This window comes from Phasianus colchicus, chromosome 3 (genome assembly GCF_987193195.1).
Source record: "Phasianus colchicus chromosome 3, bPhaCol1.hap1.1, whole genome shotgun sequence".
Taxonomy (NCBI): Eukaryota; Metazoa; Chordata; class Aves; order Galliformes; family Phasianidae; genus Phasianus; species Phasianus colchicus.
Genome location: NC_143438.1, coordinates 14084044 through 14228222, shown reverse-complemented (window position 1 = coordinate 14228222; position 144179 = coordinate 14084044). Strand labels below are relative to the sequence as shown.

Here is a 144179-nt window from a genome sequence, read left to right as displayed (position 1 = left end):
TTAAATTCCAAAAAAGTTGGGTTCATTTCATGGGTGTCACCCAGAGAGAGACATGGTGATGGCTGAAAGAGGGGTGTTTTGAGACGCCCTTTGTTTGGGAGCTGCAGAAAGGGAACCTCACTCAGTCTGGTGAGCGCAGAGTGCTCAATCCTGGTGCAGAGAGCGGAGAGCAGGAGGATGCCCAAACAGACCCTTCTTCTTCAGAAGGAAGAACAAGGCAGTGCGAGCATCAGCCGCATTCCCTGGGATGTAGCTGCATTCGGAAGTAGAGAATAATAATAATAATAATAATGATGATGATGAAATAATACTAAGTGATAATAATAAGAACGACGATGGTGTCCCAGCCGGGTGGGTGTGCGGGAGCCGATGCCGTCGCGGTGCCGCTGGAGGGCAGTGACACCCCGCGCTCGGCCGCCTCTCGCAGAGGCAGTTTTTTCCCCGTTGAGGTCCTGTCATTCCTGTATAAACAAGTTACGTTCGAGTGTTTAGGATATAAATTACGACCATGCAGGCTTGCCTCGGAAAGAATGTAAACACAGCACTGTGGTCGGAGCAAACTCCGAAGCTGACTTTATAATTTATCACAGGCCCTGAGAAGCTCGAGGAAGAAAAGAGCATGGCTGAGCGTAAATATGTATTTTAAAAGATGAGGAATTATAGATGTTATGCTCGCGTATATCATTACACACGTATCATTACATGCGTATCGCCACACACACAAAATGTTACATGTGCGTGTGTCCATGCTGAACGAGTACAGCCGTATATACGGACCATCTTGCTCAAACTCTCGCTCCTCGGTGCCCACGGGGCTCCGTACCGGGTGCCGCGGGGCTGGCGGGGCCGCCTCTGTCCCGGTGGAACCGGGGGCGGCGGAGGGCTGAGCTACGGGAAGAACCGCACCGGGGGCACCGCGGGGATGAAGAGGGCGAGCGGCTGCCGGAGCCCAGCCCCGGGCCTGGCTGGGCACGGCACGACGGAACAGTGCGATCATAGCGTCGCATGAGAAGAATGGACCTTTAAAGGTCATTTAGTCCAACTCTCCTGCAGTGGTCGGGGACGGGAGTTGTTTGGCTTCAGGGTGCTTCGGGAGGACTTTTTGAAGTTTGTATTTTCTCTCTCTCTCTCTTTCTCTCTTTTTTTTTTTTTTTTTTTTTCCCCCTGTCTTTATTTTTTTTTCTTCTTCCCCAGTTCCTCAGTTCCATTCTCAATCCTCCCAACCTCTCAGCCACTTTTTAAGTAAGGACCCCTCTCGCCATCCCATCTCCCCCGCACCCGATGTACTCTCAGCGCCCCTACGGGATTCAGAGAAGCTCCGACGGGGACGCGAGAACAGCCGAGAGCAGCCCCAGGCAGCGGGCAGGGACGCCATGTAGGATGTGGCACTCGGGGTGGACCCCTCTGATTTTATGCCCCCACTGTCTCCCAGCTCTCCTCCTACGGGATGTGGTGCTCAGGGCCACAGAGGGTTGTTGGAGTTAGGGCAGTATGGTCAGGTTGCAGTTGGACTTGATGATCTTTAAGGTCTTTTCCAACCTGAGCGATTCTATCATTCTACGATTCGAAGTTGCAGCTTCATGCAAGGAGAATGATTTTGAGAGGGAGGGGGTTTCTTGCAAGGGGCCGAGGGGAAATGAGTGCCCACAGTCGTTTATATACATTTTATTGGAAAAAAAAAAAAAAAAAAAATTTGTACATCAAAATATTTTGGCAAACTGTAAAAAGTATACATAAGTGCAAATATATTCTCCTTTTAAAGCAATAGTGTGTGAGTATACACGGGATTTATTTAAAATATTTCTTTAAAAAATACTGTGGTAGAAAACAACTTTTGTAAAAATAAAACAAAACAAAACGTTGTCTCGCTGCAATACTGGGGGGTGGGAGGGGGTGGAAGGATTTTTCTTAAAGTCTCTACAGGAAAGGGCTAAACAATACTGCTTTAATAATATCGATTGGTCGGTGCTGGAGTCCGTCACGAGTGTCCTCGGTGGGATCGGGAGGAGGAAGGCAAAGAGGAAAGCTCCCGCAGCAGAGGGCCGTCCCGGCAGGTGCTGCACGTGGGGATGCGTCGCTCCCATTCCGGGACACGGAGCTCTATGGGACCACGGCACTCGGTCCGGAGGGGATCGCGGCGGCTTTCGCCACCGGTCCCGGCACGGAGGTCCCACGCCCCACGCGGGATTCGTTCTGGGAGAGCTGCGAACCCCCTGAGAGGAGCGGGGGCCCGAGAACACCGCTCCCGTGGGTGCTTCGCTAAGTGACTCGTGTACTACCAATGCTATCAGAGTGCACATTACATCGATCCGCGTGGGGTCGGCTCTGTCCCCCGAGTGTCTCTGCGGGGAGTTCACATGACGCAGGGCTTGATGTCCTGGTGATGGTGGTGGTGGTAGTAGGAGCCGCTGGCCGAGGGGTGGAAAGAGGAAATGCCGTTGAAGTTGAGGACAAAATCTTTCCTGTCGCACACCGGGGAGGGGTGATGCTGATAGCGGGGCAGTCCCACTGTAAGAGAAAGAAACAACGAGAGGGGCTCAGAAAGAGGACTTAATCAGGAGGAATCTCGCGGGGCGACACTGGGGACCCCACCCGGCGCTCCGCTGCCCGTGGATCGGGACGGACACGCGTGGGGCCGAGCCCTGCCCAGAGCGTGGGGTGCGACCGGCGTGGGTCTCCGATCTCAGCGCGGGGATGCGACTCCCAACTACTGGGACATTTTCCTTTTGAACTTAGGGGCCGCAGGTTGAACTGCGACCTCGGTCCGTTGGTGTGCAAAAGGAGCGTTTATTTCCGTGTGCGTGTACGCCTGTGTCCGAGTGTGTTTTACTGACAGGGAATGCCCCACTGCTCTGTCACCACCGCCGAGCCAAGCACACCAGCGGCACCGAGAAACGAGCGACCTCTCTGGCTTTGCTCTCGTTTCCCACAGCCCGAGGCATCCCTTAGGGCCCCGCGGGACATCCCCGTGCCGGGCCGGGCCCCGCAGTCCGGGAGGGACGCTGCTGTGAGTGGGGAACCGTTTTGCGGGATGGAGCCAGAGGGAGATTGCTTTGGAGTGTGGGTGTCAAACTCGGCTGGAGGGGTCATGTCAAACTTGACCGAAGGGTCACATACGCATACAAAGTAAAATAAAATAGATGAAAATAAATAGAAAGAGAGAGAAGGGAGGGGGCAAAAATAATTTAAAAAGAAAAAAAAGGGAAAAAAATAAAAAGAGGGAAAAATCCAGGGATATCTATAGTTTCCCAGCATCGCGGCCCCTGTCGCTGTTTCTGCCGCAGAGCCAGGCACGGAGCTCCTCCAGCACTGTCCCCTCCTTCACCCCGCAGAGCTCACTTTATAAAAGTGATTATTTCGCTGGATTTCCTCGGCTTTCTAATAACCCTGCTGGTATGCTCGCCATAAACCGGGCCACTTTATTACAATCCTGATTCAATCATTTAGCGGGATTTAATGGCGTGCGAAAAAAATCCGTGCCGCCCCCCCGGCCCCGGCTCAGAATCCTTCAGCAGAACCGAGCCTCCTGGTTCCAATTTTTTCCCCTCTTATTCTCTGGTTTGAGGCAACTGTAAGGCTTTAAGTCCGCCCGATCGCTGTCATAAAGCCGGGGGCCATTGCGATCTCGGCAGCGATCGTCACCGAATTTGCTTTGTGTTTAATTATAAGGAAGGGAAAGGCGACGATCACTCGCAACGGGGACAGAAGGAGGATGATCGCTGGCCGTCGCTAGCGGTGAAAGTGCTCGGCTTGCTTTTCCCCACTGCATTTTGATAAAGCTTCTATGTGGATCGAGCACGAATGAGTGCATCCACGTGAAGGGGGGGAGGTTGGGGGGGAGGGAGAAAAAAAAAATTAAAAAAAAAGATTTTTATTTTTAAATCTAATTAAGCATCGGGGGGTGGGGGTGGGGGGGCTCTCTCAAAGCCCAGGGCCCAAATCTCAGCTCCACAGCGAAGCAATCGGAGGAACGGAGGAACGCCGCTCTGCAAAGCGGTGGCGTTGAGTCGGCGGCACTAAAAAGGCGTCCGTCGCTCTGTGCGTGTACATCCGTCCCTGAGCAGCAGCGGGTCGGGCTGCAACGGCCCCGGCCTCGGGAAATGCTGGGAGGCAGCGGGGCACGCCGTAACCTTCCCCTTCCCCTCTGCTTTGCTTTTCCAGGAGCTGCCCTCGGGCCACTGCGACGCAGCCCCACTCCACGCGTGGCCCCGGAGAAGTGAAACAAACGAAGCCAACAAAGCCAAACAAACAAATAAAACCAATCCAAACAACAACAGCGGCGGCACCAAAGAGGAGAGGTGAGACGGCGGAGGGACGGGGACGCCTCGGGGTCCCGCCGGCCTTTCCCACGTGCTGGGGACGGAGCGAACAGCCCCAAATTGCTGTCCCGTCTCAGCAGCACAGCACAGCGGGCACGGAACGGCCCTTCGGAGTGACATAGCCCGGTAACGACCCTCCCCGCGGCCACCTCTCCTCGCGAACCTCGCCGGAGCGATGGGGTATTTGGTTCATTTTAGTTGCTTGTTTTGCATTTCTTATTGTCGGAGCCAAAAGCGCAGCGGCTCCCGCAGCGGGGCCGGGTGCTCGGAGGGGCCGGGAGGTGATTGGCAGCGGGGGCGAGAAGGGAGAGGGGCCGGGGGTCGCCTGTATTTGTTACTTGTTGAAATTCCCATAAAATTGAACAAGACCCCGCTCTCCTAGGGGTTAAGTCAGGCTAAAATCCTCTTCGGTGTGGTCCAGCCCAGACTGTCTTTGTTTGCTTAACCTCCGGGACCCGCGTTTAAAAGGGCTATTTGGAAAATTTCCCCGTAAGAGCCCAACATCTTTTACCCATTTTTGCGCTGGGATTTTTTCTGAGGAGACATTGTCTTCAAAAAGAGACCCGGGGGGGGGGGGAGGAGGGGGGGGAAATTGGGGGGTGGGACGGAGGGGGGAACTCAGAACCCCTTTTTCCCTCCGGTCGCAGAAATCCATTGAATCTGCTTTCATCTCGTTGCGTTTCTCCATATTAACGGGTTTGTGGGGTTTGGTTTGTGATTTTTCTTCTCCCCCCCACAGCGCTTTGCGGAGAATATTTAACGCGTTTTTCTATTACTGTGCGGAAAGCGGTGTACTCGGGGGGGAAGTGCGGGCCGGGATGGCAAAGGGCCCGGGATGGAGCCGTGGTGAAGCCGGGATGACAGAGCTCTGCTTCCACGGAGCAGCTCCAGCAGGACAAGATGGAGCGACGCTCTCATCCACACCGCCTGACCCCCTCCCCAATCCCCTTTCTCTCCCGGCCTCAAACAGCGCAGCCCCGACCCCTTTCTCCCCTCTCGTTTCTCCCCGTCCCACCGAGGCCGGAGGAGCCGCGGTAAGGATCGCCCCTGTCCCCCTCCCTACCTGAGAGGTCGTCGCGGGGGCTCTGATGCAGGTAGCCCTGCTCCAGGGAGTAGGAGGGCACGCTGGGGTGGATGGCCGAGGGGGCGGCGTTGGCTGCGGGCAGGCCCTGCTGCTTGATGTAGGGCGAGGCCCCCGAGGCTGTCCAGTGGGCCGAAGGGCTGGCGTAGGGCGAATGACACTCGATGGCGCTCGCCATGGCAGGCGAGGAGGGCACGGGGCTGCTGCTGCTGTCGGGGCCGTAGTCCCCGTTGGCAGTCACCGGGCAGCTGGCCATGTAGGTCGAGCCGGGGTTGGGCGACATGTGCGGGACGTGGTGGCCGCCGCCCAGCCCCTCGTAGCCGCCGGCCACGGCGTTGGGCATCACGTCGAGGTTGTAGCCGTTGGAGTGGCAGGCGAGCGAGGCGGCGGGCGCCTGGAAATCGAAGCCCTGCGGCAGGATGGAGGCGCCGAAGCCCAGCCCGTTCATCATGCGGTACATGGGCTTCAGCGCCTGGCATTTCCTCCTGAAGCCCCGGGGCCGCCGTCGGAAGGAGCCCTCCTCGAACATGAACTCGGATGCCGGGTCGATGGTCCAGTAGTGGCCTTTACCCGGGCGGCCCAGCCCCTTGGGCAGCTTGATGAAGCACTCGTTGAGCGAGAGGTTGTGGCGCACCGAGTTCTTCCAGCCCTGGTAGGAGCCGCGGAAGAAGGGGAAGCGGGCCTGCAGGAACTGGTAGATCTCGCTGAGGGTCAGCCGCTTGGAGGGCGAGCTCTGGATGGCCATGACGATGAGAGCGATGTAGGAGTAGGGGGGCTTCTCGGGCCGCCGCAGCCCCGAGCTGGCCTTCTTGCTCTTGGAGGTCGCCGCCGCCGCCGAAGAGGAGGAGGTGGAGGTGGAGGTGGAGGAAGAGGAGGTGGAGGTCTCCAGGGCGGAGGAGGGCGGCCGGCTCATCTGGAGAGCTCCGGGCGCCGGGCTGCGGGAGCGGAGAGGGACGGGGGGCTCCAGCCGCTGCCGGCCGCTCTCGGTGGTCATCTGGCGGAGGGAGGGGACTGGGGCCGGCTGGGGTGAGGCGGGGAGGGAAGGGGGGGGGCGGCGCGGGGTGGGTACCGGGGAGGGGGGAGAGCGGGGGGGCCGCTGTCCTGCGGGCACCTCCTCGGCGCGGCGGGGCGGCGGCGGCAGAGCCCGGCGCATCTCTCCCTCCCCGCCGTCCCCTCCGCTTTCCGCCGGAGCCGGGCGCTGCGATGGGGCGGCCCCCGCCCGGTCCCGGCCCGGCCCCCGCCCTCCGCTCAGCGTCGCTCCGCTTCCTCCGCTGCCCCCCACCTGGGGACCGGCGGCTGCCGGGTCCGGCGCGGAAAGGAAGCGCGGACCCCCCCCTCCCCGCCCCCAGCCTCTTCCGCACTCTCGGTCTTTCATATAGAGGCTTATTCTGCCGCAAGACCCTCTGGAGTCAAAGGCAGCGCGGCCGACTATCTCTTTCTTCAATCTCTCGTTCTTTTTTTTTTTTTCCTACTTTCCCTGCGGAACCCCCTGCAGCCGGCCGAGAGAACAGCGGGGATGGATGGGGGGGAGGCGAGAGGGAGCGAGAGACCACCGCGCTCCCCAGAGCTGCCCTATGTTCTCTTCCCACCGGGGCACGAGCTGAGGCTGCATCTGCCGCTGCTCCGACCCGTGACCGCCGCCCCCGGGCTGCAGAGCCGCCGGGAACGCGGTGCGAAGGGAAAGCCCCCCCGCGGCTAGGATTAAACGGGGGAAAACAGGGGGTCGGGGCACTGCTCCGGGGATCCTCTCCCTGGAGGTGCAGCAAGGGGGTCACCCGTGATGGAAAACGGCGTTTGCCGGAGGGTCGCCGTGGAGGCAGCGAGGATTGGTGCCGGGGGGGGCATTGGGCTGCTCTCGGCTAACGGAGGAACAACAAACCGGGGACGGGAGGGGCAAAGCGGGCGGGGATGCTGCGGGGGTGGGGAGGACGCGCTGCTGTGTGTGCGGGTGTCCGTGTGTCCGTCCGTCTGAGCGCAGCCCCGTGCTGAGAGCTCGCTGGTGGGTAGGGGCGGGGGGGCCGGTCCCAGACAGTGACCTGCAGCTGAGTGGAAGCAGGCTTTTTCCATCAAACTCTGCCTGGATACCACACACAGAGCCCAAGTGTCAGTTTACTGCCCTGAGCCCGGCTCCTTTTCCCTAAGCTCCTCAGTAATTAGACAAAGAAAACCTAAATTAACTGAACAGGCGTCGACAGCTTCCTCCAGATCACCGCTGCTCCGTACATGGGAACGTGTCCGAAAATGGCTCGGTGGTACCTGAGAGTCGGATAAGGGAACACGGCGGGTCTGGCAAAGTTTAGTACACATTGTTCACAGAAAATAATAATAAAAAAGACGGATCTGTCGGTAGATCGTGCGCACCTTTCCCGAGGCATCGGTTTAAACTTTTCCCATCGCAAATTAAAAACGAACGAACGAACGAACGAACAAACAGAACAGATACCTTTTATTTTTTTCCTGAAGGGGTGGGGAGGCCGACTCGCAGCCCCCGAACCCCCTGCAAGGAGCGATCGGCGGTGCTTTGAGACAACTCGTGCTTTGGTGCTTCCCAACCCTCCCCTCTCCGGTCCTTCGGTCGCGGTTGTCCTCGCGAGTGCCACCCCCGGGTGGAGACGTCGCCTAAAAGAGCCCTAAGTGCCCTCTTTTGGGCCGCCTCGTCGGGTCGGAGCGGGGCGATGACTTCTGGGGCAGATGTCACCGCGAAGGGACGCGCCTTCGTTTTATCCTCGGTGCAAAGCTGAGGGGACGCGGGGCTTCGGAGGTGCTTTGGAGCCCCGTGGTTGAAGAGAAGAGCGTTCGCTGTTTGGTGCTGGAGGTGTTCATTTCGCTTGGTGTATCCATCTCTGGGCTGATCCCGGCTTTGGAGAAGGACGGCTTTGTTTTGCCGGAGTGTACGGAAATTAAACTTTTTGGCAGATTTGGTTACTCAGACGGTGTTCTGTAATCATCGATTTTATTCTAGAAAATCTCTCCATTATTGCGGTTTCAGTTTTGCGCTCATACCACGGTCCTCTCTGCTTTGGGGCTGAATGAAACAACGGAGACCAAACCCGTTGAGAAAATGAGAGAGAAATAAGAAAGATAAACGTTTACGGCTATCTAGGAGCCCTCGCTTTTATTTTTCATTTAAAAATATATGTGTATTTTGTTTCTCCTCCCCTTCCCTTTTTCACATCAGTCTCGGAGGAGTTTTTTCGTTTAAATCCAAGCCCGAAACTCCAACAAATCCCCCACCCCCTTCTCTCCTCCCAGCCCTATACAAGTGCTTAACCTTAAGCACAGGCGGATTTCCCTCCCGCTGTCCGTGTCTGGGTGCTGCATCTCCATCCCGCACCTCGGCTGCCCGAGGGCCCTTCCCGCCCAGCGCTCACCGGGGGGGTGGCACAGAGGCCTGGATGGGGAAGGGGTTGGCGGCAACCGTACCGCGTCCCTGTGCTGCTCCGGGACCTCCTTTGGGACTCTTTGGGAGTAACGCTTTCCATAGCTGAATCCCCGAAGACTGACACCGGGGGGGTGGCCACACAGGTTGAGCCGCCTGCCGATGGGGGTACCATGGGGTATGTTTTAGCAGCTTTTGGCTTGGGGATGGGGGAAGTTCAGCCCGGGTCGTGAAGGCAGAGGCTGTGGGTTAGTGGGATGGAACCGTTCTCTCTCTTTCCCGCTGCTCGGAGAGCTCAGTAGCTCCCCGGCTCGGGGTAGCTTTGTTCAGCGACTGAGGAAGGAGAGTTAACAGCGTTAGGGCTCGCAGCCAGCCGCAAGGGCAGCACCCATCGCCCCCGGGGCAGTGTTTTTTGACATAAGATGTGGCACCCGACGTCCCGGCAGCACGAAGACATCCTCCCCAAGAGCCTTGTTCTGCTTCCACAGCCCCCATCACCTCATCCCTTCGTGGAGCGGAGCCGTGGCCGAGGAACACCCGATGGCCACTGGGCAGCCGCCCTCAGGGGTGACAGAGGAAAGTTGCGGGCAGCGGAGCCGATAGCTCTGCTCGGACAATAATAGCGCCGGTTTGGGGTTTTGTGTCCCCATCCACCCCCCGAGTGTTTCCACCGAGTGTTTGTGCTGGGGGGACTTTGCTTTTCCTACACCAGATGCCAGTGTTAAAGATGTTGTCCCCTCCCGGTTCTGCGCTTTCCGGAGCATCAAAATAAGCCCCCCGCAGAGGTCAGGATATAGGTCACCCCTTTAAAAGGAAACGCGGCCCTTCCAAAAATATAAAACATCTTTGACGTAGGAAAAAAAGGAAAAAAGAGAGTGAGAAAAAAAAAAAAAAAAAAAAAAAAAGCTCTTTTGTCTTCGAGCATCCTCTGTGACTGTAAATAAAACGAGACGGGCGCGGGGTGAAACGAGTGGAAAGTTACGGGGTGCGCGCAGGTATGGAGCTCTGCGCCAGCTCCGGAGGTTGCTGCACGGCCCCTCCGGTGACCCGGAGGCGAAGGTCACCCCAAAGAAGGCACGGGGCTGCGGGGTTGTGGGAAAGCGCATCCCGCGTCGGAGGGGGCTCCGTCGGGGCGGGTCCGCGGGCGCGGAGCGGGGCTCTGCCCGCAGCCAGGAGGGCGGTAATCAGGAGCAGGTTTCGCCGCTCGCTCCTTTCCCCCCTTCCTCCCATCCCCGCCTTCCCTCCGCCCTCCCCCCCCACCTCTTCCGCGCGCGAGGTTTTCATTAATTTTTAAGTGAACCCATAAAACAGAACGAGCCGCTCAAAGGTAGGGCCGCGTTACCGAGCGCCGCCTCACCGCGCGATTTACGAACGGAGGTTGGAAAAAAAGTAATAAGCCGAGCTGGCACCTCGGCAGAGGGGCTGCCGGCCGCCCCTTCCCCACACACACCGCGGCACACCTCCGCAGCCCCTCGGATCAAAGGGGAACGGGGGGCGGCTGTGCCTCCGGGTCCCCCCCCGTCGCCGCTTCTCTCTGTGCCTCCTCCATCCGGGGGTGTTTATGGATGAGCCGCCTCGAAGCCCCGAAGTTTTTTCGAAGGGTTTGGACAGTCCGTCAGCAGTCGCTTTCGGTATCCGCTTCCTCCCTTCCAAGCACGATCCCCGCACACCGCGCCGGGAAGGGGGGGGAGCATACTTGAGAGCAGAGCAGCTCCATGACCAACGTCAGAACCACATCGTCAACCTTCGGGAAACACGGAGTTCGGGCCTTAAACTCCTCCAAATGATTTACTTCTCCTTTTTATTTTATTTTTTATTTTTATTTTTTTTACTCAGTTATTATTATGTAACTTTCCTTGCTACGATTATTGCTCGGTTTCCCACGTGCACCGAGACTTTGCAGATCCACCTCTTCCTCTACAACAGTGGAAAACAACGACAATAACGAGCAACAATAAAAAACCCATATATATGTGTATGTATGTGCGTATGCATATGTATGCATATGTGTATACGTATGTACACATACATACATACTTACATACGCCTATACACACATATATGTACATACATATATACATAAAACTATACATAAAAGTAGCGAGGTGTCAAAGCCATGCCTCCCACCACCCGCTGCCCCACGAACACGGATGCGTCCCTTTCAGCCGCAGTGCCCCAGGGCAGGACGGTCCCCCTCCCCGCCGCCAGGACCCCCCCCGTGCCTCGGCCCGCCGGCTCCGCTGGGTGGCGCTGGGCCCCTGGAAATGGGGGCCCCGGCCCGGCCCCACCTGCGGGAGCTCACGGCCCCCGCACCTCCGGACCCCCCCAGTGAGCTCTCGGGCGACAGTCGACAGGTTTCGTTCCTATGTGCGCCTTCCTCCGGCAGTTCGGGGACTGCTGGACAGCCAACGTGTGTATACTTCCTATAGGAGATGCAGGGGCCGGACCCACAGAGCCCCCCCGGAGATGCTAGGGGTGCCCCGGGCACAGGGGCATCGATGAGCAGTAGCGGGTGTAAACAGGAAGGTGTCTGGTCGGCACCTTTTTTCCTTTTCCATTTTCCTTTTTCCTTTCCCATTTTCTCTTTCCCTGTCCCCTTCCAAGCCAGCTTTCATGCCTCCCCTTCTCTATCTGCATGCAGAGACCCCCACCCTTCTCCTTACTCAGACAGCACCATCCTACTTTCGCTATTACACGTGAAGATGCTTGTTTTCCCTTCAACCAGAGCATGCAGTAGAAGTACACCTCACCCCTCTATAGGTTGTTATTAAGATGTGGCACTGAGGGACACAGTTAATGGGCATGGTGGTGATGGGCTTATTGTTGGACTTGATGATCTTAGAGGTCTTTCCCTACCTAAATCATTCGATGATTCTGCTTAGCAGATGGGCTGCTTTGAACACTCTCTTTCTAGGGCCTCCCTCTCACATGTAGCAATGCTGGTAGAATGGATCCGGGTAAGAAAGAAGCACGGCAGCCCTGCCCATCTGCTGGGATTTTGGTCTGCCAGGAAAGAAAGGCTCCAGAAAAAAAGAAGCATGGCCCTATGAGGGCACGGCACAGCTCCTGGGGTGGGGAGTGGTGCTGTGTGGGTGAGAAGATGTGCTTCTGGTGCGTGGTGTTGGGACAGATGTAGATTCCTTTCTGCAGGTATCTTCCATATTTACGTGCTTGAGGGCTGCCAGTGGAGGCTGTAGAGAAAGAAGATGGGCGTTGTGTCTTTTATGCACATGAACACATTCTGCTTGTTACTTAAGTTGGGCTTTTTTCCTCTTTTCCTGTTCTCTTGGAAAAAAAAAAAAAAGAAAAAAAAAGGAGAGACTGAACTTATCATTTTAACTGAAAATATCCCATCTTTCTCCTCCAAATTGTGTCTGACTACAAACTTACCCTGGAAAGCACTGGACCTAGGAGGATGTGCCCTTTTCCCCAGGATAGAAGAATGCCGGTGGAGCAACTGATTGGAAGATTAAGCTGCTGCCAAATTTGTCCTGCCAGTAACTAATTTATTCTCCAATGGATAACTTATTCCAGCTCCTGAAATCTGCAGCATGGATCCAAGGAGTGGTTTGGCTCAGAGGAGGCAGTGTGATCAGCCTCTGAGCTCCATATATAAAATATGAACCTGATGCTGAGGGTGGAGGTGTCATTGTCTTTGGAAGTTGGAGCCATCATAGTGCTTCAGCCCATCCACCTCTCTGGGACATCTGCATATCCAGATTATTTGTATCTCTGGACTGGGTCCCAATCACTGTCTTTCTTTTTAATTTGTCTCCAGTTTTATCCCAAAGTTATTTCTTCTCAGAAATTGGACTTAGCCCAGTGGAGTGGTGCGATCTTAGCCAAAAGTTATGAACAGCAGTCTCATCTCCAGTGTCTTAGATACTAAATGGGAAATTATAGGAAAAAAATAATATAGGTACAGACATATGTTTACACACATACATCCTTTACTCGCCTATCTTTATGTAAACCCACTAAAAAGAGCAGTCCAGATTTCTTGGCTATGTGTTAATGGAACCAGTGCCACACACACAAGGGTTTTTCTTGCCTGTTGTTTTCCTCACCTGAAGCTTGCTCCAGGTCCAGCAAAAATCTTTCCATCAGTGAAGCTGAACTGAGTTTTTGGCATCCCAATTGCCACCAGGATGGCAGAGTGACGAGGACAGAGGTGAAATCTCTGCCAACCCATGTTGAAAATGGGAGATAGAGCTGAACTGCGTCTGATTTAACAACATTTATGTTGATGTTATGCAGAATGGATGCACTGATGATGTCTCTTACGGGTGGAAAGGATGTGTTGAACTATATGTTGAGCTATAAGAAAGGAGGGGACAGACTTTTTAGCAGCGTTTGTTGTGACAGGAGAAGGGGAAACAGTTCCAAACTAAAAGAGGAGAAATATAGGCTGGATATAAGGAAGAAGTTTTTACAATATAGTTAGCAAAGCACTGGAAAATGTTGCCCAGAAAAGTGGTGGATACCCCATCCCTGGAAACATCCAAGATCAGGCTGGATGGGACTCTGAGCAACCTGATCTTACTGTGGGTGTCCCTGTTCATTGCAGGGAGGTTGGACTAGATGGCCTTTAAGGATCCCTTCTGCCTCAAACAATTCTGTGATTCTATGTGACAGGGTAAGTAGTACCCTGTAGTGGAAATGCTAAGTCACAGCTGGAACTGGTGATTGAGCACCTGGTGGGAAGGCAGGGCCAACCCAGGGAAGCTCAGGTGCATGCAATGCAGCTGAGGGATCAGAAAGGGTGGAGCCAGGATCCTCATCTAAGGGTTGGCAGTGGGGGTGAGGGTATTTCTATGGAGATTCCTGTGTACTGGGGTCCTTCTGAAATAAAGCAGGTTTTCTCCTTTTGCTTAGGTGTTCACAGCTACTGCACTGGAGCTTGTTCTCATTTACTGTAGTCTACGACTGTGCTGCTCTGCTGTTGTTGCTGTACTTTCCTTCATACTGCAATGTTACGTACTCTTATAAGGAAACAGGTAAGTCTGCAGTTTAGAGAATTGCAGGGATATGAGAGAAACCTGACGGAGCTCACCTTACCTGTGTGTCCTGCTGCCTTTGGGGTCTTCTAATGCATGGGTCATAATGGATGCAGGGAAATCCCCAGTTTTGAAAGATTTCTGCGAACTTGACCTTTATTATCTGCTCTGGTGGATGACTGAGCACTCTGAATTGCTGATGAGTTCTCTGTTGCCCTGGTTAGATCTGGGGAGAAGGAAGGAGAGCCTGAAAGGCTGAGCTAAGAGTGGCTGTTGAGGGTAAGGAAAGGTGTAAGAGATGAAGAGATCCTCTGCTAATCCTAAGACTCAGCTTTACGTCCAGAGAAATCTTGTTGAGCAGGTTAATAGGATTATTTCTCATCTTGGCAGCCTTGATTTTCCACTCACTTCCAAAGCCATAATCAAGGAGTGATTCCACTAAGTTAATGAAATCATGCTCTGATATACAGAGCTTATTGAAGCTGATGGAACTTTTACAATGAACACGAGTAAAAGCAGGAAAAAGGCTTAAAGCTTTTCCCCCTTTTGCATGTTATTTATGTAGCAGCATTAATCAGTAGTAATATCTCAGTGCTATTGGAACAATGCAGGAGCATTGAAAAAAGTGGAAGTGGAGCAGTTATTTTTGGTCTTGTGCCATTGGGTGCAGTCCATTTCTGCGGCCATGAGTTGGTTCCCCATGAAACCACAATGAGAGGGTGTTCGACTGGCTTTGCTGTCAGGAGCTGGGGTGGAGTTTGAAGTAGCTGACAAGTGCATTAGAGAAAATAAATAGATGTGGAATGCTTGGGAAGTTAGCTCAGTCGGAGCTGGAAAATCGTTTGGACTGCTGTGAGAAGGAATATTTTGAGAAAGTGATTTGGTAGGGAAGTGCTTGGGTTGGCTAGTGATCCTTGATGCTGAGCGTGTTTTTCTATATATTTGTGTACACTATTTCCAGCTACTGTGGGACAAATAACAAACAACACCTGGCCACAAAGCTTCTTCAGAGTGATTGAAAAATCACTACAGCAGCAAATAAAATGCTTGTAGTCAAAAAATAAAACAACATGCAGCAATGGAGGGAAATAGAGCACACTACACTGAACAGGTTTTCCCCTATTTTAAATACAGCTGTGTGAGCCAGAGCAACAGTTTTCTCAGGAGCTCCCATAGGCATCTCCTGACCTGAGAAAGTTAGCAGCACTTTTGTCTCAGATTGTGGTTGAACCTGGATGAATCAGAGAATCACAGAATGGTTTGGGTTGGAAGGGGTCTTGAAGATCATCTAGTTCCAACCCCCTGCTATTGGCATGGGCACCTCCCTCTAGATCAGGTTGCTCACTGCCCCGTGAAACTTCATGTGTCCACAGTTCCTCAGATGAAAAAACTGCAGTAGAAAAATTTGCATTTCAATGCATGATCCAATATTTTTGATAAAAAGTGTTTAGTTTTTGAAAGCTAAAAACAGACTTGTTTGTTTCTATTTTTAGTTCTTCACTTCCTCCCTTTTTCGTTGAATTTTTCTTTCCTAGTGGATAAATGGGGAATGATAGCAGAGCAGTGAGAATCATTTCGTTTGCCTTGCTTCTAAACACTTTATGCATGCGCTTTATTTATAGGTTTACCCAGATAACTCTCAAATAAAACTAAAGACTGCACACTTGCCCCTGTACGTATATATAATTCTATACCCGACATGTATGAGGGAATATGGATGGATGTTTACTACCCAAGCCATATGACTTTTTGGTTTACATGGAACTTTTTAAAAGATCTGTTCAATCGCTGAGGTGTATACACCAGTAGAATGATTACCTTTAAACTTTTGAAACAATATTTCAGCAACAATTTCCTTGTCTACAACTTTACAAGGCTGTAAATGGCCCCTGTGTGCATAATGAATGCTGACATCATAGGCCAGGGCTCTTATACACAGCAGGTTTTCCAGAACATTTATTAACAAGTTACACCTTGAGGCGAAAGTAAACCCCCCAACTTTCTATTATAAATGTTACAATAAAAAGTTCCTTTGAGTTTTCCTAGCACTCCGTGTTCCTCCTTTCTTCCCGTTCCAAGTTATTCTTTCTGTAGAGTATGTGAATTTGATACAGTTAGATTACATGGAAAATGTGTTTTGCTGCAGACATATTGGATATTAGCTATTGTTACAAGGTGTTTTTTATGGCGAGGCTTGCAGAACCAGTGTAGCAAGGTGATAGGGAACAAGATTTCTTGCTTTCACAGCACTGTGCTGGTGACTTGCTATTACTGCATGGCATGTGAGTGCTGATCTTCTTCATCCAAGTACTGGATATAATGAAGGTCTGGTGTGTTATCATCAAGGGCTGGGAGGAGAAAGTCAAAAGTTGGAGGAGATACAGGCAAAGATATGGTTGCAGTGAAACAGTTTCTATTCATGCTTCTTGTTGCCTGATGTGACTGCCAGCCTACCTAACAGTGTTGTTTTAGACTCTCATATAAAACAATAAAAAACGGATGCAGCTATGATCGTCTCTCTCCTCTGTTTTCCCACAATGTGGTGCAGAGCAAATCGAGGGTTTGAGAATATGAATGTATTGAGCCAGATGTAAACCAGGGTTTTACCTGATTTTCTTCTGCTCTCTAGTGCAGTTCCTGGCAGGTAGATATGATCCCAAAAGGAGAAAATGAAACATCATCATCCTGTCCCCTACATTGCCACTGGGCAAGTCACTTCAATATTGACTTCCAGACTACAGACAAGCCAGGGTGATGAGCATCTTGATATTCAACAACAAAGCATTTCAATGCTTGCTAGCTTCTAACCGTAGGCTGTAAACATTTTCCAAAGTGGATTGCGTGCCTGGGTAAAAAATGGCAGCAGAGCTTCACAGCTCTTTCTGCTCAGAAGGGGCTTAGTGACGGTGTAACCAACACCTCGTTGTGCACCAGAATAAGAAATCTAGGCAGGATGAACAGCTTTGTTCCTGCTGCTCTCTTCCTGTTAAGGTATTTACAAAGACAGCTGCTTACTGAATGTATGGTGTTGTCAAGTAGCCATGCAAAAAAGATCCACCAACGCTGTTCTCCCTTCACTTTCAATTCTGCATATGCTTCTATGTTTCTGGGTCTCCCCTTGTCTGAATTTCCATATCCCATGTTGAGAGTGCGTATCTAAGGCAAAAGGGCTGGATTTGCGCTCTCCCTTTGTGCCTTTAGGATGAAAAGCTGTGAACCATATGGAGCCACTTTCTTCCTGAACTCCATTTCACCCAAGTTTGTGGAAAAGGAGAACTCTTGGATGAGAGGATCAAGACAAGTGTAGGCAGCCCCATGTCTTAGTGCTATGCCTGGGCTCCTATGGGGCAGCAGAATTCACTGCAAATCTGTCAGGAAATGTTTTTTCTAGCAAGCTGATACTCTTCTCCTTCCACTGTCTCATCAAGTGAACATCGAAAATGACGAGAGAGTTTTCCTTGGCCCATTTCCTATGGCAGCAAAGCATCTTCCCAGCGTTGCCCCTCCTCCTCCCCAGCACACTGTAAGTTTCATTGTTGTAAAATAGGTTATCTAGAGGTCAGTAGGCTAACAGGTTGCTTGAATTTCCTAAAATTGTGCCTGTCCTTAACTGTGGCAAATGGGATTGTTTACACACTGCTCCGTGAACCTGGACCGCTTACTAAAAGCTGCACACAATGCAGCTATTTCTGCTTCTCCCCTCCCTTCCCCCTTGATGCTGGTACTCCAGCTTTCTGTGGGGGCTCATTAGGGTTCATAAAACACACTAGAGAAGCTGGCTGGAGACACTCGTAATTCGACAGGTTCCCTGAGTCCACCATGTGGAACATGCAATAAAAATGCAGAGTTAGAAAGAGATGTCCTCCATAAAAGACTTAATTGAAAGCAGCCTCAATGGTCAAAAAGGTATCAAGAGGAAGGAACTGCAGTGACACTCAAGTTTGCACTTGTTTTCTCTGACAATGATTTCCTGAATGGCTTTGAGCAAAGCTCTTAATATCTTCAGGGCTCCATTTCCGAACTATAAAATAGGGATAATAAGATTGTTGTCATTTATTGTCTTTCTCACCTACTTGGATTGTGAGTCCTTATGCACAGAGCCTGCCTCTAACCAGCTGGCACTACTCATTTGGTTGGTTGTTTAAGGTACCACTAGACTAGGAACTAAGCAATATCTTTCTACTTTTGATGGCTGGAATGTATGTCCTGTGAAGAAAGGTTGAGAGAGTTGGGCTTGTGTCACTTGAACAAGAGAAGGCCTCCCAATACATGAAGGGAGCTTATAAACAGGCTGGGGACTGACATTTTACAAGGTCTGAGAGTGAAAGGACAAGGGGCAATGGTTTAAAACTAAAATAAGAGAAATTTAGATTAAATGTTAGGAAGAAACTCTTTACTCAGAAGGAGGTGAAGCACAGGCACAGGCTGCCCAGAGAAGCTGTGGGTTCCCCATCCCTGGAGGTGTTCAAAGCCAGGTTGGATGGGGCCCTGGGCAGCCTCACCTGCATGAGAGCCCTGCATTAGAGTTCACTCACTTGTCTCTGTTAAACCCCCCAATCTCCTTAACCCCTCTCTACCCCAGCATACTTCCACTGAAATATAATTCACCGATTCCACAGTTGTATATTTTTTTTCCTTCCATGTTTTCTCAATAGAAATGTGCCATTGAAAGGTTGGCCCAATTCATATTTCAAAGTGAAAACTTTCCACTGATGTCAGTGGCTTTGGCCTGAGTGCTAGGAACAAGAAAGAACCTACTCCCTAAAGTAATTTTTGACTTCTAAAGGAGAAATAACCATAAAAAAAGCCATAGTTGCAGGGAGTCACTTTTCTATGTCTTTGTGCTTTTCCTAAGTGTAATATTAAGTTCAGTCTTAACTTTGGCTCTTTTTTCATCTTCAAAATGCAGCATAGCGTGAACACATAATAATCCTAGTATGTTTCATTGTCCACTCGTGCTGAAAAGATAACATTAGAAATTAAATCTTACAAATTTCCTTATAGATTGCAATCAGGACATTGCATGTAAGAAGGACTCCGTAGGTGCCTGGGGAAACTTGGAGGCAGAAAAGCCAGTAAGAATTTGTTTTGGATAAGATGAAAAATCACAGGGTTTTTCAAAACTTGTGCCTGCCTCAAGGGTACAGAACATTAAAAACTTGTCACTTGAATATTGGAGAATGTATCATTGTCAGGAACATCGTACAGTCAATGTGTGGGACAAAGGATCCACCACTGCTTCCAAACTTGTATAAACATGAGAAACCACCAAAACTATCATTGCCTAAGTGCTGTACTGAAGAAACTGATTGGAGATTTTGCTAGAAGAGGTGGATGTTGCTGCATGTGAGCCTCTGAGGGATCTGTCCCAGCAGAGAAGGAAGCATCCTGATTGTGCTGTCCACAAGGCTGTTGGTGATGAGAGACAGCCTTCTGAAGAGCACAGAAATACCCCACCGACTGCTCCCCTGTTGTCTTGGATAGTTGTAGTTACTTAAGCCAAAGCAGAACACTAGGTATGTGCTAGAGGGGAATGCACAGCCAAACAAAGAGGCATCACAGGGTTCTGCATTAGTTGGCAGTGAACCAGTGCTTAGCAAAATAAGAAATAGATGTCAGATTATCAAAGTAGAGAAGGAATGTTTATAGACAGAAGAAAATAGGTTTGAAGGGACAAGTGATGAGAATCCACAGGTAAGTGAGTAAAGAAGGGGGAATAATAGGGAGCTGTGAGAAAGCTATCAGAGAAAGAGGACTGAGAATAATATTGTTGTGAGCTGAGCACTCGGGATATCTCTAATAGTGCCAAGGGAATGGTGATAAAAAAGAACTTAAAATCTTAGACCACTGCCAAAGTTATAAGAGGTACTGCAAAGACCTGGAAGATGGATTGAATGACTGCTGTGTTAGAATCCCTTCTCTTGAAAGGGAGAGGGAAAGAGAAATGGAGGATTGCCAAGAACATGCTGATCACCTTGTTTGCTCTGCAGCAAGTGTGCAAGTTCATTTAATGCTTCTGCATAGAAGAAAAGACACAGAAGTCTCCTGGAGGTTACATAAATGAGTGGAGGAGATAGTGCAGAATCTTGTTCTGAGTAACAACCAGAAGGATTGAAAAGGCAGGTCATAGAGGAGTTATGTGAAAATGCGATAGGACAAAATTAATCAAATTCTTGGAGTGCTGGAAATAGTTAACTGTGTAGGAACGTGGAGAAAGCCATAAAAGAAGATTATTTCTGACTCGTGACAAGATTTGAAGTTGAGATAATTTATGTGAAGTGGTTGGTTTAAAGTAACATGGAAATGATATTGGTGGAACACCTGGTCTCTAAAGAGAGGTCCACACTGAAGCAGTAGAAGACCATGATTAAAGTAGCTCTCTGCAGAGTAGAGGGGCCATTTTACTATTCTGAAATGGTATCTTGTAGCCCAGTTCTGCACACAACTGCATTATTTTTCATGTTGAGGTTTTTAGCTTTTCCTCTGCAAAGAACATACAATGAATATATCTGTGGAGATTATTTGGTTCCTTAGAAGGGGAAAAAAGGTAAGTCAGTTTTCATGGTGCTTATAAAACAAGTCTAAATCACTTATTTTGGTCTGCTTCATACTGTCAGCCCTCTACAGTGATTTCAGATCTTTCTATCATTGCTACTGTATTCTTTGGAAGTGGAGAATGGGAGTATCCAGGTGTGTTCTCATGTTATCTTAAAAGGCACCTGCAGGCTGCAGTGTTGCCTAGATTATCTGCATGCTTCTACTAATGCTTTGCTTGTTTTCTTTTTTTCCTTGATGGGTATGCCAATTAAGCAAGCAGTTTAACATACAATTACATTCAAACTAGTTACACATCTCAGTCAATGATCAAGCTAATAGGGGAGAAATATGAGTTTTTGTCGCTTATAATAGCAGTGCATGTGTTACTATCATATAGATTGGAAAGTGTAGACAAAGTGTATAAGATGGTGATCTTTCTGTAAAAGGAAAATCCCTTTTGGCTTTTATTCTTCTCCAATAAGCATAAAAAACTCCCTTCAATCCAAAAGATGTTCATCTTTAAACATACTGGAGAAATAATGTCAAATCCTTTCTTGTCTTTCCATTTGATGTGTAGTACCTAAAGAAATGAAGGAGTGCCATATATCTGCTACAGTAACCAGGTCCTCCTTCTGCAAGGGCAAATGGTAGAAAAGAGTGAGCCTCCCTGTCTGTGTAGAAAATGATTAGCATGTCCAGAGGTGGTTTTTTGAAGAGCAAGCAAGATTGAGTATCCCAACAAAAGCAAAGTTATGTGCTAGCTATTTGGGAAGGGAGGTTATAACTGGTTAGTGGGTGTGGATCTCTATGTCTCCCCATGCAGGTGAGACCTTGTGCAGGTTGGTCATTAGTGAGTCTGACCAGGCACGCAGATCAGAACATCAACAGTCTCTGCTCTGCTGCTCCCCAATAGCAGGAACTTGTGCAAAAGGAGTTGCAAATGGAATCAATTAGAGTTTAGGTGCCCTCTTACTGTTGCTGTGGTGAGCTCGTGTTTGGAAAGATTGTGGAAGCATATGCTGATGTACCGTGCCACTGTGTAGCTCTTGGATGAAGCCAAACTGACTTAATAATTAACATTATGACTTAAATTCAGGGGACTGTGGGCTAAAGGAGGAGTTATGAAGCCGGGGAGGCCAAGAGTGCTTCATCAGTCCTGAGTACCACGCTGGAATGATTGTCAGGCCTGGGTCTTGCAGCTGTGGCAGAAAAGTCAGGGATCCAGAAAGCAAGCAAAGGGAAATGTAGATTTTTTTCTGGGACAAAGAAAACCACCTGGATCCTATCAATTCACTAAATGGCCCTTAGGTGACTAGAAAGAAAAATAACCTTGTTTACCTTACTGTGACAGTTAAGCTTCTGAAGGTTTGTATTCTGAGATGAATTTCCTCATGTTACTTTCTCCATAAAAGAGCATGCTATTGGACATATCATAAGTGCTACTGAGCAGGTCTTCAGTTGTGAAATTTTTGAACCAGATTCTGCAGAATTTTTCCTGGACAAATCCATTCAAAGTCTGTTTTATTTTTTTTCCTTTTAATCTCATATTTTCCATGATGTATAAAATGGAATAATGTATAAAACTGTATACCGGATAACACTTTTTTTCTGCCTATAGTACTTGTCTTTTCCACAGCTTGTAACTTATCTGAAGGAAGAAAAATAAAACCACCTGCAAGCTTAGAGATGATTTGTCTCGCTAGGCAATATGCTCTTATCCAAAGGCTTTCTTGATGTCTAGGGTTAGGCTCCCCTTTAAGAGCTCTATTTGTATTTCTGTTCTTCAGATGTTATCTTCCTGCTAAAACTGCACAGCTGGTCACGTGTTTTGCATTTTTTTGTGATGTAACAAGTGTGTAAGTATGCATACATTCACCTTCACCTGAACAGTTCCAGGTATTGCCTACAACTTGTGCTAGGACTGGTTGCACAGGGCAGTGTTCTCAAAATTGAAGTATCTAGAAAGCACAGAGCTTAAATACCTAGAAAGCATCTGAACATGTATTTGGGAATTAGTGGCCAACTTCCTTTTTGGAAGGATGTAAAACCAATGCTACTGCCACCAAAACAGGTGCCAGGTTGGAGTTCTCAGCTCTGACAGGGACAAATGTCTACTTTTATTTCTTCCATAGTCCTCCCCAGTTGATTTCCTAGCCCCACAAAACCTTGACAGGAAACTGTCCAACGTGGAAAAAAGTGAACATTCGATCCAAAGCACACTGAAATGTATGAAAGTCACTATGATGTGCTTTGGGTCAGATCCTAAGTAAACCCATTCTTGGATTGCTACCTCTGGTCATAATGGCCCTTTGTTCTGCCTTTTTAGTGACTAATGATTGTTATAAAAAGCCTTATGTAATTTCTGGCATGGTTAGGCATCATATATGAGAGGTGCATAATCTTAGAAATGCTCTAGCTAGTTTCTTGGGTTGTGTAACAAATAATTATGGAATCTCACTGAGCTTTGCTTTATTATTATACAGCTCCAGGCTCTTACCTCCACTAACTTTACATGCTTGTTAATATTTAAGCTATCTTGTAGCTTGGATAAGTCGTAATGACTTTTTTGTTACTGAGCTAATATTAAACAAAAGAAGCTGTTGGGGGAAAGGAGAAGAGGTGTGATGGATGTTATATTCTCCTGAAGGTGCTTTTCCTTGCTTTAATAGCTTTTGGCTGATTTACAGAAATGAAATACGAATCTCTTCCAAAGCCTTCCTTCAATGCCTCTCTGGGTAATCAGGAAGACAGACTTCTGCTCTTTACAGCAGAATGGGTAATGGTGGACATGCCCTGAAAAATAAACCCGTTCTAAATGTAGATGACACTTAAGGATTTTTTTTTGTAACTTAAACTAAAATTTTAACCAAAACGTATTAAAATAGGAAGATTTCTGATTACAGAAATTCAGGCACACAGAAACGTCCCAAATAATTCTTCCACTTTTTATATAAATGGTGGATAAGATAGCTCTTGTTTGTACTTCTTCAGTCTCGTAGAGTGCTCAGTGGATGGTGGAGGGCAGGAATCACCTGTCGGAGTTTCAATCATGACTCAGGCAGCCTCATCCTGCATCCACTAGCTTTCATAGTCTTCTGAGGGACCTCAGATCATAATCATTGAGATTGGGAAAAAACCACAAAGATCAAACAGTCCAACTGTTATCGGCAGCTCCTTCCTACAGATCTACAAACTTGCATACAGACGAACGGACAGAACCACACATCTAATACTGATGATATGTGTGGATCCAAGCACATCTGGAGGATTTCTGACTTTCTGATTTGTAGGAACTCAAACTCCATATATATTAAAAAAAAAAAAAGCAGCAGGTGGGGCTCTGAAACAGTGATTCCCACAGGAGAAAGGCATTGTTTTTTTTTTTTCCTAATAAAAATGAAAGGGCCGTAGGTAGTAGGTAGTAGCAGTTGGAAAAAAAAAAAAAAAAAAAAAACCCAAAAAAACCAAAACACAAAAACAATAGTTTTGAGTGAGGATTATTTGTTCACGACTATCAATTCAACGTTTGTTTTGATCATATTGATCCATGGTATGCTCTTTGTGATTCCAGGTGTCCCATCCCTGTGTACTTCTTACCAACTCTACATTTCAAGGTGTTGCAGTAAAAGAGAAATTCACAAATATGGTCCAGATGAAATGGTACAGTGTTTCTTCCTCAGGAGAGAATATAATAGAAGTCTCTTTGTAAGAGAAATGCGCTTAGAGGAGTGGTTGCTAATTTCTCTCAATTGACATCTGTTGATCTTCATTTGACACAAGGCTGACTGTGGAATTTAGCTGAAAAAGTTGATATGGACTCAAAAAGTAATGGGACAAGTTTGTGAGGGAAAAGTTCTTGAGGGCTATTAAACAAAGGGCCTTGTAATGACTTAGGAATATCCAAAGCTTCATGCAGGGTCTTTCAGCATCCTTTGTGGGTACAGGACAGGAGACGAGGCTGTCTCTAGGGTATGATTGACATGTATGGGATGGGACTTGGGTGATGAACAGTGTAGTCAGCTCTGCCATCCTCAGTGCAGATGTGCACTGCCATCCAGAAAGGAGATTCACTTCCTGTTTTCTCATGTCAGAAGGCTGAATTCCCTCTTCTTTGCAACCTGTGGGTCTTCCTCTAATTGCAGAGCAAAAAATTGGCTCTCTGAATCCTTCTGCATACAAAATCTCTCTTCATAGTGCAACTTGCATCCTTGAATATAAACAATATATCCTTATATATAAGGATTAAATCCTTATATATAAACAATACTTGCAGGTTTAAGCATTTACTCCTTTCGTATCTATTGGCCATGTATTCGTAGTACAGATGGAACCAAGTTTAACCTATGCTTGTGTAGAGTGCATACATAGAATACAGCTTTTTTTTTTTTACCAAGACAACCTTATTATTTAAGTGAAAAGAAATATGTCGCTTTTGTGCAGTCAGAAAAATACAGCATTCAGTCATCTTTGTCATGTTTGTTTGTATAAATGACAAGTTGCTAAATAACTGAGACTTGCATTGGTAAATAATGTGAGTGTATTCTTTAGATCACGTGTATTGATTGATTAACTATTAACTACTTTATTGAAATTACATAATGTGGTAGTCTTACAAAAATATTTTTCATATTTTTTTTCCCTTATTTTGAAGGAAGATATTGAATAGGGAATTACTGGAGGGAATTAAACTAATGAAAAACTGAGGCAAGCATATGAACATCTATCAAGTCTTTCTGAATAACAATAATACAAATTAAGCTTTGAGGCATGGATGCTTTCAAACAGGAATCTTTCTCCCAGTAGAAAACTATCTTTGGCTTTGTCCTCACTGTAATCCTATTTAAATGAAAATATGTAAGTTCTATTTTAAAGTTATCAAACTTCTATGTACATTCAATCTTTACGGCTGGAAGAGAGCCTTATGTAAATACAGCTACCAAACTCCTCTGCAAGCCTATACATGCAAACATCTCAGTTTAGGTCTGTTTTCAAGCTGATATGGATGATCATCATGCAGTTATCACACCTGTAACTTGAACAGTAGTTGAGTTTACATGATAGAAAATGATGATAATGTACCTGTATCGATGGGGCAGAAGGGAACCCTCTGGGTGATGTGCTGAAAGCTGCCCGGAGTGATAAGAGTGTTTAAGCTGGAAACTTTTATAAACCTCTTGACTCGAGACTGATGTGCTGTCAGAGCTGCTGCAAGATCTTCATGGAACTACTGCTTATTTCCTCTTTCTTAAGGTCCCTCCAGTTGTGCCTGTGGATGATGGCTGATCAAACTAAAAGGTAGCAGTTGTTGGTAGGGCTTGGGCAAAGCTGCTCTTCCTTTTGGCAGCCTGCCGAGCAGTTGTAGTAAGAGGAGTATGAATCACCACTCTGGATCTGGAGTCTGTCCCCAGAGTCCAGGACCTCACACACGAGGGGGCAGCTTTCTTCTTGCTGTGAAATGACGAGTCACTGATCCTGGCCATCAAACTGCTGCCTACTGCGCTTCACCATGAAAGATGGGAGTACATATTTTGAAGGATTAGCTTTTTATTTAATGTCAATCAATGATTTTTATTTTTTTTTTGCTAGGAGACCTGGGCTGGCAGATCTTCCAAGTGTTGTTCTTCGATTTCACCTCCCACTGGAGTCAGAAGGCTCCATTCTTTAGTGGTAGGGAAGACATAGCATTCATGACATCCTCAAAGTGATGGAGACTTAGCCTGTCTGGGGCAGAAATTTGTGACATTTGTTAATGCACAAAAGCAGGCACACCTGTTTCTTTAACTTATTCCTGTTATGTGTTGGGAAGCCTTGGAAAATCTGGATGTAGCCTGGCCCACGGTGAGTTCAGCACCCTGAGATCCTGTGGGTCTCACACAGCTTCGTGAGGTGGTGGTATTAAGGTTCTTTGTAAGATGCTTAAGACCTAGAAAAACAGTTGCAATTTAAGTAATCAACATATTCACCATCTTAAGATTTTGCTCTTACTTAGGAAAGTTTGAACAAACGGGGCAGCAGAAAATGAAAACATATAGCAGATTATCAGACAAAAGTGACTTATTTTTGGCTTTATGCCAACGTGAACCTCTTATTCAAAACAAAATTTCATGTCAGAGTTTGAGCCTTCTAATTTGAACACACACTTGGCCTTTTAATAATGCAGGGGACAAAAAAATACCCCCATCATGACTCTGGTTGCTCAATTTGACTGGGGTTTCCCATTAGCTTATTTCCCAGACTATTTATAGAATAGCAATTAAGATTAATATATAGCTACTTGCATTTAGTTCCTGGCTCTGCTGGGTTCTTAGCCACTCCCAACCGGACCTGAATGACTGAGATATGAGTCTATGAGAACTATTGCTGATATCAACTGGAGCTATCTGTCATGTATAGGGGTCTACCTTGAAAAATCTGAGTCTTGTTTTGTTGGTATCATTCATTTTTTGTGCTGTGGAATGAAATTGTAAGACAGAAGTTAAATAGGGAGCACTTCTCAGTTAAGAAGTAGAAATATTTTCAGTGTTTCTCAATCTCCTCTTGCTAATGAATAGAAAATATTTCAAATAAATGTAAGGGAAATCCACACTAAATTCATTTTTACCAGTTGTTTTGGGGGCATGTGTTATCTGTAAAGTTTGAATGTCTTATACGACTTATGAATGGTGAAGTACAATGATTGGTTTCTGTTGTTCTTGACTGTTTGCCAGATTTTATGGGTTGTATATATGGGCTGGGATATAATTGCTATCAGTAGAAACTGTGTGCATGTGGCAGGCATGGTTTGAGGGCAGTATATGCTGTTTTGTGGAATGGACTCTAGTAACATGTTTATGGATACAAAGTCCTCCTTTTGGTGTCATAAACCCCAGCGGTGCTTTTGTGCTGTTCTTTATTTAGCACTGGATAATTGATCTGGTCTATGGAGACAGCCTCCAATTGTAGGACACCGCTCACTGGCCTTGCATCCAAGGAGATGAATGGATAGCACTTACAAGAGCACCCAACCAAAACAAATTGAGCTTGAGCAGTGTCCACTCCTGTTTGGCAAGCAACTAAATAAGAGTGAATAGGAAGAGGAAGGTACAAATATGTCACATCTCACCATGTCTGGTAGACCTTTAGGCACCAGCACACTAAGTCAGGCTTCTTTTCCTGGTGAGGAAGGAGAAGATTGTTATCTGAGCCAGACTCAACACGGTCAGGCCCATGTGACTGCTCAGAAATTGCAAAACCTAATTTCTAAACTTATGTTGTGACAGGCAGATGCCATAAGGAATCTGCTTTTCTGATTTCGGTGTGCTAGCACTGAAGTTTTTAGTTGTTTTTATGCAGTGCTTGCATGTAGTCAAGGACACTTGAGCTTCTCACAAGGCCTGCCAGTGAACAGGCTGCAGTTATGCAGAGTTTAGAGGGAACACAGCCAGGACAGCTGACCTAAGCTGGCCAAAAGGGTGTCCCATACAAAGTCACGTTCATCAGTAAAACTGGGACAAATTGACAGGGCTACTGTGGTGAGCAAGTGTCTTGTATATAATTTTTTCCCCTTTTTATCTTACTGAACTGTTTTTATTGCAACCCACAACTTTCCTCTCTTCTTTACAATTCTCTCTCCTATCCTGCTGGTGGGAGAGAGTGGTTATGTGGTGCTGAGCTGCCTCCTGCTTTAAACTGTGTTATTTTTTAATATAACACTACATCTGAAACTAAAGTAGTTACCAGTACCTGATACCACGCTACGGGCTGAAAACAGACAGGCATATGTGGTGCCACATAATGAGACAACAAGCTGCAAGTGCTGTTAATTGGTGCAAACACATCCTCTAGAACAATTAATCCCATGCTCACTCTCTGCTAGGCCAACTGGCTCCTCCAACTAACAGGCTTCTGGCACCATTCCAGGCTCTTTGTCAGAACAGAAAGCTGATTGACTCCTGAATGCCTCAGAAGGTTTCCCAGTTTGAGGTGTCATCTCCACCCTGAAAGAAAACCCAGCATAATTCCCCCACATTTAAATAAAACTATGCAAATATCTGCCTTTTGCTTCTTAAGCTAGTTATAGATCCTTCTGGTCCTCAGATTTCAGCCGTATGAGGAACAAGAAAATGTCTATAGATGTTACTGGTGCAAGTGCTAATTAAATGTAATTTGGGTAGTCTTACTGGTCCTTGCTCTGTTTGTTTGTGCTGGAGAGGAAGAAATGATAACAACAAGGTTATGGCATGTGCTGAGCTTGTCAAATCAGCCGGTTAGATTTGAGCCTGTCATCTGTGGTGACAGAAATGATAATGCGGAGGAAATTCTCCCTTGCTGTCACTGGGAACTGGATGAAGTGGGGGTAACTTTTTATTTGTAGCGAAGGGGAAAACCAATCTCCTTCACATGGCATGAAAGGAATGGGGAGCAGCACGTAGTTCCTGGGGAATGGGAAAATTCAAGCCTTCTTTCTCAAGAGTAGGCTTGGAAAAGGACAAGATAAGGGAGCAGAGGGAGGTGAGAAGGGGAATGATGCTCCTCTGCTTGAACAAGACTTCACTGAAATGTTACATCAAAAAATGTTTGTGTTGTTGCTACTGATATGATTGGGTAGCTGAAGTCTGCGTGCTCTGTTGTCACACGTTAGTCTGGCTTAATGGGAGCATAACTTCTGTCCTTCCTTAACCTGCTGCTTCTGGAGCTAGGGGGAGTGGGAAGAACCTGACATGACTCCAGGTATTATGACACAAAGCTATGCCTTTGTTATGGTGTATGATTAGTCAGGAAGAGATGATACACCAGAGAAGTTCAGAGAAAAGCAGAAATGACTGGGGGGCTTCCTGGACTGACTTATGAAGAAAAAGTGAGAAAGTTGCCATACATCTGTACAGTTTTGCTAAGTGATTAATGGGGAATGTGATGATAACATGCAACTAATTGAGGCTTGCATATGCCAAAGAGGGGAATTAGTTCAGTGTTGTGTGATGAGGATGAGTAACGAACACATGTTACGGTGCTAAAGAGGGCTGTATGAAGTACTCTGAGCAACACTGGTTGCATGGTGGTGAAAGGGATTTGCATTAGGTTTAATACTTGGCTCAGGAATCTTAAGTGCCATTAAAAATCCATAATTACAAAGTGACGTAAATTAACATTTCTCACCAAGAACATTTTCTGTTATGTAGTTCCTCATAGCTTGGATACTTTAAACAAATCTGCTAGATACTGCCTTGCTCGTGAGCTATTAGAAACAGAACGAAAATGAATTAGATAGTTCCAGATGTTTCTTCTGTCTATATTATCATATATTCCTATTAAAAATGTGTAATTTCTTTATTGAAATTCTGCAGTGTTCAACAGCAAATGCTGTGGAAGGAGTTGAAATAAATAGGTCGGTGTCATATGTCTGTTTTGAAAGGTAACCTCTAATGACTTACAGAAAATTATCTTTGCAAAACCTTGAAGTAAGGTAACAACTTCCGTGTGGAATGCTGAGGTTTATCTGAGCAGTTATAGCAGCTACTGATAAAAATACAAGGTTAGGAAATCAGACCCTTCGGGTTTCTTCCTAGACTTTATGATCTCTAAGTCAAGGAAAGTTCTGTCAAAGGAAATTAACTTCACAGAAGTCTTACTTGAGAGTTTTCTATCCAATGAGGCAGCCTGGGATACCTCGTAGAGTCACAGAATACTAGTAGTTAAGCACAGTTTGCTTAACTGGCATGATGTTCATTAGCGTTGCTTCTCCACACCAAACTAGAAATGCTTTAGTAATAGTGAGGATAACAAGAAATATACTATTTAGGAAGGGATACCAGTTGGTTGTCAGATGTTATTTTAAGGTAACATGGTAATGGAGTGAGACTGAAATAACAACTGTAGTTCAAACACAGCTAAAATAAACCTACTAGACCCCAAAACAGCTAAATTATGCTTACAAACATCAGTGAACCCCTATATGCTGCTTGTAAACATGTACTCAGTGAATAGCTATGATAGAAAATAATGACAGTGGAATCTGGAAAATGAGGTGTCAACCTGTCTTTTCCCTTGCATGCTTTTCTATCCGACAGTCCTTGAACCATTTCAGTCCAATAGTGCCACATACTCTACTCATACATCATACTGAAGAAGAGATTTGTACTGTCTGAATAGTCTCTGCTCTGCTATTAAGGAAAGAACCCACAGAAGCATTGCTTTTCCCCATAGCAAAGGAGGCTATTAGTATGCCATCCTGCTTGAAAGAGCTCAGAAATTTTGAAACATGTCATAACAAAGAAAACAATACCGTGGTGCAAGAGCACAAATGCTATGACAGCGTGTACTCACAATCCTTCCTTATGCAAAACCCCTCTGGCTCTGGAAAAGAGGACAAAGGCCTGGTCTATCCAGGTGTACAGAGGTTAAACTTCCTGAAGGCAATAACAATGTTTAGCTCCTATGCAAGGCTGCAGACTACATAAATTACTAGCTTTTTGAAAGTGGCAATCTAAGTATCTTAAATAATGATGCATTAATACTGGTTTGAATGTCCAGGGAAGGTCAGGTTCTTCCTTGCCATCTGATTTTATGTTAAGTGATGTTGGCTTCATCAATGTCTCTTCTGAAGCTGGTTTCGAGACTTCTGAGAGCATCAATGAAGTCCAGATGGTTTATTCAAGGAGAAAACCTTTCCTTTCCAGAACGTACATGACAGATGGAGCCATTATTAAAGAGCTATTGCAGTACCTAGAGAAGTTGCAACAGGGTAAAATCACCCTTGCCCAAATCACACCTTTAGCATATTGTATTTGGCTGGAGGTGGATTTCACCTTTGGTCTTATGTCTCCTTCAGACTTAAAAGGCAAAAAGCTTGGCACAGTAAATGAACTCTCTTGTCTGTTATTATGTGAAAAGTTTCCCCCAGCTCAATGAAGAATTGTGCAAAATCTGGGCTTTGGTTGGGAAGCTCTACCCTTCTGTATAAGACTGTGGTTGTCTCCTTGCTCTTGTGTAGGAAGTTTCAGCTTGGATTTGGTTTAGTGGGGAAATATTGGTGGTAGGTGAATGGTTGGACTAAATGATCTTAGAGGTCTTTTCCAGCCTTGGTGATTCTATGATTTTTATGACTTCTTGAGCCATGGTGTGAATGATGAAGGATCTGTGAACCCAAGTCTTCTGTGTGCCTTTTTAGTGGGATGAAGCTTCTCTTTGTTAAGGGTTCTGTGCTTGGATACATCCTGCCACTAAGAACCACCCTTCTGAAAAGGTGTAACAGAAAAACTGGAGGAGGTCCTGAAATGAAGTTGCACTCACCCTCTTTCAGTTCTTTCAGTGTGAGATTAGGCTGGTACCAAGGGCTGTGCTTTCAGATGGGGGCTTTGTCTGGAGATCTGGGTTGAACTGAGTCCTGCAGCTAGCACTACTGTGTGGAGATGGCTTGTGAATGAAGTGCCTAACTTCAGTGGGCTACTTCCTGAGAGGGTTAGTGATACTGAAGGGCTATTCATCCTATCTTATAGGTCATTGGATGTAGAAGCTGAAAGCAAGTTTCAGGTTTCATTAGATGTGGCTGGTGAATAGGGTGAATTAATCTAAAATAACACAATTAAAGGGCTGCCCTACTGACGTCTCTCCAGTGAGGTAAAGGAGTAAACCTCTTAGCATCCACTATAAGGGGGAATATAAGGGGGTATTGTTGTATCTTCCTTCTATGTGGGTTCTAAGCAAGCTTTTTTTTCCAATGAATTTGTGTTTAGCATCTATTAAACCTCAAAATGCATAAAGTTTCCTTTACATTTGGGCTCAATCCACAGAGGAGGAGTTTATGCTGCTCAGTAAGTTAAAATTGGAAGAGATTTAGGAAAGTAGTTAGGACCAATGTGATTCAAGTAACTGTTTCTAACAACTACCTACTAGAGAGTGTGGGAGAGGGGTTGGGGGGGCAAGAAGCCACCAAAAATATTTGTTGGGAATACTCTGGACGTTGAGTGTGACTTTTTTTTCCCCCTTCTAAAGCATGGTAAGACTGTATTATAGAAACCATAATGTGAAAGAGCTTGAACAGTCAGAAACAATATATTTATTTGGAAAGCAGTATCTTTATAAAACAATGCAGTTAAACCCCAAAGTTGCTCTGGTTTAGAATTCAGGTGCAGTTGTACTCAAATGGAGGCTTTCACAACCCTCCCATGCTGACTGCTCCCCATGCGGCAGTTTTTGAAAACACAGAGATGAAAATGCAGATGAAAATGTGATGCTTCCTTTTCCACCAGGCTTTCTGTGGCCCTGAAACCAGGTCTGCCTATACAGTGTGTGAATTTCAGCCTCATATCCTGATCCGTACCCACCTGATGATCCCTCGGATACGTTGGGTGGGCAATGCAGCCCCTTGTGGGTGTGAAAGAACAGGGCACAAAAGTATTGGCTTACTGCTGATGTGTCAAATATCAAAAGGAGAAAGGCTTTTTCTCTGTTCTGTCATCCTGATTTATTAGATGTTAAGGAAGACAAAGTGCCGGCCATACAAACCTGGCTGTTTGGGGAAGGTGTGTGAAACGGTTAATTTGCTTGTTCCGCACAAAAATGTAAAGTGTGGGTTCTCTGGTTACCTGCTGCTGGAAGTGTTTGGACAGGTGCCGTGTTTCAGTGCCTGTCTGTCACAGCTGCCAGCTCACACTGATGGCAATGCCTTGTGTTGGGGATGCCCTGGCTGTGGCAGTGCTGGTTGTGCTGGAGGCAGCTGGGCCGGGACCCTGCTGCCTTCCTTTTCCCTTTCCTCATAAATCCATGTGATTGAGAGCAGACTGTCCCAGCCCCCTGTCCCCTCTTTGGGGTTCTTCCTTAGAGTGGGAGGTGATGCTTCCCATCGATTCTCCATGGATCCTATCTCAGATTCATGGGCTGATGACCTATAAGCTTCTTTTTCTTTTAAGGCTGGGTTATTATAATTATTTTTGATAATAGGAGCTTTCCTCGAAGGCACACCCAATGTCATCCTCTTAAATATATAACTAATCTCCATCTGTATGCATGCTTGTATGCATCCAATTAAATATACACATATGGCTGAGGTAACAAATTCCCTGTTCACTCAATACCACGAATGAAGACCACTGCACATGGACAGAACCGAAGGAGACCAGCAGTTTCCCTCTGAGCACCCTTATAAAGAAAGGGGAAAGGATCGTCTATAAGAGAGCTGATGGATATTTGCACAGAGCCTTGAAGGCACAATGATGTTGAAATACCAAACGTGTGTGTGTGTGTGCGCGTGTACATAAAAACCAATTCCTTCAAGGGTTGGATTACTTAATCCATTAGTCACTAATCTCTCGCAATGTTCTGATGGATGTTACGGTCTGAGCTAAACGCGCCGTGAAATCGGCTGGAGCTGGATGGAAACGGCTCGGAGGTTCCTCCCGCTGTGTGCTCTGCTGGAAGAGCTGCGCTCCGAGCACACCTCCGCTCACTGCGCAGTATTTGCTGGTGGGGAAGGAGAGGGGCAAAGGCTGAGCCCCTGCGCTGGGGGCAGAGCAGGTGGGGAGAAAGACCGAGGTGTGATTAGAAATCAGTCCGCACTCCAAATTCTCCTCCAGCGTTTGTTTGGGTTACAGAAGAGTCAGGGGAAAGAAAGCTAGTCGTTTTTCATCCTTTTTATTATTACTATTATGAGAACAAGCAGACCTACCCCAAATGACCATTTCAGAGCTTCCAAAAAAAAAAAAAAATTAAGAAAAAAAGAAAATGATAATCAAAAAGAGAGAAGCGCTCTGAGTTGGGGACGCACAAACTCCTCACCCGGTTCCCCGGGCAATGAAACCCACCCTCTCCTATTCCCAGCTCCGTCTTTCTGGGGCTGCCCCGATCTCTCGTGGCAGTGCTGAGCAGCCCGAACACATCGGGCTTTGAGAGCAGCCGAGGGCTGAACGTGTTCTGTCACCGCCAACACTCCTATTGAGTCCTGGCGCTGAGATTTCGCCTCTCCGGCAGCCGGAGCCCGCTCCTTTGCCTTGCTCTCGGAGATGACAATCGGGTTATGTCCGTTGTCCTTCGCCAAAATAATAATAATAATAAAAAGGCAGCGGAGGCGCCGGGCACACGCACATCTATTATATACAAACACAAAAAATAAAATACGAAAGGAATCACTGTTTCCAAGCAGTAGAGGGCACGGCATCGGGTGTACAGCGCAGGTGACGGCACTCTTCTACACCCCTCTCCCCACCCCCACCAATAATTAATTAAAAAAGCGGCACTCTCGTGTGAAAAACACTGCTTTTATAAATAACTTAATGTCCTCTTTTCCCACGAGATGTTTGTGCCGGGGGGGGAAGGTTTTTTTTTTGGCACAGTGATGCGCGGCGTTGCGGCACGGACCTACGGCCCTGCAGCAGCCCCCGCCCAACCTCCCCCTCCCCGCGCCCGCTCCCGGTGCGCAGCGCAGCCCCGAGAGGCGGAGAGGGGAAGGCAGAAGCGGAGCGGTCCCAGCGCACAGTAAGAAGCACTTGAGGCTCATGGCTATGTCCCGGAGGGCAGTTTTTTTTTGGCTTGGTTCGAAGTGATGCCCGCCGTCACTTCTTTAAGGCACAGTCACCGAGGCGTCCGAAGGGAGGCTTTGGGAGTTAAAGTGCGGGATCCAGAGTTCCCTACCCTCTCTTGCGTTACGCCAGGGGGGTTTCCACGGCGTACGGGCGGAACGGGGCCGAGCTCCCCGCCGCCGGCCGCGGCGCTCGGAGCGGGACGTAGGGCGGGGATCCCCCGGGGAGCGCGGCCCCGGCGAAGAGCGACGCCCGCGGGCGCTCCGCCGGCGGCTGCCCCTGGGGATGCCCGTGGGGGCCGCCCAGCAGCAGCGGCGGCTCGCCCAGCCCGTAGGCGCACAGCTGCACCAGGCCCCCGCCGTAGAGAGCGGCCGCGGGCGGCGAGGGCTGAGCGTAAGTGAGCAGCGGGTAGTGATGAGCGGGCAGCAGGTGCGGGGCGGCGGGCGGAGGCCACACGAAGCGGGCGGGCGGCGGGGGCTGCGGGGCGGCGCGGGGCCCGGCCGGCCTCCGAAGGAGGCTCTCGATGGCGAAGGAGCTGGAGAACTTGGCGCCGCCGCCCGCCGCTCCGCCGCCGCCCGCCGCCGCCTCCTCCTCCTCCTCCTCGGTGGCGGCGGGGGACGCGGCGCCCGCTCCGGCCGCCTCCTGCGGCGGCTGCGGCGGCGGCTGCGGGGCGGCGGCGGCGGGGCGGGCGGACGGCGGCGGCGGCGGGGCGGCGCGGCTCAGGCGCTTGCGGCGGCGGCGGAAGACGCCGTCGGCGAAGGTGTACTCGCTGCTGGGGTTGAGCATCCAGTAGTTGTCCTTGCCCCAGGGCCGCGCCGGGTCGCGCAGCACTTTGACGAAGCAGTCGTTGAGGGAGAGGTTGTGGCGCACCGAGTTGCGCCAGCCCGTGTAGGCGCCGCGGAAGAAGGGGAAGCGGCTCATCAGGTAGTCGTTGATCTCGGCCAGGGTCAGGCGGCCCCCGGCCGAGTCGCGGATGGCCATGGCGATCAGCGCGATGTACGAGTAGGGCGGCTTGGGCCGCCGCGTGTACGGCTTCCCCTTGCCTCCCTCGGCCGGAGCCGGCGGCGGCGGCGGCGGCGGCGGCTGCGGGGCCGGGGTCGGCGGCGGGGGCCGCCCGGAGCTGCCGGCGCTGCCGCCCGGGCTATTGGCGGCGCAGTCCCCGTCCGATCCCAGCTCGCTATCGGCCGGCGCCGGGGAGAGCGAGCCGCTGCCTTCCTGATCGCTGCCGGCGCTCAGCTTGTCCTCGTAGTGCTGCGAGAACACCTCCAGCTTCATGGCGGCGGCGCGGCCCCCACGCGCCCCGCTGCTCGGCCCGGCGACCCCCGCCCCTCGGCACGGCCCCGAGGGGGGCGGGAGGGGCGGCTCTGCCTCCGCTGCCGCTTGGACAGCTCCGCGGCGGCGGCTGCTCCGGCTGCCACCTCCGCGTCCTCCTCCTCCCGCAGCGAGGGGCTCCCCCGCCTCGTCACGCCGCCGGCTCCATGGGGTCGGACCGGAGCCTCTCCTCTCCGCCGCCCCCGGTGGTGCCCGGCGCTGCTCGGGGCGCTCCGCTGCTCCCGTCCGGCGATGCTCCGGGAGACGCCGGGGTCTCCTCTCGCCGCCCGGGTTCTCCCCGTCAGTGCTCGGTTCCTCGCAGCGGCGTGGGCAGCAGCCGGGTGACGGGGGTTATTGGGGTTATTGTCATTATCTCCCTCTTCCCCTGTGGTTCTGCGTCTCTCCACCACTTTCAGACCAGCCCATTATAACGCCGGCGAGAGGCGGAGTCAGGACGGAGATCTGAAAGGGTGGTGGGTGGGGAAGCAAGGTAGCAAAGGTGGGTATGCCCTAATAGCCGTATCAGAGCCGAAATTAGCCCAGATGACAGCGAGGTCTGTTTGGAAAGTTGGTTTTTTTTTCTTTTTTTCTTTTTTTTCTTTTTTACGAAACGCGTGTGTATTTTCTCCTTCCAGGTGCCTCTTCCATGCCGGGCATTCCGAGCAGAGCAGAGCTCGATAGGATCTGGAGCTCCAGCCCTGCTCCAGGTGCAGCATACGGAGCGGCTCATAGGTGGCAGAGCAGAACCTGCCGCGCCGCGATCTGTGCTCACAGCGCTGCGCAAAGCAGCGAGTTGCAATGTGACAGCGCAACAACCTGTCGGAACACCGCGCCGCTCCGCAGCCGGGGATCCCTCATGGTTTACGTGGGCTGACAGTCTCGGCCCCTCTCCTCTGCCGTCATAACCAGGGTGCAGGGCGAGGTGGGAGCAGGTAGGCAGCGCTGCGTGAAGGGAGAGGCTGCCACAGCTTTGCCCTTGGTTTTGAGTGTTCACGCAGCACCGTCGCTTGATGTCTTCCGATGGCATGTCTGCAATGTTAGAGCTGTCGCTCTCCAATAAAATCTTTTATTGTGCTTTTTCTTTTTTTTTTTTTTTTTTTTTAAGCGACTTTGCTTTAACGTTTTCATAACACGGAGACTATAAATTTTCCATAAAACCCGGGACACTCTGTAACTTTACCTCGCTGCTTTTCTTTCGAGACAAAATAATCACGATTGTTCTGTTTGCTTTCAGCTTTGCACTAATCGTGGTCTTCTGCTTCTTTCTGAGGGCAGATGTTCAGTCCCCTCCAGCAGCGCTGGATGAAACGCCTCAACGATGAGAGCGAGACTCCACTGAAAACTTCAGTCCTGCTCTGCTGTCCATTCAAAGTCAATTGCAAAACACTGTTCGACTCCATACAGCAGTAGAGCTGGCGTCTGGAAAACAATACCAGAACAAAAACATCAGCAGAAATCCAGCGTGGTGCTTCTATTCTATTTCTGTTATGGACACTTTGAATGTTGTGTCCTGGAGTAAGAGTTGAATTGCTCCATGTTTTCCAAAAGCAGTCTTTCTGAATCAGTCTTTATTTTAGGATGAATGCTCCAAAATGCAGCGTCACTCTGGCTAGGACTCCAGCTGCCAAGGCGTGCTGGGGAGGAACTTAAAAGAAGGCAGATTTGAAAGACCCTCAGAAGAAACAAACAGCACACTACTTTCGTTCCCCATCTCTTTTGAATAGAAGAAACATTCCCACACACACCTGCACAACGTTTCAAAGCTTTGCCTTTTTTTTTTTTTAAGCCTCGTGTGGGTCTTAAATTCTAAACGAAAAGAGGTCCTCCTGTCCTTTTGGTTGTACCCTTTCTAACTATAATAATGGGTTTGATGCCTTGTCCACTAAAGCTGTGCCAGTTGAAAAAAAACAGGCAATTGAGCAATAAAAATAAGAGGAGGGAGACCTCTCTTGGTTGGCTTCTTGTTCTCTCTTTGCAATGTAAACTGAGATCTTTCAGTGAAGCTCTGCGTTAGCTGTAGGTGCCAATGTTTGTGTTTAAGGGTATGGGAAAAAGCCATCGTTCCTTCCAAAGCTCGTATTTTCTAAGATGATGCCAGTGGTGAGGGTAGGTTTTTCCTCTTCCTGCTTTTGTTATAAATGGCAGCAAAGTAGTGATGATTTTCTAGCTTACCTTTGATGTTTATTTTATTACCGTTCCACTATTTGTGTGGAAAATGTACACATTGTCTCTTATCTTTATTCAAAGAACTTAAAAAGTCATTCAAATGCTGTAGGTAAACACGTCAGACATAACAGAAGCTTTTCACAGCCATACTTCAAGACAAGGAGTGGATGGCAAAGCTGGTTTTGCAGGATTTAAGAGAGGACAAGAGCCTGTGCTGAAAATAACGCAATTAAAGATAGCTATTAGTGGCTATTAGTGGAGTGGGGGTACCTTCCTAAGATCAACACTGATTCTTGTTTGGGCTCAAGGCCTCCATGCTGCCTCTCAGCCAATCCCTGTGTAAATTGACCCGGAAATCTAATGTGGCTCTTACCTGGGAAAACACATGAAGGTGCTTATGTGAGGGCTGAGAGTGGTTTAAACAGAGCCTTCCCAGTCCAAGTCATGGGAGTGAAGTCAGAAACGTTGCCATTGCTGCCCATGAAGGAATGGATGTAGTTCTAAGAAGAGGCAAAGTAGTACAACTGCTCCTGTCTCTCACCACTGAGAGTGTATGTAACCTCAAGTCTTTTCCTGCTATAGTTTTTTAAAAGGCACAGTATCGCCTTCAGGTTTATAAAGATTAACACAATCATCGGAAAAACTGATTCTGTTAAGTAAACTTCACATCAAAAGCGCTTTGATGTGCTGTATTATAGCAAAGCCAAACACTCCACCCCCATCACCCCAAGAAAAACCTCCAAAAACCTCTTAGTGAAGCAATGTGAAAAAAATCCAGATTCTTTGTTCTAAAATGGAATGTCTCTTCCTCTTGAGCACAGCAGAGCAGCACTTTTTTTTTTGATGTATGACCCCCTCTTTTCCTACCCAAAACAGTACCTAATCAAAAACAAAGAAGAGAAATGTGAATGGTGGGTCTCAAATCACACACACAACTTTGCTTCCCATTTTCTGTAGCATTTGACTCCTTCATTTCAGAGTTTGCCAATGAGTGTTTGAAGGTAAGAAAGTTTGCTCAAACTTTAAGTTCTAGGATTGTTTTCCACTAAATGTAGCAAAATGCTACACCGTTGTGTGGTTTGGGGTATGTTTTTGGTTGACCCAGTTGTGTTACTTACATGGTATTTTAAGCCAAGATTTGACTGTATGCTCCAGCAACTATTATGCTCTATGGAATTGATATTATTATTATTATTATTATTTTCTTTCTTTTTCACCTGATCCTTTCTTACTCTCTTTTCTGTCCCTTGTCCCTCCAGATGGCTAACTAGATTAGAGAGTACTTCCAGATAAGATCTTGTAAGCACAATTGGTCAACAAATGCCTCTGTGTTGACTGGGCGAGTCCTATAGCTAGTGGTAGGCAAGCTTATTTGTACATCTGAGATGTCCGGCACAGCAGCTGGACAAAGTGCTTCATCATCTCTTTTCCTCCTCCTGTAGCAAGCTGCAGGAGTGCGGTGCCTTGCCAGGAATGATGAAATTGGACAATGCAATACGCTACATGAACAACAATAGACCAGTTCAAAGAGTTCTCTTTGGATGGGCTGCTCACAGCGGGAGACTTGCCTAGCATGCATAAATGAACTACAGAGTCTGTGGAGGTTGGCTAATTACACTATACACATTTTTACAGTTGAAGGAAATCCAGCTGGAGACTAAGCTGTAAGAAAGGAGGTCAGTGGAAATTCATTTAGACCTCGAGAGGAAGAGTTTGATCACTGAGGTAGAATGCATGTCTGCGTGAATCCCCTCATTGTGAACTCTACGGATTTGCACTTTTCCACAGGAACAAGCATTCCCTTGGGGTAGGGATTCCCATGTGTCTTTGGCAAATACCAAGAGCTGAATTTACAGTGGGGACTTCCATTTTGACTTTGTTTTTTATAACGTGATGTTTAGTTTCTTGGGAGTTGTTGCTTGAGAAGAAATTTTCCCATGCCCAAAGGCTTAGAATCACTTCCTCCCTGTGCCCACTTCATGTCCCATACAAAAGTCTACATCTCAGCAAATTTTTCCTTTGTACTGGATTGTGACAGAATGGGCAGGGACAGATTTTTCCCCTGTGAAGAGGATGACATTATTGCTGTTGTTACTAATGCTTCGTACTACAGAAGTAATTCCTTGTTCTCACACTGTCCTTCCCACACAGATCTCAGAGCTCACCCACTTTACAGCCAAGAGTAGTGAAGGGGAGATGTCCTGCTGAAATCTGTTTGGCAAGTCAGTAGCAATGCTGTCTGTAGAACGGAGCTCTTCAGACTCTTCATCCTGTGCTGCATCCACTGAGGTATCCCCCACGAGGCCTAATCAGAAGTGTTGTGCTATTTAGCAACCTGCTGGACCTGGAATCGTGCTGTCAGGAGTCTCAGATAACTTGCAGGTAATTCTTTTTTCTTCCTAGCTGCATTAAGCCTTAAAGGCTTGAATAGAGCTCCACGCCAGCATAAGGTGAACCTATATTGTGGATCTGCCGTCTGAGAAGGTACATGACATAGTACAGGGAGAGGAGGGAGGTTAAGTCAACATAGTATTTACAACATATTTCGTGATGACTTAATTTAGTAGCTGTCCCCATAGGCTTTCCTCGTAGATGATTACCTGGTTTCATCTAAGCGCAGCAAGAGAAAGAAAATCCAAATGCTGAAGGACTTACAAGTTTGTGGATCTCTTCGAGAAGATTATTACATCTAGAAAGAAACCAATACTAGAAGGAAGCAAAGGTATTGATGAGTCTGGGTATAATTGTCAGGACAGAATCGCTTGCTAAGAGACAGACTCCGCAATTACAAGTTATGTTGTGTTATGTTTGTTACGAAGTTATGATTCAGAAGCCGTTTGGTGAAATTCTGTGGCTCTCTGCCAGGAATGGTGAATGTTTCTTGTTACTGGTGCCAAACAAACTAAAAAAGAAACCATCATAGCTTCTTATTGCTGGTGCCAGACCAAATACCTGTTGGCGCCAAACTTGGTATTGGTGCCAAAGGCTTGCTATCACTGGCCCATGATATGAGGAAACACTGGCTGAGTTGTTACAGTAGCCTTTTATTGCCTCTACGTCCATGCATTGAGCAGAACGAGCAACGTGGTAGGAGAAGTGCAAGAAAATTAATCGAAAGCTGAAGGGCTTTGAATGTGTAATGGAGCCATTGAACTTTGCTAGCCCTTTCTGGAATACACCTAAGCCAGTTCAAAAACATATGTATTTTACATGGGTAAACAAGTGACTAGAGATAGCGAAGGATATGTTTCCATTCAACTGAGTTACAGTACTATTTATAGCACTGTGGATTAACAAATGAGTCATCCTGCCAATAATATTCCAACTGAATAACAATAAGTATTCCACATTCTTATTTCTGTTTTTTTTTTTTTTTTTTAAATTTATTTTTTTTTTTAATTTATTTTCCTGTTTGTTTTCAAAAAGCTTTTTCTGTGTGGAATCCCTTTGTTTATATAAGCATTAACCAAATAACGTGAATAAATAATGGTGTAAAAAACTTTGAATTTTGTTGTGTTTTTTTCTATTTTCTCTAGTTTTGTTTGTCAGGATCAAGTGAACTGCATTATTTGGGAGCAGGCTGCAGTGGCCTTCCTAAGGTAGGTGGAATTTGGCAGCAATGTCTCTAGATTATAGAATCATAGAATGGAATGATTTGGGTTGGAAGGGTCCTTTCAGATCACCTCGTTCCAACCCCCTGCTACAGGCAGGGACACCTCCCTCTAGACCAGGTTGCTCACAGTCCCATCCAGCCTGGCCTTGAATGCTTCCAGGGAGGGAGCATCCACAACCTCTCTGGACAACCTGTTCCAGTGTCTCACCACCCTCACAGTAAAGAATTTCTTCCTCATATCTAGTCTAAATCCGCCCTCTTCCAGTTTAAAGCCACTTCCCCTCATTCTGTTGCTATATGCCCTTTTAAAAAGTTCCTCCCCAGTCTCTCTTATGTGTGTTCTGCTCTCCATGTGCCATTTTTCAGTTCCCTGCTTCAAGATCTGAATGGTCATAATCTAATTCTCTCACCACATGGCCAACTCTCAGATAGCAGTGGTCTCTTAGAAAATATGGTCCATGCTGCTGCCTGCTGGCCTTGAGATAGGCAACACAGTTATGTTGAAGGTACATCTATTTTGATACCACAGATGGCAGAGGGAAGGGGTTTATAAAATCCAGATTGTGCTCCAGAGATGAGGTGTGTTCTCCCCATTTTGCAGATGACAGACAAATGCAGTGAAAGCTTGAGGAGCTGGTTCTTCAGCCACTGCAGATCTCTGCAGCTCTGACAAAGTCATTAGTTTTGCTGAGTTGCATGGGTTGAGTATCTGATCTCAAGTTCCTAGTTGGGTTCTTAAGGGATTAGCTGAGTTTCAGTCTCTTGAAGGTGCAAACAAACATACCGTTGCCTCACACATGTAAAGTTTCTTCCCTAAAGATGTCAAAGTGCTTTGTGCAGAGGGTGTTTCTATTTCTATTTTGGAAGTAAATGTTCAAGGATGTGGATGTCTTGGCCAAGCTTCTGAGATCTAAGCTGGAAATAGGGCACAGGTTTCCAAATTCCCAAACTGCTGCTCTACCTACTAACCCTGTTGTTTCCCTGAACCTTTACATATAGTCGAGTAGATTAATAATTAACCTCCAAGTGGGGCACTTTGAAGCAAATGTAAAATGAAACCAAACACTTGTCCTGGTTTTTAGTCATACCAGATTTGCAAGTAGGGTGTGTTTAAATGATGCAGGTAGATAAAGTCTTGTTAATTTAGATTAGAGTAAAAGTCAGTGCCTTATCAAAGCAAGTGACTAATTAGGAAAACTATTACCTTTTGGAAAAGAAACAGTCAAACTATCACTCAAAATTATTTTAACTAATTGAAAATTACTGGGATTTATGCTGAACAGAGGCTCGTGGAGCTGCTGGGGAGAGAAGGAAGTCTGGGATCTTTTACCAGGAACTGCCAGGGCAGTTTCTTGTAATTTTACTTTTAGATACTTAACAATACATGTTGCTGGTGTGTAAACCTGGTGTGGAAGGGAGAGTCACCAGGGAGCCAAACTCAGAGAATTTAAGTGTGGAGCATCAAGGACACAGCTGCCAGTCTCCTCACCTCACCAAGACACCAGGACAACACAATGCTCACGGATGGTTTGAAACAATCCAGTGAATCCAAGTTCTGAAATAACTATGATCAGGCATTTGAGAACCTGCAAGGGTGGAAATACTAGGGCAAATTCATGGTGTGAAAAGAAAGATTACGATCAGACTGTATTTATGTTCAGACAGATACATGCAATTGTGAAGAATCATTAAATAACTGTTAACCACACCTGCACAGAGCCTCTGGCAATGCTGGCTTATACAGAAACTCAAGAACTGCCATGTGCCTGACATCATACCTTTGGGAGAAAAGAGAAGTCCTGGGTGTTAGCCCAAGACTGGTAAGTAAAACATAGTCCGAGTCAGTTTATGTTTGTTAGTGATTTTCAGGCCTGTCACACCCAGTATCTTCTCCCTATAAATCTGTCACTAATCCTGATTTGTTTGGTTAAGACCAGGTCTTACTAAATGCCTCTGAAGCTGCTTTTGATGCAAGGGCTGTAAGTCAGTTAGGATCGAGAGTAGAGAATGGTAGGTACATGTGTACACGCACATAGGGAGTCTAGTATAAACAATATCTTGACTTCTTTGGGCTTGTAATTGCTGTTGTGACACAGCTGCTTGTTTGCATTCTGTTTACATAGATAATTTTGCTTTAAAAACATAAGGTTTGTTTTTTTTGTGGGGGAGCAATTTTCATAAGGAAAATGACATTTGAGAACACTTCACTTTTTACTGTAAGAAAAATGAAAGGGAAACACATGAGGAAGGGAAGCAAATAAGGCAGAAGGAGGAGAGGAAAAGGAAAAGGGGACTGTCCTAAAATGAAAATGAAGAGATGGAGATGTGAAGAGAGTCGGAGCAGATAGCTCTAAACAAGAGTGCATCGCAGAGCAATTCCACTCAGCCTGTAGCAAATTCTCAGGATGCCCAGAGATCTCTGATTGTTCTGCTTCTTCTGGTGGAGTTTTTTTGGACCCTTCAACTCTCGAGCTTTCCTCAGGGCAGGGAGTTCTCTGGGTTTTCATTTCCCATGGTGTGTTTAGAAGCTATAGTCTTTCATCTGCATTTTCTTGGTCGGGGTATGCTTTTTTTGTCTTTTATTGCTAGGGGTGATTGAAGAGTTTTTTAATTGAATAAAAAGTTAGCAAATGCAAAAGTGAAGGTTGAACATTAACATGTAATTCCTGAAAGGGACTGCTATGCATCAGTTTGGTTTATCTTTCCAATTGCAATTCCTCTGCAAAATATATATATTTTTTCTTTCCCTAATGCAAATCTCCACAAGCTGTGAAGAACAGGAGACTCTGAATCAGAGGCTGGGCATGACTGAAATACAGAGGGGGTTTTCAGGAATGGAATAATATTTCAAAACTTTTTGGACTCCTCTGCTGATTTCAGAGAAGCATAAAGCTCCAGCACTTGTCATTGGTGTATCAGACTATGGAGACATTTCCTCATCTCTTAAGAAAGTAGTTTGTAGTAGTAGTAGTAGTAGTAGTAGTAGTAGTAGTCTTTGTTGTTTTACATTTGTAGTTTGATTTATTTAGGCTGTTTGGAAGACAGTCTGTTTTAACTTTCTCCAGCTGAGATGGAGTCAATGCCAAGAGGCTTAGCAAAGTCCCACATACATTAAAACCTTGAAGTTTTATCAAAGTGTAGGAAAAACGCCCTCCTAGCATGCTACTTTAACACCCATCAGTTCTCTGTAAGTAAATCATGGTGACTTGAGCAGAGTTTATTTTGAAGGCAGGACGTGAAGTAGCACATTCTGTACCCTCTACCCCAACTTTGGCCTTTGCACGCATTGCCGTTAAAGATTGGCTCCTTGGTGAAGTTAGGTGGAGTCAAACGCAGAAGCAAACTTAATAGGTGGGGCTTTTGCTCCAGTGGGCCTGAATTCAAACCTTCCAAACTTTGGCTGGGCTGATGACTATTCACACTTGAGATTTTAATTAAATAGTGTTGGTTATGAGAATTAAGTGTGGAAACTCTGTATTCTATTATACTACCTCATGTTGCCGAAAGAAATAGAGCCTTGCTGCGTGATTGAAGTGACAGAGCTAAGTGAATAATTCGCAACAAATAATTAATCTAAATGTTTCTAAACGATTCTTACAGAATCTGATTGTGGTTGAGAAAGATTCCTATTATTACTGCTATGGGACTCCCTTTCACAAGGAGAAAGTTTATTTATATAAGATTAATGGGTTGAGGTATAGACTTGCAAACTCTTCCTGAGTCATCAGACCCAGAAAACATGTATTTTATATTAAGGTTAATACAATCTTCCAAGCAAAAGCATTTATGAGTGTACTTTAACTGATGGGTATATGATGACTGACATTTCAAAACCTCTTCTACAAACACCTACGCTGGCATACTTTTATGCAGAGGAGTAATCCTAATTAATTTGGGAAAATTACCCTGGTGTATGAGTGTATCCATTACTATTTGAAACATCATGGTCTTAGTATGGTGAGTCTTGCAGATACAATCTTGATCTTTAAAGATGCCCACAATGTCCCATCCGGTCTTTATGGCTACCTTAGTACTAGCAAGTAAAATAGACCATTACCCAGGATTTGCCCCTGAGGGGTTGTGTCCACGTGGCTTAATTTACCTCCTTCCAAATATGTAGCATCATCTGTTCTGCCCAAAGGGAATGGTCCTTTTTTCAGCCTATCTCCTGAGCCATACCTGTGAGTCGTGTGAGGAAGCACTAGTTAACAGGAGATAAACCATGTCAGAGAGCTTGTTATTCGTTGAACAGTGTGGATATGCCTGCTCTTGAGCCCGTGCCCTAGCTCCTTTTAATTTGCAAGTACAAGCTGTAACTTACATGAACATCTGTATTCATTTCACATCTTGAGACTTTGATAAAGTGCTGTTGTTTTTACCTGTTCTTTACAGGAAAGAGTTGCACTCTTTCTAGCTTCAGCAGTTGAGTTTTCATTCTGGTGATGCCAAAGGTTTTTGCCTAAGACCATTGCAGGAAATCTGTCTTTCTCAGTCCATTGTGAGTCTTCCATTCCAGAGGTAAGATCTATGATGTCCCAAGGAATTGCATTTTAAAAATACCATTTAAGGGCTTGGATTTAAACTGAAAGAGTGGAGGTTTAGGTGAGATGTTAGAAAGAAATGCTTTACTCAGAGGGTGGTGATGCAGTGGCACAGGCTGCCCAGAGAAGCTGTGGGTGCCCCATTCCTGGAGGTGTTCAAGGCCAGGCTTAATGAGCTCCTGGGCAGTCTGAATGCAGTGGCTGGCAACCCTACCCATGGCAGGGAGGTTGGAGCTAGATGATCTCTGAGGTCACTTCCAACCCAAGCCATTCTATGATTCTGTATTTTAGTCTATCACAAGAAAACTATTGGCTAGGGTACAAAACTTCTCTAAGGAGAATGGCTTCACTTTGAATAGAAGAGACGGTAGAGAAATTCATAGGCAACAATAAAAAATAAAAAAAACTTTGAGCTGAAACTATAATAGATAGTGAGTTTGAAATGAAAATTTGTATCTTTAACAATTTCTAAATAGGAGGGCTTCTCCAAAAGTAATGCCTCCTATTTCATTATGTTGGCCTCCGACATCAGAGGTGGATGTTGGTGGTATGGCAGTAGAGGCTGAGCCTTCCCACCAACATTCCAATACATTTTATTGCTGCGTGATAGACAGCAGCAGGGGCTGACAGAATGGTGCCTGACATAGAAGTGCATCTGAAGCAACAGTTTGTCACTGAACTCCTCTATGCAAAAAAAAATGGCGGCCATTGACATTCTTTGATGCTTGCTGAAAATTTATGGAGACCAAACAAAGGATGTGAGCAACAGGTGGTGCTTTTCAGCAGTGGTGACAGTGACACGAAAGACAAGCCACTTTACAAGTAGCCATGAAGATAGTTACAAGCGTAGCATTCAGGCTCTTGTTCACTGCTGGTGAAAATGCATAGCTAATGGTGCTGACTCTGTTGATAAATAGAGTTTTGTAGCTGAGAATTTGCTTTGTCAAGTAGCATCACTATGTTCTTTGTATCTGTTGTAGTTTCTGTGGAAATAAATAGGAGGCATTACTTTCAGAGCAACTTATGTATGTGAATTCTGCTTTCCAGAGAGCAAGTTCTCAGAACTGCTGCCTGAATTTGTAAATGCCTACACCTGTTATCACGTCAAGGGCTTGTCATCATCTCAATCCAAAGCAGGTGTTTGCAACACATGAAGCAATCACCTGGGATAGGCTAGAGAGCTCTATGTGTATTTGAGGTGAGCTCCAACCTGTCTGTGTTCTCTTTAGGAAGTGCCTAAAATGCGTATCTCCCAGTTTTTAAGTATTCAGTCTGCCCTGTATAATAGGAGCTGTTTGTTATCAAAAGGTACTTTCCTTGTTAGTCAAACTTCATCCCAAGGTTAAAGCACACCTGAGCACAGTGGGCTAAACTAACTCATTGTGTAAAGTAAGAGGGAGTGCTCCTTGAAATGTATTTCTTGCTTAAAAGCTGCACGTTGTGTGCCACCTCAAGGCTTGTTGTTCTCTTCCTTAGCCTGGATACCACTCACACATTATTCTTTCTGATGCAGAATGTCTGTTTCGTAACATCTTTCCATGAAAAGCTAGAACATCAGTGCTTGCTCCTGGAAAAGGTGAGTTAATATATGCATGCATATACCCTGATGTTTGCCTTTGCTTAGCCAATAGTAACAAGGATATCTTTACTGATACCACGAGCCTTCCCAAACTGTTATTTCCATTGTTATTGATATGTTGCTTAACAGAACTAGCTTAAGCTTGCCATACTGAATCTTTCATTGCTTGCGTTGCATTGATTGGTTATCTTTTTCTGTTAACTTTCCATATATAACTTAATTATGTTGTGACTAATAGGATGTGTTATCAGATGCTATGGCCTTCAGTGAAGCGTTGTGTGATGACCTGGACAATAAGTTGCACGTTTTTTGTATTTAACTGTCTCTGTTTTGGATGAAGATAACTGCCAGCGTGTGTGTGATTGCAACCCTGTTGCCAAAAGAGGTGTGTCTGTTTATGCCAGTGAGGTGACTGACTGATGGTATAAATATAATGGCACGGTAATTACTGATTACAGATACAATAAGGATCAAATTGTTTTTCACACAGAATGCTTTTATTATGCTGGAAGCATATTTTTTTTTTTTTGTCATGTGAAGAATGCTAACCAAGAGTATGGTGCTTCAGAGCTGGAAACTTGAGTACAAATAAAATTAAAAAATAATGCTTTATTTCTGCAAATAAATGCATTCATCATTCTGTGCATTTGTTACTCACTAGTTATGAACAGTGTTCTCAGGCTTCCTATTATCCAACTTAACAGGAATTATTAATAATAGGGAAGTTGATGAATATACCAACAATTGCTAGTTTTCTAATTGTTCTTCCTTAGGTATTTGTCGATTGAAGCAAACCATGACTGATCTCTTAGCAAAGAAAATAAAATGTATGTACTGGTAGAAGTCAGTCTGTTCATGAACGTTTTCAGATGGAAGCAGGCTTTTAACAGCAAATGGCAGCCCAGTGTTTTCCTGCACAGTCCATTCTTCTCACTGAAAGGTGCAAGCTGTGTGACACAATATGTTGTGACTCCACAGCAAAATGTTGCAATGCCTGTTGGTCAAAGTATGTAGTGTTTCAGAGTTATGCATAATTTGGGATTGCAACAGTCACAAGCAGGATTTAAACGATGGGAGCATGTAAAATGTGCTCAGTGCTTCCATCTCATTCATAATTTTGACTCAGCAGTTCCTGCTGATTATTATTAGTTTCTCCAACAAGCCTGGATTGACCAAGGGAATATACCTTAACATATTCAAGTGGTTTCATTAACCTCGGCCTATGCAAAAGTGCCTTTCTAAATTGGATTCACTGCACTAATCGTGGTGCCATTGCGTATTGCATCAAGCTACAAAATAAGCAAGAAGCAAAGTGGTGAAAAATGTCATTTAAACTAGAAGTGAGGCACATTTCATTAAAAAGAGAATATACACCTTGTTCATTACAGGATTTGCTAATGCTCGCAAGTTCTTCCAGCTCAATTTAATTTATGCAAATCATTATTTATGAGCAGCTATTATCAACAATACTCATAACGTCAGTACTATTAATAGTAGAGATCGGGACTAATTGGCTGTTTTGAATTGTTTTGTAACCTTTCAATTTTTCTTAGTTTTGTGGTTACTTAGCAAAATCACCCACAGTGGCTGACACAGAACTCTGTTTTCTAGAATAAGATTCTGGCTTTGTACAGAAGATTTGAACCAGAATAAAAGGTGGCTGAGGATTTCTGCTTATGCCAACAAAAATAACAAAAAAATAAAGTCTACACAAATGCATTCAGCATGTTTTTCCCAGTCATATGAAATTAGTAATTTTAGGTAAAACACAGAAGGCTCACTTGAGAGTGCTATAGGGGAAGTGCTATATTTTGGTGGTTCCAAATGATGTGAAGGCATTCTTGTATTAGTTCTCTTCTGTTTCTCTGATGGAAAAGAAACAATTTCATGTTCTACTGGCCTTTTTTTTTTTTTTCTTTTTTTTTTTTCCCTTCCTGGCTATGGAAAAAGAAAAGTAATATTGACCTGATTATATGCAAAAAGTAGAAGACAAGTTTATGGAAGTGTAGAAAAGGGAATTCTCTGACATTTTACAGTGATATATTCAAAATGGTTTAAGGATGGCTACATTCTGCAGACTCTATGGGGCCCTTGTTCTGTCTAATGTGGCAGTGATGCCCTATGCGTGAGCCCTGTGTAAGACACACAGAAAACCATAAGTGTGAATGATAGTAATGGAGATAATATTTCTTCTTATAAATAATAATTAATGCTAATTAATGTTGATTCTTTATGTTGTGGCTTGGATGAAACTCTGGCAGGAACTGGCAGACACGCTGATATGAAATCTCCACCCACAAAGATCTGCTGAAAGAGCAGTATCTGGTACAAGGGGAGCTGCCCTAGTAAGTGCAAAGAATACAAGTTTTTTTTCTAATTACTTTTCACAGAGGAACTAGGTTTCTAGCTTTGAAGTCTCTGCACACACTGGTCTCTAGGACTTGCAGACGTGGAACAAATGCAAGATCAGGTCATGTTCCTTATGTCAGCTTATAAATTGTGTTTCACGCTAACTGAAAATAGCACTTGTAATATAATGTTCTCTCATAAAACCAGACCTTTCACATATGTACCCGTAGATACCAATGCATTTGTTCATGACAGGCAATGCCCTTTCTTGAATGGGGTGGGGGCAGTTGAGCTGTGCTGCCATGGCTGTATCACAAGATATGGGAATGTATGCTATACAGATTGCTGCCCATAGGGAGGCTAACGTCTCTGTACTAATCCCTGGTAAATCTGTATCTGCCTGCGAGTGCACAAATGCATACCATTTTCCTCTGCCCTTTCCTCCCACTCGGTGTTTCTTTCCTTTCCACACTGCCCTCAAGCCAGGAGGTCAGCACTACCGCTTCTTTCCATATTTTATCCTCTAGTCATTGCTTTCCCTTTTTCTCCGCTGGGGACTGTTTGGCTGATTTAATGTTTTCCTGGAAAGAAAGGGATAAGAGAATGTGTGGCCAAATGACCAGTATCCATCAGAACATAATCCAGCTGCCCACAGGGAGAGAAAAATGTGGCCTTGGAAACAAGATGGAAATGTGGAGGAGGAATGTCCAGTGTTACTGGCTTGACAAGAAGAGACATAGGGTCCCTGATCACCTGCATGACCAGCTTAGCTGTAGGCTAAGCCATGTATTAGGTCAGCTCTGTGACTCCAGCAGCTGCCCTGTAAGAAGTGTATGCTGCAGGAAAACTTGGTTTGTAGAACTGTGTTTTCTGGCATTTTGAAGGTAAGATTCTGTTTTCTTGTTTGTTTGATCCCCACTTGGGGATCAGTTATACTTTGAGATCACTTGACTTGATACGCACCTCCTTAGCACACATGTTGATCCAACACTTAGAGGATCACGTTTCTTTGTGGTGTGGAGTTATTTATGACAACATTTGTGGTAGGCTGATGACATCCTTGTGATGATCAAGAAGAATAAGCTGTGTATTTTTTTTTGTGAATGTGTTAAACCAGTTCTGTCAAAATAGAGCTAACAAATACTGGTAATTGTTTCGACAGTTGAAAAGAAGTAATTCCCCACAATTTTTGAAAACATTGTAGGTAATAATTTGAAGATGTATGAAGACGTATACTTACCTCTACATTTCTGAAGCTGAACGTAGAATACTGTACTTGTTTGAGCCTGGAGTCCGAAAATCTAGTTTTTAAAAAAGTTTTTTATTTTTTTCATGGAATTAAAGAATGGCTTGAGATGTGAGGAAGTGTAAAGATAATCCACTTCCACCATCCTGCCACAGGCAGGGACACCTCTCACATGATCAAATTCCTCAAAACTCTATCCAGCCTGGCCTTGAACACCTCCAGGGATGGGGTATCCACAGCTTCTCTGGGCAGCTTCCGTCCGAGCCTCAGCACTCTTAGAGTAAAGAACTTCTCCCTATCATGTAATCTAAATCTTCCCTCTTTTAGTAAGGAAAGCGTGAGGACAGGCATCATAGCAATAGACTAAAAGTTGAGGACTTTCGCCCTTAGCGGAATTTTTTGATCCCTGTGAGCCAATATATCACCAGGTGGGAAAGAGCTAGGTGGAGAAAGATTTGGATTTGTTAATTGACTTCAGAATAACCGTGAGTTTATAGTGCAATTTGAGAAAAGCCAAATGGTAATAGGCTGGTCATTAATGGATTAGGTTTATAATTAAGAGGTTAATAAAAATGAGATTCTGTAGTAACCGCCCAAGTGGAGTAGGAAGGATAGAAAACCTAACTGGAGCTTGATGAACCCTTGAATAGTGCTCATGACATGGAAGTTAACAGTATCAGAAGGTAGACTAATGACACAAGGCTAATCCAGACCTTATTGACAATGAAGGAAGTGTAGGTGGTTTGTTTGGTTATTCAATACATATAGAAAGGGAAATTGTTGTAGGCATTGATGATTAAAATTTGTAAATCCAATAAATTTAATATTGAATGATGATGTTATATCACTTTATTCCTCTTAATTTTCATTAATTTCACAATGTATGACATATTCTAGACTTTATGATTCGAAATTTTATGGAACTCATTATTTATAATTGGCCTTGTGTCAACAAGCAGCAAGGATCAGACTATCTTCTGTTAGTGACAGTTGGCTTAATTCAGTAATAGTACTTAGCGGTAATGTAGTACTTCAAATTTTCAAACCCTGTTCAAATGTTAGCTAATTAGTCTTCACCAATTGCTTTAAATATTATCAGGTCTTCTATAGAGATGAGCAAATAGCTGTTGTTATCCTTCTTTCAGAGATGAGGAAATTGAGACGCAGATGGTCAAGCTACGTCTCTGCGTATCGTTATATGTAGGTATGTCAAAGGTACCTGTCATCTCACAGTTTAACAAGTCTATCAACTTGTTAGACCTGATTCAGTGTTCACAGAACCCAATGGAAATAATTCCTGCAACTTCAAAGGATCCCCTTGCTGTCTAATTGCATTAGCTTGCAAAGGCCAGCTTCCTAATATTACCTATGTAGCACAGTGCACTTTGAGATCAGCTGATGAAAAGTACATCTGTCCTGGGGGTCACCACTCTTAGTGCTGCAGTAGGGGACAAGCAGAAGCACTCAGAAATGATGAGGTTTGATCAGTCATGCAGTGAATGAGTCCCTGAGGTGTGACGTCAGGTTTCTTGAAGCTGATTTGAATGCTGTTTTCTAATGATGTTATTTAGGAGCCTGGAAATGTTGATAAACTGACAATGAGAGTTTTAGAAATTCCTAGGTAAGCACCACTTGTTGATTTTCAAAGGAGTACTCAGGTACTTTGACAGTTCCAATACATATTTCTCTCTCTGTTCAGGTATCTATGCAGCTTGTTAAAAGTTATCCCTATACTTCAGTGCTGTGCAGGAGTTAAAATTTGGATCAGACTGAGCTTTCCATAAGACTCCAAGGTACAGCAGTGTATTTGTTACATTGCTTTTTGAAACCTGAAGTGCTGTGGAGATTTTAAGGACAAATAAAACAAACATAAACTTCAGCCTCAAGTGTGATACTGAAGGTTCCTAGAAGTCCTCATCTGTGAAGTGGCAGGCAGCTTTGTAGTTTCTAATAATTGTGACATATCTTGCCTAAATTTGGCCTCTTAGTGCAGTTTTCGGAGTTAGCTGTGTTCCTTAGGAGGGAGAAATAACCCTTCATTGATTCATGCACGTGTTGTCATGTATTAACTCAGAGTATTTATTCTTTGAACATTTACAATGCTTCACATAGGGACTATCTGTTTCTGCAAATGTTCCTACCCTTAAACTTATTGGCACTTGTGACAGATAGCATGAAACAAGTGGAAGAGCTTATGGAAAACAGGCTTTTATCAAAACATACAATCAGGATTTAGTTTATCTTTTCTTCTTATGTTAATGTTTACTTGAACCTATTACTCAGTGCAGCATTCCCTAAGCTCTGGAAGATGAATGTAGATATGGGAAAGCAGCACAAAAAACGCATTTTTGTCCCTGTTCTGCCACATGCTGCTAAATACATGCTGCTTTTGCCAGCCTTTCCAGCCAGGGCAGCCAGAAGCATGTGCTGTACTTTTTGGCACAGTATTGTGGTAACAAGAACCTACAGAACTGTCTTCTCCCTGGTCAAAGCCCTGTGCTATGCTCATAAAGTTTTTCACATTTGTTCCTTGCTAGTCAACATCAGTCATGAGATGACAGACATTGTAAGGTAGATCATCCCTTAGGCTTATGCCTGTAAAGAAAGAGTGACATGAAAAAGCAGAGAAGTGTTCCCCAACGGGCTACAAGTTGTTACTGGGCATTGCAGTCAAATCCAAGTGTTTACAGCAGAACAAGGGGATGAAATAAGCCAAAGAGATGAAGACTGCTGAATCAAGCTCATGCTGCTTGCCAGCATGTTAGTGGTGCATGTTGGCAAGCATTACCCTGGGCAATGTATGATAGATACCAATGCAATAATGAATGAAGCTGTTGAAAACAGAACGAATGCAGTTATAGTTGAACACGAGGAGTTGCTTCTTTCTGACCACTTAAATCTTCTTAAGAACTATAGCCCTGGTAAACTATCCCTTCCAAAAAGATAACTTATATCCATGAAAGTATTTTTGAGTGAATGGCTTGGAAATAAATTAGATCAGTGTTAAATTTCCTCGTTCTTTGGCTTTTTTAGTTATGCAGGATTTATTTTTTTTCTTCCTTATGTGCTTCTCTGTTAGTAATACCATTGCTTTTTTTTTGTGATTTAAAAAGCATTTAGAAAAAGGCTTTCTGTCCTATCACACCGACAAAATGTATTTCAGTCTGTGACCTTTTGTTCTCCTTTTCTTCTTGTGTTCCTGCTTGCATGATAAAAGATTAATCCAGACAGACCACCAGAAAGCAATTGTAAGGGGCATGACTATTTAAAGTTTGGCAGTATGACAGACTGTGTGATCTGAGAGAAAAGTGTGACTTCAGTACATGATGTGAGGGTACAAGATCTTCTGTTTCTTAGTCTGAATTTTGTTCTACCATTCCTTGGTCTAAGCACATCATTTAACTCTGTGACCATGATAACCAACCTGAAGCCTGTGGATAATAACAAAGATTCACCTGTTTCACCATCTTTGTGGCCTGTTTGGGCCACAAAGATGATTGAAAGGCCTGGACCATATTCCCTGTGAGGAAAGGCTGAGAGAACTGGGTCTGTTCAGCCTTGAGAAAAGAAGATTCTTAATAAGTGATCTTATTAATGTTTATGGATATCTTAAGTGTGAGAGTCAAAGGGACATGACCAGCCTCTTTTCAGTGGTCAGTAGGGACAGGACAAGGGCAAGCAGCCTTAAACTGGAGCATAGGAAGTTCTGCACCAATACGTGAAGGAGCTTCTTTGCAGTGAGGGTAATGGAGCACAGGGACAGGCTGCCCAGGGAGGTTGTGGAGACTTGATTATCTCTAGAGGTCCCTTCCAACCCCTTCAACTCTGTGATTCAGTGATTCATGGAGGGAGTAGGAAACTCTAGAATGAAAGTCACGTAGATGGTTTCTTTTCCACACGTAGAGGAATTATCTGATCTTTCATTTGCAACGAAAACTGTTGAAAGAAGTCTCATTTTTTAATGAGACCAAAGTCAGGTCATAAGATATAGAACGTATAGAATTATAGATGTGTATAAAGTCAGTTTGTGTTCTTGTCCTGGAAAATTGTAAAGTTAGCAATTTTTTAAAATGGCTATCATTCCAAATTATGCAAAAACTGTAAATGGATGATAATTTCTAGGTTTGCCTGAAATGAAGCTTGCTTAGGGGAGTCTCAGACTGTCTTCTGTAGTCAGGGAAATTTCATTATTATGAAAATGAATAGGAGTTTATTGGAATTATTGGAATCATTCGTTATTTCTTTTCTGGTAGTTCTTCAATTGCTCTCCTCACAGTGCCTGAGGTCATACCTAGTTTCCATAAATATACAAATGCAGAGAGAAAAAAAGAGATTATTGTTGTCCTAAAGATCACTATAATCTCCCTAGAATACAGGAGAAAAAAAGTATATACACACACATACACTGAGATTCGTATACACATAAATAGGAAAAGATGACAGTCCACTGTAAATTAGTGTAGCTTAATTGAAGTAAATCAAACTGCTAATTTGATTTAGTCAAGTTGTACTAATTTATACCAGCAACTGAGATTTTGGCCCTTACTATTTTAATTTTGAACTAATCTGTTTATAGCTTTCAAATATATGGAGCCAGTTGATTGCTAAACTGTTTATTGGGTGTGGTTCCAGGATTACAACAGTAATTATTTTACTGAAGCCCTTTATTTTCAAAAATGCATGTTTCAGATTTACATAATAGGACTAGACAATGACTAAGGCCCAAATTATACCAAGATTATTGCGTGCACTTACTCATGTGTTATGTTTTTATGACTCACAATGGAGCTTGTTTGTGTTCTGCCTTTGGACAGAGGTACCTTTTTCTTTTTTGGGGAATGGGGGGAATCATTGTAGAGTGCAAGAATTACAAAAGTCTCAACCTAGAGAATTCTGTGCCAAGACATGATGCTAGACGATAAATATTACTTAAGTGTGAAGGTGGGGGACATGGTTATGAAATGCCAAACGGTTTTCCACAACTCTGCTACCTCAATATGGTGTTTATTTCCATTCTAAGAGCTAATTGGAGGCTTTACTGTGGATTCTGACCTAGAAACATCTCTCCACTTTGCCACCCTCTCCCAAGCGCTGACATGAGAGTGTTTGGAATGGTATTTTGGGTGGTGATTGCCTGGAATCACCCATTCTCAGCCCCCTTCCCTGTGCCAAAGGGTGGTGTTGATAAGGATAGTGTCAGAGTAGCAAGCTTTGAAGTAATGTTTTTCTTAATTTTCCTGTGGTGTGCTTCACGAAATAGTTTGCATCCACTTTGTTCCGTCAGTCCCAATGCTCCTTCATGCCTGGCTATTGGACTGAGGTCCTCTCCTTTGCTGTGGAGCCTGTTAACCAGAGAGCCAGGTGTGACTAGGTTCAGTAGATGTTGATGGTGGTGAGGATGCTTTCACGTAGGCTGGATGGTTGAATGAACCTGTTCAGTCTGGTTGTTGGTAGAATCTTCAGTCTGAGGGTGAAAGGCTTTAGACTCTTATCTCTTGAGTGGAGCAGCCTCTCTCCTGGCTCATTGGTGTTTAGAATAATTACCTTAATGAAACAGGTCATCATCTGTTTGCTGTCATCAAGTGTGAAAAATGAAAAATGACAGGAGAGTTTAGAACTGCAAGATTTGCTTTCTTGCAAGTAGAGAAGAAATTAATGAAAACATTGTTCCAATAGTCCTGATATTCCTAGTCTAATAGACCTGACCTCTTCAATTCATCCTTAAAAGTAAACACACACAAATAATTATCTGGGTTTTGTAAACAGAGCTAAGTATACATCTACAACGCTCCTTGGGATCACCAATGTTAACAGCACCTCTTAAAAAAAAAAAAAAATCTATCTGTGAAGCAACTTTCTGTAACTCTTATAAGTTTGCAAAATTGCCTCAATCTTCATAACTGCTTGTTAAAGGATTTTCTAAAAAGAGCAGCAACACCTGGAGACTCATTTATCACTGTCTCTGCCTACTGGCGATCCCACCTACACACTGACGAATGACTGCTAACATAATATTTATGCAATAAACCAGCTGAAATATGTAAAAAGAAAAGAATTCTGTAGGGATCGTAAAGATTAAAGAAGTATTTGAAGTCACTGGTTATTTTTTGCTGCTTGATAAACAGGGAGCATTCTTTTGGTTTAATGGCGCAGTTCTCTTGAAGAAAGCAATGCAGGCTCTACTACTATGAAAAAGGTTCTCTCTTTTTTCACCATATTCATACTTGTTAACTAGACCCTGCTGTTTTGCAACAGCTCAGATCTATGGAGCAGGGCTATTTTGAAAATTTCCTGAAGGCATCTGCTGCCTCCAGAGCTTCTTTAATGATGCCCAAATGCCTCACTTTGCAAAGACCAGCCTGATAATTCCTTGAGACCTTACCCTTCTCTAGCTGAAAACTGCTGCAAAGACTCCACCTGAGGCCCAGATGCTTAAAGTGTCCCGTAATAGAAGTGCAAACCTTATAAGAGGAAGCAAAGCCACAGGCAGAACTGGAGCCCCAGAGGTGCATTAGTAAGCACAGGCTCAGCCTGAAACCTGTTGAGTCAAGTGGAGTGACCTTGTGTTAACTTCAGTGAATCTAGGAGCTTTGCTCATAAGTGAGGATTGGGTCTGTAAAGAAAACATTACTAACTTTGCAACTGCAGACTTGAGAGCTCTCTCCTTACGCTTCTGGCTCTTCAGTGCACTAGCACATTAAAATCCAGGAATGGCCACAATAACCAAATGTTATCTTACGTCTCCAGGTCACCAACCCAAAAGGTTCATAAAGGGTAAGAGCCCGTTAGTGGTATTATGAATGTACGGTATCTGTGTTGGTCATTATAAAGGAGAGGAATATCACTTCCGATCAGGATGGTCAGCCGGAATTGGTCAGCCTACATAAAAAGCACCAGCTCTTCAGATCTAGGAGGCTTGTATCTACTGGAATATAATTTGAAAACAATTCATATAATTCTGTTGGGTTGTATGTACATGTACAGTGTAAGTAACTGGATTACACAAAGGAGATGCAATTTGTACGTTAGTCAGCAAAACAGTAGCTCAGTAAAAACAGAGGGAACAAAGCTATCAGTGATGAGCCTATGGCTTCATGATAGTTCTAGTGACTGAGTGATCATGCACCAGCCACGTGAATGTATTTTTGTTAGAAAAAACACATTGAAAAGGATGATTTGTCTTTTGCATGTATCATCTCCCTATCCATCTAAAAAGCAGAAAATCTCCTAGGGCAATTGTGGTTTAATGCTGCACAAAACTAACACGTTAGACCTCTTCAGTACCCATGCATCAAGGTTTTGACAGTGATGTTTTGCCCTTTAGTTGAGTTACTTTAGCAGTGTCTGTTAGTGAAGAACATCACCAAGTCATCAGCTCACATAAGTAAGTGGCTGGGAAACAGTTCTTCAGAAAGAAGCCTTGCAGGTTATAGTAAATCGCAAGTGTGAACATGAGCCAGGAATGCTGTATTTAATAATAATAATTTTAAAAAATGCCAACCTGGGATATACAAGCAGGAATATAGTTGACAAGATGCATGAAGTAATCTTGCTTCACTCAGTGCCGATAAGACATCAGCTGGAGCACTGAATGTGATTTTGGGCTGTGCCCTCCTAAGAGGATGTGAGCTCATTGGAGAGAACCCAAAGTGAACAAGGGAATGATCAAAATTCTGGAAAATCTTATGGTAAAGAGTCTGAATGTGTGGTTTGTGGGTTTTCTTTTCTTTCTTTTTTTTTTTTTTTTTTTTTTTTTTTCCCTTTCCAAACAATGGAAGATTTCAGGAAGACAGAATCTTCAAATATACAAAAAAGCTCTGTCAAAGAGGAAAATAATAATAAAGTAATTGTAGATGGTATAATCCTATACTGTTATTCTTTTTTATGTTAACTAGTACTCTCATTGCAAATTGTAAGAAAATAAGTTGTATGTTAACCTTTGAATGATGAAGGTGGTGTTTTCCTTAAGTAGTAAAGTATCTGTGACTGGCAATCTGTTAGAAAAGGTGGGTAAACGTATTTGATATATCATGTAGGAGGAGATGCTTCTGCCTTGGAGCACCGAAATGAAAGACAGAAAAATAACACTAAAAAGTATATACTATTATTTCATGGGGCAAGAGTAACAGTAGAGAAAATAACAAGACTTCCAAAGACTCACGAACATCTTGTGCAAGTTTTAAGATGTGACACAGTGGCATGTACTCTGTTAGTCATGTAACAAGATGGCAGTCCACACAGACTAAACTCCCTGATATACCTCACAGCCTGCATGTGTTGACAGAAGAGTATCACCACTAGGGTGGTACCCACACAGCTTAGAATCAGTGGTGTGGGTTAATCCCAGAATGTTACATCTTGAACAGTTTGATCTAGAGTATCTCCATATGTGACGTAACTCACAGGATTTTCTTTTTCCCTGTGAGAAAATAGATAAAAATGCAATTGGAACTGGTAGAGGAGATGACAAGGTTATATGCCATGCATGCAATTTGGTTCAGGAATGTGTGTTAAGAGCATAGAAATGATCAATCTAACATTTAACTTCAGCAGATAAGGGAAGAGCAGAACCTGAAACTAAGCAACCTTCTTGGCAATTGGATTTTAGCTCAGATGTCTCTTTGGAAAATTACTCACTGTTTTTGTTTGTTTGGTTTTGAATTTTTTCTTTTTTTCAGGGGGTAGGGGAAAAAGGGAAGGAAGAAGGTGGCAAAAGTTAGGTTTTGATTAAAATAGGATAGATGTAGAGTTGACTTTCCTTGGAAACATTCATGTTTACCTAAAAATAAAATACCAGTGATTTGTGAGAGTTTTGGGTTTCAGACAATAACAGTAAGCTGATTGAATACTGGGGATGTGAGATGTTATTTCAGCACTGTATTGTAAATTCTTGGGGATTGTGAGGGCAGGTACCTCATGTGCCCTATCTACTTGCAAGTCAAGGTTTCTGTTAATCTCCTGTGATGAACCACTATGTCTTGGCAGGAGGTGAGAATGCTGGGTGTTATGAGAGGAGTGTGGCCTGCTAGTCTCTTTGACAAAGGAAGATGTATGATAAAGAGAAAGAGTAGATGAGTCTGATGTGGCTGGTTTGTAGGGCAAAAGGCTGCTCCTGCGTCTCTGAACAATTCTAGAGAAAAGTGAGCTGTCTTTTTTTCTTTTTCTTTTAGCTCACTCTTTATGTACTGCTACCTGTGAAAAATGACAGGGTATGATCTTCAGATCTCTACTTTGCTGTGCTGAAGAGATGGATTTGTCTAGTGCAGCAGAAAAAGGCAGGTGCATCACAACTACTGCATGCAACCCTTTGATTGGCTGATCCCAGCCAACAGCCAAACAGCCACCCTCATCCACCCTTCTTGCAGCTTCTTGCTCCTCCCCTGTGCAATGGGGAGAAAATAGAAAGAAGATGAAAAGACTTATTGATTGAGATAATGACAAATGAATAAGGGAACTGGGCCTGCAAAGTAAAGCAAAAAGAGGAATTCAATTGCTACTTGCCTATTAGGAGGCAGATGTCCAGCCTCTTCATGGGAAGGTGAGACTCAGCATGTGTAACTATTGCTCTACACAACAAATGCTACTACCATGAATGTCCCCTCTTCTCCTTTTACTTGGGCTTTTAGTGCTGAGAACAATGCTGTATGAGATCCATTCAGTTTGGATCTGCTGTCCTGGCTGCATCAATCCCTTGCATATTCCCAGACTAGCTTTGCTGGGAGAAGTGTGGGTGGAAAGAGAGAAAACCTTGACTTTGTGCAAGTACTTCTCAGCAGCAGCCAAAACATTGTTGTGTTATCAACACAGTTTTAGCCTCAAATGTAAAGCACAGCACAATACAGGCTGCTATGAAGGAAGTAAATGCTATCCCAGCCCGACCCAGAATGGGTCCCAACAAGAATACCGGTGCTGTAAATACATAATTCCTCGTAGTGTTTGAGTTGGCATTCCAGTTGCTTGATACCATACTTCTACCTTTTACTTTTATCTTTTTTTTCATTTTTTTTTTTAAGATGTAGGTGGAAAGGCCTTGTGTGTATGCTAAGAATATAAGCTAAGAGCCACATGCACAAATGCAGGAAGCTGTAAATGTGATGAAATGACAGAAACAAAATACTTGCTGCAGGACGTGCCCTTTATATAAACAATTGGGAAATTACAGATATTGAAACATTTTGAACTTCTTTAGAGATTATGAGATTTTAAAGTGCTTTGATATTATTTGAGAAATCAATGAATCAGTTTGTCTTTTAAAAGAAGATTAGTTTTAACCTCAGTTTCTCTAGCAATACTGCTGACTTTCCAACTTTTTTGACATCTGAACATCTCTGAACATGATGAAAGACAGCGACCTAAAAGGCAGAAGAAACATTTCAGGAAAGGTAATGCATTTCTGTTTCCACTCCCCCAACAGAATTGAGATGCACTCAGCCTTGAACTCCAGCAGTGTCATAACATCATCCTCTCTAATTAAAAGATGGGATGAGATTAACCAATTTACTAAATTGTGGCAAAGAGTTGATGGAAACAACCATCTTTCTCTCAAGAGGCAGGAGTAGGGAAAATGCCTGAGAATTTCAAGTGCTGTATTCTTACTATTTCTCTCCCAGCCTTTTCACAAAAGTACAGCACGTACTTCAGATTTTGCACCAAGTACAAAACAGGACATCTTTCTTCAGGATCCGAGATCTACTTGTTGCAAAGGGATGGCATAAAGGTCAGTTGCTGCATGAGGAACTCATGTGGATCTCAGAGCATGTTTTCAGCTCCCTGCTCTGCCAAGTTTTGCCAGGGAATTTCATTTTCCCATGCTTCGGTGCTCTGTTAGTAGAGCTGGGAGAAGAGCTCTTCTTTGCCTCACAGCCATTACATGAATGGTTTCATGGGGTGCTGCCTGGTTAAACCTGCTTGCCCCTCTGAAGCTGCTACTTTGTACACAGGTACGTAAACAGTGAGAAGATTTAAAGATGGTACTCACTTGTGAGAGAAAAACAGGCTCCTTCTTCTCAATTTGATAATCAGGCCTTCTTTTTATTGCATGACTTACAATTTGCAGCAATAACAATGGGTATTCTCAGGCCATTATTTCTGACGAGAGTATAAACGAGAATATAGTTTTAATCCCATAATGAAATGGTGACAGATAAACTTAAACACAGTAACAGGTAGAGAAATTCCCACAGGACTGTACATCAGGAGTCATCTAGAAGAGACCAGGAGACAGGTGCCACGTTATCACAGGCAGACCTGGCAATGACACAAACAAGACTAATGTTTTTTTGCTGTAAGATTTTGTTGCAGTTGCTGATAACATTACCAAACTTCACACCACTTGGGTTAGGGTTTTCCATCCCAGATAATTGGCTAAATTTGATTTCTGTGGTTACCCTCATAGGAACATTTGAGGAAATGGTTCAATTGTTTCTGAGTGTGAAGGAAGGAGGAAAATACACTACTTTTCCCATGGGATAATTTTTCACTGAGGTGCTTCTGACACAGGGCTTGAATCTTAACTCTCCCTTGATCTGAAATGCATGCTTTTCCTGACCTCGTGAAAATTAGCTCAGAATCCTCCAACCTACAATCCCCTTAAAAAAAAAAACACACACACCCCTCAGATTGTGCTTTCCCCATCCTGTAAGCTGTTGAAATTTGGCAACTACGTTTCTCAGGGATTTCATTTCCGCCGGGAATTCTTTCCCGGATTTCATAAGCAAGTTGTGTAAAACTTTTCTTGCAATTTCTTTGTTGCCTTATGCATGGGAACAGGGAGGCTGAAATTATGAGAGTCAAGTGATGCACCAGGAGGAGGAAAGGGCAGGATGTTACATACTTGGCACTGACCTGCAGTGCTGTGGAAAGTGAGACACACGTGATATCTCTGATGGTAGAGTTGGAAGACAGTAGTAGTAGAATGGAAGCAAAGACAACCTGTTCCTCTCTAAAGTTAGAGAGGCAGAAGGTAACAAAATAGAAAAGTTCCTCAAAACTAGATTCTAAAGCTCCTAACTTGGCATAAAACTTGGCATTTTCACTGTTATCTCTCCAAAGCTGTATAATGCACCAGTAAAAAGATGCCCTGACTGGTCCACAGAAATATTGGCTGTTAGTTATAGTTAGCAAAAAAAAGTTTTTTTGCTGCAGATTGTAGAAACAGGTTGGCTCAGTGTGGTTTAAGTTTATAAATTCATATTTACGTATACAGAGGAACAGCCTGTATATGTAGAAACATTTACCGAAAAATAAAAATAATCTGTATTAAGAGTTGTAAAGTCAATGGCTGGGAAGTCACAACATGCTTGAATCAAGGCTATCAGTGCAATACTGTAGCAGCACTCTTGCATACATGAAATTCATAAGTCATCTTTAATCGCAGTTGCATGCTGCTTTCTTCTTTTGGGTATCCATCACATTAAAAATGGAGAAGAACCATAAGATGCTGAGAGTTCCATGCAACTGAATGCTGCCCTGAAATAGTGCATGTGTCAGTAGGAGCTAAAGGATGCAGCAGTCACTTTTGAGATGCAGTGTGTCACAGCTATGGTACATACAGTGGGGATAGCACTATTCCTTTCTCAAGTATGTTTTATGATTATTGATATGTCAGTATTACTTTTTTTTTTTTCCTTTCATAAAAGCACTTGAAGGCTTTAATGACAAAAACGATAGACTTATGCATGCCCATAATCAACGCCAGTTTGTTTCATGTTAGAAGACTTTGGGTGCTGAATGAGGCATAGGTCCTGGGAAAAATCACCTGTCATCATGTTATTGAAGAATGAATGCATGCAAGGAAGGCTTCTGCTAGTTTGCCCAAACAGCCTTAAGCCTGATGTTCTCAATCCCATTCATTTTTTCATCTTCATCTTTAATGCATTTTATCATTCATGGGAGGGGGCTTACGTGCAGTTTTCCACTTATAACTGTACAATAGAAAATAAAATCCTGAAATGTCCTCTTTGAGTTTAGAATTAATAGAATTACTAAACATCACTTTTAGGCCTGCAAGTGATCCTGTTATGGCTATACTTCTGTTTCAGTTGTACTTGATAGAAAAGGGAAGATCTGGAATAGCTCTACTGATTCCAGATATTTTGTATGTTGTTGTTGTTACATCATGCAATGTATTAGATGCATATGTTATTACAGTGGATCCACTGGTGTATTCTCATCAGTGTGAGATCAGAATAAAGCCTCAGAAGGATTATGAGAGCTATTCAAAGGCTATCTATCCTTTTACTGGTCACTGTTACACTGCAGTTTTCTGTGTGGGCTTCTATGGGCTGCAGAAAAAGGCAAAAATGTGACGATAAAAGCAAATTGCAAGTGCAAAAAGGCTAACATGGCAGTTAGCTTCACTTGTTAGATTTTTGATAGATTTTGCAATATGAAGGAAGACGAGGGAACACTTTTGGAGGATGATAATGAAGTAACAATTGCAAATGTTCATCCTAGAAAAGTGAGGAAGAGTGAGAAAACCCAGAAGTGCTGTTTTGAAGACTTACCAAGACCAGTGATGCAGTCTGGTCCTCTGGGCTAGCAACTGGCAGAGTCCCTCTGTATAAGAGTATTTAGAATGGCTGCAAAGGCTTCATCACAGGTACCTGTAGCTCTTTCTATGAAAAAGAAAGGGCAGCTAGTTTTTTTGATTTCATTTCTGAGTTTGTAGATTTTTTTCTGCAGAAGGCTAAATCCTTTTCCTTCCATGGTGCATAGAGATGGTACTGCTCTTCTGAAGTGGTGATATGACAGAAACTGAACGCTGTTGGTTTTGAGACAGTTTACCACAGTTGTTTCATGGAGAAAGAGGGAACTGCTTCCAGGAAAAGTGGCAAGCAGAAAAACAAGAAAGCATAAATAGCATGAAAAATGGAACAGATATTTATCAGGGAGGAAGAAGAAAATGTAGAAGGAAAGTGGGGGAGGGAAGGAGCCTGTCAGCCAGATCTTCAAAGACTACCATGTATTATGAGCAACTGGTTTCTGGAGGTAATAGAAGTAGATCATCCAATTTTATTTACTTTGAGGTTTCCCATTCATGTAGAAAAATGTTGATTTTCCTCTTTATCCTTTAATTGAGCCACCTCTGGGGGAAAAAAAATACAGAATTAAGTTACCGAATTAAGTTACACAAATAAGGTCCATTGTAGTCAAACAAGTTTTGCAGACGCAAACATTACTCAGAAGCTTGCAAAACTTAGAACTGTGAAAGATTCATCTGTTCCAAATCACTACTTTTGCAGTACTTCTTTTGCCTTCTGAATACAGCTTCACAACGTCTGCATAGTTCTGCTGTGATTAACCTGGAGACAGAAAAGTTTCTTTGGCCACTGTCTGAAGTGATGACAAACTTATTTTTGAGCAATCATCTGCACTGTCTGCTCTGAAATAATTGCAAATAGTGTAAATAGTTTTAAAGAACACTGTCTTCAATAGTCGGCCATATACTGCATAGATTGCTGGGTTATCTCACACTCTTCAGCAGCACCAATTGCTATCATATTTTTAGTGTTCCTGTGGTATTGGTGGCATGAATGAATCAGGCCCAGTTTGTTGCTTCTCAGGCATTCAACACGCATCAATATTGAGATGATTTAGTTCAGTGTACTTCTGAAGTTCTGAGGTCAGCAACTCTTTCTGGAATTGGGGGGACTGACAGATAGCTTGTGATTTGTAAATATATTAAATTAATCTGTCCCTGCTCCTGTTCACAGGAATCGGTGATTAATCCCTGCCATGCTTTCATACGCTTACATGAAAAAGTTTTGTTTGATTTACTTCTGTTTCACTTTTCTGCTGGTTCAATGACAAGCTGCAGAGAAGAATAACTGTGTGCATCAGTACAGGTTAGGAGCTGACCTGCTGGAGAGGAGTTCTGCAGAAAAGGATCTGGGTGTCCTGGTTAGCAGCAGGTTGGTCAAGAGCCAGCAGTGTGCCCTTGTGACCCAGGAGGCCAGTGGTATCCTGGGGTGTATTAAAAAGAGTGTGGTCAACAGGTCAAGGGAGGTGATTCTCCCCCTCTACTCTGCCCCAGTGAGGCTGTATCTGAAGCCCATTCTGGGCTTTTCAGTTCAAGAAAGGCAGGGAGCTACTGGAGAGAGTGAACTGAAGGATCACAAAGATGCTGAGGTACCTGGAGCATCTCCCTTATGAGGAAAGGCTGAGAGACCAGGGACTGTTTGGCCTAGAGAAGAGAAGATCGAAGGGGGATTTTTTCAGTGCTTATACAGCTAAACAGAAGAGTGGAAGGAGGAACCTCATGGGAAACTACAAAAGAGATGGTTGGCACTTTGTACATCCATGGTGATGATCTCTCACTTTCCGTATTAATACATGTAATGTGACTTTGTTTTATTCCTAAGATATGACACCACTATTAATAGGGTGAGTGTGGAAGAGGGCTTTTTTCCAGTTGCCATTCTTTGCACAAAAGCAAATAAACATCATTACGTATGGCTTGTTTGGTAGGAACATGTGGAATGAAACAGTCTGGATCTAATTCATCCCAACTATAAATGTGGTTGGCATTAAGTGACTTACAGCAGGGGTATATTTGATTCAGTATGGCTACTGGAAGGAAATTATTTGTTTATTTTAGACTTTTATTTCAAAATGCTATGCAAATGCAATAGCCTGGCCCTGTGGTATTTTGGTGGTGTGGGTTAGTTGGTTTTTATTTATTTATTTATTTGTTTGTTTGGTTGTTTATTTATTTATAGGGTGTGTGTGGGGGGGAACAAAACATGATTCTCTAGCCATGTAAGTAGAATGAATGGTTTACTTTTAGTTGGTATTAGGAGCGATTTAATTTCTTTGAGGAAAAATCATTTTGCAACCTAGATTTGTTCATTGGTTTGTTCAGAGGAGAGAATTCTTCTCCTTCCAAAAGGAAATATTGTCTGTCTTCTTTCTGCATTGCACTCTGCTACATCTCCAAGTCGTTCTTTAATTTCAGCTATCTGTTCTTCTGCCACTACATCAACAGACATGGGTGGGAAGGACTTCTATTTGTATTTTTGAATAGTATATCTGTATATACAGCTATCGAAAGCAAGAAAGAATGTAAAACTATAGAATGATACTTATCCAATTTAGCTAGATCAGTAAAAGAGCTGTTTCCCTTTAACCACAAATCTAGAAGACCTAATCAATTGTAAAGCAGGGAGGAGGAACTGTAAAGAATGGATGTCCAATCTTCTGGCTTGCCTGGGCAACACTGAGTGAACAGGAATTGTCTTGGGTCACATATGAAATATATAATATTGTTAACATATATAAGTCACAAAACTTATTTTTTATATATTTTTTTAATAAAAAAAAAAAACAGAGCAAGAAAAACTTAGAACTAATAGGATATTTGACCTTGTTTTTGTGATATTTATGCATTTGTCTTGTTCAATGGAAGTGGTTGCAATTCTTAGTGAGTTCTCAAGGTGTTCGTCAGAGATTTTTGTTGAAATACTAATTTTCCTGTGCTTCATCCTTTGAAAATAAATGTGTACACTGCCATAAAGTGATGACATGAATAAGGAGTGATTGTGAGGTGAGGAATTCTATTATCTCATAAGATAGGGCTTATAAAAGTCTAGTAAAGGGACATGACTAATTTTTATTTTGAGTTGAATGTTGCTTGCACTTAATACACTCCATTTGAAAATTCAAGGTAATGTATTTATGTCGACTGAAAATGGAGTTGCAAATATACAAAAAAATTGATTTTTGTTTTTGAAAATCTTGAAATCTATTCTCAAATTCTTTATCAAAACTAAAGCATGGCTGCATATTTTTCTACTGTTCACGGGACTGTGTTTAGCCAACACATCAAAATGTGTGAAATTATTTGCAATAACTTAAGCTTGCTATAATTTAAGTTTCATTTCATAATGCCATTATGGTTTGAAACATAGCACAGACACATGTTTAACTCATTTAAATGAGCAGTCAATTCCACCAAAAATGCAAAATCTGTGAGCCAATTTTAATCTTCAAGTTCTGTCACAAATTTTCCTTTTGATTCCATAAAGGACATGATTTCATTTAGCAAATCATAGAATCTTTTAAGCATTTTACCCCGGACTTAGCCACTTTCCATCCGAAATGTAAATGATGTCCCCATAATGAGCATCCATACTTTTAAGAAACTCCCGGAATTGATTATGACTCAATCCATTTGATTTTATGAAATTTACAGCTGTGATGACAATTTCCATGAAATTATCTACATTTAAATCTTTCACATATAAATTTTCTTGATTTATGATGCAGAGATAATTCATTAATGTGTTTCCAGTGGTGATTTTATCATCCTTTAATATCATAAAATTAACAGTCCCTCTCTTTTACCAACAATTGCCAGGGCAGCATCAGCAGCTATGCCAGATACGTTGATAAAGACTAAAGAAAATTTCTTTAATGTAATTTTTACTGCTTTTCATACAAATTAAAAGATTTAGTTGCTTTTTAATGGCACCGAAGAAGCCACTTCTTCAGTGATATTATATTTATTATCAGTATCTCTAATGTAAATGGCAAGTTGAGCTGTATCTGTAGCAGCAGTATTTTCATCTATCACCAAAGTAAAAAAAGAAATTGAAATTAGCAGCTTCACACTCCAAATTTCTTTTCACAAATGTTCCTCTTTCTTCAGTTCACCTGACTACAGTTTGGTGACACAAACTGATCTTAGGAAAATCCATTTTTTTAAAAAATCAGTACACATTATATCTGCCTTGCTTTCCATACATTGCTTAATGAACTCACCATTGGTAAATGGTTTTTATTTTATTTTATTTTATTTTTTTTAGGCCAGATTTGCTACCACAAAACTAGCTTTTATAACAGCCCATTAGACTTTTAAAAAGATTTTGTTAGGATGACAGACATTCTTCCAGTTACGCTATTTTGTCAATATTATGGAACACTGCTCGATATGCCTCAAATTTGGCAGCATGTTTCCACATACAATTTCTACATATTCTCCTTATATTATTTCCATGTTCACATGTAGAGTCTCATGATATCCAGAAGAGGAAAATAAATGAAATCAAACTGTTTTTCTTTATAGGCCCTGGCAGGGGCAGGAAGGGTAGGGGATTGGTTGCAAGGAGAGAGAAAAAGACCATATTATTTCAGGGCACCTCTTAAAGACTTTTGGGTTTGCTAGGCCCTATTACCTCACTAAATCTTGGCAGGTGAAGTAAGGTGGACCTCAGAGACCAATGACTTGCATACACAATTAAGGTAAAATGTTTGCATCTAAAAATAAAGGGTCATCTGTGGTGACTGGCACAATATACCAATATGCATGCAGAGTCAATTTTAGTGATGAGCAACCAGAATAGCTGCGTAAAGCCCCAAAGCCTGAGGACATTCCACCAGGCTGAGTTAAGAAATTATAGGTCATCTAATGTAGGAATGAAAAGATGGGTAGCTTATTCTCTGCCTAGAGCCCCTGCAGGCAAATGTCCCTGCATAAATGTCTGGATCAATTAAATTGCTTAACAATAACTATTGTGGCATTACTGCTTTTGTTAGACTAGAGTCAGTAGTTGCAGTAATGAACATCATATACAGTTTTAAGTCTTGACATTGTAAATTCCCTCAGGTAATGCCCTCAGGTTTCATCCAAAGTGGGGCTTTGATGCTGCAACACTGAGTGTTATATTGTGGAGCTTTAATGTGGCTGGCCTAAGGTAAGCAGGCACCTCTGCTAAGTGCCTTGGCCCTGTACAGGTATGTGGGAAGAGCTAGGTGCACCAGGATCAGGTAATTAGCTTACTATTAGGAAATGCTGAGGACACTGTAGGATCTTCACCAGCACGTAGCCACCTGTTACGCCCTTTTTTTTTTTTTTTTTTTCCAAAATAGAACTTGTCTCTCTCTTCTAAAACATGACAGAAGAATAGGTGGAGGTGGCCTTTTGAACAGGAGCCTGATGATTAAAGCGCTCCCTCAGGCTGCGGGAAATCTAGCTAAGTTATTGCCTTTGCCAGAGGGAACTCAAATTCACCTCCCAGAGAGTTCCCTAAATATATGCCTATCTGCTCTCTGCAGTGCAGGTCTGCTGTGGAATTAGAGAGATAAATGTGAACTAGGCTAGACATCAAGAATGAGAAGGTGCTCCCAGAGAGCCCAGGGCCGTGTGTTCAGCTCCAGTCTCCAAGGGCTTCTTCAAAATGCCTTTGCAAGGAATAGAGTAGGAGCCTCCAAGACCTTAGAGAAAAACACGGGTTTCACCTTTAATGCCATGTAGCTTTAATGCCACATAGCTCGTTCCTGCTCTCTCAGGCACTCATCAGCTTGAATTCAAGAGAAACAATTCAGAGAAGGAGCAAACAACGTATAGTTGAGAGGCTTGGGGGGCTGTGACAGATGAAGGATGTGCATTTGAACTGTCTTGGGCTGGCTGTGGCCTTGTGGTGGCAGGTAGATCCTGAGTTCCTTTCTTGATAGCGTAGTCTAGATAGAGTAGTCTGACAGCTGAGCCATGAATGATACAGCTAGAGTATCTAGAAAGACAGCAATGGCTGCTGCTGCCTTGTTCTATGATGTGTGGAGTGCTGGTTGTTCTACGAACTCGTGATTAATCAAGGCTGTGAGGAGAGGGGAGAAGAATGACAATTTCCTGGACTTTACTGGGTTCAAGTAGGAGATACTCAGCCCTATTGAGGTTGAGGTGCAAACATGGAAGGGCAAGCTTTAGGTCTCCTGACAACTGTAAGTTCACAGGCAGAGGCACCTATAGAATACAGGCATTAATAGCAGCTGAAGCAGGGCTTACAGACCCACAGTCTTGGGGTCTGGTCAAATTTAGGTATCGTGGTCGTTCTTGGATCTATGTTCTTGTCCTGTATCTGATCATTAGAACAATTATGTCACGTGTGAACTTGTACCATAATATTTGGGCCACATGAAGCAGTGTAAAGCCAACCTTTGCTCTTGATACATTTCTTGACAGTATTTCTCATAGCAGCAAGTGTTGACATAAGCAAATGTGGATAAATGCTGAATAAGGTATTAGATGGACAACTTTAGCAGGGTAAATCTACCAATTCAGTAGGTGTAGTAGTTTTCAACTCAGAGTCCATTCAAACTTTTACTTTTCGGACCTGTGACCAAATTCAGCATGCTGCTCTAGCCACTTGGCTGTGTTTGAAAGAAGTAACATCTTAACTAGCATCTGAAATCAAGCAGCCAAAGTGAAAACAATGACACTTCAGAAGGGGATTGCTAGCTATTATGTTTAAGTATTATAGTAGAACAAAATAACAAAATCTAAATCCACACCTTTAGCACTGACTGTGTATCCATGCGTTATAAAGCATCATCAGGCATTATGCTTTCCAGTACTCTGGGATCCTTTGGAAATGGAGAGATTTAGATCACGTTCCAAATACTGTTCAGAAATATATTTTGGTTGTATGCAACTACCCATTTCTCAGGTTCTGAAATGGCACAAGGAAGTTGTAGCTCAGAAGCTCCATCTGGGATCCAGCTGGCCACATGTCAAATTTTAGCATAGACTTCCCCACCTACATAAGTTACTGTAGCCTCTGCTTTTAGTCACTGGTGAGACAGGACCATATCTGCAATGAGATTTATTTCATGCTAAAGCAAACTTTTAAATAGGTCAGATGAATCACGCTCTGGAAGTGCACTTGTCTGAAGCTATCTGAGAGGAATCCTGCTGTTCATAGATTCACTCTTGTCCTGTAGCCAGCGAGAAGTATCTCTCCTGTGGTATTGGTGCAGTTATGACTCCAAGAGTTCAGCTGGAGGGAGGGACTATGGTTCCTTGTTGAAAGTGTTCTCTGGCTAAAATTCCAAGTCAGATGCAATTTCAGATGAGATAGTGAAGAATAAAGTCATCTTCCCTCACCAAAACACTCCCACCCTGCTGCAGGCCTCCAGCTATCAGCGAACCGTGCTAGTTGTCAGACTACAGGCCGTTAATGAAGGTCCTGCCCAAACTTCTGCTCTTTGCATTACCTGCTGCGTTACATCATCTTTACTGTAGTCATGGTGCCTGAATCTTTTTTTTTTTTTTCTTTTCTCCAGAATCATAATGAATAGCAAATGATACAGTTGTGGCAGGAATTTTCTCAGGAACTGTCATTTGTGCTAAAATTCATGAAACCTTTTTACAAATATTTGGCAGTTATCCAAATACTCATAAAAGGGGGAAAAAAAAAAGAGTAAAATGATCCTTCAAATCATGTTAATTAGCTGCAGTCAGCACTCCAAATTCATGTTTTTCTCTTTTTTTTTTTCCCTCTTTTTCTCTTCTTTTTTTGATAAATTTGGTCCACAATACCTTGTATGTACCTGTAGTAAAGGCCCAAACTCCCTTTTTCCAAGCTCTGTTGTCAGTAGTATGTGTGCGTGTTTGCATGAGTATGTGATAACTATAATCAACAAATGCATTTGAAGTGTAGCATAACTTCGTCAGCAATGCTTGCCAATTCTGTTAGCTCCTTTTAATCCACGAGGTGCTTTTGAAGGTTAAAGTATTATATTGTGTGTGGGGATATAAATAGTAGCAGATAGAAGTTAGCGAATGCGTACTGGACAGTAACAGGCTAATGAATCTGCTTCACATCATTTGAATGGTAGCTTTCCACTCATTTAATCATGATCTTGGATTAGAAACAAGTTTTTAAATGACCTGCAAGCTGATAATATACAGACAATTGTCTAGGATGGCAATTGTCCAGGATTGCCAGGAATATTCAGCTAGAAAGCTCAAGTTTAACAGTGGAGAGACTACCACCTCCTGGTATTTTAGACATATAGGCAAAAACTGTCCAATCTGGGTGGCTTAAGTTAGCTGGGGCCATATGTAGAGTCTAGACTGCTCTTAATCCAGTGGTATTATTAATAATAATAATAAACACAAATGCATTTTATGGGATGCTTGTATGTGAAAGCCTTTGGGCGTTTCACAAAATACAACCAAACACAACAGTTATTTTCCATTTAAAAAGCGCAACATACCCCCAATGAAATTGGAAACTGGCAAGAGAGCAAAAAATACCTACTAAACACCTCACAAAACACAAAAGATAGAGCAACCACCCACAATTCACTGGATTTCTGCACATGCCAACCCCTCCTGGCCATACTGACATCAGAGGGAGATTTTTTTCATGATATCAGTGGGAGAAAGATCAAACTTAAAGTTCAGTGGGAGGTGTCTCTGTGAGAGAATATGGACAGAAATGCACTCAGCTGTACTTGCACAGGTTGAACAGAAAGCTGCATTTCTATCAGCTAGCCATAGCTGGGCTGGTGATATTGCTGCCCTTTAGAATTTAAACTTTCTTTTGCTGGAGGATGAGGATACAGGGGCTCTATATGTTGAGACTGGGAGCTAGTTATAAGACTGAGATCAGCATTTGAGATCTCTTGTGGTGTGAAGGAATTCTGAACCACCTCCTTATGGTTTTCCTTGATGTTTTAGTCTTTGTACATATGCTAGTAATCTCTTATCTCAGTTAAACTATGATCACAATAATCTTTGATTTTAGGGGAGATTTTTCAAATCTCCAGAGTTGATTAAAAAGGTTGGTTTTCCAAAATGGTTGGCACATTAGAGGTGTAACAACTATTCATTGGATTGAAATGGAGTTATATCAACAGAAAAAAAAAAAAAACAAAAACGTTGTACCGCTTTTAAAATGTCTGCAGTTCTTCCTGAGGCTTGTAAATCCTCACGTATGTAAACCACAGTCTTATGTGGTGAAACTTCTTTAGCAGAATTTTTCAGCTTTGTAATATGCTGCTTCTCTCCTGGTTGTTTTGAGTAAGGATATGGCCTGAATTACCATGTTATCTAAAAAACATCCCCTTCTCTCCCCCCAAAATAACTTTCACTTGCCACAGTGGTAAACAGCATAGTTTTTCCTATTTAAGCAGATAGTACCTTCACAACATTGCATACTGGAGCAGATCAAAGCAAAATAACATTGGTGCCATGAAATGAAAAGGAACAGATATCACAAAGCTTGCATTTGTTCAATGCAGGAAGGGAGAATAAAGATTCCAAATGAATTGGGGAATAAAAGCACAATCATTAAGAAGGTGGCCTTTGGTGTGGTCACCTCTGTTGAGATTCAGTCTAACAGAACATTGTTGTTGTCTCTACTTGTTCAGTAATGGCCCCACCCTATTCATTTGTGTAGAAGAATGGATCAAAGTGAGCTTGAAGATAGAGTTTATAAAAACAGAAAACTCATTTTCTCATATGCTCTTTGGCGCCTGAGGCAGAGGTATTGATTGTAAAGCAACCGAAACAAGCTAAGCCATTCTTGCCTTCTATATGTTTGAACACTTGTAATTGTGCAATAGGTAATGAAACAACCCAGAATGACGCACAAAGTACAGCACAAATGAGAGACAAAAGGAGCTGAATTGTTTAAATAAGGCAAGGCTGTGAAATTGAGATTCAGATGGGATTTTCTTTTAGATGTTTCACAAAAAAAGGGGAAAAATCATTAACTTGTTGAGTGCTTTTGTCTTAACTGTCAGTTCATATAGCAACTGGATACTGTGTAAATAAATAAAGTTTTGTTTTGTTTTAAACGAGAAGAGTCAGTGCACATTACACGGGCCCATTAACTTGTCTGTTACAAAACTGACTTACGCCAGCTCCAAAAGGATGTTAAGGAGAAAATGCAAAATATCTATTGTAACAGTGTTCATCTCTTCTGTGCTCCTTATGGCCCGTGTGAGTCATCTTGTGCAGTGTGGCATGACCCTGAGGGTTCAAAGAGGGACTTAGCGATTTCAGAGACTCTAAAAATAAGGTTAATAAACAGGTGCTCTGCAGAGGCTCATTGTACTTCCCGTAAGGTATGATTCAAGGTCAATTGCAGACTTATTTGCAGTTAAAATTTGTATTATGTGTGTTATCTAGCCCTAATGGATTTTTACAATTTTGCTTCTGTTTGCCTGTGCACCAACTTAGCTGTTGTAGCATGTATCTACTCCAACTCATCTCCTGTCCACAGGACTGGTTTGTGGATGGCCTGACATGCTCAACAGTCCGCTAACCTCCTTTATGTGTCCAGGCACGCTCAGACCTACATGTTTCAGCTGTGTCAGCACCTCTGTGTACGGCTTTGCTGCTTGCATGGTCATGAAGATAGTTTTGAAGATGGCTTTGAGGTTGCCCTCTGTGGGATGCATGGCATACACAGAGTGGACAGATCTGTCCGGAGATGAAAGTGCTTCTCCTGGGATATCTTTCTCTGTTTGAGAGTGGAATAAATTCTGCAGGCATGAGATACCCCAGTAGTGGTGCAACTGTATCAATGCTAGAACTGATCCCAGCCTTACTACTGCTGTTTTCCTGGTACAGACCAACACTAAATTCACTTTGCATTGCTGTGGTAGTGTGGAGGAGCCTCAGTGAGGAAATAAATAATATTTACACCTACTTGAAGGTTCTGTTCAATCCTAATGCATTAAAAAGCAGTGAGAATGTAAGAAGGAACTAGGCTCCAACTTGTGCAAGAAGAGTTCATTACCAAACCTCTCCAGCCCCTCCCCTGGATTCACCTGGATTTATTTGCTTCTTGAGTAAGATAAATTGTACTCGCTTTCCAATATGCTGACTTTAGGGTAAGGAAGGAAAAGCAGTCAAATCAGATATGTTCTTTTTTTGTTTTAATTAAATCATCTGTATTTGAAGGTGGTGACAACTATGCTTCAGTCTCCTCTTGTTCATCCCGTACTCTGGGAAAAGTTCCAGTCTGATTTTTGCTTTGCTCATAACAGAAAGCTTGTATTGGTTTCCTAGCCCTATAATAAATAACGAATTCTGTCATCAGCTGTAATGGTATAATGAAATTTCAACAGTTACACAACACACAATGTTCTAAGGTCCAAGGCGAATGGCTACAGCTCCTGCTGGGGAAGGTGAGAGATTTGTACGGCACAGAAACTTTCGTTTGGATGAGAGTGGATTTGCTGTTACTGAGAGTTCCCATTATGCCTTAAGGGGCTCTGCCCTGCTTTTTGTTTTCTCTAGCAATGCGAGATTTGCCACGTCAACACAGATGATTAAGATTTCGAGGCTGGTATCCTGCCTCTAGCTAAATTTAAGGCGCTATAGTTCATAGACAGATGAAGTCCTACTGATTCAATTCTCCACACTTCTATTGCTATAGCTAACTTTGCCAGACCGTTGTCCAGTCTTCTCCTCTTCTCTCTGGTCACTGAATGTGTAGAGAATGCCGATTCAAACACTGCAGTGTATAAAGGGGAGAATAGATGTCGTAATTGCCATACTCATGGTGGTGGGAATGAAGAATAGCCATTCTCAGGCTTCTTTAGGGATAATTTTCCACCCTTAGACAAGCAGCTTGAATTGTCCCTGCAGGTTCCATCTGTTGAATGATTCTTCCCTTTCCTAAATCCATCAATAGCATATAACTTCACGATGGCTGTAATGAGCACCCTGAAAAACTCTAGTGTAAATAAGCCCACAAAAGGCAATATTTTGAGGTTATTAGCTATGAATTAATCTTATCCTTAAGTTGTTTATTATAAGGGGTCAATCAGATTTTTCTGCTTGGTGCCTTCACTGGGGATTAAATGAATTAAGCAGTGTTTTCTTTTCCGGCTTTGTCACCTTGTGGCCCTGTGAAAAAGAAGTAAAATTGAGTGTTGAGAAAATTATTCCCGTGTAGCTGTATATTGCATTTGTGTGATGTAACTTGGGAGAGTCAGAGAAAAAAGAGAATCACAACGTTTACACTCTGCTCATACTCAGTTGCTGGAGTAGCAGTGACTTTATTTATGAGACTTAACTCTGTACTGGGAGTCAATCCAGTCCTTAGTGAGCCCCAAAGTTATTAACCACAATGAAAATAAAACTCTTTCCCTTCTCTTATCCATATTCTGCAGCAAAGAGTGAAAACCATCCTTTGCTGTTTTAGTGTGAAGCTGTTCTGTGCCCTTCTCTGACGAAGCTATGCTGTATATGTAGTTCAAGAGTATCTAGGAACACCAAATAGGGCTCTAGATCATGTGCTAGATATTGTATAAAGAAAAAAACAACAGACAAAAAACCAAAAAATATTTGGGTAATTTAAAATCTCAAAGCATCTTTCTACTGGTGATTGATGGATTGCTAGAATTCTAGTTTGTCATCTTTTGTTTTGATACTTTCAACAAGGGTTACTATATCAAGGTATTTACAGCTTTCTTTTAAAGAAACTTAATCTCTAGAGTTTCTGATATGAAGGATATCTTCTATAGGATCCTTTCAAATTTTTAGGGGAAAAATTCCTTCCCCAACTAAATCCTTGCAGACTAGGTATTCTCTGTTACTTTCTGGGTCATGTATACTCTTCTGTGCATGATATTCAGTCAGGAAAAATGCTTTTCTTTTTTTTTTTTTCTGAGGTGGCATAACACTTGGCAAGGAGTTGGCAACAAGAAGCCTTTTTATTTCTTTTTTTCTTTCTTTTTTTTTTTTTTTTTCATGTGCTCTGTGGGAGTGGTTCAAATGGCACTGAACTTGGAGACTTAAAAGTGAGAGCTATTTGATCATTTTCACTGATGGTAATTAATAACTCTAGGGCAACTTACCAAATTAGATTTAAGAACAGCAAAATGGACTTTTTTTGAATGGCCTTTTGACTTTGCTTTGTGAAGACATTCATCTGTCCAATATTTCTTCAACTTACATAGTGCCTACTTCTTAGGAATCAAAGCTTCACAACCAAAGACAAGTCTTTATTCCTTTTTGTATAACTTCTGAATGCCAAATTAGATAAAGGACAGAGTCATGACATAAAAAATCAAAGATATTAAATGCCTACATTTTTAATGACTGTCAATAGCTGGCTGGAGAAGAGGGACCCCTGATGTTGTGCTCCTATTAGAATGCCCTGTTCCCTCCTATTGAGTTGAGGAGCATGCATTAATGATCAATCCCTTACCTAACAGCCATCTAACCAGTCAACACATGTAGCTCCAAATGAGCTGCAGCACGCACTATTGCTTGTGCAGGCCATCGCATGAGTGTATGGAAGAGAATGGGGGAGTACTGTGATTACAAAGGAAAGTGGTTGTAATTGGAGGATGTAAGACACATATATGCAAGAACCTCAACTTGATCAGTTGTGTTGCTTGTAAAACAGGTAATTGACCTTATGCCTATTAGTTCCCTAACTCTTCACCCAATTCTGTGAGGACTGCAAAAACAATAGGGTGAATGTCAACCTGCTGAATCATTGTTGACTACGCTGTCCACGTTTCCCTTATTTGGACAGATATTTTTGTTTAGGTATGCTGAGAATCCACAAAGCAGCTAGGTACTAAGCTCTAAGACACTCAGGTGTCTCAAAACAATTGTAGGACATTTGCTCCAAAGTTCATGAACTCAATATTTAAAAATAAGTCCAAAGAATTTAGATGTGGGATTTGGGACTGAACTCCCTTGGGCTTCTTTACTCTGTAAAGCCAAGATATTTAAACAATCTTAACTAAATTAGGATAATTAGAGTCCTTCATCTTACCCCTGCAGCAAATCTATTATACCAGCCTAATGCATGTACTATTCAACCATGTCAGGGATCTTTGTTAATTGAGTGGGAATAAAGAATTAATCATTAGTATCTCTGTTAAGAAGTTTGTGTTTACCATCAACACAGCCGGTAGATGTGCAGATGTTAGCTCAATGTGAAATTATAGTTACACATCATCTTGCACTCGACCAATTTATTAACCCAAGTCTAATAGGCCTTTGGGACTGCATTTGGCACAGGGCTAGAGATTTCAAGATGTACTGCTCTTTGTTTACTGAATGTGGTTGGGATAACATACCAAAGAGAGAGAGAACTGTAATTCATGATTCAGTTTAGTTACAGACTCGGAGCTTTGAGGTGCCGTTAAGGCTCAGGTGTTCTCTTGAGTACAGTGAAACTTCATCTCTCACTGACGTATAAGACAAAATCCTGTGTCAGGTGATACAGCATTGCTAAGCAGCTCTTCAGTTGGAGACAGGTGAGCTGAGCTTTACTGCCAGATAAGTCCATAAGTTCTCTGGAATAAACTTCCTGCTTCTTACATTCCTACAGCAAATGTTGCAGGAGTCAGAGAAATACGTTCCTTGTTTTGTCATTTTTCCTTTGATTTCGAAGCTGTAGAGTAAGTCAAGTTCCAAATTAGACAGAACGGTTCCAATCAGTGTGTGTGTGGTCACATGACGTGCTTAGAAAAGTGCAACCCTGCTATCCCCCTAAAAAAAAAAAAAAAAAACAACATCTATGCTCCGTGTTTCTTTAGGGAAATGTATGAATGAATTATTGTTAACTTTTTACCCAGTTCTTTTTCATTGGATTATGTTTGAAAGGCTTTGGGGAACAGATATTTCTATTTTTTTTTCGCTGTTTGTATTATTTCCCTGTTGTTTGCCTGGTGCCAGCGTCTCATCCAGATTCAACAAGAGCCTGATAAATGAATTCTGACTGTCCTGTGGCAAGACCTCCAGGATGGGCTGAAGCCAAGGACATCTTGGAACTATTAGTAGTGCTTAACAATTTTTTCAATGCTGTTTTCAATTGGAAAAGTCAAAGGAGAAGATTTACATGAGCAGTGTTGATTGTTGGAATATATTGATTTTTGTTCTTTGACACAGAACAGATAGATGCAGCACACCTACCCTAAGCGATCATCTGTGAGTATTTGTCCACAAGAGTATTATGAAATATAGAGATGTTATATGGGCTTTTCCCTCCCCCCTAAGGAAAGGTGGCTCTGTCAGTAGCACAGCTAATTATAATATTTAGAAGCAACATCATCTAGAAGTAGAGAATACATTAATGTGATGGAAAGGACGAGGGTGTAAAACCTATATGTTGCTTTGAAATGTCATTTTCCAAAAGTCGTTGGCAGTTGTACCATTTGTACTTCAGAACAACTTCTTTGTGTCGCTTTACATGAAATCCATAAAAGCTAAGTTGTCAGTCACATTCGTAACTGATCTTACTTTGCTTACCTTGCTCAGGAGTCATTTACTAATCTCAGCGAAGTTACAGTGATGGGAGGTGAATGGACACAATAGCTGATTCAGGCCTGAGGTGTCCAGAGCACAGATTTAGTAACAAAGAACATCATTTCAGTTTCAGAAATGATCCTCTCCCCCATCTCTTTCTCATTACCACTGCATTGATGATCTCTTTGTGAAAAATCTTTAGGTTTGAAGGCCATTACATACCCCACTGGGTATGATGCAGTTACACCAGAGAGAGACTTAGGACATTCTTACTGTACTCAGTCACATGGGTCCTGTAACGAAAGCCTTCCCACGCAAACTATTTGCACAATGCTTTCCTGGAATTTGAGGGTGAAATGCCTGTTGTGCTTCAGGCATTTCACCGAATGAGACAGAGCTGTGCTTGCTCAGTCACATTACCTGGATTAGAGCAGCAATGAAAGACCTCCAACTGTATCACCATGCATTTGCCTTCACCATCTACTGTTGAACATCATCCAAAAGAAGATCCCGGTCTAGATGTATCTTTTCTCAACCCAGGTGAACTATTCCTACATCATTTAAGGCCCCATTTTTCTTGTGAACAGAGCATTTGCAGATGTACAAGGAAAATTGATTTGGAGCTGTCTGAGAGGATTGTGAAGAAGATTCCTGAAGTTCTGCTTTTTCCAGTAGCTTGTGATGACAATTAGCATTCTTGGAGAGTCATCACAGTGACTGGCATTTGCTGCACCCATAGGTTAAATGGATGTAAGCAGTTTCCACTCAATCTATGTCACCGAGAATCCCTTTGCTGTCTGTTATTAGTCCTGGGTTGGACTGAGTTGCTGAAGCAGTGCTGTGTCTCCTGTATTTATCCTTACTGTGTGGGATGTCTGCTGTTTCTGCAGAAATGGAGGGACTCATCCCTTTCCCTCCTTGGGGTATATTCAAACAAAGTCAGTTTGGAAGCTCCCCAGAGGTTTTAACTGTTTATAGTAGAGGTCACATGGAGCAAACCAATTGATGATTATCAGTTGCTGAAATCAGGGCTGATCCCCAACATAAACAAGGATGTAGGTTTTTCAGCCTCCCAAGAAGTGGAGAACTGCTATTTTTTAACAGACTATTCATCCATAGTTAGAAAGCTGTCACTGATTTATAGCACTTTTTTCACTGCACCCAGTCCATGCTCTGGGCAATCATCCCCGGGGAATTTTCTCTTCCATTCTTTTCTCTCCCTGAGTATTTTAAATGCATGTCTACATCCTAAATAATTTTGTAAAGGGAATTTTTGTCTTCCTGGTTCCTTCTCAAGGTAAATCCTACTTTCATCCTTTTGGGATTAAATTCCTGAACAAAAACTATACAGAGGCTGCTGGGGAGGAGTTTGGAGTGACAAACAGTCAGAGGTGCTTTGTGCCCCAGGAAAAAAATGTTTTCTCAATGAGCGTAGAACAAGTACAACCTTAATATGCTACAGTCCTTTGAGTGAGAGAAACACCATGCAAATGGTTGACAAATGGACTTTTAATTTACTTGCTCAATCCCTATAAAAGATATAATTTGATGATAAATTCAATCAAAGCTTCTCCAGCTGTCTCACTTAGCATCCATAGGATTTGTGATTGCAATCAAGATTTCCTCTCAGTGTTGGCTAAAGCCAATTGAATATCACAGTCTAAAAGTTAGTCCTGTATGTCTGAATTACCCATTTGCTAACGTGTGTGGTTGGTTTGTCACTGAGAGTATAATAGAGTATCATTTTTGCTTATACAATGCACTGTCACAAAACTGCTATTAGAACTCATGCTTTGCTTCCTAGCATTCTTATGTCTTTTCTTCCCAGTGAAGCTTGTTTGCATTTGGGTTAGTTAGACTTAAAACAATAAAACTCATAAGATTCTCTGCTTATCCCTGCCTGTATTTCATTCAGGAAAAACTACAGCTGTGTAAGTTCTCATCACAAACTGCCAAAAGCACGAAAACTGCCTTGCTATCCTGAGATGAGCACCTGCTCTTCTTTCTTGCACATCTTTGAAGTGCTCCAAGATCTCTGCTTGAGTCCTTAAATGTGTCGTTTGATATGACAAGGTTAAATTAGATTTGCTTCTTGCGATGTACGGCCAGTCTTTAAGCAGAGTGGGATTGCATTAAAAAAATGTTGGGTAAATTTTACATAGCAGATATACACATGAGTCTGAGCCTAGAGCTCTGAATGATACTGGTTGTGAATATTAAGAACTTCATTTGAATAAATACATTTAATTGCACTCATAATCAGTCGGGGAAGAAACAACTCTACCTAGGATTTATGAATTAAAGACACGTGCTGGGAAGACTTATACTGCAGCCATGAAAAAGAAAAGGCATTTAAGCACACAAGTAGCCAAAAAAAGAGTAGCGTGTAGCCACATCTAAATACAGTCTGTATCAGGATGCTCTTTAATATTGTGCTGATATTTTTTAGAATCATAATCCTTGACTTTGCAAAGTTATGGCAAAAAATTTGCTTGTATCTTGAAGTAAAATCAAGAATCAGAAATGCTATGTGACATGAGAATGATACTCCTAGGAGACTAAATCTAGGCAATCGCATATCCTGGTCTTCATCCCTGGAACACACCTTAATTCTTCTCTCCCTTTGTTTTGGACTGGTATCCCAGATCTCCTCCCTTTCTCCTCCACTGCCTGATTTCTCATTCTGGCCTCTAACCAGCTGGCTGTGAGTTCTCTACTTCCCTTGTCTTTGGCCAGAGCTTATTCTCTGTATCAGCTGTCTTGATTGCAATCAGGCCATTTTCTTTCGTGGTTTCCAACTTATTTTTTTTTCTCCCCAAATGGTACTAGTTTCCTTTTGTCTCACCCATTTGCTATTTCTCCCTCTCCTATCTACTCTTACCTTTCCAGTCCTTTCTCTTTACACGGTTAGGCTTTTAATTTTCCTGTGTTCTTGTCCAAAACCTGCTTCTTCCATACTGAGCCAGAGTGGAAAAGCAGTCAACTGCTAATGTAAGAGATGGAGGCTGCTGAGTCTGCTGCAATACCAAATGCTAGCCCAGAATAACCAGAAGCCTTAGCTGTGAGAAGAATCTGTATTTTCCCTCTGTACTTAGACTAAAGCACATTCAACTGTTTTTTTGGAAAAGGGGCACGAACATTCTGAACACACTAGGGCTCTTGAGTTGGAAGAAGCTTGATGAAATTACACTGGGCATGTAATTTCACTCAGCTTGCAGCTTCACTAAAAATACTAGAATGATAGAAAGTAAATTTAATTATGTAGAGCACAGTATAACTTCTTTTGCTCCACACCTCCATAGCCTATATATGGCTCCCTTTTTAGTATACAGCGTGGGCTTAGTGTAGAGCTTAATGGCTGAGTTACCCAATCATAATGAGTTACCGTATAAATCAGCTGAGCATGATAAAGCACTCCTAATGTGTCTGCAATGCAAGGTATTTAATTCTGACGTGAATGTTGCAGGGAGGCATGGCACTCTTTCACACCAACACATGGACAGGCTTAGGTGGGTGGTAGTGCCATTGATGAAATAGAAATCTTCTCAAGTGGTGACAAATTTCTCATTGGGTTCTAAATATAAATCCTGAAGAAAATACATATTTTTCTAGTTTTATAAATGTGACAGTTTTTATTAGAAAATGTTAAATGCATTTTTATACCTTCATTGTAATATGTAGCTCTTCACTTCTTTTGGGGATCTCTCAGTGAAGAAAGGGATTCTATTTCACTTATTAGCTATTAACTGCAGAGTATGAGAGGAAATGTTCAAGCACCTACTTCTTTTTTGCCATGTAGAGCAACTCCTTGTATTTCAGTAGTGTGAGACAGGCTTATTGACTCCATAATTACTCAGCTATCTTACCTCATTTTGGTCCCTTTATGTTTATGAGGATCATACTTTTACAAGGTGCCTTCTAATCCCATGCTCTCAGAGCACAAATACGTAGCACAGACAACTATGCTCTTTCAGTATCTTTGGGACAGATCTCTGCTGGCACTCCTTTTTTTTTTTTCTCTCTTCCTACTCTATTGTTTTCCTCCCCAGTCTCAGGCATTGGAGACAGCCAGAGTAATAGTGGGAAATTTATTATGGAAGTGCAGACTACCTGAGATCCATACCTTGTTGTCTCAGCAATACAACACTAGCACAAAACCCATTGCTGTTGAGTGAAGATGGTCTTGCTTATGAAAGGCTTTTTTTTTTTTTCCCCATTCTCATCACTGCAATATCTGTGTGTTGGCAGTCTGGATAAACAGGGACAAGATACAGGAAGTTCATAGGCAGTGAACTGATGCGGCTGTGACAAATCAGTTGGGTTTTTGAGTGTGCTCCAGGAAGTGAGAACAGAGAGGACAATGGGATGAGGAATAGCCACATAACATTGTCTCTCTGGGTGCGGTTGTTGGTACCATTCTTGCTTCTGGAAATGGCATTTCCAGTTCTTCTCTATGCCTCTATTTGCCTTCAGTCACAGCCTATTCACAGCTACTGATGTTCTGGAAAAGGAGTTACGTACACACACGCACACAGATACATCTATATGTGCACAGATATATCTATCTATGTATAAACATACACACATTATATTAGTGGCTTCTGAGCTCCTTAAGTTATCTCAGTCCTCTGTCCATTGCTTCTGCTCTCTCGCCCTGTGGTAGCTCTTCTTGAGGATTGTCTAATAGTTGTGTATTTCTAATTGTCCTGGTTTTATTTCACAGTTTGTAGCATAGTCTTTGCTAGATGCAAAACAGTCTGTGGTTGTCATCCATTATGTTGTGGGCTGGTAGAAGTGGGGATTGTTCCCCTATACACATGGAATAGGACATTAGCTGCTGTGTATAAGAGCGCACTCCTGGGCAGTGCAAAGTTGAGATTACCATAGGTATATTTATCCCTCAGTAAATTTAATCCTTCATTCTTGATTTCAGTGATGCTTAGATGAAAACACACATTGGGAGTCCTTTTGTATCCTGTTATAATGCCTGGAAGATAGTAACTTTACATTTGATGGAAAACATATTGTAGAGCTTAATGAAACTTCATCATACACTTTTAATTATCAATTACAACTTCAGCAAGGGAGACCTTTTCAAAGCAAATATTGCTATTAGTCTAATTAGTGCTTTAGCTGAAATTATATTTGTATATCAATATATCAGGCAAATATTTGTATGAGATATGCATTTCAATAACTACTGAGCTGAAATGAACAAATGAACTTATTCAATTGCAAGGGCCTTGTCTCCTACAGTGCTACTTTGCAGCTGATTTTTCTGCATGATTGATTAAACTAGATTGTTAAGTCCACAGTTGATCCAAAATAATTGCAGTTTTTCCCCCTTCCCCAAGTGATCAGAGTAATGATCAGTATGCAACTGAGCATTATTACTTGTTTACTGTAGGCTGTTTGGTATGAATGCCTTGCTTGTGGATCACAGTCTCTGGGTGAGCATGTCAAGATCCTTTCCAAATAAGTGTTGGTTGGCTTTGTGCTAATATGTTTTCAGGACAAGTGAGAAATGCACTTGAACAAGGTATCAGGACCCATCTTCTGACTATCCAGCATAGGAACCTCTTTTTCTTTGAAGCAATCAAGTTGGTGTTGGGTGATGGATATCATTCTTGGATGGGACCGTGATAAGGCTGAGATGCTCAGATGCATTCCATGGTTTGCTGCTTTAGGTATAGTATCTGTTTTCACTATAGTTTTCAGTGGACAAGAGTGCAAAGAATATTAATAATACATACTCAGTCGTAAGTCTTCACTTAGCTCTGTGTCAATTTGTGTGCAAATTCAGAGTTCCATGGAGACTGGAGTGAGTTTGATCCCACAGCCATTCAGATCTCTGACAAAGATCTCAGCAGAGTGCAGGATCAGATGCATAGGTTGGGATTCCAGGGAAGAGCTAAGTTCTGCCACTCTCTGCCTTTAACCACTTTGACTGTAATCCAGACATTCATGCCTGGTGCTTTAGAGCCCATGTATAAAAATAAAGGACATTTAGAAAGTTCAAAATGGGCTCCAAAACAGCCAGCAGATTCAACTGCCAAACTGAAACAAAATACTGACCACAGAAAAATCTGAAATCTTATCACTTGGGCTAGGGCATCACACTCAATACTCCTCCAATCAGACATGACACTCTGCACTCACCTGATATTGTGAAATGCTAGGTATGTCCAGGGACCTGAAGTCTCTCCTGTTGATGGGTATCCACAGCTTTGGTCCCAAAGTGCTGAACGGGATTTGTTTCTCTCTTTGAATATTTGATCAAAGGAGCTATATCCTCACATGTTATATAACACCTTGGTGGCTGTATCTCATCCAAAAGCTGACAGGTCCAAATCCAGTGTCCAATCTTATTTGACATGTTCTTACTGCTGTTTCCATCAAAAAAAGGAAGTGTGGGAACATCCTCCACTGCTCCTGCAAAAACTATTTCACTAGTCAGGCAACAATTCAGAAGAGCCATAGAGGGCATGTAATGAAGTTTATTCATACCTTGTGGTTAAGAAACTCAGCCAAGGAGGAGGAATGCTGGATTTCAGTCCCCATTTCATGGACTGTTCACATAAATTACTGCTTGATGTAAAGCTCAGGAAGAAAGGGCAAGATTCTGGGTTCCTGCATTTCAAGCAAATGCATTCTTTCCAGGTTCCGATTTTGGTATCCAAATCCTTCATTATATCTCTAACAGTTTTGGAACTCAAAGTTAATCATAAGACTAGATCTTCTCTGCACCTATGCCAGGTGTACTACCTTGAAATTAATGGGCTCCATCTTTGGACATAAAAGTTGGAACTTAAATTTTTTTCTGTCCAAATTCAGCTTTCATTTTGAATCTTTCTTCAAGTTCTGTGTATGGTCATTCTATCTCAGAGGGAATTAACTCTTATGTTGAACTTCAGTGTAGTCATGATAATTTTCTTGGGTTCTTTTGCTGTGACTCATGGTATCTCGTTCTTTCTTTTGTGTTTAGTAAGTAGCTGCCAAATTCTCCCCAGTTATGGCATTAAATAAAATAAAATCTGAACTTAAAGTGGGCAGAATTTAAGAATCACAGAAACCAGTGACAGGTTGCTGCCATCATGGTATACATTGGATAGGACTGTTTAAAAAGGAATACCTGATGAAAATGTCAGACAGAAATTGAGATGAACGTAGAAATGAAAGAGATGAAAAGGAACATGTAAAGTGAATGTATCTGTATAGGATCCTAACAGAAACAATCCATACTAGGAGTTTTACTCCTTTTGAATTGTGCTGGATGATTTGTCATTTCTGCTAAAAAAAGAAAAAAAAAAAAACCACAATTCAACAACCTGGAGTCAACTTTTAGGAGTGACTAATATACCGGACCTTCTCTTTGTAGTTGGAGTCTTACAGTGGTATTTCAGATATAGCTGTTTGAACCACTTGTGTGAAAAACCTTTGCTCCGATATATGTTATAGAGGAGAGGGTGTAATTAAGAAAATGCACTTCAGCTGTTGTTTTTTTGTTTTTGTTTTTGCAGTACCATTGTACAGTACCATTGAATACTAAAAATGAAAACCAAGAAATGTCAAATCACATTTCTCTGTAGCTTTTTTCTTATATTTTCTCCTCGTTTCATCTTGTGTAGCAAAAATAAATGTCATTATAAGCTGCTCTGGGGAGAGAGTTTCTAGCCAGCATCCTGTAGTAGAGATAGAGTTGTGAAGCTGTAGATGCTTTGGAGGGTCATTATTTTCTCAAGAAAATATATCACTGCAGTTGGAGAAAAAATGATGGACATATTTCTCCACTCTTATATTTTGCTGGTTTCATAAATGCCTACGTTTTGACTTGAGGATATAGACCTTTAAATGGAGTAAACTACTGTCATTATTAAAAACACCTTCCTGGAAAGAATTCAGAGATGTTCAACACTATTCTTTGTTTTCCCTATGCACAGTATTGTAATTAATTCTGAGCCATTTATTGAGTAATGTTTTTAAGGTCACTGGCTTGGTTGGGTATTTGGTAATAAAAATTACACCCCATGTCTGCAATAGGACCACTAATTTAAAATAGCCATTTGATTCAAACTGACCTCCTTGCCAGCATAATTAATGAAGTGCCACTTTAATATTTAATGCACTGTTCTTTCAAGGTAATTGCTATTTACTGGTAATTCTTCTTCATTTGATGGTTTATTAGGTACCTATAGGAATTTAAATTGGGCAACTGAAAAACTGTAATTGTCTAACTAGCATAATACTTTGCTATAAATATGCCTGGGCACCTGTTTAAGGAAGTTTTTTGTTTCATGATTTTCTTTTTCTCTTTTTTCCTTTCTTTTTTTCTTTTTTTCTTTTTTCTTTTTTCTTTTTTCTTTTTTCTTTTTTCTTTTTTTCTTTTTTCTTTTTTCTTTTTTCTTTTTTCTTTTTTCTTTTTTCTTTTTTCTTTTTTCTTTTTTCTTTTTTCTTTTTTCTTTTTTCTTTTTTCTTTTTTCTTTTTTCTTTTTTCTTTTTTCTTTTTTCTTTTTTCTTTTTTCTTTTTTCTTTTTTCTTCCCTTCCCTTCCCTTTTCTTCCCTTCCCTTCCCTTTTCTTCCCTTCCCTTCCCCAGTATGAAAGAATGGAAAAGGCTGATTTGGTAAAGAAATTTTACTTATTACTAAGATATTAGGAAAGAGACAGCAGAAAGGGGCTGACATCCAAAGGAATGCAGGGACTTGTTTTGGCTAATTCTGCACCCACCCATGTGGGCGTCAACATTCCACTCCAAAACTGCAGGGCTCAGCATCTCCTTGTGAAAGGACTGGCAAAATAGATGCATTTGTAATGTGTATGATGGGGAGAGGATCATTTGGGAAAGAATTAGTTTGAAAAGTAATTGCAGAAAAGGTGCAAAATGCTTCCCGCTAGAAACTGGGAAGCAGAAAAGAATACTGGGAGAAGAAAAATGTAGTAGCTTCTAAAATAAATATAACTTGTTCCCAAACTACAGATATCTAAATTAATCTTTTTGCTTAAGCGATATTTAGTTTTGAGACATCCTCCTCAAACTGGTAAAGGCATTTAAAAAGATCAGCTACAAAGGCAACTCCTACCTGAGAAATTCCTCTCACTTTAATTTATGTGCCTCTTAATAAAAAGGCTTTGTGACTTGACATTGCAAGTTTGCCCCATTAACCTTCTCTTTCTCCACAAATGCAACTGGCTGTGTTTGAGTTTTTTTGGTTTGTTTTCGCGTTCTGTTGTTTTTGCTGAAGGTTGACTCCCCACCTCAGCATCCGTAAATGATTTTTAGGGTTGTTTCTGTACTCCTTGTGTTTTGTTGTTTGCCTTGAGAAGTAATAGCTGTTAATTTAGATTACCTAACTCTAAAAGTGAGAGCTCTTGCATCTGTCTGCTTAGTTCCTTGGTAATATGTGAATGCTGCAATTATTAGTGAATTTATCATTTCCACATCTGTAGATTGGGACCTAGGAAGCAAAGAAAAGTGCTTGTTTCAGTAGAGTACAGGGGACTTTTTAATGAAGTGGGAATCACTGTTTCCCAAGACTGGGAGCTGATTTATTGATATCTTCATTTCCAAAGGAAAAGAAAAGAAGATAGTGGGAAGCAGATGCCATGGAAATTTCAGCTTTGTTAGCTGAAGTTTAGACAATTTATTGTTGAACAGAAATGAAGTACTTACAATGGAAAATGTTGGGCAATACCAAAGTTTGGTAACTCTACCAGTACTTTTCTTCCCTGAGAATTCAAGTTAAGACAGCAATAGCATTCCCTCCTCTAAAGATACAGCAGCTTAGTTTTGGCTTCTGACTTGTCCACACTTGGGCAATGGGGATCACTGGAATATCTGAGCGTTACAGCTGTCTGCACCTGAATTCCAGTCCAGTGGTGCATCCAGTGGGTGGTGTGAATATGCTATGTCATTTGCTCCTCAGTGTATCATCCAGTGGAGAGCTGCCAGATGACTTCATCATCCCACTCAATCTTGCTACTGTATTTTATATTTTTGCAGCAGGGAGACAACATAATATCCTGGCAATCTGTGTATGCATTAATGAGGTGTCTGCCCACACTTCTTAACATAGGGTTACCAACAATGATTGCAACCAAGTGCACTGTTTAAGTGGGGTGTACTGTCTAATGCAGCTATATACATGCATAAACCACAAATTATTTTGTCATGGCTGCTATACTTTGTGCAAACATTTAATGAAAAGCACTGTTGCAACACTGAGAATACTAACTTATTTTGTTCTTTCTTTTTTTTTTTTGGTAACTGAAGAACTTCATTCATCACAGCTGTGTTAATATTGTTTTGGTCCACCTGCCGTTTGGAAGAGTTAATATTGACATGTTTTTGTCCACCACACATCCAGTGGAAAGCCCAAAGTCAGTAAATTTTTTATTCAGGTTCTAAAGAGAATTGAACCTAGATTCTGGTTTCCCACTTCTTTTTTTTTTTTTTAATTTAGATACAGTGCTGGGAAAGCAATTCAGATGTGAATGCTCTTTTTTGAGAAGTGCTGTTCTCAGAGAAGACAGAAAAAACTCCTGCTCATGTGTGACATGAGTGTGTTTGTGTATGTGTTCATCCATGCATGTGAACACATGCCACTTGCACGTGATGTTTTAGACAGATTCACAACAACATCTGTATACTTTTCTAATTAAGTTGATATAGAAACTTTTCAATATGCCAATAGGAAACTCAAGGTGAGCAAGTAAGATTTACTTTGTTTTCTTTGTTTTCTTTCTCTTCCCCATTTTTCTGCATCACAAAAACCCTCTTTCAGAATATGATGGAAACGCTAATATAAAACTAACTGCTATGAAAGAAGCTCATGACATCCAAACCTGTTGTTTGCTGCTTTTCCTTCTCTGTGCAAGCTCACAGATACCCCTTTGAGCACTAGAAGCTTCTTTCTTCATTGACTTAGCTCCTCTCTTGTTCAAAGCCAATAGGAAACCTTGTGAAAGCTTACATAAATACATACATTCAAATTAAAACAGAGCTGGCTTCCAGCAGCCAGATTTCCCATTATCTCATCTTGTTTCAGTCAAAAAACCTATGTGAAGCAATCCAATTATATCAGAGTAAACAACATTGCATGCAGATATACACTCTGCCCTGCCCACAACAGTTCAGTGCTTGAATAAGGAGCTTCCCTGTCTTCAATAGGTGCTTGCAGCAATGCCTTGGAATAATGAGCACGCACTGTTGCTCTCATGTAGGTAATCTTACCAGCTGTGACACAGAGGGGAGAAGTTGTTGATAGATCTCACTTCTGTGAATATCCTTTGTTCATGTAATGTTTATGTTCAGAGAAAGAAAAGTTGAGGGATATTCACCAGAGTGACAAACCTTTCCATGGAGGGCTACTGGAAGATGGTTCCAGGAAAATATTCTCATGTTAAAGAGTTCAGGATTTTTGTCTCCACTTCATCTGAGGGAAGGAGTTCAGGAATAATATATTTAACTTTACCTTACTTTTTTTCCTCTTGTAGACACTTTGGGGTTTTTTTTTCTGCTGACTTGTTTTTTTAGTCTCATTTCCTAACGGCTCCCCTCCGTATAGTTTCATGTGTAAGAGATCTGTGTAATCTTGCCTCATAATACTAAGGACTGGTACAGCTACATTCCTGCAACATTCAGTTTCTGGTCAGTGAAAAGCTGACTGAGATGTCAGTCAATGGGAAGTTGGCATGAGGGGCTTTCAGATCATGAAGGCTGGTGCCAGTGGCCTTTGTGACAGTTGTTCCCAAGGTTTCAGTTCTGGGATTCCTCTGATGAAGTCCCAGAAATGCTAGAGAAGAGGGGATGTGACTGATACTTACTCTTTGTTTTTTATTGGACATTCTCCCATGAAACACCTGCTCCCTTCCTGCTTTTTAAGTGCTCTGTGGGCCTGGGTTTCTCCATTCTCTTGCAGAGGCCATGGAAGATGTTATATTTTTAAGATGCCACTGAATTGTATTTCCCTTCCAACTAAGCAACTGGTCTATTTTTCACAGGGTTTCAATGCTTTTATTTCTCACACTTTGAGGAGACAACTATATGTCTGAGATGCTCATTCTGTCTTCCTTCAGCCATCTCTTTCTAATCTTGCTTGCAAAACGGTGCTTTTAATGCTGGCTCCAGTTCCCATATTCAGTATCAAAATGACACAACTTGAAAGGTTTCTGAGTTTTTTTGTGCTTGTACACATAGTACAGTCTCTCCAAACGTGTGATATAGGCACATTTTCCATCACAATGTTTGCTTACAGCAGGGACACATGAAAGGAGTGCATTCTGAGAATGACTAAGCATCAAAATGGCTGTACAAGAGCTGTCTCAAGAAGCATAATACTTCTCTTGAAAGGTGGCAGAAATGTTTGGGTTATGGTAATGACAAGAGGTCTCAGTTCAAATTTAGGTTCCTCTCTATCACAGCTAATCAAAATACAGATGAGAAACCTTTCTTATGCAGACTGAGATTTGCTGATCTCTCTCTCTCTTAATTACAGTAAAGAGAAGTCAAGAGTATCCGTGATCATCACTCCTGTATGGTTACACTCTATCATCTTAGGGAAGTTCATTTTTGCATCTCTAGAGCAAAAGGGTGTTTCCCCCTTCCCCTTCCCTCCCCACCATGGGCTTGCTTAGGAAGATATTCATATTTAATATGAAGCTTTGAAGCATTATTATGGTAATGTCAGGTAACTGCTCTTCAACATAGATTGACAGCTAGCTATTAAATAAGGTAGGAAAGTATGTAGCAACTGTGCACTGAATGATGCATGTGGTTTTTTTTAATTTTTTTTTTTTTAATAAGTAGAGACATGGCAGCTGCAGGTTTTCTATGCCTTTTTGATTTAGCTGCACTTCAGAGCCTTTTGCCAAACCACAAGTTAGAGCAATGTTTAGATCAAACTACACTCTCACAATGTTTTCCTCCACCCTGATTTAAGTGCACAGGCTTTAATTTCTAATCAATTTCAAAATGAGCCATTGGGAGATATCTTCTGTATATATCCATTTGAGCCTTGGTTTCTGAGTATTTTCTTGAATGTTGGTTTCTGAAGTCACTCAATTTCTGCCAGTTTTTTCTAAGGTTTAGATTGGCAGGTAACTTCTAGCTGTAATGGATTCATCTTCAATAACAAGTTGAGCTCTGAATTGCTACTATTTGGCACTGGCAGGGATACCAAGATGATCTCAGAGGGCTTGGTAGACGTGCACCTTTTCACAGTAGAAATGGTATGCTCTGCCAACCCCCAGAAAAGCTGCCAGTGGGAAAAATAACATTTTCTTCCATGCCACAGGTTTTCTAATGAGCATCCTTTTCCGTGCCTGGTTAGTGCATACATATATATATCTCATGTAGCAAAGGGTATGTTGAGGAGTAGGATGGGCATCTCATAGAAATAGCATCCACCTTGGAAGAGAACAAGATAGTGGGAGCTCTGTGATATCTGGTGTTGTCGAACCATCAGGTTATTTCTCTCCTTTGGTTCCAGCAGACTTGCAAAGAGCATAGACCTCTTGCATAGACTGGCTTTTCACTCTGTCCAAGTCTTTAAGCAGAGGAATGCAAATTCCATTTTCATTATTTGGCTAAGAAAATGGTGAACTTTTGAACCTTTTTCACTTACAGCTTTAACTGAACTTGACCTAAGTATAAAGGTTGAAACCTGAATCAACTTATTCCTGCCTGTTGCGGTTGAGAAAGGGAAGACAAAATTATCAGACTGCTTGCTCTTGCAGCTTGTCCAGCCAGGTGGGCTGGTGGGAATGCCCATCAGTTTCCCACCCAGCTTGCCGACTCCTTGGGGCAAAAAGTGAAGTGGGTCTAGCATGGTATAACTTGCATTCCAGCCAGCGAACAATTACTTACTAAAGTACTCCTGAAAGTTGTTTGTTGAGTTTTCCTTGTTTGTAGCAACTTCAACGTAGCTTATAATGTCTCCTTTCAACTCTATGAGCAAGCCATGCCATTTTAGGTTCTAAAACACAGAGCTAAGTAGATATGAAAGCAATTTTAAGGAAGCCTCTTGATTTTCTTTTTTTCTTTTTCTTTTTCTTTTCTTCTTTTCTTCATTCCTTCTTCTTCCTTCCTTCCTTCCTTTCTTTCTTTAATGAAATATGTAGACTCCCATATTAAAACTTCATATCCACTACATGAGTGATTGCTGAGTCTGCCTCAGAAGAATGTCTGCGAAAAATCTCAGACCCATTGCAGTCAAGATTTCTTCCCATATTTCTTTGATTTTGGCATTGCCTGTTGATGCTGTACTTGAAAACAGTTCCAGATCCAGAGGAGAAAAACAAGAACATGGAGAGGTTTTTAAAATGCAAAGGGTTTGGGGACTGGCTTTACATTTTTCACAGAAAAAGATTAAAAATATGACTATTTAAAGAGTCGCTTATTGAGAGGACGATAATCAACCCTTAGCTGTATTCATTGAGGAAAGGTAAGGAGAAATTGACTCTGTTAGCAACAAAGCAAACTGATGTTAGCTGTTAGGAGAAATAGTCTTCTGAGAGGTGCTTGAGCATTGCAACAGGCTTCTTGCACAAATTCTCTCCTTCACAGGAGAATTTAAACAGTAAGATAGATAAACCTTTGCTTGGAGTGGTTGAGAGATGCTTGTTTCCTGAATCTTTTTCATTTTTCTTTTGGTCTGGCATTCCTGTCGGCTTCAGATTTAACCCTGTAACTTCTGAAGAGGAATCCTCAACATACACTAATAGAAAAATTGTAGAAATAAATGCCATTAACATAAGAGAGAATTTAAAAGACCTCCCAAGAGTCTTCAGCCTCCTTTGGGGAAAGGGATATCAGTGTGTACCAACAGTGCTTAGAAAACCTGTAAAGTTTATTGGAAAATAAAGCAGTGATAGTATCTGATCTGTTAACCCTAACAGAGGATCTGTTCCTCAGCTTCAGATTGCAGGCATACCATGAAGTGCTGAGATTGGCATGAGTAGTGCACATTTTTATTTGAGGGGAACATAAATCCCAAGTATCTTGTTTGTGTATAATTATTCTTGCCCTGCGGTTGCAGCATCTTGTGCACACAGCTGCATTGTGAACATTTTTCCAAGTTTATTTAGCACTGAGTGCAAGTACTTTACATGTCAGAGCTGGGAACGCTCCTGTTTCAGCTGACTCCACTCCTCTGGGGTGTTGTACAGTGCTTAGGTGACTAAGCGAGAGGTGGTTGCACAAGCCTGGAGAGACAGGGAGCTTATTTAATCACATTAGAGAGAGAGAGAGAGAGAGAGAGAGAGAGCGCGCGCGCGCAGACGCCCAGGAGCAGATTGCACTGATTTGTGAAGAGAGAGAGAATGACTTACAGAAGGGGTCTGGAGGTCACTGGATTGGCAGTCAGTGCACCTTTTACAGAGGATTTCTACATTATTAATCCACGTAGGTCCATATTTAAGAACCTAACTAAGGGCTGCAACTCTTGTAAACTAAAGAGGCTTAAGACCAGAAAATGTCTTGCAAGGGGAGAGTTCATTCCTTCTCTGTTTTTGCTCCTTACCCACCTCAACGTGTAGAATATTACTGAAGATATCAGTAACAGTGGTCTGAGATTTCATTTGCCACTACACTGATAGTTTCTTGTCCTCCTTTAAAGTATTCGTCTGCTCTTTTTATACGGTACAGAGGGCAAAGTGAACCTGCGGTGTGTCAGAGATGCCACCTGGAAATTGGGACCCCAGCAGCAGCATGCTGATTCTCTAGGCTTTCTTGTTTCTGTTTTCTGAGGCTACAGTGCACAGATTGAAGAGCTGAAGTTTGTTCCTTTGTTCTCTCATAGAATTAAGCTGTAGTATCTGTCCTTGGTGGAAACAGACCATAGGGAAAATGTGGTCCTTGTGACTGACTAACTGCCAGTAACAGCATGTCTGAAATACCTATGTGTATATCAAAAAAGCACATAGGAACTCATATATTACAGCTTTTGCATCTTTTTTTTTTTTTTTTAATAAATATATTTACTGGAGTAGTATTTAACTGCTATTACTACAACTAGTGTAGTAACTGATAAAAGGGCAGACTGAAGAATAAAATTAATTTATGACAGCTTATTAATGGAAGTACATCACGTGCCAAGTCCAGATGTTCCCATACTTCCATTTGCTATGTAGTTGTGTATATGTACTGTGGGTAAAGATGATGAGTATAGGATGCAGGAAGGAGAAAACATGGAAGAAACGCCTATATTGTCTGTGCATCCTTAGCAAGGCTTATGGTTATGAATGTTGTATTGAGAGTCAGAAGTTGAACATGATCTACAAATGAAACTAGCTTTTAGTCTCCTTTTTAAATTATTTTTATTGTCTATATAGATATACACACACACACCCCATCATCATTGACTTCCCGTCTGCAGGTGGTCCAGGAACAATGTAATCAATTGACTTGGTATGGGGAAAGAATTTGATCATGATGTAATTTTATGAGGTGACTGATCTCTTGCATGATGTCAGTAGATGGTGAGGCCAGGCACACAAGCAAGGTATCATGTTTTAATATGGCTTTGGAAATGGAGAGAGAGGTTGGCCCCATGTTGGAAACAATGTTGTTAGAGTGGGTATGAAACTGAGTCATAAGGGGAATTCAAAGAACTGGAATTCAGAGTTTGAGTTGTGGCTCGTTGCAAACCAGCACCAGTTCCTTATAAAACAGGAGCAGTGACAGATAGGACAATAACAGTGGTGTAACATATAATCCTTGACATGTGACAATACAGGAAAATGCACTCCTGTCCCTTTTCTTTGAGGTGTCAGAGGAACCAAGCAGATAGCTGTGTAAAACAATTGCCATAAACGTTCAAACTAAATGAATCTCCATTTCGGGTTTTATTGCAGCCTCGCAATTTGGGCTAGGTTCTCTGAACTTTGCTAACCTTGGCAGATCTACAGGGAAAGCCTGCAAAATCTTGAGTTCAAAGGAGGCAAAATATATGACACCTCCTGAAAGTTTGGCTTTGAGTGTTGAGTTTATTTGAACTTATGTTAACCAAAGCCAATAAAAAACGGTTTGCATGAGCTCCCGCAAGGTGAAATTCCAGCAAGCAGGAGAGAATGAGAATAGACAACCTGTTTGCCAACCACAGTTATTTTTATTTGTGTTAAAGGGAGAAAGTTGATAGAGTTTGAGTACTTTCATGTTTGATTTAAAGTAGGAATAAGGAAGATTATAGCTTAAGGGCGTTATGTAAGGAATATTATCCTGCTGTGAAGATTTCCTGAGCAAGCTGGACTACATCTGTCAGGTCTCAATGCAAAGGAACTCCTCTTTCTTGAATATTTGTCTTTCATAATGCTAATACCTTGAAATACTAAGGAAGAGGGTAAGGTGGAGAGCAGAGATTAGACAATTCTTTTGTAAAGTAAGTGCACGAAACAAATGTAATCTGGCCAAATTAAGTTGTTTGCAGTTGCAGAATTAATTCATGGACTCCATATTAAGAGTTGGCTCTGCACCTGAGGGTATGAGACTGACTTCTTCCCCTGACTATAGCTGAAATCTATGTTAGCTGTATGGAGGCTTGTTAAGAAGTGAGTTTGAATAGTCAGGATCCAGGGACAGAAAGTGTGCCTACAGATACGGAATTAAACATATGGTATCTGGGGGAAGAGGAAGACTCTTTTACTTATTTCTTTGTTTTAAACTGGAAGCTTAACAAGGAATGAAGAGGATGACCAGGGACACAGCAGAAACAGCCAGACAGCAGTGGACATAAACAAGGAGGCAGCAGGAAGCACATTATGGCTGAGCAGTACTTTGCAGAAACTAGCCAGGCATGGCATATTACTGAATGGCGATCCCAGAAGAGTAAGAAACAGCACTTCATTTTCACCTGGAAATGATGGGGCTACTTTAGAGTGAATGTCTAAGAATGACAAAGGAGATATGGGGCATGGGGCTAAGTGTGTATCTGGAGGTCTGGGAACAGTAATTGAATGGGAGGATGGGAAAGAGAGGAGAAGCGATAGCAAGGAGCATGGATACTGAAGCAAGCCTCACTTGTGAACGATAGAAGGTAAACAATGTGATGTTACCATACATAAGCCTTTAATGAGATAAATAAGTAGAGATAATATGATTAAATAACCAACCTAATAGAGCCAAACACATGCTGGGGAAGTATGATTGCTGAGGCAGTGTGGTGTTTCTGCCAATGACCTCGAGAATTGGATTTGGTAGATACAGATCTTGCTATTGTTGTTAGAGGTCTGTCATTATGGGAGGCTTTGACTTCATGGATTATACAGGTGGACGGACAGATAATTTCAGATATTTCTGAATGCAGAAACCACTGGTGTTCCTTTCAGTAACTGAAAAAGAGAGAGGTAATACTATTTTAGATCTGACGCTGTTAAGTTATATAATAAAGTAGAAAATAACCTGGATTTGAGGGATTTCAGTTTCAATTAAAATGAACGATAAACAAGTGCAGATCTATAGCCAAGCTTTTCAGTTCCAGATGGATGGCATTTTCTATGTTTAGGAAACTAACTAGAGCCTGAAGTGCTCAAGAGAATTGGATTTTAAAGGGAAGCTGTCCCTTCTTTGAGACAAAGGTGCAAAGAATGGAGCAAATATATGTTGCAAAGAGAAATACATGGAAGAAAAGTTATCAGACTGAATAAGCGGTAGAAAAAGGTACAGATCATCATAGAAAGCCACATGTAAGAGGTCAGGAAATGTATGAACAAAATGAGAATTTGCAGAAGTCATGAATTTTAGTCAGCAAAGGAAAATAAAACAAATAGCAAAAGGTCCTCCAGCCATATGATAAAAGCAAAAACAAAAAAGTGGGAAAAAATGGAAAAAGAGTACATCCAGCATGATCTAAGTAAACCTAATCACAACTTCTGATAAAAGCAGAGTATTTCTAGCTGTGGAACTGCAGTCCTTCTCACTTGGATACTTGTACGGTAGAGCTGTCCAATGCTTCTTAATCCAAGTCTCATTTCGACAGTCACTGGCAAGCTGTATTTCTCAGAGTCTGCTCTGAAATGTCAAATCTCATCCTAATTGAAATACTTATCTGCTATGGGACTTGCTGAGCCAATTCCCTTGGATGATCTTGGCATGAGAAAAATAACTGCTGTTGCCTGTGGAGAAAAATACCTTGGGCTCCAGCTAGAGGTAGATAAGGATTGAACAGCTTTCAGTTTGGATCCTCTGTCCTTCTCTCTGTCTTAGCTGCCATGCTATACTCTTCTCTGCTGTTCTCTCTTCTCTCCAGAAAGCAGATGTTTGGTTTTAATTTCCAGGAGTAGCTCTCAAGATAATTTGTAAGATTTTTGTATCTAGGTTTTATCTTTTTGTTTTTTTTTTTATCACATTTTTAGATACTGAAATAGAAACTATCTGCCTCCATCTTTTTCTCTGGGCAGCATAATTCCTCCCACTAGGGATGAGACAATGCTTTATACTTGAGGGTTTCCAGCACTGGTTGAAGAAATGGATTTTGCTATGTGCTGGCAGTTAGCATCCATGTACACTTTTTCCCCCTTGCATAGAGATGATGTGCAGCATGGTTAATCAGTGCAAGGTTCTGCAAAGCTCTACTTCAGTGCTGTTTGTGATTTTTCTGTTAGATAAGCAATTGATTCTGTTCACCACAGACACTTAGTGTTTGAGCAAGTGTGGTTTCTCAAATAGGAAGATTAAAGTAATCAGGCCTGGCTTGTGATGCTGAATGCTTCAATGGAATATAATTAAAATGCCCCATGGGAGGGGAGAACTGCTATTTTCTGATCCTTTTGTGCCTTAAGAGAGAAACAACTTTATCAGCATTGGTTTAGGTGGCACCTGGAGAAGTCTGCCATATTATCTGTTTAGTATGTTTCTTGCCATTCTGATCTGCTGCCACTGGATGTAGAGTAGATTTAGTCGAGAGGAATGCAAAGGATTTCAGTTGTTTGAGTAGAGTTGGGTGGGGGCCTTCAGAGTCCGTGAATTCATTAAAATTCCATGTTGTGTTGCAGGGTAAGTGCGTGGGCCTTAATATGCAGGGCTCCAACAGGTAAATACTCGTATCTTGGATACAAGACGAAGCAAGTTTTTACCTGCCCTTCATCCAAAGTGCTCTGCACCCACCCAAAAGGCAGTGTTCACCACTACCTGAATGTAATGTAAACTGATAGATTCAAGCACAGGTTAGGGGCAGCAGCGCACTTTTAGATGGGCATCTGCCACAAGTGTGTGCATGTATTTACACTTGAGAAAACTCATTCTCAGTTTTGAGGAAAACAGGCTTTATTTATGTCACTGCTCTCTTTGAATACATGTTGCTTTGCTGACAGCATCCATTTGCGCTGTGGATTATATAAACAACTCTCAGCACCTGGAGCTGCCTTCTCAAACTCCAGTAGTCACAAAACATCCACCAAGCAATTACTTCCATGGATCAGGAGTGCAGAGATTAGGGGACAAATACTGCCTGTGGGCACCTTGCCTTTGTGCACTCTCCTTGAACTCTGTGAAGCAATGGGGCCTTTTCAGGCACAGTCTGACCCAGACGTTGCAATCTTCTTATAGCAACGCTGGTAATTCTGGTTGGAGCTATTTCACCATAGACCTGACTTTGCAGTCACCAAGCCAGTGACAATGCTCCTCATGACATGGAGTAGCTTTCTCCAACCAGTCTCATAGTCCAGATGCATTAAAATCACTTGAGATTGAACTTGCTCTTGCAGGCCTGCAGATATGTGAAAATGCAAAGGTGGTTAGTGAATCATAGAATCATTAAGGTTGGGAAAGACCACTAAGATCATCTAGCGGATCCATCAACCTGTCACCACCATGCCCACTAACCATGTACCTCAGTGCTACATCTACCCTTTTCATGGTGAGATTAGATTTTCCATGGTGAGACAGAGAAGTCCTACTGTGGGGCAAGTGTCAAGCTGAACCTGTGGTGGGTCTCAGAGATGCATTTCTGTGGTTGTCTGTGCTTTGTGGGTTATCTAAAGGGTTGTTCTGGTTGTCCTTCAGTCAGCATTCCTCTTATAAGTTACTTGCTTCTTTCACTAGGCAACTCAACTGGGGGATGTGAAACCACACAGCTTAGATCTTTCATTTATTTCTCTTTTTAGAAATGAAAGATTAAAAGAGCTGTGGTAGCAGAAAAAAAGTTATTTCTCTGCTGTAGAAAGGGAACAAAAACATCTGCACAAAGAGAAAACACTGAAAGTAGAGAACTCTGTTATTCTTAGGAGAGAATGTTGGGATTAAGGTTTAAAAACTTTTTTTAAGGCGTCCAATTTCTACGAGCTTCATTGACTTCAGGGATCAGATGTTTAAAAGACATTTTCTTGATCTAACTTTTTTTGCAGGACCTGAGTATTTTGAAAGACTTCCCACATACATTTCAGTTATTTGATCTGATTATTGTTTTAATAAAACTATTATTTAACTAACCACGAGTTAATTTCTTCTGGGAGCTAGCCACAAATAGTAGCAAGTTATTGTTTAACCTGGCTAAAACTGGGCTCCTCGTCTTCCCTACTAATTCCCACCATTGACAAAAACCACTTAGAACTGGATTTTTTTTCATAATGGAATTGGCTTATTTAAAAATAATAATATTGTGAGGTCCTGAAAACTCTTCTCTCTTTTCTAATACCTTTTACCTTGCTTCTGTGTCTAAGGATGATATGAACTGAGGCACTGTAAGGATAGGTGAGGCTGTCTGAGATATGTTGTGTATAGCAATTGGCACAGAGAAGCAATAATCATAACTGGAGTGCATGGCCTCCACCTCAGTGAGAAGCTATTAACCTCCCGATACATAATGGGACAGCTCTCAAGGAGTATTCCAAGAAGGGAAAATTACCAATATTTAAACTATTTTCCAAAATTTGAGAATTTTGGTCCAGGATCAGGTAATTTCAATTTGAATTTTCTTCATTGTCATGTTTCAATGAATGCTCTCCTCTGCAGTGCAGCAGGAAACAGTGGCAGAGCCCAGAAACCAGAGGTGAGATTGCAGTCACAGCCTGGCTGTAGTGGTTGTGCGGCTGCAGACAGGTATGGCCCACCCTTCTACAGCTGGCAGTGCTTCTGTTTCAAAGCCATTGAGAATACCTGCTCTTTGGCACAGAAGTTCAGTGACAAGAAGTGTTTCAAAACTTCCTTCTGTGTTTATAATGACACTTAGAAACTAAAATGATGCTCATGCAAACACGCCAGTGAGAGAAGAGTGATGCTTGTTGGGAGTGATTGCATGAGACTGTTCTGTTCCACGGTGATGTATCTGTAAAATATGCATGACGTGTGAAAGAGTCTCCGCTCCTAGTAAACAAGTTCCCCTGCACACAGGCATTAAGCCCAGAGTTCATTCCTCCCTGAGTCAGAACGACAGAAGAGTGTAGCTTGATTTTGTAGAGACGTTGGAGCTGGTGGTCTAGTGTAACAGAAGCCTATGCTGGCCGAGATATTCAGTCTAATAGAGAAACAAACTAAATTATGCAATCTGTGAGTGTGTAGTGTAGAACATGAAGCTATGGCTTCATATTAACCAGGACGAGTTGGGTAGAGTAACCAAGATCTCTTCTGGAACCCCTTTTCTAATACCATGCACTCTAATGCAAGCAAATGCAGAATGCGAGCATGTAGGAACAAGAAGTGCTTGGTCATGCTTACAGAATGGGTCCGTTATCCTGAAAATGGATATGTCCTGGAGAATGTGATTCAGATCAGCAGGAAAATAGCTTTAGAGGCCTTCACAGGTTCACATCATTGCAAAAAGATTAAAGCAGCCTTTGAATTTAAAAAATAAAAATAAATAAATAAAAGCAAGGAGCAGTAAATGGGAGCCTACAGCTTTTTTTCAGCTGGGCAAAGAGCACTTCACTGGTGTTGATCTTACAGGCTTTGATGTCTTTTCCTGAAATACACAATCCAATATGAAGTTGAAAAACAGGAAGGAGGCAGAAAAGACTGAAAAGATGCAATTGGCATGGGGAAGTGGGAAATATGTGTCAAAGTTTTTGTGTTCCTCTGAGGCTGAAGAACCTGATGAACACTTGAACACAACCTTTCAAGATGGTGCAGAAATGTGCAAAAATGGCCAAATCAAGACCACAAGACCAACCATTTTCCAAGAGATATATTGCATTTGAACACAGCTCTTGATCTAGGCTCAGTGGCAACAGAGAAAATTTTCTAAATATTTTCTGAATAATGTCACCTGCAGTAAACACTGGCTCAAAAATGTCAGATCTGAAGGGGGAGCTAGTAACATTACTTACTCTAGCTTTGTCAGGCTGTGTCTTTTGCAAAAGCAAACAGGTGAAAGATATGACATTTACAGGCCTCAGAGCTGTCTAAGCCAGACACTGGAGAAAGGTTTTTCCTGTCGCTATTGGTCACACATGAGCAGACCTTGATTCTGTGTGGTAGGTTAAGATGATTGAAGAAATGCAAAAAATAGCAGGGCTATGCAACTTGTCCCAATATCACTAGGCTTTAAATAAACCATAAACACTCCTTGGAATGGTTTATGAGTAGGCAAATAAAACAAAAACAATTTAAAGTTGATAAAACTCTGTTGACATGAATACCATTCAGGTAAACCACCTTGGACATATTTCAAACACAAGCCATTACCTATTTAACTTCATCCCAGATGAATGAAACAGTTCACACACGAGTCTTTGCAAATACAAAAGGTCTTGTTTGCCAACTGACTGCTGTCTGACAGCTCACCTTGATGACAACTGTATGCTATTTCAGATCAGTTCAGAAAGTTCTGCCTTCATGTAGCCCTGGCTGTGAGGCCCGAGCATTGCTACCCTCATCTCCTGCTGCTGGAGCCTGAGCAAGTTATGTGCCAAAAGGACCCATGCTACCAGAGCCACTCTCATCGGATCTGGAAGCAGAGGTAAGATTTTGGCAGGCAGTCTATGTGAGAGGAACCAAGCTGATCCTGTTGTAACTGAAGGTTTCCCAAGAGTTGTTTGGAGGACCCAAAACATTTGAAGTTTAGTATCACTTTTAAGTATTACTGCAGTTACAGATGAAGTATGGAGCCAAAAAAGTAGGGACAAAGATATTCTTTCTGGACCATTTAGCTCAAAGAATGAATCCCAACATGGAGCCCATGTCTGTAAGTTTTCTCTCTTAGTAGAATGGAGCGGCCATTACAACTTCCGACTCTGAAGGAGCAATAGTGTTCTGCTTTGCAGCAGCTTTCAACAAGTTGCTGTCATCCTCAGGCTAGCCTGTGTCTCTGGGAGCATGTCTGTAACTCACACCAAGGACCTGCTACACACGGGGAAGCACTGATGTATTTTAGCGCTCTTACTCCTGCAGTTAGCATCACAGAAGAGGAGTAGATGCTAACTTGAAATTTAAGCCCAGATGCTATTATTTTCCCTAATGAAATTCTAAAGTAGCTTCAGTACTGATGGGGAAGCAGTCTGTGTGTCATACTGGGGCAACAGGGGGTTGTTTCACGATGTTTTCCTCTGAAAAACAAAACAAAAAAACCCAGGCCAATAGTAAAAGGACAAGATAATGAACACACTCATGGGCAGTAGCCCATGTTCATTGCTTTCTGCAACCATGGCTCTGTTCTTACTACTCTGAAACCCAGGTAAACAACTGAGAATTTATCATCCTACAGGTACCATGAAAAAATAAAAATAGCAAGAACATGCACTCCTTGATACATGGAAATTCTTAGACTAATTATTCCTTAGAGACAAGAGTGACTGATGGGTGAAGTTTAAGAGTAAAAGGGCAAGAACATTTTTAGACAGTGAAGAAATTCATTCCTGTAGTTCACGGAGCTGGGTTGTTTTGCTCCTTTTGGTCTTGATCACTTCTCATAAATTTATTATTTGTCATGTTTGGAAGGGACACAAAGCCAGCCCTCATAAGGACAGATATCTTTAGGATGAATGCTAGAAACTGAAGTGGGTGCAAAGTTTGGAAGTGTAATTGCCATAAAGAACAAAATATACTGTATTGGTACAGGTTTGCTAATGGGAGATATTTGGAGGCCTTTAGGAACAGACTTTAAAAAGTACATCCAGGAAATGACCCTGCTTTGGGGCATTGGAATAGCACATCTAACTTTTGGGGCTCCCTTGAAGGCAATTCCTCTCCAATAGCAGAGTAATCCACTGATCTTATTAGCACCAGAAAATCTCAATTTAAGGTAGTGACATGACTTTCTTTTCTTTTTATCTTTACATCTCCTGACCTCATGGCAAAGCATTTTGTAATGGCAGACAATCGCCTATACAATGGAGATATTTAGAGCACTTCCCCCCAGCTTTTTGGACTGATGTTCTAAATTGTGCTAATATCCCAACTGCAGAGGTGATAGTCCTGTTCATAGGCTGTGATTGCTGCTGTTCAAAATAGGGTCAGGGAGAAAGCCTGAAGCTTTGTTGCAGCCCCACTGAAAACAGTGGTTTGGACAAATGCAGTAAAGAATGAGATTTCTAACTGATTTGCATTTCAGTTTGCTCAATGAGTGCAAGAACAAAAATTTTTCAATACTTTTTGTCTTGGAATTGCTAGTCACAACTAATTCTGTCAGTGTCATATGTTGAATTTCTCTTGGTGTCTCTCTACTTTCATTGGCTTATTTAGTCCAGATGCTTCTTGCAAGAGCTGCTGTACTTCATGCACAATACTAAGCTAAATGGGTAGAGTGAACATGAGCTGGCTACAAAATTTTTTCTAACATCAGTGTACAGTGAAATTAGTGCAGCCAGAATCGTGTTGCCTGTAATTTGAATCCCATTACTTTTTCCATCTGCCATTGTTGTTTAGTAAGAGGTGGGAGGATTTACATTGAAACAGTTTTTCTCTCATTTCCCCCCTTCAAGTTGCTGTCCTCTGAAACCTATGAGAGACGCTATTTGGCATATTATTTTTTGTGTGGCACATATAGATATTAAACATAGCACGGTCATAAGCATGTTACATGTATGCAATATGTATTAAAGGCATTGGAAATATATGTGCAATACAGTATATATAAATTGCATCTGAACAGACAGGCAGAAAATCATCTGCTTGCCTGTGAGCACCTGTGCAAATACACAGGTGAGGAAAAAAATACTTGTAATTATCAGCATGCATGTGAAGAGAAGATATGAAGGGGGCCTGACCAAAATGTGTTCCTTCTTTTTTCATTTTTATTTTGTGCTGTTAGGAAAACAGCAGCTGCCATACACCAAGTTAATTCTTGTACTATATAGGCTGTGTATAATGTAATCCATGCATAGTGGTGTAATATTGCATCTGGGTTCACAGACAGGTTCCTTGCTTGATTCTACTTCTATTAAGAGGTACAGTTGGGTAGTTCAGAGCTATTCTTATCTGGATTTCAACTACTGAAATATGAAAGATTTCAAGCACTGAAGTATGAGAGCCCATAAGTTTGCATTTATATGAGAGTCCTACAGCATTGGCCTTGCTTATTATAAGGGAAGAAGCAGGGATCTACTGCTGTGAAAAGGAGATGGGTCAGACAGGAAGAAAGGGAGCTCTCTTCTACCTTAAAGTAGGCTGCTGTGAACAGAAGAGGCTCTATATGCAGATCAAGGTTAACAAGGGACATATACACCTCTGGCTTAAGTTATTTTCCTTATTAAATTGGCAGTGGAAGAAGAAAGCGGTGTAAAATCCTCTACATCAACTCAAAAGCACTGAAAAATCATCCATGCCCTAGAAAATTAAATTGGCTTTATGGTCAGAAAATGCCCAGCAGTGTAATCCAGAGACACAGGAGGATTTGGATTGTAAAGTACTGGAATTAAAGGAGTGCTTGTACTGTGGGAGTTTGACTCTTCCCACCACAAATGGTGTTTGGATCTGGGATTTTTGTTTGGGCCTGCCTCTACTTCTTACCAAACCAAAACAAGCAGGCTGTCATTTTTATTTTATTTTTTTTCAAAGACGAATCTCAATACCAAGGTATTAAAACCCATAACTACTAAAATCTGTCACTTTTTTTTTTTTTCTTTCTGTTACTTTCCCCCATTTCTGTATTTGCCTGGTTTTTTGGTGCCGCTCAACTTGTTTTCTTGTAAAATCTTCCTCGGGGCCACATTCGTGCAGACAGACTAAAACATTTTTACTCTGAAGGAATCCCCTGAGGTGAAATCTACTCAGATAATATCTCGGTTACTACCTAACCTGTTTGGGTTATTTTTGAACACTACAAAGCAGTAGCGCCAACAAAGAAAAACTCTGCGTGGTACATACCAGTAGCAGCTCACTGCAAGTAACTGAAGAGTGCTGTTTTTCTACAAAACCTCTATGTTTTTGGCTCCCTGGGTGCCAGAGATGAGGAACTGAAATGTTTGAGGTGATTCCCGTCTGTGCCCCTGCCATCCAGCAATTTGGCTCCTCTGTTTGAAAGCAAAAAAAAAAAAAAAAAAAGTGTTTTACTTTATTTGATTGTGGATAAAAACAGGTAAAGGATGCCAAATATACATGACAGCACACAAGTAGTACAGAGGCTGCAAAATGAATGAACCGGACAAGCGATGCTGAGTAATCACTTTATAACCAGCTGTTACAGGCAGGCATGGGGCCCAGACCAAAGCCAGGTTCTGAACATGCAGAGTTTTCTGATGCAGATCAAAACCTCATGGCTTTTTGTTTCTATAAAACAATGAAATGAGTCCGTGGTTCTTCAGCTTGGAAATGAACTCAGATTTGGATTCTAAACCTGTAGCTTAGCTTCATCTCTAATGATGCTGACGTCCCACAGGGTCTGATTTCCAGTTGCTCCTCCAGATGTGAGTTGTAAAGGGGACATGGTTCTGGTGGAGGCTGCCAACCTGGCAGCTTATCGCCTCCTGTCATGTGTGATACAGGAAGCTGAGAGAAACAGCTCTGCTGACCAGGGCTGCTAGTTCTGCTCCCTTGGGAGAAAGAGGGAAAAGTGATAAGCAAAGATTTTTTTGTCTGATAAACAACTATTTTTTTTTCCTCTCTGCTGCTGCAAGTATAGGAAAGAGCATAAATCGGAATTTATCTGCTTTAGGATTGCAAAACAAGTCCAGAAATGGTGGAAAAGTTTTTAAAGGGAAAGCAGTTTAAAATAAAAGCTGGGCATAAGAAAAGACCATGAAGAACAAGTCTGGACACGTTAACCAGAATGAACTGAATTATAGCTATGCAACTCTCAAAAATAAATAAATCTCTATTAGGCTTTACAGACCTATTCCCTATGAGTGATTTCTATTGTGCAAAAGATTTTGGATTGCGTTTAGGATAAGTGTAAAGCACAATCTTGTCAGGCTCCTGCGTGGTGCCGAGTTATTTACCCACCAGCTCCCAGGTGAGGCAGGCAAAGCCCATCGAGGTGGAAGGACCTGACAAGGTACACCTGCTGGGCAGGAGGCAGAGCCTTGTCTGCCTGAAAGCTGTCCTCATGCTTTCTGCAGGTACTGAGCATGCTTTCTGGGCTGTAAAGCTTGTCCTCCTGCACAAGGAGGGTGCTAGCAAAGTTTTTAAGGAGAGCTAATGTTCTGGCTTTGGGTGTGAACAGTGCCAACAGGGCTCTGGAGAGAACGCCTTGCTCCTGCAGCAATAAAGCAGCAACTGGGTGCGTTAATAGCTGCGTGCAATAACAGGAGCAGGTCTGACCTAGTGAGGAAGTCTGCTGTGAAAAAGTCAGGATTGCATATTTTTGTGGGATTTGTAAGCAATAAAAAAGCAACAACAACAAACAGCAAAACAGCTGATCAATCCTGCTCTTGGTTTGGGTAGTTTTTTCTAACTCCCATTGATTTAAAAGGAGAATTAGCATCATGTATACAGGGGTTTAGAGTCAGGTTTAACTTCCTTTCTCAGTGAAAACTTTCCTCTGAGTAAAACAGTGGAAGAACTGACACAGTAAGGAGCTGTTCCTCTAAAAAGCTGCTGGTAGAGATAGGACAAAATGTGTACACTGTACTTCTGTATATAAAAAGAGCCTCCAACAACGAGGTTTACTGGGAGAAATACAGAGAAGATTCTATCTCGGACCATTTTTAAAGCTGCTTTATCTATCAAGGCCTATTTCAGGTAGGAATCCTTCCTGAACTAATACTCCTGAACTAATACTGCCAAGTTTAATGACATGACTGTATGTGTCCTCTTTCAAATGGTAACAGTTTTTCTTCTGCTATATGTTTATATATATTCTGTACATGTTATAGATGTTTCTATATAGTTTCTATATGTTTCTGACAATTTCAAATGTGTCCTGATTCATTTATTTTTTCCAGTTCAGAAAATGTATTTTTATTCTTCTTGGGGGTATAGACCATAAGCAATGGAACCTACTTTTAGGACTAAAATGAACTCAGTATGACTTCAGAGGTCCTGAGAGTTCTCAGATTTCAAACTATTCCTGTTTACTGATCTACATGTGTATTTAGGGACTTCAGTGTAGGTATCCATCATAAAAATAAGGCTAGATACCAGTATGGAGAGCGATGGCACCCATTTTACAGACAGACTCGTGGCCTACAAAGATGCCCAGACCATCCTGTTGAAGGACTGCAGTATGATCCAAAGCAGAAAAGTAAATTCATTTCAGTGGTATTTCGGTTGATAATTTGCTTAGTATAAACATGAAACTGTTGCAATTTGCTGAACAATTAAGCTCTGATTCTATAAAGCATGTAAGTACGTATGTTTTTTTTAAGTTTCATTGATCTTAGTAAATGCTTACATGCCTTCCTTATGTCTTTTATTGAATCAAGACATTTTGGTTGCTTTTTATACTGAAACTGAATGCCCAATTGAACAGATACAATGGCAATCTGTGCATGCTCATGCCTTGTTTACTAATCAAAATGGGCTGCTTTATTTAACCTGAATTAAATTCTATCATTTTGGCTTATGGTTTCAGAAGCAGCCTGAGATGTATGCATACCGTACTATTTTTTCCCTTTCTTTCTTTTTTGTTCACCTTTTATTTATAGTTACCTAGATAAATTCAGAGTAAACTTCTCCTCCCTCTTGAGGAACTTGGGCAGTTCCTCAGATTACCTCTCCTTGGTTTAGCTGGGTGTGCCTTTAGTTTTTAATTAACGCTGTTAAGTAAACAAAACAACTAACAAACAAATCCCAGAGAGAAATAAACCACAGGAACGATGTTGAAATACTCGTAAGAGCTAAAGGAGAGTGCCAGGTTATGCAGTGTTATGACCATGACTTTGTCCTTGATGTGTCCTTGCTCTCTAGAGGAGATGTTTGTTCCTGAGCGGAGGTGGGGAGGGGTGGTACAAGGCTTGGTGTAGGTGTTAGCATGAGCTGCTCAGTGCTAGTGGAGGTGCAGATCACAATTGCCCTGGTATGGGCATTAGCCTCTTTTTCTCAGTTTATCACGTGGCAAATGAAAACTTCAACGTAAATTCTTGTAGGAAATAGCTAAACATATCAGTGCTCTTATTTTCTGTCATTTGAAAGGAACAGAAATGTTCTCCCTCTCACCGGTTGGGTGGTGGTTTAGTTAAGAGGTGCTGTGTCATTCACCTTCCATTCCTCTCCAGGTGGGTCCTGGTTCATTGTCTCCCACCAGACCCTCATGTCAAGACTTTCCCCTGAGATATGATGTTCTAGTCCTAGAGTGGAAATAAAGCCCAGTCGATAATCTGGCTTTTGTGGTTATCAGGCACAGTGGAACGATGCATCAGAAGCAATGGGCTCACATATTGCTGGGGCTTGATAGCAAAATCCTGGAAGAAAGGGGTGGGGTAAAATTTCCAACTTAACAGCATTTAATTAGTTTAACTTAGAGACTTTTAATGGCGCTAGAATGCATTTTCCTTTGTTTAGCTTCTTTTGGTGTGGCTTAGCAGATTTTAACCATGTAAAACTAACTCTTGGTTGAAGGGACCTTAGGTGGTACAACACATATCCTTTAGTGGAATAATGAAGTGTTTACATTATGCAGTCCTATTGTGAGATCAATCACGCTGTAAAGCTGGATGTATAAACAGAGTCTGCAGGTGGTCCCTGTGACTCCTTGCCCAGAAGACATGCTTTAATCCTCAGGAAGTGGGCAGAGTAGAGGTTCCAAGAGGCAGCCAGCCCAAGGAAAATAAAAGAACAAAACCAGCCTGAACAATGGAACGCATGTCAAGCTCATAGCACAGTCACTACAAATAGCAACTGACGGGAGACTTTATGACAATTCATTGATCAGCTCAAATTGCCAGACTTAGGATCCTAGGATTAAAAAACATCTTTCTCAGGTGATGCAAGCATGAAATGTGAAGCTGAAAGGGTGGGTAATGCAACTCATGTGACTTCCAAATGGCTTGCTGCCTTTCAAGCTGGTTTGTTACTAGGAAAGCTCTCTTGTGGAAAATCTCTCTCTGTCTTTACATCTGCTGTTTTGCTTAACTGTAATAGCCCATAAGTATTTCTACCCCCTGATGCTGCAAGCAGAACACTAATTATTGAGTTATTTGGATTATGAGGCGGGAGGCCAATGGGAGAACTGAGCATTCACACGTTTTAGTATCTCCAGTGTGGAGTCTGTGCTAATAATTCTCAGATTCACAAGCAGTGCAGGAGTGTGACCAAAGTAGTGTGGCTCAAGCTGTTTTGAACAGAGATGCAAATTAATGGTGTCTCAAAAGCTTTCAGCGATGTTCTGTCAGGGCTCTGTGGAATGCAGGAAATTTTAGTCTGAGTAAGGGCAAAAGAGCTGATTCACTAAAAAGAGGCAGAAGAGAATTCAGGAACTATGGAATGATGATACAAGTCAATTTAGAGAAAAAATAATAACACTAAGAAGCCAAACCCAAGTATTTGACTTGTCTTACCTGTAGTTTGTTATAGGGTTGTTTTAATTATGCTTGTGAAGCACGGAAACGCCAACTGAAATGTTTTGCAGCATAAAAAACATATTTTCAAGCTGAAACATGGCATGCCATGGAACTGAATTGTCCACACGGGTGCATTCTCTTCCTCTTTTTGAAGAGAGCACCTAACTACTCAAGTCAGAAATGAGTGAAAGGTAAAGCTCAAAATATCTGGAGCTCTCTCGTCAATTCAGATTCTTATCTGAAGTGTATTCAAGCCTTTGGAAAAAGACTTGCAATCTCATGGTATCTTTCCTCCGCCAAACGTTGGCACATTTCCTGATTCTAAAAGGACCAGTCATAGCTCTGGAATGACTTCTTGGGGTGAGTGGGAAATGTGAAGGTGCTAAAAATAACTAAGTAATTCTGTCCCCATTTTATCCTTCCCAAAAGCAGGAAGAAGTTATTTGCATTTTGTGGAAAAGGAGAAAAATGTAAGTCAGCTCCTTTGCTTATAAAGTCATTCAGATAAAATATGTGAGGGCATGGTTAGTTTTTATGTTTGCCAAACAAGTCAATTTCAACAAGCGTGCGGATGACCTTTATATGGGCACAGAGATGTTGTCCATATAACTAGCAAGATCAAACTTGCCTGCTTCCTGAGGCAGGATTCTTGTTGACAAAATTAGAGATAGTGAAGTCTACATCGAGACTTATTTCCCTTTCAGCTTTTAGATCTCTGTGCCTTGCTCCAGTTCTGAAATGTCTTCCCTTTAAATTATTGTACTTATGCCAGCAGGTACAACTGGAAGGTAATGCCAGTGCTATGTTCCCTCTCCCATGGCAGCCTTACATTTCTTCTCCCATGCTAGCCTAATAGCACATTTATCCATCACATAAATCTGTTCTGTTCAAAATACTTTAAAGAAAATACACTGATAGTTTTCCAGTGATCTCATTCATTTCTGGATCATGCATATTTGGATTTGCTCCAAAGCCTGGGAGATGTTTAGACCTGAGATTCTCTAAGCGATGTCTTTCTTGAAAAACACGTATTAAGAATTCATCATTACACAGAATTTAGGAAAAGTTTGCATGGATGACCCTGCAAATTATAAACAATATTTTTCTTTCAAGTCCTTGCTACTTATAGGAATGTTTATTGCAGCTGAGCAACGTTAGCTTATAGGGCAACGCCACAGGGCAAAACTCATTACTGTATTGCTTGTGGCCATCTGTTCTGATCCTCCAGAATGTGCAAAAGTTCTGTTTTTTGAACCATTCCAGGGGAGACAGTGAAACTACAACTTTGTGAAGTTAAAATCATGCCCTCTCTGTGAAGTTCTGACTTTAAAATGTCATAGGACATAACAGGTAGTTGACATGAAGAAGTAAGAATAATTGGGGTGCAAAAAGAGAATAAGTTGCTCCTGAGAACTATAATTGTTTTTCTTTGGTTTCTATTCTACTAACCATGGAGATATGTCAGGATGCCTTGTATAAAATTGGTATCAGTGTAACAGGTTCTGCTAAGCTCTGTTTGGTCAGGATGGTTGAGTCTTAACAGGAATGTTTAAACCATATCTGATGAAAAGGATTTCTCAAAACAATGGCTTTATGTGTCTCTAATTATCTCTAGTATGCTGTCCCCTTAGCTCATGTTCCTCTCGAGAATTTATATACAGCTCTTGGATAGTTTATGCTTGGCTTTTTGCTCCCAGTTGTCCCAGAGCAGTTCAGTTGTTTGCTGATACAGAAAGTCTTTGGTGTGTTTGGAATTAATCCATTAATGGTGATTTGAGAATCTATTCCTCTTAACTAGTGATGTGAATGTCATGTAAATGTGGACATTTAGAAAAAATTCAGAAGAGTATTGGCTGAGACCCCAGTTTATTATCTGCCCTTCCCATTTAGCATGAAGTAATATCTGAAGGAAGAGGAAGTAGTAGATTTAGGGATTTCTAGGATGAATTGCCTAGAGCCATCATGCATATCAGTACCTGGAAGAATGACTTCCAAGGGGGTTGCAGGAGACAAACTGCACTTAGAAGTTCACTAAGAAGTTCTCATTGTGCCAACAGAATTAAGTTAAATTATTGGTGATTTTTCATGTGAAAAGCCAAAGGAAGAAGGTTGTGTCCATTGGATTGAGAGTGCTAGTTGAGCAGAAAGATGGCATGGACAGAGCTGGGGAAGTGACCGACTGCTTTGATTTCTGTGGAGCAAAGATTGAGGTAGGAACAAAGGTGGACAAAATCACACAAATGGTGAAGTAATAGCCAAAAGAGGAGAAGATTTGGCTTGGGACAAAACAAAATGAGGTATGCTGTAGCTAGGATCAGACTGTGAAGATCTAAAATTTCAGCACAGGGATCTGAATAAAAGGAACAAGAGTATTGAAAAGTTAAGCTGGACACACAGAGCAATGCTGGCACTGATTTGCTTTTTGTGACAGCTCAGCAACCAAGTTTTAATCTTGGAAAACTAAAATTAGAAAGAGTGTACCATGTACCCCTTTTTGAACTGCTGTCTGTCTGGTGTTTAATTCGTTTGACTTCAGGACTTCTATGTAATTTGGGAAAATTTTATTTAGTTTACCTGTTTTCTGTGTCTTTCCCATGAAAGTCTGAGTATACTTGGCTTATTTTAGATTTATTCACCTGTAAACAGAAGCATCTCTCACCCCTTCCTCTTCTTCATACATTCTTACCCCCTACTTTCATCGTAATTAAAACACAGAGCACCTAGGTATGATTTCACACAATCTTCTGCAGCAAACATATGTTATATCAAAGCCATTCCAGTGTGAAGAGTTTTTTTTTTTTTGTTTGATTTAGCAGCATTTTAGTGTTTATGTAGTTCGGGCCTTCAGTTTTATAAGATGGAGGTATCTCAGACCATGAAAAAGAAGTCATGGACTACTGAATCCCCATGGACCATGTGCAAACTCCTGGTTTCCCAAAGTCTCTAAGCTGCAAATTTCAAAAGCCAGGATAGGAGATATAGAATATGTTGCTCTATGTTTGCCTTGTTCTTACACAAATAACTGCCACTGACTGTGAGATGCAGCACTCTGATACCTGTCCTATCAGATACATTGCAGCTGAAGGTTCTACAGCTTTTCTTCCATCAGTGTACTGCTAATTACCACATTATTGACTGAGGAAGTACATTGTCGCATCATATGTTTTTGCAGAGCTGTCTGCCAATGGACAATACAAACCAACAAATTATTCTCACTTTCTAGGTTGTGGAAAAAAAAAAAAAAAGCAAATATCAGATGCTGTGGGTGATTTCAGTCTCAGCAGTTAACCTTCCTCCCTTCCTAAATACGTAGCCTGCATAACAACAGTGATTCTGCAGCAAGTGGATTCTGCAGATCTTGCTGATGCCATGTAGCTACCCAAGCAGATGAGGGGAAGAGGCCAGTGTTTCTTGGAGTGGCAAACCATGTGAGGAAATGTGTACCTAGTGTAGCAGCTTAGCTCTGCAAGCAACACCATGCAGTGAGTCCTTACAGAAAGGGCAGGATGTGACTTTGAGATATTTCAGAAAACAGAAAGTAAAGATAAAGAATGTAGGACATGGGCATTAACTGGAAGTATTAACATAAGACGAGTGAGACAAATACACCGAGTTGGCCGAGCTCTTTGAAATACTGTTATAAACCTAACCTGTAATTTATAGATGCCAAAAAGATGGCAACAGACAGTGGTTGACTGAAAAACTTTGGCCTTGTTTCAAGTATATGAAACAGCTGTATGTATTCTCTGGAGAGCTACATAGGTAGCTATTTTATTATACCAACCACAGAAAGATGATTCTCAGAGCAAGATCACTCTTCTTTTGCCCATGTCCTGAGCTGGATCCAGTTGAAGATGGGATGCCATCTCCATATAGGCTATCATCATGGGAAGGGGTGGCAGGGGCAGACCAGGGAAGCCTTTGAATTCCTCCCCTGCCAACACATAAGGAATTGAGTGGATATGAAGGTACAGTGCAGTATCTGATGCAGGTCCAGGGTTCTTGCCGCATCATTTAGACAAATATTTGAGGAAATCTTAGGTACCTTTTCTAGCTTATCTTAGATTTATTTGGGCTTAAAGCTCCCCTGAGACAGATTAGAAACTAGACATAGGCAATTGTTACACATGTTAACAATTAATGAGGAAAAAAGGTAAGGTTTTCTCCACCCCAGTTCACAGGTATGGAAACACAGGCATGTGGAGCTGAAAGGGATAGCATGAAAGCACAAAACATATGAAGGACAGAGCTCAGTTTCTACTCTAGGGCAATTGTCAAAACCAAGTAAAGCAGAAAACTCCAGAACTTTTGGTATGCAGAGAGCCGGAAACATCTATTGCTATTTGACCCGTAGTCAGTTTACTATTTTCTGCTTCTCAGTCAGATTGTTTATTTGTTTCAGCTGGTTTTCCGGATGACAACTTGTCTAAGAATGCACTGGTGTTTAGCAGGAAGAGAGGTGACTTTTAACTTGCCCAGCTACCTGAGGAGAAGTACTGAAAAGTGAACTGCATCACTGAGCTTAAACTTCATCTGTGGTCCAGTGGCCAAAAGTCAGAGAGTGAGCAGTATATGGCTTTGCATCTTGAGGTGTCATCTGTTGTGTGTATAAATACAGATCTGATAGCAAGGCTGGGTCAAGGAGTGATCCTGTTTGTCAAAGTCCACCGTTTTTAGACTGATCTTTGTACTGATAATTTTTATTCCTGTAGCAATTTTGTTAACTAACTGATGATGACTACTCATGCAATAAGGTTTATGGCCCTTAAGAAATAAGCAGTAAGAGAAACTCAGGGTTATATTTTTAAGAAATCTGTGGGTTGGGCTCTGTAAGTACAATAAGATGTCTTTACACATGTGTAGATGTTAGGAATTTGGATACAGAAAATAACTATTCCGTCAAAACTCGGGAGGAAGATCCAGGAAGAGGATGGATAAATGATGGTGGTTAGGCATACTCTTAGATGTCTTCTGATTTCTTCGCCTGTCAGTCGCACTATGTTAGCTCCCCTTTTGCTTTCAGTCCAAGTAAGTTTAGAGAAGTGTTCTGTGATGCTATAGCGAGTGATGTGTGACCAGTACAGTAGATGTAAACAGCAGTCACCACAACATAAAAGTACTCTTGCATCTGCTATGAGATGAGAATAGCCTCCCAGAGATTTCTGTTTTTGTTGTTTCTGATTACAGCAGCCCAAAAATCATTCTCTCCTTTAAGGGAAAAGGATTCTGCAGTGCAGAGGATTTTTGCAGGAAGGTTATAATGGCTTGAGGCTATATTGTATCAATAACTCTCCCTCACTATTTTCCCTGCCAAATCTAGGCAGAATCATGGGATGTGCTCAGTTTGTCATGCAGTGCCCCCAGAGCACCCACAGAATGTGTATTAACAGCACAGAACCTCCCACTTTCTTTGCCTTTAGGCTGTGTTTGGTGTGAGATTAGGAAGTAAGAGGATTATTGCAGTCCTGAGCCTTGGAGAACGGTCCTCTGCATGAGCAACGGCATAGTGCTGAGTGCTCCTCTTCTTCACAGAGAACAAGGGTCCAGGAGGGATTCCTGTGTATGTCTCTCTCAGCGTGAGATTGCCCTTAGCTGACACAAAGTCTTAGACTGGCATCCAAAAAGAGTCAGAGGTTTGGGTAAAGTTTGCTGTGGAGAACTGGAGACAGTAGCATTACACATTGCTTTGTGGTTTTGCACAGTGTAGACAGGTAGGCTGAATGGCTTAGAAAATGATGGTAACATGCCTCTTTTTTTAAAGCAAGTGGCTGTCCAACAGAAGTGTGACTTGCTCCAAAACATCCTCTGAATTAAAGGAAAAAGCAGTCTTTTCCCACAAGATTTTAAAGCCAAAGAAGAACACAGTTCAAAGGTAGCTTTACTTGCCAGCTTTGGTCATTATAGCCAGGAGGTTATAACGGAAGCACTTCTGTCCCTCTGAAACACTTGGCTTCCATACAAACAAGGCCTTGTGTTGCACCAGGTGGTGGCATGCGGGCAAGCTCTGTGCTAACATGAGAGTGACTCTTTTTATAAACGTTTGGAACCTTTAGCCTTTAAATTAATTTTTGAATAACTGCTGGTTCAGCCTTTGGAATCGTATTCCTATTACATGCATACAACAGAATTTTCTTAGAAGGTTACCAGAGGCTGAGAAGAAAGCATCACTTGTTTACCAGTTGCCCAGAGGTGTGGTTGCCCTGTGCCTGGAGGCTTTCAAGGCCAGACTGGATGGAGCTCTGAGCAACCTGATTGAGGGGTGTGTGTTTCCCTGCTCACTGCAGGTGGGTTGAACTAGATGGACTTTAAAGGTCTCTTCTAACTCTAAGAATTCTATAATTCTAACTGAACCTAACCAGACCCCTGCTATATATGGTATGCAGTTTTCAGTAGATAAAGTCACCAAGTGAAGTGATCTGGCCAAGTTCAGCTCAGGGATGCCTCTGATTCTTGAGCATCTGGGTAACCATTTACAGAAGCATTGATTTACGGTAGTTTTGATGTGAGTGTGTAATGTGCTGTTTGACTTTCAGTTGTTAGTGAGATGCTTAGCCTGCTCTACCGTGGTACTTGCTTAAAGCAGTGTGAAAAAGGAGGTTTGATGGTCATTGTGATGGTTTGAAGTAACCCCTGAGCTGATGAGAACCAAATGCACAGAAAACAGGCACATTTCTTCCCTATACATGCTTCATCTTTTTTCTGATGTAACTATACTGGACTTTATTTGAAGCTTATTTGTATTCTGACTCACTCTGGCAGTAAGGAGCCCTTTAAAAATAATAAATATGTAATAAATTAAATACCAACAGTTGCGCAGTTAATGATGTGATGAGCATTATTTGGTTCTTCTGAACTTTCAGCCCCATCTGTTCCATCAGTAGTGCATTTCTCCATGTAATCCACTCTGTGAGCGGAAGGAAACAAGAAACTGACAAGGTCTGCCTGGCTGTATGCAGCAGCACACGTGCAGAAACCTTTTGCATTTAGGTAGGTCCTGTGAACCTCCATCTGAAGGATGCCTGCGTTCAGATTAATATTCAGGGCTGTTCCCAATAAAGGATTGAGCAATTCTTCTCACATTTATATCTTTCTAGTAGACGAGTTGAAGAGCATGCTTAAAGGTAAGAATAATGGAACCATCATGAATTTATCTTTGACTATAGCTGAATATAGAAATGAAGGCCAGATTTATTTAGAAATAAATAAATAAACCAACAGCTAGCCATTCACATTCAAAAACAAAACAAAAAGAGGAAGCATTGCTGTGACTAAAAGAAGAACATTTATTAAACATCCTTTAGATCTTGGTCTTAGTGCTCAGAAACAGGACTTTAGATTGTGAAACTCACTCAGACTGACATCTCAGAAAAATTTCTCACATTTTTAACATCTCATTAGGATTAGGAAAAAAAAGAAACTAAAAATCTTTTTTCTCCGTTCCACTATAAATGCCTACTAACTACAGGAGATAAAATCACCATTTTTTTCTTGTTGGAGAAGCTGGGTGTGGATTTCTCCAGATTTGTGTCTGCTCTCTGGCCAATAGCCAGAGTGGGGAGCATGCTTACTGCTGCACAGCACTGCAAGTCATAGCTGCATTAACAAGTGGTGCTAAATGTTTCTGAGACTTCTCTTCTCCCAGTCTGAAGATAACCGCTGTTGAAGCGAATCCTCCCTGCATGACCTGAGTTCAGAGGTGAATGCTGCTTTGCAAATATGATCTGATCTTCGTCTTTCAATCCATGTAAATGTGAAGATGAACGTCTTCCATTCCTCCATAAAAATGATTACAAATTGCCACACATTGCCTCAGAATGGCTAGGCTTTTGCAACAAGTTATGTAAGTGTAAATTAACTCCAGCAATGGAACTGCACTGATTTATACCTGCAGTGCTGTGGCCTTAAAGCATTATTTTTTCCTTTTTTTAGGTGGTTAAGCCTCTAGCCTACTCTTCAAGCAGATTTACATAAAATTACCCTTAAAACATTAGATTGTGAGGACTTGAGAAATCAATTTCACACTAGAACAGTGTAAAATTTCCATTACAATGAAGAAGATGTAAATATTTAATAGCTGCTTTCATTACATAGATAGGTGTGGTTGGTATAGCGCTGTTTCCCCGTGGGGGGAGAAAAAAAGCTGCATACATATTTTTTTCTTTTAACTACAGAGCTGTGAACATGTGCAGTGAAATCAGTTGAGAGATTTGAAATCCATTTTCCTTTTATCTTTAAACAAAACAAATTAAACACATGTACATTAATATAAAGTTCCAATTATGATCACGGAGTCTTTGAAATCAGTGGCAGAATTCCCATTCTGTAATGATGAAAGCCAACACTCAGGATAAAAAATAGCAACAGGAGCCTTGGCAAAAATAGCTTTCTTCCTCCTGGAACTCTAAGGAGAAGCAGGCTGAAAGTGCTATCGCTCCATCCAGCCGTGCTAGATAAAAGTGAGCACTCTTATGCTTGCAATAGTATGATGACTTTAGTTTATGTTGAAAATATTGCCTTATAAAAAATTGGTGCTGTCCTTTTCCCTACTAAACATGGCTGTTCTCCCTCCACTGCCACTGTAAGTGTTCTACTTTTTGTGACTTTTTTCTTTTTAACTAGAAAACTGTGTTGCATTTGTTGAGAACATGATTGCTCTTATTGCATCTGTAGCTTGGAAGAGTCATGATTTTGTTCTCTTGTGTGGATTAGGAACCTTTTTAGGCTACTTTTGCTGTTATGTAGAGTGACCAAGAACATTTTGCCTCTACATCCAAGACCTAGTCTGATTGAGAAGCTTGATCTGGGCTAGAGAAAATAGGTGGAAGAAGTGTTGTTCTTGTGTTTCTAAAATACAAAGATTGAATCTGGTACTAGAGATAGTTCTTTACACTAACTAGAGGGGAAATCTGGCCAGTGTATTCCTGAAGGTAATCCATTTCAGGTAATCCCTGAGAAGCAGGGAACTAGAGAGCGAGGAACAAGGCAGTTAAAGGATGTGAGACGCTGTGATCAGTAAATGTTTGTGCACTAAGATTTCACATAGATTTATAGGGAAGGCTCTCACGTAGATTGTAGCTGGACTGAAGATGCAGAAGAGATAAAAGTGGCATAGAATTGAGTTTCTTGGCTTGCTACCCTGGAGAAGAGCCCCAGTACCAGCCCTTTCTTGGGGCATTTGGGTGAGTCAAATGAGGCCAATTTTCTTACGTGTTATTTGTTGCAAATTAACATTTACTCTGTGGTACCACCTTAAGGTCTGACCAGGTCAGGAACTCAGTGTGCTAGTCATAAACATGAAACAAATGACTTTCAAAGGCTTATTAGAAATTTTTAGCAAATTCTTTCTTTGTGTTCCAGCTCTTGAGTGAGTGTTTACTGGCAGGAAAGTTCAAGAAAGCTGTGAGTGTTTAGTACAGATGACGAATGCGGAACCATGAGTATTCCCACCACTAGCCATCTTCTAGGAGTTAATTCATCAGGGAAGAGAAGCATAATATTGCAGGTGACCTGTCTATGTAGCTTGAATTACAAATACCAGCTAGTTACAACAAATTCAGGTGCTCTGTCAGGGCACAGCAGGCAATACATGTGAGTAAGCCACAGCCTGCTTGTGGGCAGACCGGTGTAAGAGGCAAAAACTAATCTAAATTTCTCCCTCTTTTATTCAGTCATTGTAGATTATATGCATTCATCACAAATCAAAAAGGGAGAGTGTCCAGGTCTGGACTTGATGAACTTTTGCAGATCCCTTACAACTGGACAGCACCTCAGACTGATAAGGTGGGCACTTGTTACTGATACTGTGCTATTAAAGGAGACAGAAACTAGGCAATAAATGCTGAAAACCTTTAAAGCTACAATATGTCTTACATTTCCCTGTATGTAGAATACAGTGGGTTTCTGGAGAGTTGGGCAGAACTTATTTAAAGGGTTCTTGTATTTGTAGCTATTTAACCTTTTAGGAATGGCTTGTGTTTTCTGAAGACCAGAAGGCAAAGGTTATGGTGAAGTTTCACAGTCACAGAACATGCTGTGTTTGATGTACTGTCCAGGAGAGTGAGCTTAACACCAGTTAACCAGACAGCAGCTCAACACCACCATGCTGCTCTCTGATTCTCTTTGCTCAAAAGGACAGCTATGAAACACATAGAACTCATGCCATGCAGAAAGCCAGTGCTATTTTCCTTCAGATCTTTCAGGCAGATTACAAACTGTCCTGGATGAATCTGGCAAAAATCTATCAGTTTTCATAAGGATTTTAAGTTTTTACAATGCTTTTAAAATCTCTGATGCCTAAAATCAGAAGATAGTTTGCTAGTAGAGCAGCCAGTGATAATATTTGTCTTTCTATGAATGGTGAAATATTGCACAAGGAAACAGTTTGTGTTCTTAGGCTGAAGAAAAGTTGTTCCTCCAGACGGATTTGTGACATGTACTTTTGATCACTGATGCAACTTATCTCTCAAGCACACGACAGACAGTTAAGCAAGTACATTTCTGGCAGTGTTTGTGGGGATTTAAACATCTATCCCTCATTCTTAATGATGTGATTTTCTCTTAATCTCTTGCGTGCTACCAGTATACAAACACAGAGTCATCCTACCCAGGTAAGTCCATATGTGCACAAGGGTTGCTCCGAAAATAATGCCTCCTATTTTACTATGTCAACCCGCAATGTCAGTGACGGATGTTGATGGCAGTAGAGGCTGAACTAATACTCCCTTACGTTTTGTTACTGTGCAACAGATGGCAGCAGAGGGGCAGTCTTACAAAATGTTATTTGGCATGGAAGTGTGGATGAAGCAAAGATGTGTAATTGAATTCCTCCATGTGGAAAATATGGCACCCATTGGCATTTATTGACACCTGCTAAACATTTCTGGAGACCAGCGAGTGGATGAGCACAGTGAGATGGTGGATGGTGTGCTTCAGCAGTGGTGACAGCAATAGCGGGTCACCTCCACTGGTGCAGATTTTTGTGAGCAGAGCATGTAGACTCTTGTTCACTGCTGGCAGAAATTCATAGCTGATGGTGGTGACTTTGTTGAAGAGTAGTATTTTGCAGCTGAGAATTTGCTCTATCAAATAGTGTTAGTATGCTCTTTCTATCCATTATAGTTTCATGGGAATAAATAGGAGGCATTGCCTTCAAAGTAACCAGTGTACATGAGTGTATTATCCTTTGTCTTTTGGGGAATGCTTAACTATGACTATAGGTAGATTACTCAAGCAATGAGAGAGAGAGATGGGACAGCTTCTATGGAATTTTTCAGTGTCCCCTGGAAATAAATGCTTGATATTAGTGAGGTAAAATAATCTCTAATCAAATAGCAAACTTGGGAGCCTTGCTGCTTTTTTCAGGATTGATCAACTCAGTTTGAAATCTGGGAATTAAGACTCTTCATTCTGCCTTATTGTAAGCATTAACAGTCTTCCCTCAGGTTTGCGTTTATGAGGATTGCATATCATCCACAGAATTGTAATTTGTAGGGGTTAAATTGATAGGAGGGAAGAGTTATTAGTTATCATTTGAATTAGTTTCCTATCTAACTAGTTTCCTATCTACCCCATGTAATTTCACACCTTGAACAAGTGGAAATACCGCTGCCTTGCAGTACTGAGTGCTTATACTTTCTGGCATGATGACATTATACAGGATCCTCTCTGTTTCTGAAATTACTGCAGAAAGTCAAATTTCATCATAACTGATAACATGTCCATGAAAGGCTATGACCTTTGCCATGTTCAACATTACACAGAAGATGGAATAATTTTTCCTTTGAAGAGGATAACTGTGTTCTTGTCAAAGAAGTATGGGAATCTGAATCTGCGCTCTAATGAACCTTGGAGATCATATGCATGCTCGTGACTCATCCCTCTTGATATTTGACACTATTTGTTTAAATTGCACAACGTACTGATCCCACCATGTACCAACTGTTTCCTTGTGTTATCCGTCTGGATCTGTTGTCGTGCCTCTTCGTGCATGCATACTGAACAGTGAAGCCAAGTGACACTAATTGCTAATTCCATCCTCTGGTTTGGCGGGACACTCCTATGTTATAGTTGCACAAAAATAAACAAATGGCTCTAACTTCAGTCCATACATTGTCAGCATGTTTAATGCTGCAAGTAAGCAGTTTCTACTGATAACTTAATTTGGAGGAACTGCTTTTCATTTCCTTGCAGATCAGCCACCTGAATATTCTGCTTATCTGCTGTGTTTGAAAGTTTTCTAACAGGCAATAACCACTGGTCTGAACTCTCAGTACCAAGAGCATTAGGGGCCAGGAAATACAGCTGACTGCTGAGCAGAGAGATCTGTTATTTAGTGATGTAGAAGGGAAGTGTCTAAAATCCAGGCCCAGACCTCTGTTTCTAAATGCAATTGAAGTTTTAGTGCCTGGAATTTATTGCTGAGATGTGAGGCAATGGGTTAAGTGAGCAGGCCAAAACTATTCCTAGGTGCAAGAGGAAGAGCAAGTGTGTAAGCCCACTGGAACTTGCATGCTTCTGTTCTGCCCTGACAAACTCCAGGTCACTCTGGCTACAGCTTCCAAAGCCCTATTTCAAGACTCAAGAAGGCCACGTGGGCGTTTTTCTTTTCCTTTTCTTTGGAATAGAACCAAGCCTTGTGGAAAGCATTTTTCCGCCTCTGAATTTATGCTAAAAGTGCTACAACAGTCCACACAGAGTAAGGAAGCATTATTGCCTGAGAAACTGCCCATGAAATAGTCTTTGTGATACTGAAGCCTGATTAGCAGGGAAAATACAGAAAGTATTACAAGAAACCTTTTCTGTAGGCATTTGGTGTCTACTACAAGTTATTAATTGTTTTAACCATCAAGGCTTATTTTCTGTGCTCATAAGAATACGGTTAGCGTATCTTTAACAGACATCATGCTGTCTGTGTTAGCATTACTAAATGTAACAGGCGAGTGAGCTGTGCAAGCTGTAATCTTTGATTTATCCAAATGGCACCCAGATTTTTCATGGTTCCCTTCAATGAGTGTTTTCTTCTTCTTGTATACTCCCTCAGATGAGCATACAAAGTGGGAGGTTAATCCTCGCTGCATCAAAGAACAGGCATATCTGAATCTACTGTGAATGTTTGGGTTTTACAGCAAAAGCAAAGTACTCCAGAAGCCACACTGGCTTTGCCAAAATCATTTGTGTCCATCTACTAGTCCTGTACTGAATTGTACCAGATAGCAAATGCAGTAAGTTTTTTAAAATTTTTTTTTAACATACCAAGTGTCTCTTTTAGATAACTCAATCCAAATTGTTTTCAGACCCAGAGAAAGTTGCTTGATGTCTGGTCTGGTCTAGCATAATTCAAAGCTAGAGCTGTTCTATAGATACTTAACATTTGGAGCAGTGCGTGGAGCCAGTTGGGGAGGAGAACACAGTGTACTTCCAAAAAAGAAACCTCTCTGTGAGTCTGGGGATAAGTTAATTTCTGGATTTTTTTTATCAAATCGCAGATGTTCTTTTTCTTATTAAAGTTACAGAAATATCTTCGTCCTCTTTAACTGGTAATATTAAAATGTTCATTTCAGTGAAATTTCTGACTCAAATGTCAGTTATTTGTGTTCTGATGAGCAATTTCTGGTTGACTAAAAGGAATCTGTAGGCTGCTGTAATTTGTTGTAGAGTTACTTGATAGGGCAAGCTGATTCATATTTTCCTTGCTAGGGTCATCCTTCACTTTCTTGGCTGTTATGTTATATAACTGCAATACTGCTAATGCATTTATGTAACACGAATTGCATTTTGTAGTGGAACAGATACGTGTGCAATGTGTAACTGTAATAATATCCAGCCTCCCTTCACAGTGGTTATTTGAACAGTAAAATAGAACCCCTCTTTAGGACTTCACCTTGGTGAACCTGAGGTGGTTTGTGAGGCTGATGGTGGAGGTCATGTCAAGAACATTCCAGCTTGTTATTGATTCAGTGGAAATGATCTGTCAATTATATACACGCACATATATATATATATATTTATATGTATGTATGTAAAAATTTATACACTTGGATCCACATATGTCAACAGGAGAGGCTACTCTGCAGGCAATTACAAAGGCCATCTTAACAGATGCCTTGAAGTGGAAGGTCTCAGAAAAGCTACATCAGAACATGGAAGACCCCTGTCAAGGACCTGCTTTGCAGGCTGTAGTGCTGTCTTGACTCTGTGTCCCAGTTCAGTGGGAAAGAGGCACCCTGCCCTTCTTAGGGAACAAGGCTCAGCTACTGTGCAAAGTGCTCATCAGTTGGCACAGAGTGGGCTGCCTGGAGAGCCTCTTTCCCATGGTAGCAGCTGTTTTTCCTCATGCATAAGTTGTGCACCTCACTTGAAATCACTGTTAAAAGGAAGTCTTCTCTGTCTGGGCACCATAAGACTGAGCATTTTGAAGAGTGATGTGTGAAAAAAGTGTCACCAGCATTTGCTGTTGAATTCAAATACTTTATTTCAACATAACTATTGCCTTTTTGACTGAGTGATATCATGGAGGCATTCAGGTTATCTTCTATGGGGGTACTGGTCTAGTAGTTGATGACCCTGCTTGCAGAAGGGGAGTAGAAACTAGATGATCTTTGAGGTCCTTTTGAACCCAGGCCATTCAGGACGAGGGGAAATGGCCTCAAGTTGAGCCAGAGTAAGTTTAGGTTGTATATCAGGAAGCACTTCTTTACAGAAAGGATTGTTAGCACTGGAATAGAACCAGCAGAGCAGAAGGGCAAAAGCTCGCTTGATCTTGATTTTCAGTACAAATACAGACTGTGAAAGCAGGGCCTCACGATCCTTCTGACTTTGGAGATTCCCAGGGAGGTGGTTGAGTCACCATCCCTGGATGTGTTTAAAAACTGTTTGGATGTGGTGCTCAGGGACATGATTTAGCAGGGGGTTGTTAGTTAGGGTAGGTAAGGTTGTGGTTGGATTTCATGATCTTTAAGGTCTTTTCCAACCTGAGTGATTCTATGATTCTATTCTATGATTCTATAATTAGGGATTATGTAATACAGATGCATAACTGTGTAGGATATATGAGTGCTTTAAGGTGAGAGGAAACTGGTCACAGTGCACCTGCTGCAGACCAATAGGAGCAGTAGCTTTTTGATTTCTCCAAGTTCACTCTTGGATTATTTAATTTTCTTAGTTTTCTATGACTGATCCTTTTTCTTTCTGTAGACTGTATAGTACATTGGTTGATCAACAGATAGTGGATTGGATGAACAATGCACAGTGAAATTTTTGCCATAAAAATTGCCAAGGATGTCTCCTAGCTCATATAAAAAACTAATCTCTTCCAGAAATGTCTTCAGCTCCTGAAAGCGCCTTGTTCTGCCAATGGGCTGTCAGGTTCTACCACAACACTTCTGTGTTGTGGCCTGATTCCATCGCTGTGACTGGCAGAATCTAGTGAAGAAGCTGCAAAATTGCAAAGAGCTGCCCAAAGTCCAAAACAAGTGGCAAAATACCCACCTGCTGAGATTCACGCTGTTTGGTGGCTAATAGCTTAAACATCTTCCACCCTGTAAGCATGTTTATACTGAGGTTAACAGGTGAGGAAAGTATTTTTTGGAGTATTTTCAGAACAGATCTTGGGTCCTTTGGTCTCTGTTAGAAATTTACTTCGTGTTCCTTTGTTCACCACCACAACTTCTAATGAACGTATTAGATAAACGTCTGCTAGGGTGGTTTGGGCACTGCTGATCCTGCGTAGATGACCTCTCAGAGTGTTTCATCCCTGTTTCCTCTGATACCGTGGCTTTCTAGGCTCACTCTTATGAGTTTCTAAAAATGTTTGAAGATTAATGGTTAGCAATGAAATTGCTAGTTCCACAGAGCATTAAGGCAGCTGCAATACAATAGGATTGAAAATTGCCAGCAACTTAGCGTATATTGAATTTAGGGAAAGTAAATTGCTTCTTGTAAACTTTACTGCTGTGTAATTGTATAACGTTTTTTTTAGGAATGTTCCCTGAGAACACAGAGGATTTTTCTTCCTCTTTTTTTTCTTTTTCTTTTTTTCCTGGGAGTCCAACTGAAACTTATAGATTAATTATACAATATTTGTTATGTAAGGTAACAAAGAGATTTGTTATTTGTGATTTTTTTAATATAAATAATAGAGGCCTTGTGGAAGCTGTCATTACCTGCAATAGGAGACACAGAAATAAAATGAAATGGAGAAATGCCTTGTCACAGTCATTTGTCTGGATAAACTAAATCAAGAGGCACTTAATTGAAAGGCAGTAGGATTACAGAACAGAGTAGAGGTAAAAATCCTTTTGTAGGTGGATGCCCAAATGCTTTTCTGCCCCTGTGAATATTGCTCTGTGTAGCTGCTATTGCTGTGTTACGTGATTTGTCTGTCCTTATCTGCGGTCCCCCCCACTCCTCTGTTGTTTAATCAGAGGTTTTCAGGTAAGGGTGCATTACCACATCTATGAAAAATGTTTTGCTGCCATGTGATTTGGTAGTCAGTCATTACCTTGCTATCAGATAAAGCCTATCTGATTCAAGCGTTTTATTCACTCTTGAATAAACATTTCTGATAATTTTATTTTTTTAATGTGAATAACTGAAAGAGTAAAGCTCAGATATTGCCCTTTGGAGGCATGCCAGTTTAGAAGGCACCATTTTATTTCCTCTCAGCTCTCCACCAGGGTGTAGGTCGATTTTATTTTATTTTTCCCCCTTTGTGGAATCTTAGTGCTGTTCCTCGCCGTAGCAAGGTGAGCTTGTAGCCTGGTGGAGATCCAGTTGCAGAATCAGGAGAGCGTTTTCTCCCTCTCAGAAGTTGCAATATTAGCTGTGCAGTTGTGAGTTTGACAAGCAGGAGTCAATGGCAGCAGGGATCTGTGCAGGCTTTCCACATTGCTGCAGTGAACACTGTCTGTTCTCTCTTCCTTCTCACACAGAGCACCATAAGATGTCAAGGATGTAAGAATCGTCCTGCTCTACTGGGGATGAGAGAAGAGTTTGTGTGCAAACTATGGTCATGTCAGAAGCATGGTTATGCATGAAAGAACTTTGGTTTTATTATTACTATTACTATTATTATTATTATTACTAAGTATGAAAATATCAAACAACAGTGTCAAAACTTACTTCAGACAGGAAAAAATATAGAATTAAGAAAAGCATTTTTTCTTTGAAGGATCTTAATGTTTAATATTTTCTGGCCTTTCAGAGACAGGCTATTAAAGTTTTCTCCTCATTATCATTTTTTTCCTTAAATGAGCAAAAGAATTTTAGGGTAAAAAAAGACAATTCCCCAAATTTATTACATTTTCTAGAACTTTCCAGTCTCACTAACTGGCAGAAAATGGGAAGAAAAAGAGGATTTTTCATTTCTATAATAATATGCTTTTTTGTGTATCCATTTTAATTGAAGTTACTTTAGCTTTTCAAGTAAGAAAAAGCTTTTCAAGGGAAAAGTTCCACCCTTTTCTAAGATTTGACAAAAAACTTCAACAAACTTTGGCTGGAGTGGCAAATATCATCATGTAACCAGTGTTTCCTTTCTCTTTATTCATTGCAGTTCTATCTGAGTCAGCTTATTCATCCAGTGGCATTGAATTAACAGAGGTGGCCCACTTTCCCCCACTCACAGTAGAATATTTAATCTGATTTCCCTGGGAAAATGGGCTGGTATATTCATTTATATATAAATATATAAAGGAAGCAAGATTTCACCAATATTTTGAGTGAAATATTCCATCAATAATCTTAAGAGCTATGATGTTAATTGAGGATAAAGCGTGTCCTTAATTATTTACTCCAACCACTACCTCTGCGGTTGCCTGTTTTCATTCAGATCTCTTTTATTAGTGGGCCAGAATTCCCTCTAACTCTCACCTTGTCCAAAACCTTTCAGCCTTGATTTCTGTACAAATTCTATTTAACACCTGGAGTCTAATGTCTCCCTTCTCTGTTCTAGCCATCAAGCTGCAGTCCTTTTTCTCTGGCAGTTTAATGCAGATATGATGAAATGAAGTGATAATTTCTTTAGCATAGTTAGAAGTTATGTGGGAACACGTATAACAAATCCATTACACAGGACTGGAGACAGGAGTGCAGTGTTGACAAAGGGCAGGGCTCCATGATAGTGTTTGTGTTAGCTCATTCTGCTGCTGGTAAAATTCAATTTGCCATTTCTATAAACTGGGTCTGAATTCAGGTTGGTGATTGCAATCAGGTTGGCTGGCACTAATGCCGAAGAGTATTGTCTTTAGAGAGATAAGCTGGGCTGGGCTGATTGTTACAAGGGATGGTTAAATTCAGGCTGGATAAACAACAAGCCCTAGAGCAAGACAAGAGCGCTTGTGTTCTCTTCCTCCTTTTTCTTTTTTATGTTTTTCCATAAACTCTTGTAACTTTTTTTTCCCCCCAAATGTTCATTGTTCCTATTATTAAAAACTGCTTGATCTCTGACTGAAACTACCGAGAAAAGAAACACCAACTGAAGGACATTTCTTCAGAAGTGTAGCAGATTTCCCTTATGATGATTATTGTTCCAGAAAGTTAGTATAAAATGCAAGCTCTCTCGTTTTCAGTATGTTAAGCATTCACAGTATAGGTTGTTGAACCATCTTGCATCCTCAGTGTGCTTCTAGGCCTTGGTTTTCTTGTATTCCGAAGGGAAAAATGTTATTTACAAGCTTCTACAAATTGGTCTGAGATCTAACCCTGTGAGCACACTGAACATGTCAAAGCACTGAAGTTAATGACATTACAAAACCCAAACCTAAACTCAATCCAGAGATATTTTTAAGAATGATATGAAGGCTTAATAAAAACAAAAGACTTCAGAAAAGGGTGTGTTTCTGTTTTCCAACATTTCATGGTGGATCTTTTCCTTAACTACTGCTCTGTGATGAAAAGACCACCAAATATGTTTGTCTAACATGGGTAGGTAGGGAGGATGGTGATCTTTCTTTTAAAAATGGTTATTTGAAAGGTGATAGATGATCTACTGAAGGACAAATGAGATAGGAATCTGAAATCACATGGCAGCTTTTCCTTGGAGTGATGAAGTCTCTTTTTGTTAACATTTGGATTGTTGTGTAGTTCATCAGATTGGGTCAAATGGGTGTATCTGGTGTCTGGCAGTGAAAAAGCATCTGTTCTATGGTGACCAACAGGTGACAAAGCCTCTAATCAGGTGAGGAGCACGAGTGGACAGGTGCTTTCCTGTGTCCTCCAACATTTGTAAACTCCAGGGCTTTTAAAGTAAGTTTACACAAAAGTTGCATAAACATTTTTTTTTCTCAGAAGCTCTTTCCAAGTGTCCTTTGGAAACATACCTGTGAAGGTGATAAAGCATAATAGCACTGGCCTTGTCAGAACAAGTTTTTTTCTTTTTTCCCAAGAGTTCCCATCTTCACTTCTGCAAGTTTAGCTTTCTTAAAACCAGCAGTGTGTGTACGTGGTTGTGTCTTAAAGATACAATCATCTGTAAAACATCTCCTTAAACAAACAGCCCCCTCCTACAAAAGGCAGGTATTCCAGGGGTCAGATGGGTCAGCTCTTTGTTAGATTTTTTTTCTCCCTGCAGTTGGGCAAATTTCCCATGTGAGATTTGCCTATGTATACATGCTTATATATATATATATATCTACCTATAAATTGGCTGAAAATATATGCAGATTTATGTTTATGTGGACATGTTCATCTGATGTTTTTTCTGCTAAGCTGGATAACCTGTAGTAGACACAAAGCAAAACCAGTAAGTTTCCTGACACTCTTGCAAGAATGTAAAGTCTGTTATGTATTAAGTGGATGGAGTAAAGGAGGTCACAGTTTATTATTTGCTCTTGTGTTGCTTACTCACTTTTTCAGGATGGAGAGATACTTTGGAAGGCAAGAGTAACTGGTAGAAGAGGTTCTTGTAAGCAGATGAAATAGGGCTGATATGGAATTGATCTGTTCTCAGAAGTGTTGTTTTTATAGCAAAGAAGTGATGGCTTCTGGAATATGCTTCTTTCTATACCTGTTTATACCTGTTATACCTGCAAGAGCTTACACCTGTGCTCTTTGGGCCTCTGTGAAATGTTTCATTTCCCGTTGTCACTGGCAGCACACGACAGCGCACCAGTGAGCTCTGATGATTGCACCAGTGAGGGTCAGTACATGTGCCTTTGTCTCAACAGAGAGACTCGGGCATCTGTCCGTGAGTGCCATGGCAAAATAAATGGATTTTTTTTACTGTATTAGTTGCATGTGAGAGCCAATGCATTTTGCTTTGGAGCTGTGCATGTGAACAAACGCCACTGTGATATGTGCACTCTACTTAGTGCTTCAGGACGTTGTTTAGACATCTTGGAGGGAGTGGAGAGTGGATTGCTGAAGTCTGTGTAACATCTGTAGTTTATATGAACTAACTTGAACAGTAGGGTCAGATAGAGAAAGATAGGAAAGTGAGCCTGGTGAATCACAGAATGACTTCTTGCTATTCTGACAGGAACACAAAATGAGCTTGTAAATATCTGTATAAGTGTTTTTCTAAGTATCAAGGGCCACAACGAACCTGGATGATCTCATCAAACCCAGTAAAGTTGGAACATTCCATCTGTGAGCAGTTCAGCTCTCTTTTGCTGTTACTGAGATGTATCAACCAAATAGGAATGATCAGGAGTTATTGTGAGGTGTGAAGGAGGAGATCATGTGAGCAGCTGCATGTACCCTTTCCCATCAACACATGACTCCCTTACAAATGTATTTTATTTGATGAAAAGTGAAAAACAGGGATAGTAGTGATAGGAATAAAGTGGGAGGAGCAGTGAAGTGGTACCACCAGCTGTGCTGAGACTAGGGAGCTGTAGTAATTACGTTTCCCAGTTCAACAGGTCTGGGTAAAACGCTAAGAGATTTTCATTCTTGCATTTGTGCATGTGTCCCCTTTCCTCCTAGGAGTGCAGTCTTTGTTTTCTTTATAGGTGGAAAGATTTGGAACTCCTGAAAGTATCTTGGCAATTTAAACCCTGTTATGAGCTCAAAAAAGAAAACCCAAAGAAAAATAGGAATTACACAAATGGATTTCATCCTCCCTCCCTAACTTCCCAGATTCCTCCAATAATAAGTGAAACTTCTTTCTGCCCCTCCAAAAGGCAGCGTGGTCTGCACTCAACGCACCCACATACCTAAAAAATTCTTTTTGTTTGGGCTTAGTGGGATCTCTCGTGGCCCAAAGGAGATGAGGTGAAACATTCCATCAGCTCTAGTTCTGCTAGAACCATGTAGCTGGTGTTTCTCACTCTTCCAGCCTGGTGTGGAAACGGCCAGAAAAGACACCTTCTACCACCTGCTTTCATGGCAGACAGGATGCTGAAAGAGCTGCCTACTCCCTCTGGCACAAAGGCAAAATAGTACCTTTTTCACATTGGTCATGCAAGGATATGTCCAAACCTTCATGATTTTTCAAGCTGTTTGTGAGTGTTGGTAAAGCTGGTAGTTGTTAACTAATGGCTGGTATATGAGACTTCTCCACAACAGTTCGCTTCAAAATCTGAATGTCTGTCTTTCAACAGAACATCCATAGTGATGAAGAAGAACAAATTGTGCTCAAAGAAAAGACATACGAGGAGCTGCTGAGGTAGCTTGGGTTTAGTCTGGAAAAAAAGAGGCTGAGGAGAGACCTCACCACTCTCTGTAACTCCCTGAAAGGAGATTGCAGAGAGGTTGTGTTGGCTTCTTTTATCAGGTAAAAAGTAATATGATGTGAGGCAACAGCTTCAGTCTGCACCAGGAGAGGATATCTTTATGGATATCAAAAATATGTTATTTATAGAAAGCAGGGTTATGCACTTGAATGGGTTGTCTGGGAAAGTGTTTAAGTTGACACACACGGAGGCATTTAAAAGACGTGTGAATGTGGTGCTTAGGGACATGGTTTAGTGGTAGACCTGATAGTGTTAGATAATGAATGGACTTGATGATCTTAAGTGTCTTTCCAACCTAAAGAACTCTGATTCTATTTTAAATCAGTCTCCAATGCTTTCTCAATCCTTTCTAAACTGATTTCAAGTTATTGTCATTTTCTGTGTAAATGAGATAAGAATCAGAAGAACTTCTAGATTAAAATACAGTGCTATTATATAGGTGGCAATAAAATATAGTCTTCCAAAGAAGAACAAATTGCTTGTGAAATTGCCTCTCTCTGGAAGAATCGATAGCCTAATGATCACAAGTATATGAAAGTTGTATCCAGGTATTCTTAAGATACAGAGAAGAGAACATTTCAGTTTGAAGTGGAAGACTAACCTTTGAACAAACTAGACCATACCCTGATCTGTCCTTGGTTCTTTCTAATCTAGATCAGAAATTCTCCCGGAAAACAAAGGTTAGTTAAATCAAAACTTTTGATTCAATAATAGTGTGAAATGTAGTGGCTTATGAGATACTGGAGGTCAAATGTAATAGTTTAGAAGATTTTCTAGTCACAGGGGCTTCACATCTGTGAATGAAATCTGTTAGATTGTTGGCAAAAAAAAAAAAAAAAAAAAGCTAAACAGAATAAAAAGAAAATCAAATCCAGGTTGAGAAAAAGGTATTGAACAGTGTAATCTGCATTCCTGTTTGAAATCTGTGAGGCTTTGTTGCTTAGCTGGATCCAAGACTGTATGAGAAAAAACATCTTTCTATCACTATGAGTAGTGTCTCCTGCTATCCAGTAAGTTCCTAGTTATTGTTCAGAAAATCTGAAACCAGAGTTGTAGTAGTAGATAAATGGCATCTACCAAAAAGCAGAGTGAATGTTTGCAAATCCAGTCCAAATAATGGTAAGCAGCAAGTTTATGTCTCCCAGCTCCTTACTAAAAATGTCTGGTAATGGAACTCCAACCTAATCTCATTCTGGTTATCCAGATGAAAATCCCCTTCCACCAGAGCACAGATGAGGGCTAGTGACAGGCACTGTACTCTCCTCACCACTGCTGAGCACTCCTTCCCTCTCCTAGTGCCAAGAGGAGCTTATGCTTGTCTTTTGATACTGCAGCATTACTGCGGATTCTGTTGCACAAGGGGGTTCCTGAAGTGGCAGGACTTGTATATGCAATGGACTTTGATCCAGCCAGCACTCCCCTCAAATCACTGAGTCACTCACACATAAACCTTTATCACGGTACTGTGTGTAGATAACTGCAGAGAGCTGTCAATTCAGTTTATTAGAAGGGAAAGTTTTAAGTAGTTTACAGGAAAACACCACTACGCCACATCAGAGAAAGACAGAGACTAAGCCTCAAGCTTTCTTGGTACAGGAAGCCTGGAGATATGAAACATCACTTGATGACAACTACAAGTTGTTCATATGTAAGTGGGTTATTATAATGCTGAAGGGACTCCTGAGGCATCAAAATAACACCAGAAATGATCTTGGAGAGGGTGGGCGTGGTGCTGTTGACTCCTGTTACTTTGACATAGCTCCAATCTTCAGCAAAATTTGAGCACAAGAATACTTCTGCAAGGGAAGGAGTATATTAAAAACTGCTGAGCCTTTGGAAAGAAGCAAATGTCTCAAGCAAAGTTTTACAAATAGAGTTTATTTAACAAGTAAAAATTTACTCTTCTTCTTGACCGAAACGTGGTATTGCCATCTGTAATCTTGTTGTAGCAATGCGCTTTTCACAACCAACAGTATTTATTGCATATGTTACAGTTAGAGATGCCCCATTCACTGTCTGGATGCTTGCCTGAATCATCTCGTCAGGTGGACTATACTGAACTCTCACATCATTGTGCTTGGGAATTTTCCCTGTGCTTTGATCTCACAACCCTTGAAAGTTGCTTCGAATCTGTCATCCTGGATCTTGGAGTTAAAGTAGTTGTGCTTTGAGTGTATGTACTGGAGGGGAGAGAACTCCAAGTTTTAAAAGTGAAGTTTTCTGTCTGTTTACATTCAAATATACAAGACATAGGAATTCGGAAGCAATTAATAGCAATAATAATTTTAGCTGTTTATTTCAGAGGCATATCTGCCTGGTCATCTACATACTGGATTGTACAGCTATTCTTTGTGAGGGGTGATCTGACACATACAACTGGTTTTGCTGGTGCTCATGTGACTTGCAGGGACTGAAGTGTTGATCTGTGCAATTTCCTAAATCATTTTCCTTCGAAGCTTGGACGTAACTTTGCTCAGCTGTGCTGATTGTACTTGTCTTTTCCTCACAGTTGCTTACCAGGTTCTCTCTTTTCACATCCAAACAAGACAAAATGTTTTCATTGTTGGTTAAGATTTCTGTACCTAACCAGCTCCAGATTTTGACCTCCAAAAGTAGGGCATCCACTGGATGGAAAAGGAAAGAGATTTTGGTTGTAAAGCTGAGATGCAAGTCAGCTTAGCATCCAAATTAATTTAATTGTGGGTTTTTGTTGTTTTTTTTTCTAACCCTACCACTTTCACACCTGTAGAGCTTGTTGCCTTCAGTAGCTGTGTTGGGGAATTTGTCTCTCTTGTTCTCAAAAGGGAAGGGAAGTTCTCAATAGGGAAAGGTTGTGTATCACTTCAACTGTGTACAGAGTCTGACCAGTTAATGTTGTTGCTTATGAATTCAAGCATGAGAATGCATTTCACAGTTCATATGGAAGTTTGCTACGTTGACTGTTGGGTTCTTGTGGCTGTTAGTGATGCAATCATGTTGGGGAAGGTGCAGCTCCAGGCAGAGCAGTTTTTCTTTGAACTCCTGTTACAGCTATTAAAAATAGGTCAGGGTAGAGAAAAGTAGGACTAGTGTTCAGGAGTATATTAAACTAATTCATCTTGTACTTAAGACGGATACATGAGCAAAGCTATAGTGATAGAGCCTGTCTCATGAACATTAGCAGATATTTTCAATCAAAACCAGTTGGATATACAATATGTAATATCATACACCAAGTGAGAAGGGTTAAGAATCTGATATTTCCCACAGATAATTCCTTCCATAGCTAGTTCCCTTTTTTTCCACATCTCTACCCCTAAAGAAAACAGTCTGGCTGCCAGTTTCTGGCTTTGTTTAATGGATTGCTTTGCACAACGATAAATTAAAACTGAAGTCCCACAATAGCAAAGGCAGAAATTTCAGAGATGTGAAGGAGGATTATAAACTAAGCCAAAGAATGAAATTGATAAATACTGGTTGGTAGAAGAATCAGCTGTTTGGGGCTACTGTCTGAACAACATTAAGGCTATTGATTAAGCAAAATGACACGTGGATAACTTCTATGAGCCTCGCACATAAGGAAGAAGTAGTTTGCTTGTTGAGTTACACTTTTACCCTGTGCCAAATCAGTGCTATATGAATGAGCTCAACTCAGTTGATTTCAAGTCTATTTGTGTACCTCACTGATTTATAATGACTCTTTCTCTGTGGAAGGACAATAAAATTATTTCATAAATGTCTAGGAAATGTAAGAAACCCAAAATCCATTGAATATTGGATTAGATATGAGGATAGAAAACTTTGAGTTCTTTTTTTTCCTCACATCAGAGAAAGATACTTGAGTGTCTGGAAAGATTTGTGGTGGCTTCCATCTTGTTGCTCACCTCATTTTAATTAGAGATGAAATATATCCAGAAATTTTTGCTGCCTTGACTGTACTCAGAACCTCATCTTGGTGGCCTTCTTCATGTTTTTCTTCCAAAGGAACCTAGGATTCTAGTGCAGAAGGAATAAAGAAGCCAGGCAAATACAGAGATGGTAAGGTGCAAAGAGGGGTTTTCAGGCAGTGGGATTGACCCTGCGTTTTTGTTCATCCTGAGACTGAAACAAAGCTACTCAGATGTTCTTGGCAGGGTTATCTCAGAGTGATATGAGTTCTAATGACAGTCCTTTTTGTTGACATGTGAATACCTCATTGATGGAGTCATAACTCACTTTCAGAGTTGGTGCTGCACTTGCATGCTCTAAAATAACTTAAGAAACAGCTTTCTGCTTTACCATGTGCTTTGGCTAGATTATCAAATGCATGTATTTACTTTATCAATTTTTTACTTTAGATTGTCTCCTTATTTTTCCTTCCCGAATATACAGAAAATGATGTTGATTGGGTTTTTGTTTGTTTGTTTTTAAATAGCACCTGAACCAGAATTCCCTCCGCCATAGGGCTGCAGAACTTGTGTGATTTCTGTGAGGGTGTGTTTTTGTTGAAAACAGAATCCAAAGGTACTTTCCAGAAATGCCAGCAACAGTTTGATGCATTGCTTTAATTTGTTGTGGCCATTATGATCGCTATGGTATTTTTGAAGCTCCCAAGGTATGACCCTGACCTGTGTTTGAGCATGGCCAGTTCAGACGTCTTTTTGGTGGTGTTGGCAGAATTAAATTTGCTGGCCCAAGGTAAAACAGCTAACACCTGTCTGCTCCTGCCACCAAGCTGGGAAAGTGCCCTGAAGAAAACCTGGGCTGGCTGCCTCTCTTTCTTTTGCATGGTGAGAAAGCTGGGGGAAAGTAACAGCTGCTTCAGAAAGCATGATGGTAGTTTGTATCCTTCTGCGCTCCCCTCTTTCTTGCCTACAGCAGCATAAGCAACAGCAAACGGCCTGCTGCCTTAAGTAATTCTCTTTATTACCTGGTCTGAAAATCAGACATTAATCTTTGTCTTGCTATTGATGTCTTGAAGACGTTTGGCCAAGCTGCATTGTTTGGCATGACTGTTTTCTCCCCTTGCATCTTTGGTATCCGCATATCTTCCCACTCACCTCAGAGGGGGACGGAAGAGGAGGCTTGTGTAATGACTGTGCTCCAGAACGGATGGATTGTTCTTAATCTATTGGTTTTCCCAGAACATCATTGTTCCTCAGATATCTGGAGCAGAGGGGAAGAAATCTGAGAAGCAAGTTTCCTGCCAGTAATTCTTGCATTCTACATAGGGCTAAACAGAAGAAAACTTGAAGGAGAGGAAGGCAGTACAAAGAATGAGCTCCTGAGTCAAAGACAAAATGCAGAAGTCAGAGCCTTGCCTGGAGCCAGCTGGCCCCTTAGCCAGCCTGTTATAGGGCTCTCTCCAGCTCAAAAAGCTGCCTGCTTTACTTCTCCATTTTTATTTGCGATAAAGAAAATGGCTGAATGTTGGTTGGCACAAGAAGAACCTCATTTCCACTTTTTGGGTTAAAGGGTCTCCCCGCTAAAGTGACTCTGGGAATAGAAAAAGTGTAACTTGTTCACTTCATGTTGGCTGTAGTGGTTTGCTTCCCTGGGAGGCTGCCTTTCAGGGACTTTTCAACAAACAGTAAAATCATGAAACAGAGCTATACTTAATGGTTCTTAATTGAGCAGATCTCCCATAGAGTGAGTGTGTTGTTTGCTACATTGGAGCCTGTGAAATTTAACTGAGTATTTGGTTTTGGACACATCTTTCCTCAGTTTAAAGGAAAACAAACACAAATCAAGTCATACAGTGCATTTTGAACTGATTTTTTTTTTTTTTTTTTAATGTTTCCAGTGGATTGCATGGGAACAAGGAAATTGTCCTGCTGTAAGGACTTCTCAGACAGCATTGCTTTACCCTGATGAACTTCCATTTTAACTCCATCTCTTCAGCATCTACATGGAGAACAGGGAAGAAGCAGGTGCAACCGGAACATGGTATGCTGGGCTCCATCAGAACTGGGCTGCCAGGCAGGTCTTCCAGGGCCATTCTCACCTGTGAGCAGCTCTCAGATGGACAATTGGTCTTGGAACACTCAGAGAGCCTAACCCCCTACCTTGAGGGTGGGATTAGGTCTTCATAGCATATACATTACAGTTTGTTGAACGTTAGAAAGAAACAAAGACAACAGAATGGGTTGAGGGAAGAGGAACTCAAATTTATGTGATCAAGATGTCACTAGGTTTAGTAGAACAAAACTTCTATGCGTGGATTTTTTCAGTCTGCCTGAAGTGGTTCATTTTTGTCCTCAAGACCACAAGAATCACAGTTTGCCATTACCGCAAGCAATCTAGACAACAGGAAGCAGATAATGGGACATTTCTGTCTTCACTAAAGAGGGCTCACATTAAATTGCTTGTAGGTCTTTGGAAAGGTCAGTCAAAGCTTAAGCAACCCCCCGTTGTTTGACAACATCAGAGCTCAAACACTGTGGTCCTGGAGAACTCTGCTCTTTGAAAAGGGGGATGTTTAATTACCTTTTGAAAGCTGGCAGCAGGACAGGATGCGAGGATGTTTTCTTTCTTTTGTGTCAGTTGAACAAGTTACTATTTTGGGTACATGAGAGTGAGTAACCCACTGCACTAGAGGAGACTGTCCCTTCCTCTGACCTGCTGTCAGGAGAAAAGCAAAGACAGGAGGATATTAGTGAAGGTGAGCCTACTGCAGGAAGGAAGCCTTGACACAAGAATGTTTGTGGAAAGGGAGGCAGAGACTTCCAATGTCCTTCTTAATGTTATTTCAGTTCCATTCACCTTCATATATACGTGTATTTATTGGCTTTGCTTTGCACAAAGACATTGGTGAAGTTCCAGAAAATTGACTGCTGTCACTTTAGTGAAATTTTCTTTCATTGTGATAGGAATTGGCAAAGTGGGTACAGGATTTTTAATTTTTAAAATTGCAATACTTCTGCTTCCTCCCAGGGGCAGTCTCTCAAAGTGCTTTGCCAATGCTCTTCATCTATATCTTTCTTTCCCTTTTTCTTTCTTTCTTTCTTTTTTTTTCTTCTTGTTTTTTTTTTTTTTTTTCTTTTCACAAGTGGTTTAGATTTGTGGCATCTAAACAAGCTAAACAGAAACTGTGCCTCAAGGAGAAACATCTTAAGTAGTTGAAAATAAATTTGCATGGCATGTATTATATGCATTCAACTATGCACATGATGGAAATGGGGCATTAGGCATGATAGCTACCACTGCAAAGAGAACGTAAGCTCATGTGTCACATACACTTGTGGTAAACATGAAAGAGATGTTTATGAGGAAAGCATCATTTGATTCAGGTATCTCCAGCCAAACCTGGTTAAGAGGCAGACTGTCCCTCATACTAATTTCATGTACAGTGGGTTCAGTAGAGTGAACATCGTTAATGTACTTGTTCTTCTTCCCATCAACATTGTCAGGGAATTTTTTCTGACTTGATGGATGGAACGCCTTGGGGAGGGGGCAGTTTGGTTGTTGAATATGGGGCATAAGAAGATCCATCTCACCCAGGGCACACTGCCTGGTAAGCAGGCACACCATCTTAGTGAACAGCAGAAGAGTACTGGCCTGCAAAAGGTTTAGTGGGGCAAGTATAACATTATGCAGACACGATGGTCTTAGAGAACGGAAGTCTGGCTAGGAACAAAAGTTGATGTTATAGATACAAGACATGTTTATCTGAGGTAATATGTAAGTATTGGAGCAAGAGTACTCATCTCTAGGTTTGATGTAGTAATAAAATTATCTATTCATTGTGGCTAAATTACATGCCCATGTTCTTCCTGAACTCTATTCTTCAGCTGGTAGACCACAATGTTTGCTGGCCTTTACTAACCTTTTGGAGATCTATTCCCACAGGTATCCCAGAGCTCCTGTGCCTTGAGTAGCCATTGTCTCTGATACTAATGGTTAGCTTTGATGTGGCCAACCAACACAAGTGAGGTAAGAATTTAGGCAATATTGAGAAAGATCCAGCCATGCATCAGCTTTTCATCATCTTTCATACGTGCAATGGCCAGTCTTGGAAGCCCCAGGCATGATAGGCCTTGGCAAGCTGGACATGACCACACCTGAGCTTGCTCAGCTGGACTCCAAGGATAGCGTAGAAAGCCTTGCCCAAACAGCTGCTCATTAGGCTTGGTGGTGCTGTGAAAAACCGTTCTGCTGATGGTCATTTTGGCTAGGATGAAGCAAGGTCCAAAAACACAGTCTGAAGCAGGCGGAGGCTGGACTTTGTCTATCCCTGAACTGGAAATGTGGCATTTGCTGTGTCTGGGTGATTAGTTTTAATGCCACAGATTAGGCCGAGAGATGTTAGCTAAAACAGGTAAACAGTGCTAATTACATACTAAGGAATGCACATACACTAATAGGCGGAAGCAGGCATGTGGTACATCTCAGATTTGTTGTTACTGGTTAGTGCTAGCACAAATTTATTCTTTCTGCTACAGAAAGACTTTGACTTGAACTTGTGAAAATTCAGATTTCTTCATGTCGTCTGAAAACATTGAGAACAAAATAAAATTTCAGTGGCTAACTGGAAATATTGGGTCCGAGGTGCTACACTCAAGAGAGGGTATAATTTTGTAGAAGTTATCCCACAGAATTTAAAACATTCTGTGTAATGCCTATTCTGGATGTTGCAGGCCAGTTGTCAATAAACCCTCACCCATTTTCCTCATCTGTTCAACCCAAGCTTAATAGGAAGGTTTGCATCTTGATTGCCTGTGAACAAAGATGTACCATCTATTCCATTCCAGCTGGGAATACTTGCACTTTATTTCTGACGCAGTGAACACGTACGTGAAGTATTCTTCTTTTGCTTTGCACACTAACAATTTTGTGATGAGCCTGTTTGACAACTAACTGGCTTCTGACCAAAAGTGAAAACAATGGACACCTATTTTCAGCTGGGAAAACCACACTCAGTATGTTCCCTGGCCGAGATAAAGCACTGAAGCAGCATGACACAATGTGCTGCAAGCTCTCTCCATAGCTTTTCTTTTTTAACAGAGCTGCTGATCAGCTTACCTCTTTTTCTCATATGTTTTCTCTCTTCTAAGGCATAGATCATTGACCAAAAGTATGTTTTCCCATAGTCTAGATTTTTCTTTTGCCAAGTATCTGCATGCATGTTGTGTCTTGAGAACAGGCCTGGAGCTGTGCAGGTTACTGAAGGAGATGCATGTTCATAGACTTACTGGGAAGTCCTAATGTGATGAAAAAATGCTGCCAGCTAGACTGAAGATGAAATCTTAGAAAATGTTTGACGTGTTTGTAGCGCACTGTTGTTATGTTTAATATGTGGAAACTGGTGCAAATCAACCTGATCTCTAGAAAGATTAACAATACTTGAAATGCTAACTGCTCTGATTGACAGGGGAGCAGAAACTTATCTTTACATACACCAGTTGGTGAGAGTGAACAGTCATTCAACTCTTGCAGACTTGCATAGTTGTATTCAAAATATACTTTTCATCAGTGGCTAATATTGGAAAAGATTTTTAGAAAGATATGTTTGTGGAATGAAAATATGCATGTATGTATTCTATGTTAGAATATATATTTTTTATTTTTAATTTTCTTCTGTAAGTGTAGCAGTTCTTACCAAATGTCATCCAGGCAGGATGTGTAAGTACAGAACCAAAAGCCCAAATAAAAGTAGTTCCTGCTCCAAGCAGGACTTTTTGCACTATTTAGGTGTTGTTGAATTAAAGTTTCCTTCCTCAGTAGAACTGTCCCATTATATCTTTTTTTTTTCCCTTTTGCCTTCCCCCTCCTCATTTTGCTAACTGTAACACGAAGGAGATGCTTTTAAATCTTTAAGCCCACAGGCTTCCAAGGGTTAATATATCTGTGAGTTTTTTACTCAGTGCTACACTAGCATCCTTCTGATGAAGGAACCATTTTAGAAGAAAATGAGTTTTGTTAAGGAATGTTGTCTGTCTCCCCCTGCTCGCAGCTCCTGGTAAGAGATAAGTGCCTGCAGTCTCTCTGCTGTCCAGCTGTTGAGGATTGTTTACCCTATGCTCCCGATGTTTTGTTCAGTTGGTGGTGATGCATAAAGCACAACTGGTTATGACTTCCAGGTAGACAAAGTCTATGGAGCAACCAAAAGGAATCCCAACCACTTGTTGCTGGCAGAGT

The 144179-nt window shown here is 41.9% G+C and overlaps 2 protein-coding genes and 3 long non-coding RNA genes across 5 annotated transcripts; 2 read left to right on the top strand and 3 right to left on the bottom strand.

Annotated features, from left to right (window-relative positions):
* Positions 1 to 1778: 1778 nt before the first annotated feature.
* Positions 1779 to 6553, bottom strand: FOXF2 (forkhead box F2). Its single transcript, XM_031589461.2, has 2 exons — positions 5383 to 6553; positions 1779 to 2508 (listed from the first exon to the last, which is right to left on the bottom strand). The coding sequence occupies exons 1-2, from the start codon at positions 6551 to 6553 to the stop codon at positions 2354 to 2356; spliced, it is 1326 nt and encodes a 441-aa protein (XP_031445321.1). The 3' UTR covers positions 1779 to 2353.
* A 20155-nt stretch (positions 6554 to 26708) lies between these two features.
* LOC149918418 (uncharacterized) lies at positions 26709 to 28312 on the bottom strand. Its single transcript, XR_016465432.1, has 3 exons — positions 28159 to 28312; positions 27416 to 27465; positions 26709 to 26761 (listed from the first exon to the last, which is right to left on the bottom strand). It is a non-coding gene; the product is annotated as an uncharacterized LOC149918418 (long non-coding RNA).
* A 5593-nt stretch (positions 28313 to 33905) lies between these two features.
* On the bottom strand, positions 33906 to 36651 carry FOXQ1 (forkhead box Q1). Its single transcript, XM_090137010.1, has one exon. It carries the CDS (start codon positions 36078 to 36080, stop codon positions 34929 to 34931), a length of 1152 nt encoding a protein of 383 aa, XP_089993136.1. The 5' UTR covers positions 36081 to 36651; the 3' UTR covers positions 33906 to 34928.
* Positions 34692 to 38902, top strand: LOC149918417 (uncharacterized). Its single transcript, XR_016465015.1, has 3 exons — positions 34692 to 34761; positions 36752 to 37048; positions 37392 to 38902. It is a non-coding gene; the product is annotated as an uncharacterized LOC149918417 (long non-coding RNA).
* Positions 38903 to 47913: 9011 nt separating this feature from the next.
* LOC149918416 (uncharacterized) lies at positions 47914 to 141010 on the top strand. Its single transcript, XR_016465431.1, has 3 exons — positions 47914 to 48012; positions 104351 to 104498; positions 139846 to 141010. It is a non-coding gene; the product is annotated as an uncharacterized LOC149918416 (long non-coding RNA).
* Positions 141011 to 144179: the final 3169 nt, after the last annotated feature.

Excerpts from the sequence above, each read along its gene's own strand:
- FOXQ1 (XM_090137010.1), bottom strand. The coding sequence starts at position 36,080 with ATGAAGCTGGAGGTGTTCTCGCAGCACTACGAGGACAAGCTGAGCGCC.
- FOXF2 (XM_031589461.2), bottom strand. The coding sequence starts at position 6,553 with ATGCGCCGGGCTCTGCCGCCGCCGCCCCGCCGCGCCGAGGAGGTGCCC. Across the intron at positions 2,509-5,382 it reads CCCCCGCGACGACCTCTCAG|TGGGACTGCCCCGCTATCAG; the intron begins GTAGGGAGGGGG and ends TTTCTCTTACAG.